This window comes from Prionailurus viverrinus, chromosome E1 (assembly GCF_022837055.1).
Source record: "Prionailurus viverrinus isolate Anna chromosome E1, UM_Priviv_1.0, whole genome shotgun sequence".
In the NCBI taxonomy this organism is placed as follows: domain Eukaryota; kingdom Metazoa; phylum Chordata; class Mammalia; order Carnivora; family Felidae; genus Prionailurus; species Prionailurus viverrinus.
In genome coordinates this window covers 48052095-48165740 of record NC_062574.1, presented here as the reverse complement: position 1 = coordinate 48165740, position 113646 = coordinate 48052095, and the positions used below count along the sequence as shown (strand labels likewise).

At 52.5% G+C, this 113646-nt stretch overlaps 3 protein-coding genes across 9 annotated transcripts; 2 read left to right on the top strand and 1 right to left on the bottom strand.

Annotated features, from left to right (window-relative positions):
* The first annotated feature begins 1518 nt into the window (after positions 1-1518).
* Positions 1519-57476, top strand: UBE2O (ubiquitin conjugating enzyme E2 O). Of its 3 annotated transcripts, none has more exons than XM_047832475.1 (18): positions 1519-1984; positions 43136-43195; positions 43299-43409; positions 45487-45584; positions 45898-45961; positions 46638-46781; positions 47208-47317; positions 47448-47598; positions 47842-48314; positions 48705-48859; positions 49140-49252; positions 49345-49473; positions 50090-50179; positions 51263-51959; positions 52231-52367; positions 54608-54811; positions 54912-54969; positions 55140-57476. In XM_047832475.1, exons 1-18 carry the CDS (start codon positions 1562-1564, stop codon positions 55808-55810), a joined length of 3888 nt encoding a protein of 1295 aa, XP_047688431.1. In that variant the 5' UTR covers positions 1519-1561; the 3' UTR covers positions 55811-57476. The 3 variants fall into 3 exon arrangements, with proteins under 3 accessions (XP_047688431.1, XP_047688432.1, XP_047688433.1); XM_047832476.1 differs by lacking the exon at positions 1519-1984 and adding an exon at positions 42650-42889; XM_047832477.1 differs by lacking the exons at positions 1519-1984; positions 43136-43195; positions 43299-43409 and adding an exon at positions 43842-43860.
* A 930-nt stretch (positions 57477-58406) lies between these two features.
* On the bottom strand, positions 58407-62871 carry SPHK1 (sphingosine kinase 1). Of its 5 annotated transcripts, none has more exons than XM_047833558.1 (6): positions 62790-62871; positions 60723-60926; positions 60195-60347; positions 60014-60108; positions 59820-59935; positions 58407-59512 (listed from the first exon to the last, which is right to left on the bottom strand). In XM_047833558.1, exons 2-6 carry the CDS (start codon positions 60730-60732, stop codon positions 58723-58725), a joined length of 1164 nt encoding a protein of 387 aa, XP_047689514.1. In that variant the 5' UTR covers positions 60733-60926; positions 62790-62871; the 3' UTR covers positions 58407-58722. The 5 variants fall into 5 exon arrangements, with proteins under 5 accessions (XP_047689514.1, XP_047689515.1, XP_047689512.1 ...); XM_047833559.1 differs by having other exon boundaries at positions 62812-62849; XM_047833556.1 differs by lacking the exon at positions 62790-62871 and adding an exon at positions 61574-61712.
* Positions 62872-84214: 21343 nt separating this feature from the next.
* Positions 84215-112680, top strand: PRPSAP1 (phosphoribosyl pyrophosphate synthetase associated protein 1). Its single transcript, XM_047831804.1, has 10 exons — positions 84215-84615; positions 89000-89052; positions 92090-92156; positions 98862-99034; positions 100615-100730; positions 101185-101240; positions 102020-102165; positions 110425-110495; positions 111233-111379; positions 111926-112680. The coding sequence occupies exons 1-10, from the start codon at positions 84446-84448 to the stop codon at positions 112082-112084; spliced, it is 1158 nt and encodes a 385-aa protein (XP_047687760.1). The 5' UTR covers positions 84215-84445; the 3' UTR covers positions 112085-112680.
* The last annotated feature ends 966 nt before the right edge of the window (positions 112681-113646 follow it).

The window sequence follows — 113646 nt, the reverse complement described above, 5'->3', positions numbered from 1 at the left end:
TAACTAAATAGAGAGAGAGAAAGAGAACCAGTGGGGGAGGGGCAGAGAGAGAGGGGTACAGAGGATCCGAAGTGGGCTCGGTGCTGACATCACAGAGCCCAATGCAGGGCTCGAACCCACAACCCATGAGATCATGACCTGAGCTGAAGTCAGATGCTCAACCGACTGAGCCACTCAGGCGCCCCCGGATGTATCTAAATCTTCTGGAACTTACAGGACACGTTAGTATAACTACTTTTTATACTTGATTTCTTTATTTTTAAAGTTTATTTTGAGAGAGAGAGAGAACTAGAACAGGGGAGTGGAAGAGAGAGGGAGGAGAATCCCAAGCAGGCTTTGCACTGTCAGCAAAGAGCCCCACGTGGGGCTCTAATTCACACACTGAGAGATCATGACCTGAGCTGAAACCAAGCGTCGGACGCTCAGCTGACTGAGCCACCCAGGCGTCCCGCTACTTTTTACATTTTAAAATGGCAACATGGAGCAAACCATAAGTATAACAGTTCTACCTGGCTAGAATTTTAGTCTAGGAAGGGAGAGGTGAAATATTGTAGTAATGGTTGAGCTTTACTGACGGAAGTGTACGTCAGGCACTATTCTATTTCCTTCAATCCTCCCAACTGCCCGATGAGACACGTACTGCCGCCATCACCCCATTTTACTGATGAGAAAATTAAGGCGAAAAACAGTTTCTCAGTTTACCTACCTGTACAAGATTAGTAAGCGGCCGTGCCAAATACTGGAATCCATGGCTCCATCCCACTCCTAACTGCCTCACTGTCCTACCTCCTGCCTTGCTCCTCATGGAGCTTTGAGCCCCTCTTGATGGGTGTAAAGCCAAACCATAGGGGCTACTAACGCCTGATTATCTTTCTGATCTTTCTCTGGACCTCCTTCACCAACCCCTTGACCGATCCCTGAGGAGTCATGACCTTCCAAGCTTTGTGTGGAATTTCACCCTAGATACACTCTATACATATCTTTTATAGCCTTGCTTACAAGCTACCTTGGAGTTGCTTTTGTAGCTATTTAATATGTGTATGTTTTGTCTCTCCAACCAGATTGTAAACGCCTAGAGGACAGGGACGGTATCTAGCTCTTTCCCACCCCTCCCAGTGCGTAGGACTAGGGCTGGGGACGCCAAGGAGGCTCCTCAAATGTTGCTGACAGTCTCGGGACCATCCTCTCCGCCCCACCTCGGCCACTCCCCTTTTCCTCGTTGACCACTCCACTTCCTCCTCCGGGGTCCCCACCCAGTCCCGCTCCCATTACTTTCCCCCCTCTGGCCCCGCCCCTCCCTCCGGGCAATCCACCCCCTCCCCCCGCCCCGGGCAGCATCTCCAGCGTCCCCTAGCGACGAGGCAGGAGCTCCTAGCAACCGCATCTCGATTCCCAGACGACGGCGGCACGTAGGGCCACGTCAGCGCGCCGTGGCCCCGCCCCCGCGCCGGCTGGCCCCGCCTCCCCGTGCCGCGTTCGCCGCCGCCGCCGCCGCCGCCGCCGCCGCCGCCGCCGCCGCCGCCGCCGCCGCCGCCGCCGCCGAGACTCGCGCAGAGCAGTTATGGCGGATCCCGCAGCGCCCGCGCCCGCAGCTCCGGCTCCCGCCCAGGCCCCGGCCGCGGCCCCGGACGCGGCGCCGACCCCGGACGCGGCCCCCGCCCCGGCCCCGGCGCCGGCGCCCGCCCCGGACTCGGCCTCAGGGCCGTCCTCGGACTCCGGCCCCGAAGCCGGCTCGCAGCGGCTGCTCTTCTCTCACGACCTGGTGTCGGGCCGTTACCGCGGCTCGGTGCACTTCGGGCTGGTGCGCCTCATCCACGGAGAGGACTCGGACTCGGAGGGCGAGGAGGAGGGCCGCGGGAGCTCGGGCTGCTCCGAGGCGGGGGGCGCGGGCCACGAGGAGGGCCGGGCCAGCCCGCTGCGCCGCGGCTACGTGCGCGTCCAGTGGTACCCGGAGGGCGTCAAGCAGCACGTGAAGGAGACCAAGGTGCGGCGGGCGGGCCGGGGGGCCGGGGGCCGGGGCCGACGCGGGGACGGGAGTTGCTGCAGGAGCCCTAGGCCGGGGAGGGGAGGCGCGCGAGGCGCTGGCCGGCGTGGTGCAACCGCAGTGGGCCGAGGTGGGAGGACAAGCCTCCGCGGAGGGGACGCTCCGGTGCAAAGTCATTGCACCAGCCCCGGGCCACCGGGCGCCGCGCTTCCCCCCCACCCCCGCCCCCCTCCGCCCGCGAAGGGGCTTCCACGCCTGGCCGTGCTGTGGTGTCGGCCTCAAGATTATGTGGACCCACTACCGTGGGGGAACTTCTCAGACTCTGAGGCACGCTCGGCATGACACCAGTGCGGCGGTTTGCTGACCCCCAAGGAGCTACATACTGCATTGTGCATCCCGAAAGGAAGGCCGTGCCGGGTCCGTGCAGGGAAGGGTTGTGGGCGGTCCAAAACAAAGGTAGAGGTGAAAATCTCGGGCGACGGATAAGCCCGAGAAGTTCCCCAAATGACAGAATGCGTTATTATGGGTAAAGAAACCCCAACCCCTCTTTAAAAAAAAACAAAAAACAAAAAACAAAAAAACCAAAAAAAACCCCCCAACCTTGTTGCCTCATTGTAATTGCTGCGGGGAACTTTGTGAGTAAAATCATTAACAATCAGAGCCGTGATATTAATAGTACGGGAAGGGGGGGATGTGACAGCTGCGACTGGAATTGATGACTCCCAAGTGCAGTTGGACTTCTTGAAAAAAATACTAGAGAACCATGGATGGAAAAGAGCCACCCGTTCGGAAGCCCGAAGGGTTTTTCCTGACCTGAGGCTGGAGGCACACCTCAGACTCCCATACGGTACTGGGGTGAGGCTGGTGAATATTGCAGTCTTTACCAGCGAAGGGGCGCATCGTCTTAAACCCGAAACCTTGAACCCAGGTTGGCCTGGTGGCTTCCCGTGTCTTGTTTTCCTGAGTGTGAACTCCTATCGGCGGTTCCCACCCAGGCACACACCCCTGTATCTTTCACCCCTTCTTCATCTCGTCCTCTTCCTCCCCTGCCAGAAAACATTTCTAAGCAGGAATCAGGCCTGTGCTGTTGACAGGTGTGATTTCAAGGGAGGGCGCTTGAGAAGTTCATCTGGGTTTCTCACACGCTGGGAGACAAAGGCCACCCTACCAAGGGGGTCTGTGATAACAGCTCTGGCAGGGGAAAAGGCCGCTCTCCCAGGAGGAGCCTGCGAACCACTTCCCCCGGGGCAGACGTGACCCTTGGTAGCAGCAGAGGCTTTCTGCTGGCCAGTGCGCATGCCTCCCCAAGACCCCGAAGTCCGCACGCACGCGGGTCCCCTGGCTTCCCCTCAGAGAAATGACAGTCAGGCAGTGGCTGCCCCGACTGAAAGAAAATGACAAGTTCGTGTGCGAAAACAAACAAACAAACAAACAAACACAAAAGTATGCGGGAAATACTACTTTCTGTAGCGGAATGCTCGTTACCAATTCCCATTGGTGTTGTTACGTCGGAAAGACGATTTTTTTTTTTTTTTGGTCTTTATGCCGTGTTTCTGCATTGTCTTAACTAGCACATGGTTGCTAATGTCTTTCTGCGGGTTTTTGTTTTTTGTTTTTTTTTTTCCTTTAAACAAAAAATGTTTTGCCCTGACCATCTGCTCCAGAGGTTTGTGACTTTCGGAAGGCAACTTGTTTCACCGTGTCACGGCCGCCTGCGCCGGGACTCAGGCTGCCCGGCCAAGTTCACTACCGGGAGCTGCCATGTTTATCAGTTGTCGGTTCCCGTTCATCTTGACTTTGGTGGTTAACTTTGTTTACGGTTATGTTCTGCCCGCCTCCTTCCACCATGTGTAATTATCTACAGAGTTGGGCTTAAAATACCTATTTAGGAATTAAGCAGAAAATAACTGTAAGGTAAGGCACCGGCTTGGATATATCTTGAAGGTGGCCTCTGGTGATTTGCTTTGAATTTGTTGAAGTCCATCGTAGCTCCGGCGGTGGTGTTTTCTTTGCCACCGGAGCGTCTGTGGCTTCTGAGCTTAGGGGCCTGGGAACCTTAGGAAATGGGGGCACGTAGCATCCATTTGTGGATGGCAAGACCCAGTTCTTTGAGAGTAGGTTTGTTGGGGAGGGGAGTTGTACACCCGATAAGTAGCTCTAGGGTCCCAGGAACCCTAGGCACAGATGACCCCGACTGGGGCGGTAGGGTGGGTCCTGGGACCTGGCACTTTCGGAAGTGGTTTAGGAAGAGTTTTGTTTTTTTCTCTTCTTCTCACTTCTCCTTGGAAATCCGTAGAGGCTGTAAAGGAAAGACTCTCAGACCAAGGCTGAACATTTAGGTTCTGATGCCTACTCCATGCGATTTGGTTATGAGACCTGAGAACCCACTTACTGATAGAATAACGTGGTTGACGGTGTGGAGAAACGTATTTCTTTTTAAAGCTGCCACCTCTCGGCATCTTTTAAAATAGTACCCTTTTAATGTGGAGCGTTCAGTAGGCTGTGGAGTATTTCTGTCGTTTTCGGGTTAATTTGTTGGGCAATGAGTAAAGGGGTAATATTAGTCTCTTGATGCAAGCTTGAAAGGAACAGATTCATGACGAGACATGAAGAGGCTGGCCGACCAGTTCTGCCCCCTCCTGGCCCCTTCAGTGAAAATTATCAACAGAAATCAAATAAGTAGCTCTTCCTTGGAGACTGCAGAATTTATGGTCCAGTTCCTGAGGCTTCCAGCAGCCAACGTTGAGCTTCTTTAGGACTTAAACACGAAGTTTGTGCTCCTTTCTTCCCTCAATCTTCTGACCCCTTCAGCACGGTACTCCTTGAGACTTCCCCGTTTGGCCATGGGTCTCCTTTGTGACTGACCCCTTCCCCATCAGCGACCATCCTCGAGTAAACTTTTGGAATAAAGCCCAATGCCGGTAGTCTCTCTGCCTTCTCGAGCACTGGCTAGACCCGGCGGGTCTTTCTGGTCTCCAGCGGCTGTGGTTGGACACAATGGCCCCTGTAAGGAAGAGAACAGACTGCCGTCTGTCCGTCCAAGTTTGGGGGCTTCCTGTTTAGGCTTTGGCTTTCCCATCTCTTGTGCGCTGTCCCTTGCTTTGAGTTACCACAACGTTCAGAGTCTCTCCTGGTTTGAGATTTGATGCCTCCAAATTAAGCTGCCTCTGCGATCGCGCTGCTTTTCGAAGGCCGTGTGTGTGTGTAGCATCCCTCATGACACATCCCTCAGGAATTGGCTTTTCGGTTTATTTTTGGCTTCTACTCGGGCCAGCATTTCCACTGGGAAAACTGTTTAGGTGTAGCATCATGGCATGTGAAGCTGGCTTGGCTTCACTCGTCCGGGTGCTGGACCCATTAAAAGTCATTGTTCTTAGTGATGTAATAGGAAGAAGTTATGGAAGGTTAACCAAGATGCAGGACTGAGTGCATCTCGTTGCACTTGACTCAGAGGGGATCACAGCACTTGTAGACTCGCACAGCTCCCCTGTGCTTTTGTTCTTTGTCCTTTGGTTTCCCCCCTCCTGACTCCTGGGACCCGGTGCCGAGATGGTGCCTCTGTCTGACTTGCCGCCTTGCTCAAGGGCACTTTCACCAGAAGAAGGGTGTGTGTTTGTGTCCTGTGATTGGAAGTCAAAACCCTTGGGTGCTCTTCCCAGCTGTCACCTACTCTGAATGACCTTGGCCTAGTCACTGCCTCATTTTCTCTCCGCAGTCAAATACAAGATCTGTCTTCCTAGCCCCTGAAATGAGCCCGAACCAGAAGCGTAGCTGAGTGCTGTGGCCACTCGGCTGTTAGCAGACACCACCCTGATGTCCATCGGACAGAGCCAGCCACCCCTGCCCCGTCCCTTCAGGAGACCACTTCCATGCGTCACAGAGTGGCGCTACACCCAGGAGGCACCTTGGGAGGCAAAACGTGCGCCACGGGGGTTTGTTTCGGTGGTGTAGGAGTTCCTCATTGATCATGTTGTTGCTCTTGACCTGGTGGGTCATAGATTGGACTTCTTTTTAAGACTCTTCATAGATACTCATGAACTTTATGTGCCTTTAAAGTAACACCTGCCTGAGGCACCTGGGTGGCTCGGTGCATTGAGCATCTGACTCTTGATTTCTGCCCGGGTCACGATCCCAGGCTCATGGGATCAAGCCCTACATCATGCTCTGTGCTGAGCGTGGAGCCTGCTTAAGATATTCTCTCTCTCTCTCTCTCTCTCTCTCTCTCTCTCTCTCCCTCCCTCCCTCCCTCCCCCCCCCCTCTCCCTCACCGCCCCTTCCTCTCCCACTCCTCCCCCTCTCTCCCCCTCTCCCCTTTCCCTCCTCTGTCTCCCCCTCTCCCTCTCTCTCTCTGCGTCCCTCCCTCTGTCCCTCCCTACTGTCTCCAAAATAAAGAATAAAAAAAATTAAAGTAACACCTGCCAAAAAGTCTACCAACCTCCAGGAGAGGGATGGAATGAACATATACGTGTGCATATTTTCCAGAATCTGGAGGATATCTTTTGAAATTTCCAAAAGAACGAATTACAAAGATGGTAGGTTATTGCTTTTGTATTTTAACATAATATGGATAAGCATTATGTCGTGTTACTGTGTGCCAGGCACTCTCAGTGCTTTCTGCATATCGCTCAGTGCTCCCAACAACCCTGGGAATTAGGTCCTGCTATTATCTGCACGTTTCAGAGGAGGAAACTGAGGGGCAGAGAGGGTAAGTAACTTGTCCGATGTCACACTGCTAATAAGTGGAGGAACCTGAATACAAATTGAAGTAAATGTAGTTCTCACCTGAGAATGTTTAAGTTCAGCATTCATAGATCATTACTGCATCAAGTGCCCTGGTTAAACATGAGTCACAGACCCTGTGGTTGGTATTAATCATCCAGTCATTAAACACTTGAAAGTCTTAGTGGAGAGGAGGTAACCCCAGGTAAGGAGAGAGGAAGGAGCAGGGTGTTGGGATGGGTGGAAGGCGTACCGGTGGCCAGGGGAGAGCGAGATCACTCCGGGGACAGGATGGGAGGAGGCACCAGGTTGGCCCTTGTGCTGTGCTTCTGTTCTGCATTTTTCGTTCCCTGGCCCCGCCGTCATTCTCAAAATCATTGTCAAAACATACATTTTATTTCTGGAGAACCTGTGAGCGCCCCTAGATGTTGAATGAAAGCAAGCTCTGTGTGGTTCATTCCAGTGCTGGTTTAGTCCCCTCCGCACCTCCTGGACCAGAAGTCCGGGGAACGGGCGTTTCCGTGTTGCCTTAGGAAATCCAGCTTGACCTCCTGCCCCCAAAGACCTGTCCGCCCTCTTGCTGCTGTTGTCACCCTCCCGCTGGGAATGCTGAGTCATGAGACGGGTTCAGAAGGGCTCCTTGGAGAGAGGCTGAGTTCCTTCTCCTTCAGTCGCCCTGAACCTGACTGTGCTCTCGGCCTTCTTCTTGTTTTAGGACATTAAAGGTCCTGTTGCACCCTTCCCGTTCCCACTTCACTGTTATCCCTGCTCTTCTTTTTTTTTCTTTTCGTCTTCCTGTTCCATCAAGAGAAATCTTGCTCTCTTTTTTACTGTTTTACCCAGGGGCCTCATGGAATCCAGTGGAACCTCTGTGGGGCCAGTACTTTACAAAAGGGATGCGGTTATCGGTTACCGTGCGTAACATGAATCAGCATCACAACAGCGCTGGGCCCATGATCAGTGTCAGCTGCCCCCGGTGGTCCCCTCACAGTTGGATTTAGGGTGATGTCTTTTTAAAGAGCCGTTCTGCAGCTTTAACTGGGAGGAGGACGTGATCTGTGCTCCTATTCCAACTGATGGAAGCTTTCAGAGTTTCCCTGCCCAGAGCTTAGCCTGCTTCTGGATGGGAGGGTGCTGATTCACATGGATAATCGAAAGAGGGAAACGTGCTTTTTCATTTACAAGATGCTCTCGCTTACACTTACTAGGATTTTGGTGTTTTTAACTGTAGCTCCTTCTGAGACTCCACCTGCCCGGTGGCTGGGTGCCACTGAGAAGGTGGTGCTTTCAAGGCTGTCGCGTGCCCCACGCTCACGGCTCTAGTGAGCGGGGTGCACATTCCGAATTGCTTCCGTTGCTGACATTTCTGCTGGCCTCAGGGGGCTCTGGTAGGAACCACCTGACACGTGTGTGGTCACAGACAGGGAAGAGCAAAACGCTTACTGGAAATTTTTGTACTTTGGAATCAAATGGAGTCATGTTCACGGATGGCCCTCTGAAGTCTGTCCACCCCGGGGTTGTTCGCCCTCGTTTTGCTCTTGAGTTGCACTCTGAGGTTGAGCCTTCGACCCAGGGCCGACCTTGTTGAATGGATCTTTTGGTCAGTTTTGCCTGCAGATATACTGTGTTCTTCTGAAGCAAGATTGTGAAAAACAAGTTTTTGACTTAAACATTGAGGCAGATGATACACTGTCCAGAAGTATTCAGCTAGGCAGCATGTACTGGAACAAATGGCCTTTTGGGGTTCAATCCGGTTGACTGGTTGGCCGAGGGATTTGCCTATTTTGAGACTGAAACACTTAATTTTTTGTAGCTGGGTCGAAGGAATACGACACTTATCAGATCACTTTGGGTTTAAATCAGTAGCATAGGGGTGCCCAGCTAGCTCATGCAACTCTTTTTTTTTAAATTTTTTTTATTAAAAAAAATTTTTTTTAATGTTTATATTTATTTGAAAGAGAGAGACAGAGCATGTACTGGGGAAGGAGAGAGGGAAGCAGACTCCAGGCTCCTAGCTGTCAGCACGGAGCCTGACGCAGGGCTTGAACCCACGAACTGTAAGCTCATGACCTGAGCTGAAGTCGGACGCTTAACCGACTGAGAAACCCAGGCCTCCCGAGCATACAGTCTTGATCTTGAAGCTTTAAGTTCGAGCCCCAGTTGGATGTAGCCATTAGTTTAAAAAAAAAAAAAAAAAAAAAAAAGAAGAAGAAGATCAAACTAACCTAGCTATGTCCGGTGAGGATTCATTCTAGCTATGATAATTTAAAATTTTTTTGAATTTAAGATACTGTATATTGCTTAAAAAAAAAAATAGAAAGGAAAACATATTTGATTCTATCCAACAATAAAATGAAAACCCCCAGCAAGCAGGAGAGATTTTCTGCAGTCTTAAAAAGAGTGTTCTGGGGTGCCTGGGTGATGACACTCAGTGGTTAAGCTGCTGACTTCGGCTCAGGTTGCAGTTGGTGAGTTCAAGTCCCGCGCTGGGCCCTGGGCTGATATGACAGCTCAGAACCCGGAGCCTGCTTCAGATTCTGTGTCCCCCCCCCTCTCTCTGCCCCTCCCCAGCTCGCACTGTGTCTCTGTCTCTCTCAAAAATAAACATTAAAATAAAATTAAAAAAGAACATGTTCTTCATTTACATCCTGCAAGTGAGAGCTGGTCTTTGACACTCAGCAGCTCCGATGAGGTGCTTCGTCTTGTTTTCATTTTGATCTTTTTTTTTGTGGGAGATGCTGCTGTGATGACGGTCGGTGAAGCTGTTGTGACAGGCATGTCCACGGCACTTCTTGCTAGCCCCTTAAGTGCAGGTAGGAAGGGACACACACACGCATCTGTGTCTTGTGTGGCTTCCAGGAGGATCAGGAACAGAGTCTGTGCTGAAAGCATCCCCTTATTTGTCTGCTCTGACTGTTCAATTACTTAAGGGAGTTTGAGGGCCCTGAAGGTTGATGATATCATCTTCAAGCCAAAGAAGAAAGCTGCTCTCCCTACCTCCAGTGTGCTGCAAGAGGTATCTGCCTCCATTTCCTCACGACCTCTTAGCCTTCCTCTGGCCTCTCACCACTGGATGTGAAGGACTAACGGATTCCTGGTCACTGTATTTGCTGACTTCTCCCTAGTCCTTGTCCTTTTGGTCCATCAGCCTTGTTGATTGTGGTCGGTCCTGCCCTGTTACTGGAAACTTACTTTCGTTGGGTTCCATATACCCAACCATACTGAATTTTTCCCTTTAGCCTTTGTGGTTTTTGTTTTGTTTTAAGGGTTATTTATTTATTTATTTTGAGAAAGAGAGAGGGAGAGAGAGAAACCCAAGCAGGCTCCACACTGCCAGTGGGGCCCGACACGGGCCTCGATCTCCCGAACTGTGAGATCATGACCTGAGCCAAGATCAAGACTTGGATGCTTAACCGACTGAGCCTCCCAGGTGCCCCTTCTCTTTAGCTTTTTCCTCTTATCTCTGTGAGACTTCTCCACATGCCACGTTCTCACTCCCCTCACCACCTTCCTATCTTCGGTACTTTTGTTCACTCCTGTGGCTGCAGCTGGCTCTCGCACTCAGCTTCCACACCCGCTCCGCAGTCCCCGCCGTGGACCTGACGGCTCCCTCCTGTCATCTAGAACTTCAGACTTTGTGGGCGTAAAGTTTTATAAGTGTAACTGCCCTTCGCACCCCCAGTTCCAACTTTTGATCATGAAAAATCTTCAGATATACAGAGAAGCCGAAAGACTAGGCCAAAGAGTATTAATTACCCATGATGATGAGTTAGCAGTTAACATTCTGTTCTCTGTGCTTTACCTGTGTATGTAAATATATGTTCTCCTGAGTCATGTGATAAGTCAGAAGCAGACGTGACGGCGGACGGCTCTGAATACTTAAGCTTGCGTCTTCTAAGATTCAGACGTTTGGGATCATTTGAAATTTACCTTCTTGGGCGCCCATTCTAATTTAAGTGTGCAATTCAGTGGTATTAAATGCATTCGTAACGTGCAGCCACCCCCGTCATCCATCTCCAGACCTCTTTTCATTCTGTAAGACTGAAACTTGGTGCCCGCCGAACAATAACCCCCTGTTTCTCCCCACGCCAGCCCCTGGCTACCATCGTCCTACTTTCTGATGTGAACTGTCACTTCGCTCAGAATAATATCCCTAAGGTTCATCCATGCTGTAGCAGACGGCAGAATTTCCTTCGTTCGAAAGGCTGAATGAGATTCCACTGTATGTATCACAGCTTTCAGCCTGGCTCTTCATCTGTCGGTGGACACTTGGGTTGCTTTCCTGCTTTAGCCGTCCCGAGTAACGCAGCTCACGAACATAGGCGTGCAGATACCTCTTCGAGATCCCACTTCCGGTTCTTTTGGGTGTATCCCCAGAGGTGGGATTGCTGGGCTATGCGGTAGTTCTATGTGTACTTTTTTGAAGAGCTGGCCTACTGTGCTCCACAGCGGCTGCATCATCTCATGTTCCCCCCGGCTGTGCGCAAGGATCCCGGTTTCTCTATGGCCAGTGTTTGTCATTTGTGCGCGCTCTCTCCTCTCTCTCTCTCTCACTCTCTCTCTCTCTCTCTCTCTCTCTCTTTTATTTCGGCCATCGTAATGGGTGTAAGGTAGTGTCTCACTGTAGTTTTGATTTGCGTTTCCCTAAGGATGGGTGATGGGCATCCTTTCACACGCTTCTTGGTCACTTAAATATCTTTGAGGAAGCGTTTATTCAGATCGTTTGCCCATTTTTGAATGGGGTTGTTTGGCGGTTTTTTGTTGTTGGGTTGTAGGAGTTCTGTATATATTCTGGATATTAATCCCTTATCAGATATATGACTTGCGAATATTTTTTCCCATTCTGTGGGTTGCCTTTTTTATTCAGTTGATACTGTCTTTTAATGCGTTATAATATGTTTTTTTAAATTTTCATGAATCCAGTTCGTCTGTTCTTTCATTGCCCGTGCCTCTGGTGTCAGCCTCCCATTCTAATTTGTCATCAGATCTTTGTTCGAAATGCCTCTTGCCTCCTCTGCATTTCCTTTCTGCAACACGAGCTCACTCTGACCGTGTTGCGCCTGGACTGATCTCGCCTGGTCTCCCTGCCTCTAGCCCTCTGCAGCCCAGTGCGCAGTGCCACAGGCTGACCTTCTGAATAACTGTTGGATTGTGTCGGGACCCAGCCTTCTGACACGCCTTAGCTTGTCACTCAAGGCTCCTCGCCTGCATGTCGTGCTTAATCTTCTGCCCCTTCAGTAGACTGCATCTAATCTGTTTCCCCGGTTCACTTGTGCCGTTCTCTTCCACTGATGCCCCATGGCACTTAATGTGACACACTTGAAGTCTCTCTCCCTGGATTGGAAGCTTCTTGAGAGACAAAGACAGTGACTCCTGATACGCTGTGAAAGCTTATATTTTGAATGGCTCACGTCTAGTTTCGTGGGAGGCGTTTGTTTTGAGTTAATGACCAGATCCTTCCCATTCACCTACAAAGAGTATTCTTAGCCTTTTTCCAGACGCTTCATGATCTGTGCTGGAGCTATGCAGGCACCTCGCCAGCTGACACGTCCCCTTAGGGTACTAGGTAGGTTGCCCATGTAATTTATCGTCCAAGCTGGAGAGCACTATGAATAATTGCTCCAGACTGAGACATGTGGGTATCCTAACACCAGGAAGAGCAGATTAATCAAAAATACACCGTGTTGTAGTTGACTGTTTCAGCAACTTCCATCAGAAGCTCCCCAGGCAGAGCATGGGTCCAGTGGGCTAGGATAAAGCTAGCCAGAGCTGGTGTCAGCTACGGCCAAAATGCAGCTGTGTCTGGGATTAAAACCTAGCAGGAATTGAGACACTCTCCTGGCCACAGGCTCCCTAGGAGCATGGCCTGGGATGAGAACTAAGAGGCTGTGCCTCACGAAGCCAGTAGAGACTCTCCCTGGTTGGTGCCATTCTGGGTTTCCTTTAGGTCCTCGTGCAAGCTCTGAACGATCTGGAAAAAGCACCAGTTCAACATTTAGAAGCCGCCCAAGTTCTAGCGCCCACAGTAACTTCAAGACTTTGGTGGAAGCCTTCACCGTCTCTGAGCCTCAGTTTCTCAGCTTACGAAATGGGGACGATGCCCATCTCAAGGCTGTCGTGAGGGGCAGCTGTAACAACCCAGCTGAAGAAGACACTTGCGAGACCTACGTTCACACGTGTGAGGTCATGAATGGAGAGCAGCCCAACAGCCCTCACCTTAGGAGATGGTTTTGGGTCTTTAGTGTGAGCCTGCTTTGCTGGAAACAGGACAGGGCCCCAGCGGTGCATTGCCTGGGAGCGCAGCTTGGGCTCTGTGCTCTGCCCGCCTCGGTGCTCTGGGGCATCCTAGAGAGCGCAGCCTGGAGTTGGCGTGCCTGTGCCCGGCCTGTTACTCTGAAGGAATCAGGCACCATCTATTAACACGGCTCACCAGGGGTGCCGGGAGTATGGGGAGAGCGTGGATCCATGGAATCCAGAGCAGCACTTCTGGAAGGCTAATGTGTGTGGCCTTGCCTGGGGCTGTTGTTAATGCAGTCTTCTGAAATGGCCAGGGGTGCACCTGAGAGTGTGCACGTCTAACCTGCCCCCTGGGACGCTGATTCTGCTGGTTGGGACTGTCCTCGGAATTGAACTGACAGTGTAGGTCCTTCAGAAACCGTGTTGATGTCTGTAGGTTCAGGTGTGACCCCCGTCACCCCGCCCTCAAACTGTATGCGTGTAACTGGTTTGAGGTTTTTGTCTCCCCTCTGCCTTAGTCTTCTGGTAGCAGTGGTAATGCCAGAAATTATCAAAAGGGGGGCGGCAGGAGGGAAGAAACATTGAGTACCTCTAATAACCAGGCAGTGCTTTCAGAGCCTAGTGTTCCTGTTGGAAACACCTGCTTCTCCCTCCCCCTCCCCCCATTGCCTACTGACCGGCATTAATGCACAGTTGCCGCTAAGGGTTTTGCTGGATTTCATTTCTTCTTAGGATGCACATATGATTGTTGTTACGAGAAGAATGCAACCAGTCCAAGAGGAAAATGATTGAAACTTGCTTTTTTTTAATATATATATATCCATCCAGTAGCAGTGGATTCCTGCCGTGTGCCAGGCGGTGTAACAAATGCTTTGCACGTATCATCATCTTACTCCTTCCCTAAAGTGGCCAGTGTCCCCATGTTAGAGAGGGAGAGCCTAAAACCCAGAGAATGCCTGTAACTCGCCCAAAGCCACACAGCTAACGAGGGGCAGAGCCTGGGTGTCTATGCTGCCAGAGCACGGGCCCTTTTCGCCGGCTGGGTGCTGTGGGAGTACAGAGAACACCCCTACACAGGCCCTGCACTCTAGATCAGGGACCAGCGTTCTTTCTGTAAAGGGCCAGATAGTAAATATTTTAGGCTTAGCGGGCTATACTGTCTCCTTCACGACTGGTCAACTTTGCCACTGCAGCGTGAAAACATTCAGAGACAATAAGGGAGCGGGGGGGCATGGCTGTGTTCCAGTAAAATCTTATTTCAAACAGGCAGCAGGCTGGAATTGGCCTAGAGGCCATAGTTTGCCGATCTCTGCTCTAGAAGAGACCTGACTGATGGAAATACAGTGTGAGCCACGTCTGTAATTTTAAACTCGACAGGAGCCACGTTTGAGAGAGTAAATAGAGGGGCGCCTGGGTGGCTCAGTTGGTTAAGCATGCAGCTCTTGATTTCGGCTCAGCTCTTGATCTCAGGGTTGTGAGTTTAAGCCCTACATTGGGCTCCGTGCTGGGCGTGAAGCCTACTTTAAAAAAAAGAAAAGAAAAAGTAAGCAGAAACAGGTGACATTACATTTAATAAATTTTATGTGACCTGTTCTACCAAGGCACCATATCGATACGCAATCAGTATAAAAATTCTTAGGAAACATTTTACATTCTTCTGTCTGTAGTGGCTCACGCGTTGGCTGGCGCTCTGGTGGGAGAGAAAACCCTCCAGTCCTTTGCTCAGCTTTGTTTTCTTCAGAGCATCTAGCATTATTTGAGATTTCATTGCCTCGTTTCTTTGTTTACTGTCTCCCCAGCCAGAAGGGCAGAGGGCAGAAGCGAACCGTTCCCTGCTCTCCGTGCCTGAACAGAGACCGGCCCAGAGCCGGTGCCCGGTGGTCCTTGTTTAATGGGTGAATGGGGTGTGTGGAAGGTAGAGGCTGCTGAGTCCCGTCTGGAGGCACAGACAACATTGCGGGGGCGGGGGGGGGAGTGGGGGAAGCGGAGACTGGTGGGAGAACGTTAGGAGAAGCTTTCATGCAGGCAGCTTTTGAGCTAGGCCTTGGAAGGTGAGAAGAATTTGGAACAACAGTGGTGGGAGGGAAGCGCATCCTGAGCGGGAAGATCAACGTGAAGAAAGACAGGCGCAGGACGAGTTCGCACGTTTGGGAGAAATAGTTCACTCAGGCCCTTGGAACTCCTTTACACTTAAAAATTATTGACGATCCCAAGGAGCTTTTATTTATATGGGTTGTATCAGTATTTACACGTGCAAAGTGAAAGCAAAACTTAAGCCCTAAGAATACCCAGGCACTCGTTCTGGCCATCAGAGCAGGGACATCATTACACCGCGTGGCCTCTGGCAAGTTCCACCGTGGACTTGGGAGAGGACGAGAGTGCCAAAGGCAGATTCCATCTTAATGGGACCACGGAAAGGTTTTGACTTGGGACCTCCCGAAGGGGGTCTCAGGACCCCCGGAGCACGCACCCAGGACTGCTGAGCTGGCGGTGGGGTGGAAGGAGGAGGCGGGCGAGAGGGAGCACCGGTTAGCCGGGCTGGCCCCGGTCGCCGGTGGAGGTGACAGCATTTCTCATGTCCTGTTGTGCTCTCGGTGTGTTGCGATCACTTCACATGGGGGGCTGTTTAGGCCCCTCCGGGAGAACCCTGTGGCGTAGGTGTTCCTATTTTATGTGTAGCGAAGGAGAGTTTGGGTGAAGCCCAGGCAGGTGCCCCCACAGCCACAAGGTCTGCTGCCCCTCCGGGACTGCGCAGCACACGGCTTCTGTGGGGTAAGGGTCTTTGGATGACAGCCTCTGGAGTTTGGCTTTGTGTTGTCGCTGTTTTTCCACGTGATGAAGAGCCACTTCAGTTTGCGGTGAATTGTGTGGTAGCATTTCCTAAGATGGAATTGGGGGAGGGGGGTGGGATCTGGGAAGCCTGGGGACCCGTTAGGAGCTTTTGCAGTGCTGGCGAATTCTATCTTTTGTGCATTTAATTTGCGTGGCATTTCTCTCTCTCTCTCTCTCTCTCTCTCTCTCTCTCTCTCACACACACACACACACACACACACACACACACACACACACACGGCAGAGTTTTGAAAGTGCCGGTTTTCATACAAAATGGCCCCTACGTGTGAACCAATAACTTCCTCCAGTATTCAGTGAACAAAGCAGCAACCTATTCCAGTGCCAGAGGGAAAGTTGGTGTGTTGGAGGACTTACTGATAGCTTTAAGGAGCTTTTTAAGGATAATTTTGATGATGCTCAGTTTGACCTTGGGACCTGACTCCCAAGTACAATGAGGACTATTGAATCGGAGAGCAGTCAGGGCACTTTGAGTTAGAGCAGTAGGGATCGAGAGGTAGAGGGAGGTTGGGGAAGGTTGCTCTTTCTTTCTTTCTTTCTTTCTTTCTTTCTTTCTTTTTTTAAAGTTTATTTATTTTGAGAGAGAGTGTGAGCACGAGTGAGCAGGGAGGGGCTGAGAGAGAGAGAGAGAGAGAGAAGATCCCGAGCAGGATCTGTGGAGCTCAGGGCTTGAACCTATGAACCATGAGATTGTGACCTGAGCTGAAATCAAGAGTCGGATGCTTATCTGACTGAGCCACCCAGGCGCCCCAGGGACAGATTTCTCAGATGGTGGCAGGCAAGAGCCATTAAGGGCATTTAGGAGTGGCAGGGAAAGCAGGTGTAACACAACTGGGCTGGAGCAGTGGCTGTCCACATGCCCAGGGTCTCAGATGATCAGAAGGGAGTTGGGGAGCCATTATGTACGTCTTTCTTTCTTTCTTTCTTTCTTTCTTTCTTTCTTTCTTTCTTTCTTCTTTCTTTCCTTTCCTTTTCTTTTCTTTTCTTTTCTTTTTTTTAAGGGCTATCCTCTTTTTTTTTTTTATAAGTTTATTCATTTATTTTGAGAGAGACCAAGACAGTGGGGGATGGGCAGAGAGGGAGAGAGAGAGAGAATCCTGAGCAGGCTCCATGGTGCCAGCACAGAGCCCATCATGGGGCTTGAACCCATGAAGGTGCAAGATCATGACCTGAGCTGAAACCAAGAGTCTGACACTCAACCGTCTGAGCCAGCCAGGCACCCCTGTTTGCTTTTTGCTGTGGTAGAATATACCTAATAAAATGTACCATTTTCTTTTCTTTTTTTTTTTTTTTATGCTCAGAATTCTCAGATTGCATTTTATTTTTATTTTTATTTTTTTTTATTTTTATTTTTTTAAATTTTTGGGACAGAGAGAGACAGAGCATGAACAGGGGAGGGGCAGAGAGAGAGGGAGACACAGCATCGGAAGCAGGCTCCAGGCTCTGAGCCATCAGCCCAGAGCCTGACGCGGGGCTCGAACTCACGGACCGCGAGATCGTGACCTGGCTGAAGTCGGACGCTTAACCGACTGCGCCACCCAGGCGCCCCTCAGATTGTAAAATGTACCATTTTCTTAAAGTTTTTTTTTCATGTTTATTTTTGAGAGAGAAGAGAGTGAGAGAGAGAGAGAGCACACACGAGTCGGGGGGACAGAGAGAGAGAGACGTAGAACCTGAAGCAGGCTCCAGGCTCATCAGCACAGAGCCCGACGCGGGGCTCGAACTCACAAGCTGGGAGATCATGACCTGAGCCGAAGTCGGACGCTTAACCCACTGAGCCACCCAGGCACCCCTCGAATGTACCTTTTTTTTTTTTTTTTAATTTTTTTTCAACGTTTTTTATTTATTTTTGGGACAGAGAGAGACAGAGCATGAACGGGGGAGGGGCAGAGAGAGAGGGAGACACAGAATTGGAAACAGGCTCCAGGCTCCGAGCCATCAGCCCAGAGCCTGACGCGGGGCTCGAACTCACGGACCACGAGATCGTGACCTGGCTGAAGTCGGACGCTTAACCGACTGCGCCACCCAGGCGCCCCTCGAATGTACCATTTTTAAGTGTGCAGTTCGGTGTCATGAAGTACATTGCTGTTGTGCACCCATCACCGCCACCCGTCTCCAGGACTGTTTCCTCTTCCCAGACTGAGACTCTGCCCCCATTAAACAGTGACCCGTTCACTGTAGACATGTGGTCTCCTGACATACAAGGAGTGAGACGGGGGAAGAAGCGTGGCAGAGACTCAGGCCTCCGGGGTGCGCGCCCAGGTGATAGTCCCGCCAGTAACAGCGTGGACACAGAAGCACGAGGGAGGTTGAGTGTCGGAAGCTGAGTGTCGTAGATGCTTGGAATCATCCGTGCGAAGAGACCCCTACCTTGCAAATGCGTATTGAGTCCCGTCTTGCTTTGATTCTTATCGTTGTCCTCTTCCACGCCCTCATAATTGCATTTTTTTTAATGTTTATTTATTTTTAGAGAGCAGGCACGTGAGCGGGGGAGGGACAGAGAGTGGGAGAGAGAATCCCGAACAGGCTCTGCGCCGTCCGACTCAGGGCTGGGTCCCACCAACCTTGAGATCATGCATGACCTGAACCGAAACCGAGAGTCAGACGCTCAACCAGCCACCCAGGCGCCTCCATAATTGCATTTTTTAAATAAACACTTTTTAGATTTATAGACAATTTATAAGGATCCTAGTATATCCTTCAGCGGCTCCCTCTAATGTTAACGTCCTACGTAACATGGTATATTTGTCAAAAGTAAGAAATTAACATTGGTTTTACATTATAAACTAGACTGTACACTTTTATTTGGAGTAGTTTTCCACCAGAGTCCTTTTTCTGTTTCAGGATCCAGTTCACAATACTACGTTGCATTTTACATAATTGCTTCTTTTTTTTTTTGAGAGAGAGCATGAATGAGCATGAGTGGGGGAGGAGACAGAGCGGGGGGGGGGGGGGGTGGGTGGCGGGGAAGAGAGGGAATCTCAAGAAGCAAGCTCCATGTTCACGGAGCCCAACTCAGGGCTCTGTCCCCCGACCCTGAGATCATGACCTGAGCCAAAACCAAGAGTCAGATGCTCAACTGACTGAGCCACCCAGGCGCCCCTGCCTAATTGCCTTCTGAATGCTGGGAAAAAAACCTAATTGGTCTTTCTCTTGATCTAATCTTCAGTTCATCCTCTGCCTTAAGAGTTATTTTTCCGAAGAATTTTGTTAACAGCTTTTGACACCAGAGAAGAGGGGTCAAGCAAGATGCCCTTGAAAATGAGGCAGTCTGGAGGTGACCCGTAACTATGGGCAGTGCCCAGAGAGGAGGGTGGTGGCTGGACAGGTGAGTGCAGAGTGAGGAAGCCAGGGAAGTAGGGGAAGTAGGCTTAGGGGCCCTTTCAGTCTCTGATGCTCCAACTCTGAAGAAAAACTGGTAGGAGTATTCTCTTTGACCGAAGTTTATAGTTGTTGGTTTTTCCTGGGGGCACGTTATCAGCTCTGTTGCTGTGCAGGCGACCCTTTCTTGACAACCTGTGCAGGTGTTCCCGGAAACTCCTCAGGAGCTACTTGACATTTTCTCTCACTTTGATGTAACGCTGATTCTCATGGGCTCAAACCTAAAGAATCATTCTTGGATTGCATTTTATTTTATTTTGTTTTTTAAGTTTATCTTTATTTGAGAGAGAGAGAGAGAGAGAGAGAGAGAGAGCGAGAGGGAGCAAGCAGGGGAGGGGCAGAGAGAGAGGAAGACAGAATCCTAAGCAGGTTCCAAGCTATCAGCACAGAGCCCAACGTGGGGCTTGAACTCACAAGTGGTGAGATCGTGACCTGAGCTGAAATCAAGAGTCAGATGCTCAACTGACTGAGCCACCCAGGCACCCCTTGGATTGCATTTTTTTTCTTAATTTATTTTTTTAAAAATTACATCGAAGTTAGCATATAGCGCAGTAATGATTTCAGGAGTAGAATCCAGTGATCCATGCCCTACATATGACACCCAGTGCTCATCCCAGCAAGTGTCCTCCTTAATGCCCCCTTGCCCATGTAGCCCATTCCCCACCCTCAACCCCTCCAGCAGCCCTCAGTTTGTTCTCTGTGTTTAAGAGTCTCTTATGTTTCGTTCCCCTAGACTGCATTTTAAGAACAGAGAACACCAGTAACAAGAACTTGTTTGCCGCTTGACCTTGCTTTGGCTTCAGGGTCTTAACTCTGAGCCTTCTGCGAACCAGCAATAGATGTCAGGCAGCGCTCAGGCCTTTGCGGCCTGGCCATCTCTCTGCCTGGCAAAGACGCAGCCCTGCTGGCATCTCACAGAGACCTGCTCAGCCCTTAGGGTCATTTCTGCTGTAAATCAGCGCATCCCGGGTACTCCTGAATTGTTCATCCTGTTCTCTCCTTCATCTCTTCATCGTATTTGTCATCTGTGCCCTGGGGACCTCCGCAGCCAAACGGCTTCCCTGCACAGCACTTGCGGTGCCACTGCCTCCGCTCCCTGCAGGTGTAACGTTCGTGAAACACACACGGGCTAAGTGTGTTAGAAAGGCCAACTACGACCGCTCTTTTTCGGGAACGTGGCTCTGGTCCCGCCTACGGTATTTAGAAGTTAGATGTTCACAGGTGGAGGTGTTTCTGTGTCATAGCGTTTTCTTCCCGTTTCAAAACAGACTTTTGGTAGCACGCTTTTTAATGACCACCCATAATTCCATCAGGTGGACGAACACAAGTTTCTTGAACTCATGTCCGCTTTTGACCAGCTAAAATGTTTCCAGGTTTTCACAGTTTTCAGTAATGGAACTAATGTCTTACACTTCATACTTTTTTTTTTTTTTTTTTTTTTAACAAATCTTCTAGTTTCTCAGGATAAATTCCTGAAACAGAATTACTAGTCAAGGGATAGGAGTACACTGCTAAGACTTTGGATTCATTTTACCAAACAGTCGTCCCCCAAAGTGGTATGCGGGTATACACTTCCATCTTGCAGTGCCTGTCTCCCCAGCTGGTGGGGAGAGGTTTTGGTGACTTAGGTGGGGGTCCCCAGCTAGCTGGCAGCATCTGGGGACTAGAACTCAGGTCAGTTGACTAGGCATTTTTCTGACTGTACTCTTCTGTCGCCAAGAAACAAGCCCTTCTTGTGGCCGGGGGTGTCCCCGAGCTCTGCAGCACTGGTAGGCCAGTCTGTTGTGCCTTCGGCTCAGGGCACGCATTCCCCGAACAGAGGGCTGGACTAGGGGATGGTGAGAAAGCCAGGGGAGCCAGGGTGGCTCAGACATGGGCTGGCGTTTGCAGAGGCTGAACTCTCAGAGGGCCCTCCACGACCCAAATGCAGATCATGGTCGCATAAAGTGGGCCTTTTTCCTTTCCCCAGGGTGAGGCATTAACCCCATCTCTTGCACATGGCCCCACCGAGGCACTTGTCAGATGACCCAGCTCATAGTGGGACGATGACTGTGTCCTGTACAGTGATGCCGTCTCCGTCCTCTCTGTCTCTCCTGTAGACCCCTGTGCCTCAAGCTTGCCTCTCCTTTGCTGGTGACATCAGAGGACAAGGGAGTTTTCAGTTATCAGGTGCCCAGTGCCAGCGGGTCTTTCCCTGAGCTGAGCCCCTGAGATGAATGACGTTGGCCGTATACTGGGTTTTAGGGTGTGTCTGGGCCCACAGCAGTGGTACCGGAAGGAGGGATTTGATTTGACCCCTTTATCTCATAGTCAGGGAACTGAGGCCCCAGGAGGCTCACTGGTTCAGGTTAAGGATGACGGAAGCCACCAAAGGACAAAGACCCTGAGACTTCAGAAAAGAAAAGGTCACAGAAGGACACCCATCTAATTTCTAGGAGTAGAAGTAGAGGGTGTTAGTGCCGGTTTTAGTTTTCTGGTGATTTAGTTCTAGTTGATGGGTTCTGTGTTTGGCTTAAATAAAATGTAGAATACAGAGGATTTAACTGTGACTCAGGAGGCATGTTCAAGAAACTTCCTACTCGAGATCATAGATGCAGGCAAAGTCACTACTTGCAGCTTAACCTTAGGCTTGCCTTTAAAAAAGAAAAGAAAGAAAAGGAAAACCCAGCTTTTTCGAGATATAGTTTACATGCCATAAAATTCACCCTTTTAAGTTATACAATTCAAATGGCTCTCCGTATATTCAGAGCTTTGTGCACCCACCCTCACTATAAAGAAGTAGAATATTTTCATTTCCATCACCCTTGAAAGCAAGCCATCCCACTGAACTACCCATACTTCTCAGCCCCCGGTAACCCCTTTCTTTGTTTGTCTCTTTGGGTTTTTGTCTTTATGGGATTGTCTCTTCTGGACATGTCCTATAAGAACACATACCGTGCAGCCTTTTGTGTCTGGCTTCTTTCACTGAGCGTGTTTCCAAGTTTCCTTTATGTCGTAGTACACATCAGGACCTCGTTCCCCTTCTGTGACCAGGTCCGGTGTATGGGGATGTCACTTTTGTTTATCCGTTCATCAGTTGACGGACACTCCATTTGGGGGGCAATTTTGAACGATGCTGCCGTGAGCGTTGACGTACACGTTCTTGTGGGGCACGTATTTTCAGTTCTCTGGGGTGTCATGCCCAGGAGTGGGTTGCTGGGTCATGCGGTGACTCGGCGTGTGTCCTTCTGAGCAACTGTAGTATGTGAGGGTTCCAGTTTCTCGGCATTGTCAGCAGTGCTTGTTATTGGCCATCTGATTACAGCCGCCCCCGTGGGTGTGGAGTGGTTATTGCATCACGATCGGCGTGCATCTCTAGCGACTGATGGCTTTGAGGGCGTCTTTTCACGCGCTTCGTAGCCATTTGTAACTCTTCTTTGGAGAAATGTCTCTTCCAGCGAATCGTTTGCGCGCTTTTTAAGTGGGTCATTTGTCGGCTTGCCTAGTAGACCCTGCTTTTGGGTCTTCTCTGTCCATTAGAGGCTGGCAGGGGGACCACTTCCTGCGGTAGGTGCTGTGTGTGTGTGTCACGGGGGTCTCTGCCAGGCGTCTTGCACTGCATTCGGATTTAACTTCCTTTCCTGTTTAAATGTACTTTAGAGGAGTTGAGATCCTTATAAACTGAAAGGGCTCTAAATTCTAAATCTTGTTGAACTGAGTTTTAATTGTTTGACATCTGGGGCTCCACAGTCCCCCGAGAATAAGAAAGGGGTTGCTAAATAGGGCTTCCTTGACACAGGGGCAAGCTTGCAGATGTTTACCGGTCGCACGAATTAGGCACGGCATGCAGTCGCAATTGAAGTGTTTCAGAGGCAGAGACGGTACCACCTCCTTCCCCCTCCGGCTCCCCTGTAGTACGGGTTATGATACGTCTTACGCAGTAGGTGATGAAGTGCTTGTTGCTAGACACGCACGTGTGTTGGTAACCGAGGCGTTTCTGTGGCCGTTTGGCAGGTTTGAGGCTTTGGCTGTGCCGAGGCGCGTGGGGGGTGCCGGGCGTGTGACAAACGGTGCCTGGTAACGGAGGCCCCGGGCTGGCCGAGTGCGTCTTGCCTCCCGCTGCTTCCCAGATCCCCCATCCTTACGCAGAGTGGCTGTCTGCTGAGGGGCACATGGGCTGCTATTTATGTTTTGTGACTTTCTCGGTGATTGTTTTTAGTTTAGCATTTAAGAATCTAATTTAACTTCGTGAGCGTGTGAAGTGTCGGTTCCCCATGCCTGTCGCAAGGCACAGAGAGTGAGTCTCTTCCACCCAGAGCCCAGCTTTGTCTGGGATCAGGTCTGACTGTCGTGATTGAATCCCTGCAATCCGTAGAATTCAACATTTCTTCAACATTTGAAAGAAAGCCACGGGCACTGGGGTGGCTCAGTTGGTTAGCGTCCAACTCTTGATTTCGGCTCAGGTCATGATCTCTATCTTGGTTCTTGGGAGATCGAGCCGCCGCATCAGGCTCTGTGCTGACAGTACGGAGCCTGCTTGGGATTCTCTCTCTTCCCCTCTCTCTGCCCCTCCCCTGCTTGCGTGCTCGCTCTCTCTTTCTCTCTCAAAATAAATAAACATTTAAAAAAACAAAAAAGCAAGCCATTTGTCCGCACAGATAGGTGCCCCCTCAGGTTACTGGGGGAGTTTCTGACACAGTCGTGCCTCCCCTCCCCCCTGCCCCCCCCCCCCCCCCCACCATTTCGCATATTAGAACAGCAGTTCTGGGCGAGCCCCTCAATGATGAACTGGTCTCTAAATTAAGTGGGTGGATGTTGAAACTAAAGCATTCTGATTTTTGAATTTGTGATTTCTTGTTTTCACTAACTTCTTCCCATCTCTCCATCTTCAAATCTGTCCCGTGGTTGTAGGTAAGTACTTTGCTGAATTAAGGTTAGAGATCTGTGGTTGGCATCCTTTAGGTAAACACGGTAGATTGAACTTTTATTTCCACTTCCTCCAGAATCCCTTCTGAAATGGCAGTAAATGAATTTTTTTTAAGTTTATTTTTCTAAGTCATCTCTACCCCCACCATGGGACTCGAACTCATGACCCGAAATCAGGAGTCCTGTGCTCCCTGACGGAGCCCGCCGGATGCCCCAGTAAATGAAGTTTTTGAATGTGTAAACCTGCAAGAACAGAGAACAAAAGATTTTGAGTTCTGGAAGATGAGCCCAGACCGTGTGGGTGCTTATGGAGACCGAGAAGCACTGCAGAAAGTCTCAGGGATCAGATGCCCCTGATGTTGCCCAAGGCGTAAGTGAGGCTTGGGCCCAAAGCCAGAGGGATTAGATGAGAGGTTTGCCTCTCCGCCCGTGCAGACCCCGCATGCGAGAGCAGAGGTTCGTGCTCTGGAGAAATCGAACCAGGGAGACTGTGGATTGACACAGCTCCCATGTAACGAAGGGCAGCACAACACGGAGATGAAATAGGGATTCCAGGAAGTCTGTACACCAAAAGGGGAAGTCTCCGCTGTGTTCCCTGCCTGCTCCCCGAGTGCCGAAACCAGGCATGAGGCGTGGGGTCGGAGGATTCCTCTCCGGAAAAAAAAAGAATGGCGTCAGAGACAGACCTGCAGTTTGTGGGGCTTGACAGTCCCTCAGCAGAAGCTAGATTCTATCCCAGCTAATATGATCCGTACCAGCCCAAAGCCCTGCTTGTGTTCGCAAAGCTTCCATCGTCTTTTTATCTCTCAACTTTTTTTTTTTTTTACTTTTTATCTTGAAATAATTAGAGATTCACAGGAAGTTGCAACATAGTACAGAGAGGTCCCCTGTACCCTTCATCCCATTTCCCCCAGTGGTTACATCTTACATGACTACAGACGGTATCAGAACCGGGAAATCAACACTGGTACACAATGTATGTGCAGTTCGGTGCCGTTTTATCAGGTGTAGTTTCATGTAATTGTCGCAGCAATCAAGATACAGAACTGTTCCATCACCATCACGATTTCCTGTTGCCGCATCTCAAATAGGAATGGACATCCAAGGGTCACTGAACATATTCAGAAAGCTTCCAACATGAAGGGTAAAGCTAGAATAAGCCAAGAGATGAATCAGAAGAAACCGTAAGGGCACCTGGGTGGCTCAGCAGTTAAGCATCTGACTCTTGATTTTGGCTCAGGTCATGATCTCAAGGTTTGTGGGATCAAGCCCTTCTTCAGCTTGGGATTCTCTCTCTCCCTCTGTGTGTGTGTGTGTGTGTGTGTGTGTGTGTGTGTGTGTGTGTGTCTCCCACTCAAAATAAACAAACGTGAAAAAAAAAAAGAAACCCTCAAAACACATAGTGAATGTCTTCTCAGAAATAAGAGCCAATGTTTTGTTGATGAAAGAAAACAGAATGGTATAAAACTCAGAACAATAAAGAGTTCTTGGTGTTAAAAACGTATCAGGGGATAGAAAAGAGTTGACAAAGACTCCCAGGAAATAGAGTGAAAACACCTAGGAGATCTATAAAGAAAAGAAAAATTAAGGACACAAACGTATCAGAGAAATCAGAACTGTTTCCAGAATTGATGATCACAAAGTTCGAGGATGGTGAATGGAAAGGTTCTGAGCGGCACATTGTGTAATTCCGGAACACTGGTGATGAAGCTTCCAAAGAGAGGAAAGAGGTTACATGCAAAAGATTGGGAATGAAGATACCTCCAGTTTTGCAACCTTCAATCTTGTGGGGAGCCAGCAGGCAGTGGAGTGAATTTCCAGTCTAACACGGTAGATTGAGCTAATGTAGAACCACTCCTACTCAATCACTTAGAAAATGCCGTATAGAATATAATGAAGATTTTAAATATGTAACTAAGTTTATAAGAAAGAAAGGGGATCACAAGAAACCAAAATCAAGAAGGAATTTAAAACTAGAGCCGAGAAGGCCTACTGATATTGTGGCATCTTCAGGGGGTGTTGATTGGACCTTAAAACAGGCCCTCACAATAATAGAAGTTTGGATTTCGATGATCATGTGCAGAGTTGAAATAGAGATCCCTTCAAAGGGCTCTTCCCTGCTAAAAGGAATAAAAGGAATTCGAGAAGATCTCCATTGTGGGGCTAGAGAAATGGCTGGGAAGTTTTATCACTGCACCACACTCCGAGATGCTGGGGGAGGTCTCTTATAAGCAGTTGAAACATCCACGTTTGATTTCTGTATTGATAATAGCCTCCTATTTTAGGAATCCCCACGCCAGCACCAGGCTGGTGATGCCCTCAGAGCCCCTTGAGGAAGAAAAGCAGAACTTGGATTGAACGACCCTTCCACAAGGCTGGCCTCCTAGAACCCTGACATCTCCACAAAAATGATGAGCTCACGCCAGGGGTTTACTGATAAACACGCAGAAACGATAAGAATCAGCTGTCAGAACAAACAGGATTTCCAGCCTTTTAAGATTCCAGGTAATAGGAGAGATTATAATATAAATGTCTGAAGGGATTGAAGGGCTAAAGAACTAAAGGAAAGAGAAGAAATCAAAGGAAAGCCTAGGACAGTACCTTTAAACGGGCTTTGTTTTAAAAGAACCCCAAAAACCTCCAGAATGAAAACTCTAATTGAATGTAAAACCCAGTGGAAGTGCTAAATAGCCAAGTGGATACACCCCCAGGGAGAATTACGTGAACTGGGAAACAGATCTCGAAGAAGTTGAGTAGGGATTCGGTGCCGAGAGCGAGACGGGACGGAAGGGAGAGAAGTAACACCAGGGGCATGGACGGGAGTGCCCAGGCCTGTGTCTGATGGGAGCTCCCAAAGGGAAAAAGCTTGAGGGGGAAAAAAATCCCGATTACTCCCAGGGTTCACCGTGTGAGTCAGCAGGGGTCCAGGTAGTCACGTGGAGGCCAGACCACAATGGAAGAGACTCTTCAGGGTGCTAGGGAAAATAGGTTGCTACCTTCGTTTTCAGTAACCACCCCATTACTACTCAGTAGTGAGAACAAAATAAAGGCATTTTCACAGCACGAAAACACCGAATTTATTCACCGACAGACCTTCTCCATACTCCGGGGAGAAGGAAACTAAGCCCAGGAGAAAGGAGACAGACAACAAGGAACGGCGTGCCAGGACATGGGCAACACAAGACAGTGAGCATTACTAATTTGAGGAGAGCTTAGAGGGAAAATCCCGACAAACAGCGGAAAGGAGAGCGAGGGGACGATTGTAATGAACGCGTTCTAAGGCCTTTGACCCGTTTGGGAAGGGTAGGAGGGCCTTGCTGTGATTCAGCCTGAGTCCAGCAGACAAACCAGCGTGTTAAGTAAGGGTAACCGTCGAATAGAAATAGGCCTGAAAGCTTTCCAACCAGTAGAGGGAAAATACTCAGTTATTAAAAACTAGGTCATTCTCCTAGAAAAAAGGAGAGCAAAGAAAAAGCCTGGAAGACAGAAGGCCCTAAAGGTGATAGAAAGAAATCCGCACGATCACAGTGAATATAAACAGAGCGAACGTGCCGGTTATGACAGGTGGGAGACAGTAGAGCAAAGCCCTCGACGTTCTGTGGGAATCCCACACCCCCCATCCCACATCCAGGTGACCCAGCGGGGTGATTCTGTTCAGGCGTGCAAGGACTGGAAAAATAACATGCTTCCCTTGAACCCTTTCTCCGGAAGCTGACGGAAGGTGTGCTTCACCAAAACGAGGGAGTTTTCTGGGATCCGGGAAACAAGAGCTCCCTTGTTGCCCTGCGGCAAAGGGAAGTCCACGCAGGAGAGGCAGGGTGGAACGGCAGTCTCCAACAGACACAAGACCTAGAAAACACCTGATGAATTATTCGAGCAGGTTGGGAAAAGTTATGGATAGGTTTTTGACGCACAGGTTGTACGTGTTCGCGGAGTGCCCCTTGGTTCGGCTCTAAGCTCTGTTTGCTCCGTTGCAACACGATCGAGTTGTTTCAGTCAAAGCGGTAGAGCTGTTGGAAAGATGGGCTCGAGGGACGGGTTGTCAGGGGGAGGGGAGAAACAGTAGGTAACGTCTGCCGTTAACAGATTAGGAATTAGTGATGCAGGCATATGGTTTCTACATGTGGCTGAATATTCTAACCTCTAAGAAAGTAGAAAGTGGTTGCCTCTGGGGAGCACTATTGAGACAGTACAACTGGGCGCTGTTTTATGTTTTACGCCTCTGGTACTCTGTTGTTGGTGTTGTTAAGGATTTACTGGTTTAAACCAACACTGTTCAGTGGAAAGGCCATCTAAGTCACATAGGTAATTTCAGGTTGTTTTTAGTGGCCACATAAAAAAAAAAGCAAAAGGGAGCAGGTGAATTTAATGTTGTATTCAAGCCAGTGTAGATCCAGGACATCATTTCAGCATATGCCACAGAGGTGACAAGAGCAATGATTTGCATTCTTCACGCTGCGTCGTCGCCACCCTGTCTGTGCTGCGGCACATTTCCTCTCTGACTTGGTCGTGTTTCAGATGCTCAGTGGCCGAATGTGGCCAGTGGCTTCCCTGTTGGACAGTTTAGGTCTGACCCAGGAACATTGGGGAAGCCCATTCTGGAGGGGAGTTACCTGACCCTGGTTTCTTCCTTTTGCCCAACCATCCCTACTTTGTTTGTTTGTTTGTTTGTTTGTTTTAAGTTTATCTTGAGAGAGAGAGTGTGTGTGTGAGCCAGAGCACACGAGTGGAGGAGGGCCAGAGAGAGAGAGAGAGAGAGAGAGAGGGAGGGAGGGAGGGAGGGAGGGAGGGAGAATCCTAAGCGAGCTTGGCACTGTCAGTGCAAAGCCCAATGCGGGGCTCGAACTCACACTGTGAGATCATGACGCTTAACTGACCGAGCCGCCCAGCCATCCCAGCCATCCCAGCCATCCCAGCCATCCCAGCCATCCCAGCCATCCCAGCCATCCCAGCCATCCCTACTCCAAGTTCTCCACAGACATTTGCAGTTGCCGAGTGTTTTCATGGAAGTTCCAGACTCGAAGACAGAAGCGATCCCGGGCTTCTCGTTTCTGTCCTAGAGTGTGTTTCCCTCTTTCCTCGCAGATCCTGTTTCTAGCGCCGCTCTGAATCTTCTCCAAATTCTCTACACCCTGTGGGTGTAATAATCAAAACTGGGTTTAAAATACTGTTGAAAGGCTGGCCGACTGAGAACCGAGTGGTAAGGCGGCCTCACCCTTCCAGGTGGTGCTTCTTTTCATGTGGCTCTTGGCCTGTTCGGCACGAGTGCTGCTTGTTCAGATCGCGGTTACCTGTGAAGTGGTTTCTTTTGTGCGGACACCCATCAGAACTGTCACCCTGGACCCGTGGGCTGCTGGTGTTGGCGGTTGGGAGCTGAGCCACTAGGCCAGGCTTATGACCACAGGTAGCGTGCCCTTCGGCACCACCCTCCACCAAGAGGAGGCAGGGCAGACGTCACAGGAAATGGACTCTGGGCTTGAGGTTTGGAAAATCCAGCCTCCTCAAGGTAGTGGCGTTTCCGAACAGTAGGCAGTACCTCCAGTATGCAGATGGCTTCGTAGACTCCATGCTGCAGACTGCCCCAGTGGGTTCCCTCTCAGGCCCGAATGTTCACATCTTCCTCCACCCTGTGGATTCCTGGCACTGTGGTGGGGATGCGGTGGTGAGCGGTGCCTGCCCTCGTGGGGGGCAGTCACGTCGAATGGGGCAAACGGTAACGGGTGCAGGGGATGGCAGGTGCTGTGGAGAAAAAGTGGGAGTATGTAGAGAATGAGGAGGGATGAGTCCAGATGGGGCGGTCAAAGGCCTTTCTGAGGAGGTGACATCTGAGCAAAGACCTGCGTGCGGCCATCTGGACAAACCAAAGCCGTGATTGTTCTTGTGGCCGCTCATGCTTTCCCCCAGCCCCGCACGCGTCAGCACGTAATTGCTTATGGAACTACCTGTCTTCCGCACCCTTCTTGGCTCTGCCCCGGCTGAGTCTGTCTCGTTTCCCCATGTTTCATTAGCATCAGACACAGCATCTGGCATCCTGTAGGTGTTTAGTTGGTTGCATCAGTGGATGGATGGTTTGTCGGTCTGTAGTCGATCAGGGGAGAGGCATATCATAAATGTCAAAGGAAGCAACCGGTCAGGAGCCCAGACTTCTCTACAGGGCAGGCTCTGTCCCTGTCCAGCCCTTGATAGAGGAGAGACAGGACTAGAGCTGCAGCCTGACAAAAGTGGGTTAATGTGAGACACCTCCATCATACCTCTCCCCGTGTACTTCATTCCACAGTTTCTGTACGTCGTCTACTGTGTCGGGACGGTTCAGATTGCAGATGAGTGAAGTAAACTTGGAAAAGGTTGGGAGAGCATGGGCAGGGGGCACGGGAAGGAAATCGTTCTTGATTACTTACTGTTTGCCACACGTGTCCTGGTGCTTCCCAGGGCTTATTACACACAGAGAGCTCAAAACCATCGCCGCAGGCCTGCCTTTGCCCTCACGTGGCTTGGTTGGCCCTCGCAGGACCATAGCAGAGCCCCTGAGACGTCTTTATCTGTCCCCGCCTTCCTCCACTTAGAATCGGTGGTCCTTGAGAAGGTCTGGGTGCAGCCTACTAGAGGTCGAAGGACTCTTCAGATGCCAGTCTGGTGTCGCCTTCTGGTTCTTCTTCAGACTCCCACTCCAGCAACCTTGGCCGGCTCCCAGGACCCGGGGATTAAGGGAAGACGGCCAGCCCAGAAAGGCTGAGAGGTTTATTCCATAGAAGCTGTAACCCGTACCCCAGCAAGTCTCTGGCCCTTCTCGACACTTGGGTTCGGCCCTGGGGCACTTGTCGTAGCTGTGATTATTCCCATTCCCTGTTAGGGGGCCAGAGGGCATGTTAGAGATCAGTCTGCAGGACCATTAGGTGTTTCCTCCTTACCTCTTTTTCCGGTGGGTGCTGGGGAGTCCTTCCCACTTTCCCAGCCATGCCAATTACGATGAACTCTGCCCAGAAACGGGCTGCTAAATATTTGTGTTTCATTTAGTTAGAAATCTTTGCTCAGAGGCAGGGTACCTGCTCCTGTCCTGACCTAATTCTAGTGACGTGGGGAGCTGGGGAAAGGAAGCCACCATGGCCATCGTGTTGGCGCCGCAGTGGCGAGGCCATGTCTGCTGACTCGCAGCGGCGGGATCCGCCTGTCTGTTGGGCTCTCTGCGGCCATAGCATCGGCAGTGTGGACCAGCCAATTTGGAAGGCAGTCCGCAGTTTGGGACCATCTGGCCGTCAGGGCCATCACTGAATGATGCAGGACCCCGGCTTGCTTCCCATCCCAGGGTCTTGTGTGTCTCCTCCTTGGCTCGCTGTGCCTTTACCAAGCCCCCGCCTCCCTGGGGGGCGGGGGAATGTTTGCAACACCCACCTCAGTTTGTCTTGGAAGGATGTCATTTTAGAATTGAGGGAAGCAGAGAAACGTCCGTGTTTGGCATAGTCATTCCGGGAAGGACCGTGAAGCCTGCCCGCCCCTCTGGGATGGGTTCAGCTTACCTGCTGTGGGGTGGCTCACCAGGGAGAGGTTGGAGGCGGGGCAGTCTGTACGGTCTTCGCAGCTCTGTGCGCACAGGTGTGATAAAAACCAAAACTCCGTAGGAAGATCAGCCACCCTGAGCCCCACACACTCCACCCCTACTTCAATGAAATCCTGGCCCCTCGGCAAAGAATCTGCCTTGGATCGGGGCCCTGGTGTGTTATTTTTACTGCCTTTTCCTACCATATTTGCATTTTTAAAAATAGCAGTGCTGAGTGGATCCCTTTCAGTCTGAGTCTGCCACGGAAGGTAGGATGCATTTTGCAGAGAGTGGCTATTGATCAGCAGCTGATTCTCAGTGTTTGGGAGCGTGGCCCGAAGGAGACGCAGGTGTTGTGGGTGGAGGTGAGGCTGGATGTCACAAGCCACTGTGGAAATGAGGTGTCAGCTCTTTGCTGAGTGAAGATTATGTCATCTTGGAGATGATGTCATGTTTCTGCGGGCTCACAGGAGGGAAGGTGAAGAAAGGGAGCGGGAGCGTCTATAAAGATGAAGTCCTGGTGGCCATCTTGGATGATTTGGGCCAGACAGTGACACACCCTTCAGACCAGGGTAGTTCTGTCTCAGATTTGGAGCACTTACCCGTGGGCAGAGCCACATTTCATTTACTGGCTCACACCCGTCCTGAAACCCAGCTCTGAAAATCGGGCTCTCGTGGTCACAGCGCGGGCCCAGGAGCTGCCTTTCTGCCTGGAAGTCTTTAAGGTGGCGAAACCGTGTCCCCCAGGTGTCTGAGGACGGCAGAATCTGCTCTTTGCCACCTCGGTAGCAGCTGGCCTGAGTCAGGTCCCTTGACTCTGGTCAGTAGAGGTTTCGCACTAAAAGCGGTCGCAGGGCCTCAGGCTTTGTTGTTGGCGTCAGTCTGGTAACTGGCCTAGATCAGGGTCCGGACCACCCGAAAAGAGGTCACAGTTGGGGCCACATCACTTGGACGACCTGGTGCGCGTGTATCTCGTCAGAGGCTGAACCACGAGTGTATCAGGGAAAACTGAGGCAAAGCGGCGGTAATCAGTTGAGTCTCACCGTGTTCGTTATTTTAGTCACCTTGTTTTTGTACCTTGATCTCCAGGTTTATGTCTTTAAAATATTTTTAAAAGTTATAAATAAACGTTGAAAAAAAAATTAAAAAAAAAAAAGAAAGCTCCAGCAACTGGGGTTTAAAAAAAAAAAAAAAGTTATTTTTTATTTCTTAAAGTTTATCTCGTTGGAGAGAGAGAGCACGCTTGCAAGAGAGGGGCAGAGAGAGAATCCCGAGCAGGTTCCGCGCTCGGTGCAGAGCTGGACGCGGGACGCCGTCTCACGACCGTGAGATCGCAACCAGAGCCAACTTCAAGAGTCGGATGCTTAACCGACTGAGCCGCCAAGGCGCCCTGAAATATTTTTATTTCTTTTTTTCTTTTTTTTTTTTTTAATTTTATTTTCTTTTTAACGTTTATTTATCTTTGAGACAGAGAGAGACAGAGCATGAACTGGGAGGGTCAGAGAGAGAGGGAGTCACAGAATCCGAAGCAGGCTCCAGGCTCCGAGCTGTCAGCACAGAGCCCGACGCGGGGCTTGAACTCACAGACGGTGAGATCATGACCTGAGCCGAAGTCGGACGCTCAACCTACTGAGCCCACCCAGGCGCCCCTGAAATATTTTTAAATTAAAAACAAATGTCCCTAAGTAGTTGGGGTTCTATTTTGTTTTAGAAGAAAGGGAAACTTACTGACTGGGTCAGAACTGTTTTCACCAGGCTGTTTGTCAAGACTTGCCTGGGGGATGTTAAGAAGCACATTTCTGGCTTCACCCAGAGACTTCACCCAGAGCACCCGGGTGCTCCTGGCGTGGGGCTTTCTTAGACCGGGCAGACCAGGGACATCTTTCTGCTTAGCCTGCCTACTTGAGAGGTCTGTAGGGATGCACGCTCCAAACAGACTGCCCCTCCGCGGTGACAGCGGCGGGCAGGTGCTAGAAACCTGCCCCTGCCCCCCCCGCCCCCCCCCCCCCCCCCCCCGATGTTACAGGGAATGAGCTCAAGCTGGAAGAGCCCGGAGCTTGCCCGGCCCAGGGCTGTTGTTCCAGATGAGGCGGCTAACACCCGGGGAGGTGAGAGGACGTCCCCAGTGCAGCACCAGCCTCTGCCGGGCCTGGTGGTTGTGCCGTAGGGAGACGGGCCACCTCGATGCGACAGCGCAGTTGCAGGGATTCTTACCCCAGTCTCAGCGACTCTGCCGTTTCGTCTGCAAGTATCTTAAGTCCCAGCCCAATGAGCCATGTCATCCTACCGCAAGTTGTCGTGGGCGAGCGCTGGGCACTCAGGGTTTTTGAGACTTAACGATCAGACCCAGAGGTAACCTCAGCCCCTAGTGTGCCAGCCGCAGGGCCATCTGGTGCCCAAGTGGCACGCAGTACCCCAGGATATAGGGTACTCATCTGCCGGGAGGTAGTAACCGCAGGTGTTTGGGAAACAAGCAGAGGTCGGTTGTGGGTCCAGGGAGGGTATGTTTCTTCCACGTGGGGTCCCTTACGGTTGGAGAGTGGGCCTGGCCCACCCCACTGGACCCGGAGACAGTCCCTTTGAGCTATTTCTCCTCCTCCCTTGCCGCCTTTAAAGTGCTAGTTAGAATAGCCGGGTTTGGGGGTAGTTTTTTCAGAATGCCTATTCTCAGAATACCCTCCTGGGGCTTTGGACTGAGCAGTGCACCTGGGACAGGGCTGTCCCTCCCTCTATCCTGATACCCTCTCTGTCGAGACCCTCTGTTACGCGAAGACGGCGTACCGTGCGCACGGGTCACCCGGAGAGCAGAGACGTTGTTAACATGTGGACTCCCAGGCGGCAGAGCTGGGGTGGGACCTGGGAGTCTGCATTTCAGTAAGCTCTGGGAAGATGGCGGGGCTGCCGTCAGGGGCCACACCGTGTCAGCACGGTCCTCGTTGGCCAGCGCCATGCCCGAGGGCTGCGCCGTAGGTCACGCTTGCCAGATGAGGAAGGGCAAGTTTGCAGAACCGGCTCTGGAGTGCTCTTGCCAGGGCGGTCTTGGGCAGCTCACCTGCCTCTCCAAGCCCCCCGGACTCCGGTAATGGTGGTGCCCCTTGTAGAGGCTGTGAGGTCTGCAAGGGGCAGAGCGTGTGGCACTCCTCCCTACACTGTGCAAGCTCAGTAAAGGTCTGTCCTTCCCTGAGCCGACCTGACATCAGGTGGTGGAGGTCTGGAAGGCAGTGATGAGGCCGTGAGCCCTCTCTGCGCCTGGACAGTTGGCCTGCTGCGTGCTTACTCCCAGGGATGCCCAGCAGCCCTAGGACAGCAGCCTGGCCCCAAGAACAGAAGAAGAAGTCATGTTTACTGTTTACTTTTCTGCCTTTTAGTCGTGCTCCTTGAGGAGGGAGGTTTCCTCCTAAAGCTTCCTGTTTGTACCCTCCCTTCAATTCAAATCCAGGAGTCACGGGCGGTTTTGTTCTATGTCCATGCGGCCTCTTGCCACCGAATGCACGCACCGCACCCCAAACATCACGGCATCTGTAGAGACCCAGCCCTGCTGCCCAGGCTCCAGCTGGCCTGCCGCGGGCGCAGCTCCCCAGTCCTGCCCCCTCGCTTCGCAGGCAGTTGGACTCGGTCCCCTTGCTCTGCCCCCTGGGGCAGGCTGTGCCTCCCAGGCCATTCCAGCAAGCTGGCAAGCTGCAGCTGCACTTTCCAGGCAGTGATGCAGCCATGCCGCATTGCCCAGCCCAGATTGCGGTGTCTGGGGTGTGGGAGCAAAGAGGGAGCTCCCTGGGGACAGTGCTGCCCCCGGGGGCTGAGAGCACAGAGGCCTGGCCAGTTTTCATCTGACGCAGAGGAGGTGGTGGACATCCCTTGCCTGTATCTCCGATGGTTAGTTCCTGTGCAGCCTGGCCCTTCCCACCTTCCCCCACCAACCATCCAGAAACAGGAGCTGTTCTTCTCCCTACCCAGCTAAGCAGTGTATGTGTATTGTGTATGAATGTTTGCACGTATTTTCATGTTTTCTCCCCATCTAAATGTATGTGCATATTCCTACAGATTTTTATTCTTGTCTCATTCTGAATCTATAGAAAACACTAAAAAATTATGGAACTAATTGACCTCAGTCTTTGGCTTTAGCAGAACTTCCGATGAATGATTTCCACGATTAATAGGATTTTCTGGTTAGGGGCACTGACCTTTGTCTTTTCTTCCATACTGCCCAGACATTTCCAGCTGTTCTCTCCTCCCCATGCATGGGAGGCCCTCTGGCCATTTGTGTTTTGCCGATAAAACCTTCTGTCCTCAGGTGGGCAGCTTGCTGATTGCTGGGTTGTCCGGGGCTGGCCACATGATGGTCACCTGCTCCGAGAAAGGCCTTACCCCGGCATATGCTAGAATCCCTGACCAGTCACATCCCCAGACCCAGTGTGAACGGGGAATTCGGGCTCACGTGCCATTTCCTCTCACTTCCGGTTTTCCGGTTCTGAAAGCCACCATACTGACGTTTGTAAGTAATGTCACAGAGTTCGAGGTTTCCCACCCCCACAGTGTCTACGTGTGAACATACAGATCTGGGGTTTTTTGTTTGTTTGCTTGTTTTTGGCTCCAGACCAGCTTCTGATGAGCTGTTTCTCTCTCCTGGATGCAACTGGCCAAAACCATAGCCAGAGAGAGCCAGTAGAGCCGGGCACAGGCACCGGGCAGATAGGTAGGCAGGGTGGCGGCTCTCAAGCTTCTTGAAAACGACCCACTGTAGAATATTAAATTTTACATCATGATTTCAAAGTTTATTTATTTTGAGAGAGAGCTTGAGCAGGGGGAGAGGCAGAGAGAGGAAATCCTAAGCAGGCTCTGCTCTGTCAGCTCAGAGCCCACCTTGGGGCTCGAACTCACGAACTGTGAGATCATGACCTGAGCCAAACCAACAGTTGGACGCTCAACCAGCTGAGCTGCCCAGGTGCCCCTAAATTGATTTCCTGACTAATGGGTCACAGCCCACAGTTTGGAAAACACTGCTCTAGAGAGCATTCCATTCATTCTGGGATTTCCAAAACTTTTCTAGAAGTCCTCACTGCAGGACAAACTTCCCAGTCTGGCATAATTAGCTTCTCTGGCCACCCAGTTGCAGTTACCTCGGGGAGGGGAAAGGGTTACGGCCACTGGACCATCCCCCTCCCCACCCATCTCTGTGCCAGGTGCTCGTAAATTCTTTAAAGGTAGTGTTCACTCCTTGTACATTTGGATGTTCTCTCTAGCCCCGAATCTACAGGAAGCTCTAAAGAAATTAAATGACCTCCACCCTAGGTGTCAGCAAAGTTCCTGGTGAATGATTTCCTCTGTTCTCACCTCCCCAGACGGAAGCCGGCGGAGCACGTGTGTGTGCACTCACCAGCATGCCCCCTCTACTGCTGGGTTCCCCCCCCCACCCCCCCACCCAGCGCGGTGTGGGACTTGCAGTGGACCCGGCCCACAGGCAGTGTGGCTAGGCCCTTCAGGCTCGGGGACAGCACATCAAAAGTGTCTGTGACACTGAAGGGGTGGGGGTCTGCTTAGGAGGCCCTGGGGTCCTCGTCACAAGTGGAAGCCCCTGTTGACCTGTTTCATCCTTCTCCGGTACGGCTTGGACTCAGCCTCGGCTCAGGCTGTATGGGGTTGTTACCCCCTTGGGAAGTAATAAGCCTTTAGAAATTTCCAGTACTCGTCTGACCTCATATTCCTTTCAGGACTCTGTTCTTTGAGTCCTGGCCTAGGTAAACAGCCTAATTCCTACGTGCATCTGCTGGGCCACGCTGCCCTCCACCTCCCCTCACCGGGCAAAGCAGCAGCGTAGCTCAGAAGATTCTGGTTTCCTTGCTGAGCACCGTGAGGCCCCTGAGCGGTCTCCCCGGGGTCTCGGGCCTGGCTCAGTCGAGGGGAGTGTAGTAAAACCTCACTCTGAATACAAACCCAAGCTGGGCCGGCTGCCGGCTGTCCCCAGCTTTCCACTTGCTCACCAGGGCACCGTGAGGGGCTGGCAGCCAGCTTGTCCTTGTGATCTGAGACTTTATTAGGCGCCCGTGGGTGCTTGGCACGATGCCGTACCTTTTGGGTTTGAAGCTCTTTCTGGTTGTAAGTTGAGAGTCTGGTGGTGAGAATGTCACTGCCCCCCCCCCTCCCCCCCAAGCAAAGACCAGGTTGGTTTTTCTCGGGTGGTACTTAAGGAGATCTACCCACTTCGCTTGTGTTGTGGCCCTCGCCAGAGTCTGACAGGAGATGGCGGTGGCTGGTGGGCGGGTTCCAGCCCTGACACAGATGCTCAGGTACCTTCAAGGCCCCTCCTTTGCCTTTTGTTGGGGACTTTCTGCCGCTTCCCCTCTCACACTGGGGGCCCCTGTGCTCGGGCTCCTGACCAGGAACAAAGCTACCTTTTTTCCCCAGAGCAAGTGCTTGGCCTCCACTGAGCAGGCCAGCCCTTATGGCCACCCAGTCCTACAGATGTGACGTTCGGTCCGCTTGAAAGCAGCTTCTTGCATTTTCAACCTGTTGATCAGCCTCAGTTTGCCCTTTTCTACTCTTGAAACAGTTTGATACCGTGAATTTGGGTTCCTCCAGGTCAATAAAGAGCAATGTTATGAGTGAGGGTCTAGACCAAGGATTGCAGGACCAGCTCGTGTTTCTGTCGTGTTGTCAGTGGTGGGCCCCGAGACCCCAGCTCAGAAGTAGTGTGCACCTCGGGTGCGGGGCAGGGAGAGGAGAGTAGTCCTCCTGGTCAGAGCAGAGCTCCGTGGAGCTCAAATGGAGGTGATGGAAGTGCCTAGCCTCCCTGCCGTGTTGCCTTTTCCCTGTGATCTGTGTTGCTTCCCAACTATGAGCTCTGCCTTCTTTCTTTAAAAAAAAAAAAAAAAAAAAAAAAAATTTAATGTTTTTACTTATTTTTGAGACAGCATGAGCAGGGGAGGGGCAGAGAGAGAGGGAGACACAGAATCCGAAGCAGGCTCCAGGCTGTCAGCACAGAGCCCGACACGGGGCTCGAACTCACAGACCGTGAGATCATGACCTGAGCCGAAGTCGGACGCTTAACCGGCTGAGTCACCCAGGCGCCCCAGTGAGCTCTGCCTTCTGATGAGACTGTATGGAGGGCGATCCTTTCCCCCAGTGCTCTTGTCTCCCTCCTGCCACCATTCTGGGGACAGCCTCAGGGCTTCTCAGCCTCAATGCAGCTGATGCTTTGGGCTAGCGCATTCTTTGTCATGGCATCAGGGATAATAGGGTGGGGGGCTGTCCTGTGCTTCCTTGGACGTTTAGCAGCATCCCTCCCCACTGTGTACCAGAAACCCCTTTTCCCAGTGGTGACAGTGAAATGAAAAATGCCTGCAGACGCTCCAAATGTTCTCTGGGGAGCAAAGTCGCCCCCAGTTGAGAACCACTTGGCTAACTGGTCTCCCTACCCCTCTTTACAGCTGGCAGCCAGAGGATCCTTTTAACGTTATTGTCATGCACGCGCTCTGCTCCGAGCCCCGCGAGCCCCGCGAGCCCCCGCACTGGATGGAATCTCACGCCCTTCCTGCGGGTCTTTCTCCAAGGCCTGAATGAGCCAGCCTCATCTGCTTACTGCCCTCCTTGCCGGTCATAGAACACGCAGGCCCACAGGGTCTTTGTGGCAGCCTCTCTCTCTGCTTGGAAAGCTCACCGCCTTCTTGTACTCAGATCTCCGGTCAGATGGCACCTTGGCGTGGCCTTTCCTGACCAGCCTTGAAAAGAACTCACTCATTGGGGTGCCTGGGTGGCTCAGTTGGTTAAGCATCTAACTGTTGATCTCAGCTCAGGTCTTGATCTCAGGGTCGTGACTTCGAGCCCCACGTTGGGCTCTGCGTTGGGCATGAAGCCTACTTTAAAAAGTAAATAAAATAACTCACTCTTGCTTCCTCCCCTTCCTGGTCTCTCACCCCTGCCCCTGAGTTGCCTTTTTTTTCTGTATGGAACTTAGCACCGCCTGGCCTGTGTGTGCGCTCACACGCGTGTGTCTCCTCCTTGCGCTAGAACTTAAGCTTTGTGAGAGCCGGCACTTGTGTCCCCAGCGCCTGGCCCATGGCAGGTGCTCAGTCATCATTGTTCAGATGAGTCACCTCCTCCGTGAGGCCTGGCTCTCCTCCCGCAGAGCAGCAGAGCAGCGCCAGCGTCGCTGTTTCCAGAGCAGGGAGGGGGAGCAAACGATGTCCCACGGTCGTGTCCCAAAATCGTCTGAAGTAATGCACGCTCCCTTTAAAAGCCATCCATAGTCCCTTCTCATTCGGAGACAGGTCAGCATGTTGGTGTGGTATCTTTTTTTTCCCCCCTGTTCAGAAGCCTCCGGCAGCTACGCTCTCAAAAAATGTTGATAGTCCCCTCCTCAGAGGTTGTTCAGCAATTTAGAGCCGGTAATGGCAGTTGGGACCTGTCCATCCCCCACCTCAGATCCCACTCCGGTAACGAGTTTTGGGTAACTGCAGTCAGGGTGTACCTACCAGAAAATCACTGGTAGGTTTTGCTTCGCGGCTCGTTCAGCTCCAGAGCCCGGCATTTTCCTAGAGCGGGCACAGCGCCCTCTAGTGCTGGCCTCCAGTGCCCGCCGTCTGGGTGCCCGATCTCTGCATCCCCGGCCCAGGAACGAATACAGCGCTGATCTTTCACTGTGATGGGCCTTCCAGGAACGTGTTTTACTCGCTTCTCATTTTTGCGGCTCCAGGGAGGGTTGGGCTTTTTGTGCGGTTAAGAGAATGGCCCCTGGAGCCAGATTGAGTTCAAGTCAAGGTCCACCTCCGTGGAGCTGTGCTTTCTTTCCGTCTCCATGTACTTGTCTGTAAAATGGGAGTAGCGTGCTTCGGAGCTCGCGGAGGACCTCACAGGTTACAACACACAAAGCACCGAGGAAGCTGCTTGTCGCCCTTGGGCGGTGCCGTGGGCAGAGGGCTCCAGAGCTCCCGAGCCCCCGGGAGCACTGAGGTGCCTCCCAGAGTGGGGCTATGGAGAGCCTTCGCGATGCAGGTCGCACGTGATGGGAGTGGGGCGAGGAAAGGAGAGCGTTTGGAAGGACCTGTGCAGTGGAGAGGCGCCTAGGAGGGGGAGGACTGGCTTGTGTGGACACAGGCGGTGCCCCGTGTGGGTGGGACGCAGGGAGCTGGGGAGGAAGGTTGTGAAAGATCAGCAAGAGCCTTGCAGGTTGATCTCAGCCCTTCCGGATGCCCTTCTCTCACCGTCTGGAATTCCCAAGGGAAGGCTATGTAGCCAGACGCGTGGCCGCCACACCCCTTTCTTCTCCCTGCCGTTCCCACTCCGCTCCCCTCCCCGCATTGTCAGGGCTTTGGAGAAATGTCACTCCTTGTCACAGAGAGTTAGAAGGGCCTGAGGACCAGGCCTCCGGGTGGGGAGGTCAGCAGAGCCGTACCCAGAGGACGGTGTTTGCTCCCCAGCTCCCCTCTCCCAAGAACACTGTGAACTGCTGCCCTGCCGCCTTCCGCGCGGGCTCACAAAGGCAGGATGGAGGAAACCCGCCTCTGGCCTTGCAGTGACACCAGCCTTCACCCACGTGCTGTTCCCGCTCTGGCCTCGGAACGGTCGCCTCGGTCCCACCTACCCACCCACCCTCAGGAGCAGCGTCCCTCGGGCCAGGGTGCCGTGAAGCCGGGCGGTGTGCCATCACAGACTACACTGATTCAGGGGCTGGGCCTGTGCCCGTCCCTTCCCTGCAGCTCTGTCGGGCCCGACACAGACCCCTCGGTGGGGACGTGATCTGCAGACTCAACTTGGGGCTCTCCTCAGGGATCCCCGGGCAGATAAGGCGGCCTGTGCCCACGGCCGTGGCTCACACCAAGGGTAGCACCCCTGTGTCCCACACAGCGCAGCCCCTCTCCCATTGGATTTCCTGGCACCGTAACTTTGGTTTCTATGGCAACTTGGGAAGACCTGCAATTGTGGCTTTTGAAGTCTAAAATGGGAGCAGAGGTTTGAGATAGGGTGGGACAGCACTGAAAATACCATGACCCAGACCAGAGCTCTGGGCACAGAGGGTTACAGGATAAGAAGTTCTTTGAGTTAGAAAAGTGGCACCATCATCACGGCAGACCCTGAGCAGAGCTCCTTGTGGCCCCTCACGGCCTCCTGGGGTCTTTGAGCAGAGGGAAGAAGAGCCTGACCTCAGAGGGCCTTCAGCCTGTGCCCTGGGAGACAGCAGATCTGGCATTAGCTGAGCACTTACTGTGTGCCCGGTGCCCTGTGATCGTCTGTGCTTCCATTGCCTTTGTAATCCCCTCCACCACTCCCAGACGGCTGCTCTCACGTGTGGACATAAGTGACTTTCCTGAGGTTTCAGAACTGGCACGTGTAAGTGTCTGGCTCAGGGACCCCTGATTTTAACCCCCGGGCTTACTCTTAGCTGGATCATGGGCTTGCATTCCCAGGTAGGAGAATCTCCATCGCTTGTCAATAATGGGGCCCGTCGCTTCCTCCTTTACTTTTTTGTAAATCACATCATCCTATTGATAGCAGGGTTTGTGTCAGCCATCATTGCCAAAATATCGGTGACCTTGAGCCGGTGTCTCAGTTCTCCTTCCGTGGAGTTCACCTTTCCCTGCCCTGGGCCTTGCACTGGGGGAGTGAGCCTGAGGAGTCGTAGGTTGGGTGTTGTTTGAGAGAATAGCTCTCGCACCCCTGTGGTTTGGGGTCTCGGAGGTGCCCGTCCAGAGGAGGTGGGCGGTCAGAGACTCACCCGGTACCGTGACTCAGTGAAGCATTCCCGAGGGGGGTCCCCAGGTTGGGCGAGCCAGCAAAGAAGACACGTGGGCCCGGTGGACCACTGTCTTGCGGCCGGGCCATTGGAGGGGGGTCCCGTGCCTGGCAGAGGCGGGGGACAGCCCTCGAGGGGCCCTGGCTGTCCAGTCAGAGGAGGCTGTGCCTGGCTGGCTGTGAAGGGATGGGTTCGGTGCTCGCCGAGCAGTTGGCGGGGCTCCAGAGCCGGCCGTCCCGAGGGCTCCCCCGCGGTGCTGTGCTCGGCTCTGCGGAGCAGTAGATAAGGAGCAGGCTGCGGCTGGTCGGAAAGGATAGCCCAGATTACAAGGTCGTGTCAGGCGATAGCGGGCGTCAGGGTGACCCACGTGGCCCGGTGTCACGCCGCTCCTCCACCCCCTGTAACTCAGCGCTCAGTAGGGGCGCAGGCAGGCACTCGCAGAAAGTGGGAAAAGGACGTCAGTCCTAGCAAAGCGGTCTTGCTGTGTGACGGGCTGTTGAACCTGTAATTTGAAGGAGGCCTTATGTGATCTGTCATTTAGGCACGCTTCTCGGTATGATCGAAACGACCTTCGGTCACCATACTGTTTGCCTTTGGAGCTCCGGGAGGTAGCGCCTGGAGTTCTGTGTGTCAGTCTGGCTGCCGTTAGAGGGTGTGTGGCGCTGGCCCAAGCCGTGCTCGGCACTTAGGGTTTGTGTGCTTGGCTGGCTGTGTGTCACAGCGTAGTCAGAAGTTGGGGGGGAACGCACCCCGTAATGACATCAGAGGCCATTCTGTCACACCGTGTTCTCTTTCTCAGCTGAAGCTAGAGGACCGCTCTGTGGTGCCCCGGGACGTGGTCCGGCACATGCGATCCACCGTGAGTGTTGGCGCGGGGGTTGCCTGGGGAGTGTCTGGGCCGGGTCTGCCCTGGCGGCCGGTGCCGTGCGCCTGCTCGGGCCTGGATGCCTTCTCCTCCCCAGGACAGCCAGTGCGGCACCGTGATCGACGTCAGCATCGACTGTGCCGTCAAGCTCATCGGCACCAACTGCATCATCTACCCTGTCAACAGCAAGGACCTGCAGCACATCTGGGTGAGCGGCCCCGCCCGCCTGCCCGCCCTCGGCGGTCCGGTTGTCCCCACGCGCACCGCACCTTCCGGGCACCTTCCCGGGGCGGGCTTGCCTGAGTGGCGCTCCTTGTGAGGAAGCCGTGCGGACGTGAGGTCGGGACACCTCCCTGTGCCTCCGGCATGCATTGCTGATGGGGTTTTCCTTCCCTCGCTCCCTTTCTTCTTTAACACTCTGTTTTGAAACAACAAATTTCTTCCTTAGTTTCTTTTTTAAGTGATTTCAAACTTAGGGAAAGCTGTACGTTCCCGTGCTCCCTGCGTCACTGGGCTCCTTGGCGGTGAACCTTTCCCTCCGTTGGCCCCATCACCTTCCTCCTCCCTTCCCCGCATTTCCTTCTGTCTCCCTAGTCTTTTCTGTGACACGCTGGAGAGCGAGCTACAGACACAGCGCCCCACGGGCCTGAAGCACTACGGTGCGTACTTCCCCAAACCCAGAACCCGTCTTTCAGCCCCCCCCCTCCCCCCCCCCGTTCAGGAAGGTGGCACTAGCACGCATCTGTCCGACCCAGAGACCCCATCCGGCTGTTCCAGCGGCCTTTCCCCTCCGATCCGGGACTCCGTTCAGAAGCACACTTTGCATTCGGTTGTCAGCTCTTTGATTCCTCATCTGGAACTGCTCCCAGTCTCGCTTTGTTGTCCACGCCCCGGTACCTTCCAGTGGCTGACCTGAGCGCGGAGCCGTGTCATCGGCCTCCTGACCAGACTCAGGCCCCGCATCCTTGTCAGGGCCGCCCCAGCAACACCCAGAGCTCTTCCTGGCCCGTGACATCCAGCGGCCACAGTAGGGGTGTTCGTCGTGATCCCGGCCGTATTGGTGTCTGCCCAGCCTCTCCACAAGGTCGCCATTTACACCACCTTTGCAAGGGATTCTGCTCTGGGGAGAGATGCCTCAGGGTTGCGTCAATAACCTGTTACTTTTGAAACCCTGGTCCACCAGCCCCAGCCTCGGTTAGCACTTCCCACCCGAGCCGGCCAGCTTTGCGGGGAGGTGCTCCGGGGTTGTGTCCATAATTGCTGAGACCCCGATCCACCGGCCTTAGCCTCCGTTAGCAATTCCCACCTGAGCCGGCTAGCCCTCTAATGCTTGCTGAGTGGTGATTTGATGGCACGGTGGCTTCTCGTCCTTTTTATTAGTTGGCATTCTGTACGGAAGAGCTTCACTTTCAGCCTCGTTCAATTCTTTTTACGTCGGTACGGACTCCGAGGTCCCCTTCTGTTTGGTTGGTTGCAATCCATTACTGCCAGTATTTTGTTGCTTAAATTATTGCAGATTTGGCCAGTAAGCGCCCCTTCAAGCTGGTATCTGTGTCCTTTCGACACTTTCCCATCCTGGGTCTTGTTTTTGGTTTTTGTTTTGTTTTAAGCACCTTCTTATTTTCTACCTCTTCTGATCCGGCCCTGGAATCAGCCATTTCTCCCAAGAGCCTTGGTTCCTTTCAGAGGGGAATGGCATTTTAAACAGAAATCTGGCCGTGTGCAGGGTATACGGATCGCCAGCAGGGCCTCTCAGGACCACACCAGGAGATGCCTGTGTGTGTACCCGGAGGCACGTCTGAATTTGTCAGCGCCTCTTCTATGCACACATGAAAATATGTGATTTTGTCTCAATACTTCTAGTTCCGTTTGAGCAGCTCAGGTTCGTTCTTTCCTTTCCCCTTTTCTGTGTGAGTGAGAACCTTTCCCAGCAGGGAGACACTTGCTTTTGTATCGCTTACTTGTCCACGTAACCACCCTCCACCTGCCACCTCCACAGCCCACTCCTGCCCCGGAGCCCTGTGTCCTCGGAGGCTCCGTGGCCTCTGCGCAACTCTCTCGTTGCCGCCAGGCAGACCCCCCCCCCCCCCGCCCCCCGCCACCCCCTCCTCCGACCTGGGAGGGGGAGCCGGGGTGCAGCGTAGAACTCGTTGGGGTGGGGGGGGCGGGCCGGCTCAGGCAGCGAGCTCCTCGGATCCCTCCTCCTCCGTCTCCGGGCAAAGAGGAGCTGGTGGGCTGCACGCCAGTGCCTCCCGCTGCCTCTCACACCCCGGCTCGGTCCACAGCCCTTCATGTACGGGGACTACATTGCCTATGACTGCTGGCTGGGGAAGGTCTACGACTTAAAGAATCAGATCATCCTGAAGCTGTCCAACGGTGCCAGGTACACAGCTCCCCCGTGATACGGGGCCACGCTCTGCAGGGGCCACCCGCGGGCCGGGGAGGGCCGAGGGCGTCTTCTCGTGGGGCCTGCGGTGACACGCGCTGCTGGCTCTGGGGGCCCGCCCCTGGGCTGGTCTCCTGTCGCCCTGGCCTAATTTAGAGCATCTGTTAGGGGTTGGTGCTTTATTTTCGATAATTTTTAATGGTAGTCAGTACTCAGGGGTCGGGGCCTTGTTTGTCTCGGGGGAACCACTTGGACCGGTGTGTCCGTCATTGTGCCCTGATGGAGACCAAACCTGTGTTCGCTGTTTCAGGTGCTCCATGAACACAGAAGATGGCGCCAAGCTCTATGACGTCTGTCCTCACGTCAGCGACTCTGTACGTTTGCTCCACCCAGGCAGGCTTCTGCGGGGGGCGGGCTTGGAGGGGACAGAGTCTCATGTTCCTCTGCCCTCTGGGCCGCACAGGAAGAAGGACTTCTTAGCAGAGAGCTGCGAGCTGGCCCGGGCTAAGCAGACGCTGCTTCTAGGCAGAGCGGTTTTCCTAGAAGAGGGGTGGGTGCGTACCAAAAGGTCTAGAAGTCTAGACCTGGACAGAAAGTACTAGAACTTCTCTTTGCATTTTGTTAACTATGTTTTCTTTAACAAATAGCCACTTTTCAGTAGTAGAGTAGCACACTGTGTTGTTACAGTCGGATATTTTAGAACGATAGTATATGATTGTCTATAAGTAAGTGTGGGAAGGGCACATGATCAGACCAGTGTGGGGACTCCTGCCCTCTAGAGCCCTTGAAGTGTCACCCTTGACCAACAACACTGACCTGGCCTGAGACAGCTTGTTGGGATGAGTCAGGTGTACATTCTAATGAGCTCTCTGGGTGATTTATGTGCATTTTAGATGTGATGCATGCTGCTCCGGAGCCCTAGGGTCTGTCTTAGCTTAGAGGGCTGGGGAGCATGCAGGTGTGAGGTGAGGCAGGCGTAGATGCAGAGAGCACTGTCCCCTGGGCAGGTGCCACTCATAAGGACTTTCTCTCTGGCCCCACATCCTGCAGGGTCTCTTCTTTGATGACTCCTATGGCTTCTACCCGGGCCAGGTGCTCATCGGCCCCGCCAAGATCTTCTCTAGCGCCCAGTGGCTGTCTGGGGTCAAGCCTGTGCTCAGCACCAAGAGCAAGTTCCGTGTGGTGGTGGAAGAGGTGAGGCTGGGGTGGGGCCGGGGCCTCAGCCTCTGCGCCCTGGCGCTGAGCTCTTACCACTCCCTTGCTGTCTGCTCGGAGGACCAAGAGCCCCCTTAGCCCTCTTGATCTGAAAGGACTTTAAGGATAGAGGGGAGCCAGGGCGTGGTCTTGGGGTAACTGCTAGGCAGGTGTCCCCCAGCCTGACCCAGCAAGGTGGCACAGCGGTGAGTGGTGGACCCGCCGGGCCCTGACAGGGTGGGGATCCGTGGGGTGAGGCTGTAGTTGTTACAGGTGCGGCCTGCTCTGGGGGTGTCCTACTTGGTGGTAGGCCGTGAAGATCCATCTGGCTTCCTGCTCCGGAGGTCAGGTGGGCTCCGGGCAGCTGCTTAACCGAGAAATCGGTCAAGCTGCCGACTAAGACCCTGTCCCACCCGCCATCCCCAGGTGCAGGTCGTAGAGCTAAAAGTCACATGGATTACCAAGAGTTTCTGTCCAGGGGGCACGGACAGCGTCAGCCCCCCGCCCTCTGTCATTACCCAGGAAAACCTAGGCAGGTGAGTGGCTCCAGCATGCCCACTCCAACTACCCCGGTAGCGTGCCCTGCTCGTGTCGCTGGACCAAAGTGAGAGCCGTGGGGGGGGCCGAGATCACCGTTGGTCCACCCCTCGCTTCTCTCCCTCCCAGGGTGAAGCGTCTCGGATGCTTTGACCATGCTCAGCGGCAGCTTGGGGAGCGCTGTCTGTATGTCTTCCCAGCCAAGGTAGAGCCGGCCAAGATTGCCTGTGAATGTCCAGAAAAACACTGCGCCCAGGGGGAGGGCTCTATGGCCAAGAAGGTACGTCCTTGGGGTTGGGATAGGTGGGCGTTTGAGGAACTGGCCGTGAGCTGTTTCCACAGCCGGGAAGGACGGTCTGTGCTTTAGGCCTTGGGGGGCAGCCCCAGTCACCTTGCAGGCCACCTCGATGTGTATCGCTGCCCCCCTCCCCCCCAAGCTGCCTGGGTGTCCCACATGCCCAGGGTGGGGCCAGGGGCGCCCTGCTGCTCCACAGCCCCCGTGCCTCCTGCTCCGCCCTCACAGGTGAAGCGCCTGTTGAAGAAGCAGGTTGTGAGGATCATGTCCTGCTCCCCGGACACGCAGTGCTCCCGAGACCATTCCATGGAGGACCCGGGAAAGAAAGGAGGGGCCAAAGCCAAGAGCGAAATGGGGTCGGTCAGCCCCGAGGAGACGCCCGATGGGGCCGCCAGCCCGGTGGAGATGCAGGATGAGGGCCCAGAGGAGGCCCAGGACGCGGGTGAGCAGCTGCCCCCCTTCCTGCTGAAGGAAGGTGGCGACGACAGGCTGCACTCGGCAGAGCAGGACGCGGACGACGAGGCCGCCGATGACACGGATGACACCAGCTCGGTGACCTCCTCTGCTAGCTCCACCACCTCCTCCCAGAGTGGCAGCGGCACAAGTAGAAAAAAGAGCATCCCCTTGTCTATCAAGAACTTGAAGCGGAAACACAAGCGGAAGAAGAATAAAATCACTCGTGACTTTAAGCCGGGGGACAGGTAAACCCAGAGGCGCCCTCTCCCTCCAGGCTGAGTGTCCGGCCTGAGGCTGTCCGTTTGGCTCCCGCACACGCAAGCATAGTCTGCGAGCCCCACGCAGGCTCGGGGTGGGGCGGGGGGGGGGGGGGTCCAGCTGAGGCCGCGTAGGTGCCTGGCCTTGGCCAGCGTGGAGAGGAGAGCTCTGGGAGTGGGGCCGGCAGGTGGCGTGGAGGCACCGTGTGGCCCCGAGTCTGGCCTCCGGGACCGCGTTCACCGGGCTCTCCCGAACGAGGCCTCAGAGGAGGTCCCGGGGCACGGGACATGCGGGGGAGCATTCACGGACCTGTCTTTCCTCCTTCTTTCCTTGCCTGTTGCGTGTGGCCCGGCCGACTGGATGCACCGCGCCTGCAGGGTGGCGGTGGAGGTGGTGACCACCATGACCTCGGCAGACGTGATGTGGCAAGACGGCTCCGTGGAGTGCAACATCCGCTCCAACGACCTCTTTCCCGTGCACCACCTGGACAACAACGAATTCTGCCCCGGAGACTTTGTGGTGGACAAGCGAGGTAGTGCCGGCCCCAGAAGGCCGCCCAGCCGAGGGCCTGGGCAGGGCTTGGGAGGGAGGGGCCGGAGGCCTCGGGCTCAGGGAGGAGACGCCCCCTTTGAAGAACTTCTTCAAGGACTGGGGCAGCCTTCTCTGGCCTCTGCCAGCCTGGCCAGAGGACACGGGTCCTGTGCCCTGTGCCCTGCGATGTAGTGGCGGCGGGCGGTGGGGGGGGGGGGGGGGGGGGGGCGGGGGGCAGGGCTCCTTAGCCCTAAGTCACGTTCCCTCCTCCGGTGTCCCAGTCCAGACCTGTCCAGACCCCGCCGTCTACGGCGTGGTGCAGTCTGGGGACCACGTGGGCCGCACCTGCATGGTGAAGTGGTTCAAGCTGCGGCCCAGTGGCGATGACGTGGAGGTATGCGCAGCCCCCGCTCCTTCCTTCAGGGTGGGCTCTGGTGGGCTGGCTGTAAGGCCCGTGGGCTCATGACAACCCATCCCGTGCTCCAGCTGATTGGAGAAGAGGAGGACGTGAGCGTCTACGACATCGCTGACCACCCTGACTTCCGGTTCCGCACCACGGACATCGTCATCCGCATCGGCAATACTGAGGATGGAGCTCCTCACAAGGAGGATGAGGTCTGCTCCCCCCCCCCCCCCAGTTCACGGCCTCCATGCCAGCTCCCCGCCCCAGGCAGCATCTGCGATCCCTGGAGGTGCCACCGGGTGGCTCCAGGAGACCAGACCTGCAGGTGTCCTCTGGGCTCCGCGTGCCCTCGCGTGCGCCTCCACAAGGATTTGCCTGCCCGTCAGGATCAGACTGCACGTAGCTGCTCCCTGAGCCCCAGTGGTTCTGTTTAGTGGGGAAGTCCGACTCCTGGTCCTGAGTGCCGTGGGGGCACCGGAGAGGCTGGGGGAGGGGGCGTCCAAGCCATGCCTTGGCGAGCAGGTGGGAACATCAGGTGGGGTCAAGCCGAGGAAGAGCAGGAACCCCGTCCCGAGAAGGTCGGGAAGCCCAGGGAGGGCAGAATGCTGAGCGGGAAGGGAGTTAACAGGGGCTTGGTGTCTGGCTGCCGGTGCCGGAGCCAGAGGGCCCCACGCTTGAGCTGCTCACCGTGTGCGGCCTCGGGCTGGCACCCGTGTCCCTTCTCACGGCCTCGCCCTTGTCACCCATTGCTGGAGCTCCCTTTTGGAGGTGATCTGGCCCTCACCCTTCAGAGAGATGCTCCCTTGACCCTGTCCCGTTGCCCTGCAGCCATCAGTTGGCCAGGTGGCCCGTGTGGACGTCAGCAGCAAGGTGGAGGTGGTGTGGGCTGACAACTCAAAGACCATCATTCTGCCCCAGGTAAGCCCCTGCTGAGGCCCAGACCGTAACCGTGGCAGCCGGGCTGGGAGCCGTGGCTCATCTCCTGTCCCTGCTCACGGAACAGGGAGACAGGCTCTCGGGTCTTCCCGGTGAGGGTCTCTTCTTTGGGGCGTTTGGGTCTCAGCGCCTGAGAGGAAGGAGCTGGCCCATGCAGAACTGTGGTGTGGGCAGTCCGGAGAACGGAGGGGCAGCCCACAGCTGGCCCGTAGTCTTGTCCCACCTGGAAGGTTCCCCAGGTTGCCAGGTGTGTGCAGATTTTCACAAGCTTTCCAGATTTGCCCGTGTCCCCATCTCACTGTGCTGAGAAACACAGGTTACTTCCTATAGGAGATAGAGCCTTTCCCACCAACAGTCCTAGAAAAACTTTTCACACGTCAGCAAGAGAAAGGAGAAGAGCTGGCCCCCGGTCCCAGCCCCGGCTGGTGGGCTCTGAGCAGCAAGGCTACTCTCAGTACCGTTTCCCTCCCCCCTTGTGTGAGCTGCTCTGCACGCCCCAGCTCCCCTCTCCTGGCACCTTCACGGGGTAGAGGAGGGAGTGACTCACTCACCCCCTCGTCCGGGCGGCCATTCCAGGGTACGGGAACAGGATGTGACGCAGGCCAGCTCTGCTGAACCTCCCCCCCCCCCCCCCCCCCCCACCGCCATTGCACGTTCTCAGCTACCGGTGCAGCCCCACGGAGGTGGCTGACCTGAATCCTCTAGGGGAGGGGCCGGATTTGCCATCAAGGTCAAATGGTGGCCAAGGGGTGCACACAGGGGCAGGGGAGGCTGGAACAGCCTTTGGCTGTTGGTTGGGGTTTTGAGCTCCGCGCCCCCCCCCCCCCCCCCCGCAGTGGGTGTGGGGCAGGCAGAGGTGCCTTCTAGAGCCCCGGGGACCAGCTAGTGCAGAGAGACTCAACTGCGGAGTCGAGAACAGGAGAGGGGGAACGGGTGGAAGGGGCCTGCTGAGGCCTCAACGCACCCAGTCACCATCAGCTCTGAGGGTCGGGACGGGCCCCAGAGTGAGGGCCCCAGAGCGCCCAGCAGAGCCTCTCTGAATTGCCTGTCTTCCCCCACCCCCAGCACTTGTACAACATCGAGTCTGAGATTGAGGAGTCGGACTATGACTCGGTGGAAGGCAGCACCAGTGGGGCGTCCTCGGATGAGTGGGAGGACGACAGCGACAGCTGGGAGACGGACAACGGGCTGGTGGAGGATGAGCACCCCAAGATAGAGGAGCCCCCCATCCCGCCCACTGAGCAGCCGGCGGCCCCTGAGGAGGACAAGGGGGTAGTGATCAGCGAAGAGGCTGCCACGGCCGCCATTCAGGGGGCCGTGGCCATGGCTGCCCCCGTGGCTGGGCTGATGGAGAAGGCTGGCAAAGACGGGCCCCCGAAGAGCTTCCGGGAGCTGAAAGAGGCCATCAAGATCCTGGAGAGCCTCAAGAACATGACTGTGGAGCAGCTTCTGACAGGCTCGCCCACCTCCCCCACAGTGGAGCCGGAGAAACCGACTCGGGAGAAGAAGTTTCTAGATGACATCAAGAAACTGCAGGAAAATCTCAAGAAGACCCTGGACAATGTGGCCATCGCAGAGGAGGAGAAGATGGAGGCGATGCCAGACACGGAGCGCAAGGAGGAGAAGCCAGAAGGGCAGTCACCCGTGAAGGCCGAGTGGCCCAGCGAGACCCCGGTGCTCTGTCAGCAGTGCGGCGGCAAGCCCGGAGTCACCTTCACCAGCGCCAAGGGCGAGGTCTTCTCAGTGCTGGAGTTCGCGCCCTGTGAGTTCACCTTGTTTTTGTTGCCAGATCTGGAGGCCGGGTGGCCAGCTGCCGCCTGAGGGGAGGAGGCCACGTCCCCGGTGTGGTCACTGGTGCCGATGCCAGGTTGGCGGGTGCGAAGCGCGTGGGGTTATCCCCCCCCGTCGGGGGCACACACCCAGCAGCCGGCCGCTCCCTCGGGGCCAGGCTTCCCAAGGGCGGCAGCTGTGTTTCCAGATAGAGCTCTCAGGGGCTTGCCGTTAGCGATTGACCGCTCTTTCTTGCCTTGTAGCAAATCACTCTTTTAAGAAAATTGAGTTCCAGCCTCCGGAAGCCAAGAAGTTCTTCAGCACAGTACGGAAGGAGATGGCGTTGCTGGCTACCTCGCTGCCTGACGGCATCATGGTCAAGACCTTCGAGGACAGAATGGCAAGTAGCCTGGCGTGGGCCTGGTGCGGGCGGCTGCAGACGTGCCCGTGTGGGTGCTTGGTCCCCGGGGGGCCGCGGGACCCGGCAGCATCTGGGAGGCCGTCCGCACCCCTCACGGGGCAGGAGCCCCGCACGTGTGTCCGGATCGCATGGTTCCTCCCTTTCTCCCTCCTGTTAAAAGTCAGTTTTGAAGCACAGAGCTTTACCTGAGTCGTGTTCTCTTGAAATATTACAACGTTGTGGAAAAGGCGAAAGTTGCCTTTGAGCAATCCTCACCCCGCCCCTGGGAGTCACGACTGAGTTTTGCGGGTCTCCTTATAGGAGACCCTCTTTTCATGCCTTTACCTTCTCGTGTGTCCCCGTAAACACTTCGTGTGATTTGTTTTACGTGAACAGCCCGTCCTCGTACCTGTCACCTGAGGGTTGCTTGTTTCACTCAATTGGGTAATTTTTTAGACCCACCCCCCATGTTGGTGGATGTCGATCCAGTCCGTTCTTTTTTAGCTACAGAATAGCGTCCCGTCACGCGGCCATCCCGTCACGCGGCCATGCCGCCTTGCGTTTTCCACTCCTGTCTTCATGGCTCAGGCCCAGGGTTGAGTCCTGCCACCAGAGGCCGTGTGAGCACCTCCTCGTTCCAGGCGCAGGCCAGCCCTGTCCGCCTGGCCCCTCATTTATCCAGCACACTTACCAGGCGCCTGCTGTGTGCTGGGCCTCGTGCGAGACTCCGAACCCTACTCTGACCTGGGCCCCAGCCCAGCCCTGGTGAAAGGGGCCCCAGGACAGAAGAGAGGCGCTGTTCAGACCTTCTTGCCGCAGGCCGGAAACCGCAGAGCAGGGCTGGGGTCTCCACGGGGTCGGTGCTGCTCCGGGTTCTTAACGACACTTTGGCTTGTGCTTGGATTTTAGTAAAACTTGTGAAATTCCCAGCTGGTCTCAGCTGTGCTGACGGAAGGGACTCGCGTGTTTTCCAAGTCTCACTCGGAGGGACGGGGAAGTAGTGCCTTCTCTTGAGGCCCACAGGGCGGCCGCGTGAGAAAGCGCGGGAGAGGGTGCTGTCGGTCCAGTCGGCACTCCGCCCTCGCCATTCCGTCACCCCGTGTTCCGAGCACGGGTCTGGCTGCCGATGCCGCCCCTCCGCCGGCATGCACCCAGATCTTGAGCGTCTGTGGGGCGTCTGCCCGGTGACTTAGTGACCTGAGTCTCTGGCGCTCCGCCACCGTTTCTGCTGGAATTCCAGATCCCCTATCCCTCCGGTTCCCAAAAGCAGGTAGAGCCTTGCCGCCCTAGGATGTCCTTTCATTTTCTAACTGGTTGTGATTATTGTTGGTCTTCATGGCGGTGGAGGTCAGGGCAGGTGTTTTAAAGAGTGAAAATAAAAGTAATGAAGGGCTCCTGGGTGACTCAGTCGGTCAAGTGTCTGACTCTTGGTTTTGACTCGGGTCGTGATCTCACAGTGGTGAGATCGAGCCAGCCCCGTCGGGCTCTTCGCTGACAACACAGAGCCTGCTTGGGATTCTCTCTCTCTCTCTCTCTCTCTCTCTCTCTCTCTCTCTCTCTCCCCCTCTCTCCCCCTCTCTCCCTCTCTCTTCTCTCTCTCTCTCTCTCCCCCCCCTGCCGCTCTCCCTCTCTCCCTCTCTCTCTCCCTCTCCCTCTCCCCTTCCCTCCATCCCTCCCCCTCTGCCCCTCCTTCGTTCATGCTCTCTCTCAAAATAGATAAATAAAAAAAACTTTTTAAAAGGCAGAAAGAGGGACTGAGCCTGGGTGGCTCAGTTGGTTAAGCGGCCGACTTCAGCTCAGGTCACGATCTCGCGGTCTGTGAGTTCGAGCCCCGCATCAGGTTCTGTGCTGACCGCTCAGAGCCTGGAGCCTGCTTCGGATTCTGTGTCTCCCCCTCTCTCTCTGCCCCCGCCCCTGCTCAGGCACCATCTCTCTCTCTCTCTGTCTCTCTCCCTCTCCCTCTCTCTCCCTCTCTCTCTCTCTCCCTCCCTCTCTCTCTCTCTCTCTCTCTCTCTCAAAAATAAACATTAAAAAAAATTTTTTTAATAAAAAAACTTTTTAAAATAAAAGTAATGACTTAACGGAAAAAAAAGCCTGGTAAAATAAACACAACTTTGGATAATTCTATTTACGCCCGGAGTTAAAAGATGCCGCGTGGCTCTGCACAGAGGTGTTTACGTTTAGCTTCTCCGTAGCTGGTGGTGTCTGGAGCCCCTCCCTCCCTCCCTCCCTCCCTCTAGGACCTCTTCTCAGCCCTGATCAAGGGCCCCACTCGCACCCCCTACGAGGACGGCCTCTACTTGTTTGACATCCAGCTCCCCAACATCTACCCAGCCGTGCCCCCCCACTTCTGCTACCTCTCCCAGTGCAGTGGCCGCCTGAACCCCAACCTGTATGACAACGGGAAGGTGTGCGTCAGCCTCCTGGGCACCTGGATCGGAAAGGTGACTGCGGTGCCAGGAGCCGGGTGGGAACGGGGGAGGGCGTGGGGAGGGCGGGGTGTCGGGGCCGGAGCTGATGAGGCTGTGCGCGTGTGCGTTCCAGGGCACAGAGAGGTGGACGAGCAAATCCAGCCTCCTCCAGGTGCTCATCTCCATCCAAGGTACGGCGGGCAGGGTGCGGGGCGCCGGTGGGGAGAGCCGCTGGAGGGCGCGGTGCCGCTGGCCTCCGTGTCCTCCCCGTCCCGCCTGTGGCTCTGGCCAGCCCTGGAGTTGTCGGGCCGGCCCTGATGGGCTTCTCACCCCCCACCCCCACCCCCACCCCCACCCCCAGGTCTAATCCTGGTGAATGAACCGTACTACAACGAGGCGGGCTTCGACAGCGACCGGGGCCTGCAGGAGGGGTATGAGAACAGTCGCTGCTACAACGAGATGGCGCTCATCCGCGTGGTGCAGTCCATGACCCAGTTGGTGCGGCGGCCGCCCGAGGTCTTCGAGCAGGAGATCCGGCAACACTTCAGCACCGGTGGCTGGCGGCTGGTGAACCGCATCGAGTCCTGGCTGGAAACCCACGCCCTGCTGGAGAGGGCCCAGGCGCTGCCCAACGGGATCCCCAAGGACAGCGGCTCCCCGGAGCCACCCGCCGTGGCCGAGCTCTCAGACTACGGCCGAGAGGAAGCTGAGGACGGAGGGCTGTTCCCCGGAGAGGCCTCCCAGGGCTCAGACTCGGAGGGCGGCGCCCAGGGCCTGGCCTCGGCCAGCAGGGACCGCACAGACCAGACTTCGGAGGCAGCGCCCGACGCCCCGGTGCCCCCCAGTGTCAGACCAAAGAAGCGAAGAAAGAGCTACCGGAGCTTCTTGCCCGAGAAGAGCGGCTATCCTGACATCGGCTTCCCTCTCTTCCCACTCTCTAAGGGTTTCATCAAGAGCATCCGGGGTGTCCTGACGCAGTTCCGGGCCGCTCTGCTAGAGGCGGGCATGCCTGAGAGCGCGGAGGACCAGTAGCCACCAGCCCTCGAGGAAGAAGCGTCACGTGGGGAGAGGCCAGCCGCTGCCCGCCCGCTCCCTCCCCCGGAACCTTCCATCTTCCCGTTTTCTCCTCTGTCCCCAACGCGAAAGCCCCTCGCTGCCCTCTCCCCGAGGTGAGTTTGATGCTGAAGTGCGAGAAGTTTCATGAGATGCTGCCGTTTCTTTTCCGAAGCAATCTTCCAACGGGCCGGTGCCCTGTGGCAAAGAGAATGTGAAACCTGTTGCTGATTTTCCACTTGTCACCCAGGCAGAGCGTCCCGGCACTTGCTCCCTCGCCGTCCCCATCTCAAGGCGGAGGTGGGGTCTTCCTAGGGCCTGGCTCGGGGGCTCCCTCTGCCCCACGAGCCGTGCAGCTCAGCCGCAGGACGAGTGGGTGTGCCTTGCATGAAGTGTGGGTTGCTCCAGCGTTTCCCCCCTCGTCCCTTTCAACCTCCTCGGTGCCCCATAGCGTCCCCGTTCCTGGGTCCTCCCGCTGCCACCGCCACCAGATCCTCCCTTGTCTCCCCCCACCCCCCCCACCCCCTTCCACCCCCAGCTGGGGAGTTGTGGCTGCCGTCACCGACTCCTGGCTCTGCTCTGGACCTTTCACAGGATAACCCTCAGGCTGTTGAACTTGCTCTCTCAGAGAGGTTGGGACCAGGCTGGGTTCAGGGTGACACCCGGGAGAGGTGGTGGTGGCCCTTGCGCATAACATGGAATGAGGACCAGGTTGCTGCTGGAAAAGAAGACAGCTGTAGGTGCCTTGCTCTTGCGTCCCAGGTGGCTGGGGGCTCCGCAGTGCTGGCATGCCGGCCTCACCGCTTGGGCCGAAGCCGGTCTGCTCCCTGCCCCGTCCCGCCCCGGGGCCCTAGGAGGCAGGGCCGCGGCACAGACAAGGCCGGGGCAGGTGCTGGGGCCCCTCCCGCAGACTCTGCCCCTCCCACCATCACATGCTAACCCTGGGAGGTGACATAGAAGGAACCGGCCTGCTCGCTCTCTCACTCTCTCTCTCTCTCTCTCTCTCTCTCTCTCTTTCTCTCTTTCTCGGTTGAGGATGAGGCCTCCTGTTGCTTACAAACTCTGCAGGCTCAATCTGGGGAGAGAGAGGTGGCCGACAGGGGTTCTCCTCCCTCGCAGAGACAGGCCCAGAGGTTTACAAGTTTTCTAAGCTTTTGATAATGTGAAGCTCCAGGTTAAGAGGATGCTGTTGAGCACATTGCAGCTATGTAATTTTTGGTGTATGTATGTAATATTTAAGGTTGAAAGAAAATAAATCTCAAAAGCAAAGATATTAACTCTTATTAGAAAAAAAAAGACAAAAAAAAAAAAGAAGCCAAAGCATGATGCGTCTTGTCCGCCTTCCGCTGGCTCCACGCCTGTGCTGTGCCGTAACCACCCGGCGGGCAGCGGCCGCAGGGAAGGACGGAGCCGGGCCGCGGCATTTGGAGCCCTGAGTCGGTATCTCGTTTGAGAAACATCTAGAGTGGTGGGGCTGTGCTTCCCGGTGCGTTGTTCATGTGGAGATGTGAATGCCTACTGCTTACGATATCTGTATAAAGTGCTGTGTGATTAAACTTTTTTTTTACTTGCATTTTTTTCGTTTGGCTCATTACAATGTACAAAAAAGACAAGGTGGCACCATTAAACCTGCCTCTGCCATTCATCTGGGCTCTGTCGCCTTTCTTCCCCTCTGGGGCACCTCACGCACACCTCCCCAGGGGAAGGCGAGACCGGTTGCCAGGAAGGTTCACGGCAGCGGCACCTTGCTCCCACCCGGTCTGCTTCCGCGCCTTCTGCGCGTCCAGTCCTAGGACTCACTGGCGTCCAGGGGCCGGGAGCCCGGGATCTAGTTCAGCGGGTCAGTGCTGTTGTTCGTGGGCAGGGCTCGCGTCCCATTCTTCAAGGGCCAGTGTTGGGCAATGTCTGCCAGCAGCGGCTGGGGTCCCGGGGGCCTGTAATTGACCGGCCCGGCCAGGTCAGCTCCTTCCAGATGCTGGGGGAGCAGACATCCGAGCACCTGGCCTGGGCTTTACGCCAAAACGGTGACCAGCTTGCGGGCCTGGTATGTGCCCCTCCTGCTGTTTCCTTTTAACTCCTGCCCATGGGGGGATAGGGGCAGGGTAGGGTAGAGGAGGTGGAGGAGGCTGGGGGAGCCCTAGAGCCCTCACTGGAGGGATAAGACTCCTTTCCAAAGGGAGTAACTACCTCCCATTTTGACTTTGTTGCCAATTTCCCTAATGCCCCTGAAATCGGAGACATTTTCCCTTTTTGCGGAGACTAACTGGCTGTGTGGCCCCGGGTAAGACACTAGATCTGAGTGTCTGTCTTCCATATGGGGTTAGGCAGTTGGCTGAGCTCCCTGGCTTCTCCCAGGCCAAAGGCGGGATGATCACTGGGGCAGGGCCCTAACCTCTGCAAAAAAAAAAAAAAAAAATGGAAAACCCGGACTAGCCCCGGTCCGGTGCCCACCACCAAAATGACTATTAGCAGGGGTCAGCATCCTGCTGTGTCCAATCCAGGAGGCACCACTGGGCATCGCTGACGTTAAGTTCTAGACCCCACTCCCTCCCCAACACCTGGAATAACACCAGTAGGCTGGGAGGGTCACTTTATTTGTATTTTGATTCATGGGGTGGGGCTCCCAGGACAAAACGGGACTGGCTCCCATAGGCAGGGGCGGGGGGCAACCGGCTGGGCTCCTGGCCCAGAGCCTCATTCTGGCCTTTGGGAGGCAGAGCCCGGCCTTCCAAAGCACGTCCTCCGCCTTCCCACCTTCTCCAGGGGTCCGCTTGCTCCTCCTCCCCACCACCACACGAGCTGGGGACAGGCCCTCCGGTCCTGGGGGAAGGGGCGAGGATCCTGAGCTCGGAGTAGACCAAGCAGGCTAAGGCACGGCAAGGCCCGTGGAGTCATAAGGGCTTTTCTGGAGGAGATCCCCGCCGAGGCCTCTGGCCAGGTGGGGGCTCCACGCAGCCACTGACCATCCAGATGTAGTCCGCGTGCACCTGGCCCTGCACAGCCTCGCTGACCAACAGCTCCCCGTCGGCGGCAAACACACCCTTTCCATCCTTGGGCTCCAGGCGGAAGGCGACCACGGGCGCGTACACCAAGTAGGGACAGGCCTGCTCCAAGTGCCTCCCCTTCTCCATGGCCAGGAAGAGGCGCAGCAGCGTGGCCCGAGACACGCCCGCCCGCACGTAGAACAGGTGCATGGTGCCGGCGGCACAGCGGCCCATCGGGGCAGCGAACATCTCGCTGCCCAGGTGTGAGTGCAGCAACGCCAGCACCAGCACGAAGTCCTGCTCCGGCACCACCGTCCAGTGCGCGGGCACCGGCTCCTCCAGGGGTACGAGGTGCGCGTCCGTAGGGCCCTGCTGGTCCTGCCGGTCCACTGCAGGGGAGGCGGGCACCCCGGGGACCCCCCTTCCTGCGGGCAGGTAGGCCAGTCGGCCCCGGTACACGCGCAGCGCCGCCAGGCGCAGGAAGGTGCCCAGAGTGAAGCGGAGCTCCCCGAGGCGCCGAAACTTCTCGCTCTCCAGATCCACATCGGCGATGAAGCCCCAAGACAGGCTAAGCACGGAGAAGACGCGCAGCCCCGAGGCGGTCTGCAGTGACAGGAGGTTCATGGGCTCCAGCAGCCGGCGGCACAGCAGCAGGGTGCAGTTGGTCAAGAGGTCCTCGTTGGTCACCTGCTCATAGCTGCGGGGGAGAGAGGTCGGAGGGAGTGAGGCCGGAGCCCTCGTGCATCCTCCCCTTCCGCTGCCTGGGGACTCGAGGCAGGCAAAGCAACACCGGGTCCCTAGGGAGTTAGTCGCTAGGAATGACAGAGGGAGCAGGTGGAGGCAGCCAGCTGGAGTGACCGAAGAGAGGGCCCCAGAACACAGCGTGGAGGCTCCCGAGAAGAGGGAACAGAAGTTACCCCGGGATACGGGGACTTAGAAAAGAAAACCTGGCAGGAGGGCGGCATGAGGAGAAACTGAGGCCCCCTCGGACCCTGGGCTCTCACCCGGCATAATGGTTCAAAGAAGCTGCCAGTGCGTTGCCGGAGCCAGCTGGGAGGCTACACAGGGGCTTCCGGATGGCAGTCTCCCAGTCGGGCCGCTCCATGAGCCCGTTCACCACCTGTTGGAGCACGGGTGGCCTCAGCCTGGGGAGCACCCCGCCCCCCCCACACACCCAGTCTCTTGGGGCGGGCCTCACCTCATACATCAGCCCGTCTCCAGACATGACCACCAGCGCGTCCCAGCGCCCCAGCTCCAACCCCTGCACCAGCTCCCGAGCGTGGTTCCGACGCTCTGTGGAGAGACGGGGTGGCCCCGAGGGTATGTATGGGGGACAGTGGCTGGGATTGCTCCCTGCCACCCCTCGGGGAGGCACTCACCAGTGAGCATCAGCGTGAAGGAGATGCCGGCCTGGGCCAGCAGGGGCTGCACGTGGCTCCAGAAGAGCTGCAGCGCCTTGCCCTTGCCTCCGTGCGGGTTTAACAGGACCAGCACGCGGCACCGCTCGGGCAGCAGGCTCCCGCCGCCGCCCGCTGTAAAAACAAACCCCAAAAGACCGCGTCCCCAACCGGCCACTAGGGGGCCACGGATCACAAAAGGGGTACTTGGGGTGGAAACGTGGGGCCTGATGAACTCCCCCGGTTAACTGATCCAACAGATCCCCGCCAGAGGCAGCGGCCTTCCAGGGGGGAGCTCCAGGAGCGGGAGGGAGCACGGTGCCCTTGCCACCCCGGCTCTTGGCTCAGACCCGGCCAGCTTCTGGCCTCGTCGGGAAAAGTGTTTCGACTGTCCCCCAGCCAGCCCCTTCTTTTTTTTGCCCAGCTGACTCTGGCCATTCTTCCTGGCAAGGGCGGAAGGGCCACCCACCCTCAGCCCCTTCCCCCCCCCCCCCCCGGGACCCCACAAACCTGGATCCATAACCTCGTCTCGCGGCTCCCGCTGCCAGGGCGTCCCCAGCGCTGTTGGGGGGCTGCCCGCGGCGGCGGCTCCTGCCTTCAGCTCCTTATCGGTGCCGCCCAGGCGGGCGACGCGGTGCGGGCTGAGGGGCTCGCCCTTCCCGCCCGGAGTCGGGGCCGCGGAGGTACCGGCGTCATCCCCTGCGGCTGCGGGATCTGAGGGAGAGGAGACAGCGCTGGCGGAGTCCCCGGCGGCCCCCAGAGATGGGCAGCGCCCAGCTAGATCCTCGGGCCGCGCGCGGGGAGCCGCGCTCTCTGGCATCGCCTAGTCCTCCGAGAGGTCCAGAGAGCCGAGGTCTGGCGCCACCAAGGGCGCTCCCGTCCTAGAACTGAGCCCCCCGCCCCTCCACTCTCAGAGGCGAAGGGTCTCTCTTCCTGGGGACTCTCCTCCCTGGGGGCCTCGGGTTCCGGCCCGACGATGAGGCACAGCCCCGTGGCTCTCTCGGTCGCACCAGCTCCTCACCCCCCGAGGACTCCCAGAGGGAGGGGAGTCCAGTTGCGTAAAAATCCCAGAACGTGAGCGGGCATCGCGGGGCGCGAAGTTGGGCGCGAGCGATCGCCGCCCCGAGCCACCCCGGTGGGCCGGGGCCACAACCGCGAGCTGCAGAGCGGCGGGGGTCGCCGCGCGCGCCTCCCGAGGCCCCGCGACGCTGCCCGGACGCGCGCCTTGCTCGTGGGAGCCGCGCCGGGGCCGCTCGAGGGCCGAGCCCGAGCCCCGCGGCCGGCCGTCGCCTCCCTCAGCCGAGCGCCAAGTGGGCGCCCAGGAGCCACGAGCCGCGAGAAGGCAGGGCGGGCGGCCCTACCCAGTCGGTCCGGTTTGCTGGGGAGGCGCCACCTCCGTTCCCTACAGTGGCCTAGGGCGGAACTCGGCTCGTCCCGGGCTCAGCCTCACGTCTGAGCGACGACCGGAGCGCCGGACTAACGCTGACTCCACGGCCTCGCGGCCTCTGGCCTCAAACTTTTAGCTCAACTTCGCCGCCAGGCGCCGCCGCGCTGGGAGGGCGCTGTGCCTCTGCGCCCGGCCTGGCCACACCCCGCGCTCCCCCGCGCTCCCGGGGGTGGAACCGGCGCCTGGCGCGGCCAGGGCCTGCCCGCCCCCGGCCTCCCGCACTGTCGGCCCCCGCGGCTCGGCCCCGCGCTGACGCTTGGCCGGATCTCGGGGCCCGGCCACGCGCGCGCGCGCGCGCGCGTCCGCTGCTCAGACTGGGCGACCGGCGAGAAGGCGGCGCCGCGGCCCGGCTGGAGTCGGCGAGGCGCAGAGCCCGGGGTCCGGCCACGAGCGGCGGCCGCGAGCTCAGAGTCCCGGACGCGCAAGGGTGAGCGCGCAAGCGCGGGCCCCGCGCGAACTCGCCGCGCCGCCCGAAGTCCGAGCCGCCCCTGTGGGGCTCCAGGCGCGCGCGGCTCAGCGCTCCGGGCAGACCCTCGGCTGCCCCTGGACGCTGCGACCTCCCGCCCCGGGATCTTCCCCCTTCGTGCGCCCCACCGCAGTCCCCCGGAATTCGAGGCCCAGACCCCACCGGGTACCCCTCCTCTGTGCCGGGGCGTCTCTGCTGCCGCGCCCGTTCTCCCCCGGAGGATTATTTTTGGCTTCCCGGCGCGGCAGCCCGGTCGCGCAGCCACCGAGCCCACGGCAGTCAGGCGCGCCGTCGGGGGGCGGGGGGAGGGGACAGGGGACCCGCCGGGGTGGGGGGTGGGGTGCGGTGGCTGCTGTCCGGAGGAGGGGGCCTTGTCAAGAACCTTAAAATTTGGATCTTTTTCCCCAGAGGAAACCATCGAGGCTCACCGGGGCGAGAGAAGCTGTCCCGCAGCAGGCGATCCAGGCCCACGCCCCTCACCCGCCGTGAGGTGTGAACAAGGTCTAGGGGTCCCCGTCGGGATTGGAGAGCCAAACCGCGGCGGAGTGTCCCCCGCCGCCTCCCCTGGCTCAGTGGGAAAATGCAAGCGCGCCGGGGGAACCTTCACTTCGACGGAGGCAGAGCGGGGAGCGCGTGTCAGTGCGTGCGTGAGAGATATACATACATGTCAGGAGAAAGTGTCTGACCTGAACGTGTCCGCGACCAACTCGAGCTGAGTCCCCGGGGGGGTTATCTGCGGAGACCCGGAGGAGGAAGGGGTCAAAGCCGACTAGGCGCCCTGACCAGGTGAGGCCAAAGTTAGGAAGGGCCTAACGCCTGTAGCGGGCGGAGGTGGTCCGGGCCCAGGCTGCTGCGGGCTCGCGCGCCCGCACCCGCAGCCACGCGGCCCACGCACACCTGGCACTTGTCAACGCCCCCGAAAGTCGCAACTCGGGCACGCCTCCGCGGGGTCTCTTCCGGGGAACGCAGGCAGCGGGTCCCGGTTTCCCGGCACCTGGGGGGGGGGGGGGGCGGAGCCCGCGGTCGCCGGCTAGGAGGGAGGCGCGGGCCCGGGGACCCGCGGCTCGGCGCGCGTCGCAGCGGTGCGCGCTTCCGCCTTGCGCGGCCCGCGGGCGGCCCTGGCTGGGTCCCGAGCGTCCCGAGCGCGTTCCGAGAAAGTGACTCAGCGATGCGCTCGAGGGTCGAGAAACTCCGTAAAACTAAGAACGTGGGGAGGGAGCTGGAGCGCCATCACCCTCTCGCAGCGCCGCGGCCGCGGTCTGGTCTTGAACCTCCGGGCCCGCCACCCCCACTCCGCAGGAAACCGGCACGGGAAGGGCAGCGCGGCAGCCGCAGTGCCGCGGTCACGCGACGCGGGGACGCGAGCGGCGGCGGCGGAGGAGGCTCAGTGCGGGAGCCTGAGGACCTGATCCAGCCCATCCGCCCCTCCCCCCTGCTCCCCTCCTCCCCTTCCCGCCCTTCCGTCCCCTCTCTTCCCCTCCGGCGCAGGCTAGGGTCTAAGTCTGGATTAGGCGCTTTCGAAAAAGCGGGACGCGCTTTTTTCCCCCTGAGATCTCGGCCTTGGAGGGAGGTGGCTACGGAGAAGGCCAGGCCAGCCTCCCCCTTCCCCCATCAGGCCTGAAGAGCTGCTGCTTTAAACCTTGGAGTCTGGTGGGAAACTGAGGCACAGGGAAGGGAAGATGTGGCTGTGCATGAGTCCACGGTGAGAGAGCTCGCCTGCTACAGGGTCCCCCGCTTCCTCCAGGCGCCCCAGGCTGGAGCCCCGCCGGAGTCGCAGGGAGTCGGGTGGAGGCGGGGTTGACCAGAAACCTTGCGGGCGAGGGGAGGCGGGGCAGCCTATTGGGCTCTTTATCCGGCCTCCGGGGGCCCAGTGGGAGGGAGGTGAAGGGCAAAGCCCTCTGGCCCGGGTTCCAGTCTGCACAATGGCTCCTCTGTCCTCCCTGGCGCCTCTTCTCCTGCCCCCCTCACCTCCACGGCCTCCGCTGTAACCCCCCTCCTTCTTGTCATTCACCTCCCCGCTCCCAGGCCGCCTCTCCCCAGCCTCTCTCTAAAGAACCTTATCTGATGCAGAAACTCACCCATCAGCAGCCCTGGCCCAAGAGACAGGATTGGGCAAGAACAAGATGCTTGTGGCCCTTTGACAATTGGGGGCACCCAAACCCCGAGGGGTGAAGGGTCTTGCCCAAGCTGTCAAACCAATTCCCAACAGAGCGGAGAAGTAAATCCAGGAGTCCTGCCTCCCAGCCGGGAAGACAGGCCTCTTGCTGATAAAGTTTGAGTATCCTATCGATTGACCCGGTAGGTGGCCTGCCCCAATGAGAAAGAAAACCAGAGAAAGAAAAGGTCTTGAAGCCCTCTCCAGGCTTCCTCCCCCAAGCCTAGTCCTAGCAACCAGCCCCTGTGCCCAGCAAGGCCCACCAGGCTTGATCTGACCAGATTGCCACTGGGTAGCTCGGCCTGAAGGCAATACCTGTCTCACAGGTCAAAGAGACTGCCTTTCCATCTCTCCCAGCCACCTCTTCCTCCCCCAGGCAGCCTCCCCAGGGAGACACTCCTGAGAGCCTCTCTTCTGCTTCAGAGAAAGAAAGCAGGCATTCACTGGGCCCAGCTCCAGCTCTCAGGAAACGTGGGGCCAAGGCCGCCAGATGGCACATGACTTGCTTTTATTAGGATAGGATCCCCACCATCCCTCCGTTCCCGGAAGCAATCCTACCTGGGAGATTGCAGCTCCCAAGTTGAATTGCAGAGCCTCGAGGCCTCCCTTGACCTTGAGTCCTTTCCGCCTGAGAGGCTGCAAGGGCAGGGAAGGGGAGGTGTCCAACTCTACAAACTCCCCTTAAGACTTGTGTTCAGGACAGTCCCAGATGTGGCTTTCCGTTCTGAGAGTTTCCTAGATGCTCGTGACCGTGCCGGGTGTTGTGGGTTGTGGGGTGTGCCGCCTGTGGAGATCTGGGAGGGCGGACTGGTCACACGGGATTCTTGGCTGCTCGCAGGGAGTGTTCAGAGTTTCTGTTTCTGCCGTGGTTGGGATCAGCTTAGCTCTATCCTTCGGGCAGCCTCCTTGTCCTCATGGGTTTCCTTGCTAAGGCTGGGGACACCTGTCTCCTCTGGGGTCTGCCTTCTACCCTCACCTGCTGGCCTGCTGATTCTAGCTCCCTGACAGGGTGATTAGCTTCTGGAACGCCCTCAGTGTGGAGGCCTGCAGGCCACGCCCACTCCATTCCTTTCGAATGTATGCCCAACATCTGAAGACAATTCTAGTTTCCTGGGTCGTTGTCACAAAGTACCACAAACTGGGTGGCTTCCCAGAAATCTACTGTTTCACCGACCCAGAGGTCCCGAGTCTGAGACCAGTATGTTGAGGGGGGAGGGTGCAGAGAGGTGGGGGGGGGACAGAGGATCCAAAGTGGGCTGTGCTCTGACAGCATTGAGCCGGACGTGGGGCTCAAACTCACAAACTGTGAGATCATGATCTGAGTCAAAGTCTGACGCATAACCCACCGAGCCACCCAGGCGCCCCTGGATTTGTTCTTTGGGGTCTGTATTCTGTTCTGTGGGCTTGTTCTTTTTCAAATGCAAATTACTGTGGGAGGGAAAAACCAATGAGTTATTAGGACTCTAGTGTGAATTAACGTATCACTTTTTTAGCGTATCACGTTTTCAATCAAAACAATGTACAAATACTATGGGCGCCTGGGTGGCTCCGTAGGTTGTGTGTCCGACTTCAGCTCAGGTCACGATCTCAGGGTTTGTGAGTTTCAAGCTCCACCTCGGGCTCTCTGCCGTCAGTACAGAGCGGGTTTCGGATCCTCTCTCTCTCTGCCCCTCTCTCGCTCACACTCTCTCTCTCAAAGATAAATAAACACTTTTTAAAAAATGTACAGATAGGGGCGCCTGGGTGGCTCAGTCAGTTAAGCGTCTGACCGGCTTAGGTCATGATCTCACGGTTTGTGGGTTCAAGCCCTGCGTCGGGCTCTGTGCTGGCAGCTCAGAGCCTGAAGCCTGCTTTGGATTCTGTGTCTTCTCTCTCTGCCCCTCCCCGACTCGTGCTCTGTCTCTCTCTGTCTCAAAAATAAATAAATGTAAAAAAAATAATAAATAACATAAATAAAAATAAAAATGTACGGATACTAGGAGTGCCTGGGTGGCTCAGTCGGTTAACCATCTGACTCTTGGTTTCGGCTCAGGTCATGATCTCACAGTTTCATGAGTTCAAGCCCCACATTGGGCTCTGCGCTGATAGCCTGGAGACTGGGATTCTCTCCCTCCCTCTCTCTCTGCCCCTCCCCACCACCCCCCCCCCCCCCACCCCGCGCTGTCTCTGTCTCTCTCAAGATAAATAAACTTAAAAAACATTATTTTCCTCCATGGACAAATACTAGGTGTCCTGAAAAAGGGAGATAATGTGCGTCCACGTGCGTGTTGGAGGAAAGTGGGCGTCTGGAAACGGGAACCACCCTTCTCCCGGCGTTGTCCGGGTGCGATCCGTTGGGAGGGATTGTTGATGTCTGCCACACTTCCTTGCACGCCCAGGCTTGCACACTGCTCCCTCGACTTTCAGATCTTACTTTACACCTTGAGTTATGGCGTCTCTGGCTTCCTAAGAAGATGGGTTTGTTTCCCCGGCCCTTGGAAGAACAAAGCTGAGTTTTGTGTCAGCGTATCAGGTTCCTGTTGCTGCCCAGATTTACTGTCTTCCAGCTCCAGAGGTCAGAAGTTTCAAATGGGTCAGCAAGGCTGCCCTGCCTCGCCTGTTCCAGCTTCTGGAGGCCATGTGCATTGCTCTGCTCAGACCCTCTCTTCCTTCCGAAGCCAGTCGCACAGGACTTCAGATCTTCGTCTGACCTTCTTCCAAAGCCCTTTTGCCATATAAGGTAACATGTTCGCCCGCACCCGGGATTATGACCTGGACATTTGGGGGGCAGTTATCCTGCCAACCACGGAGGAGTTAGGGAAAGTCTGGGAACTGCATCTTGGCTGAAGAACTTTCCGACACCCGCCCCCAGCACCCCCAAGTGAACACACACCAGGAGGTTGTTTTCCCCCAAATAAGTGTCTATCGTGTGGGGGTGAAAACGCTTTCGCTGGTCTCCACACGTGATTCTGTCGACTTCCCTGCAAAGAATACCGGTTTCCAATTTTGAAAATTACCCCAGAGAAAAATTGGCATCTTGGCGACACATAGTAATTCCGGGATTCCAAAACCCCAACTTTTCACCTGAGGAAGGGACGGGAAGCAGAACAGCCCATCCCTTTTCGGCCTGGCAGAGTTCTCCACTCGGCTTTGCCGGAAGGGTTCGCCATGGGCCCCCTGGGTGCCAAAAGGAAGCGTGTGGTCCTCTCGGCCCCTATCATGTGATCTAACAGCCCTGCTGCCTCTGCCCCTCTGTGTGCCTCTGCCACACAGAAAATCGTGGCTAGGAACATTCCAGAGGCTCTGGCTGACATCAGCTCCGGTTTGGGCCCAAAGCAGCCTCTGGCCTGCTCGCCAGTGGCCAACCCCACATCCTGGATGCTTGCCATGATTGTCCCTTCCTGAGGCTGCAGCCAGCCCTCCACCCCACCCAACTGTGCCTACTTGTTCATTTATACTGGTTCGGAGACCCGGGGCGACTGGTAGGAGCCTTGATCCAAGGGAAGGAGAGCCACGTCAGGCCGCCCGCGGCAGTTCCCCAAAGGGAAACTTCTGGGAGTCAGGAAGAGAGGCCTGGCGCTCTGAAGTTGGGGAGCAGGGCAGCAGGACAGGCAGGATCCAAGCCAAGGGGATGGGTGTGTACACAATTTTCCGGGGGCTTGATGTTGTGCAATGTTTTCCACTCTCACCTCTTTCAAAAGCTGAGATGCATCCTTGGGACGTTCCCAAAGCAAACAGAGTGGGCCGGACCCGGCCGAGGTGGGCGGTGCATTGGCACCAGCGGTCCGGTGCCTTCCCCCCAACCTGACGTGAACCCTGCCTGCCTGCTGCGGGGAGGTGAAGTCCCTTGTCACCGGGACCCAGAGAAGCTTGCCCTGCCTCTGGGAACGCCCGCTCCCGGCACCCCACTGACCCCTGGTGGCCACCTGGGACACGCGTCCTTCTCCTTCATCCGAACCCTGCGGCTGCTCAGGCTTCCTCCATAGATGCCATCTGTGGGGGGTGGTAGCTTGGGGGCAAAAGAGGGGCATGGGCGCCTTACTCTGCCCGGCTGCACGAAGACACGGATCCTGGAGCGGGGCTTGCCTACCCCTGATGCTCATTATCCACATCCTGAAAATAGAAATTCCTCTTCCCTGGAGGCTTGCCACTTGAAGGTCAAACCCTTCGATTCTTTCCAGACACAGCCCCGGTAATTTAAGCCGTGATTATACAGCATGGGCTGGACAGCTGGGGCCGGGGAGGGGGGCTGGGGGCAAGGGACACTGTAACCTAATTGCACACGTGTTCCCCGAAGCCTTTGGGCATCGAGGGGAGTGATGTGCTGATCCGACAGGGAGAGCCATTTCCAAAAGCAGTTCCTTGTTCTCTGAAGTCCTGGCCGCGGCCACGTGACTAGCATCTTGAGAATGAGTTAAGATGTCATTTCTCCTTCAAGGCACCGTCAGATGATCCTAGCAGCCTTCTCTGAAACTCACTTTCAAAAAGGAAATGGGGAAACAAGTGATTACCTGGCAAAGCTTACAGACTAGTGAAATTGTGTGTGTGTGTGTGTGTGTGTGTGTGTGTGTGTGTTATTTAAAAAAAATTTTTTTTAACGTTTATTTATTTTTGGGACAGAGAGAGACAGAGCATGAACGGGGGAGGGGCAGAGAGAGAGGGAGACACAGAATCTGAAGCAGGCTCCAGGCTCTGAGCCATCAGCCCAGAGCCCGACGCGGGGCTCGAACTCACGGACCGCGAGATCGTGACCTGGCTGAAGTCGGACGCCTAACCGACTGCGCCACCCAGGCGCCCCAGTGTGTGTGTGTTTTAAAGAGAGAACGCGCACATGTGCACACTCAGGGGAATGTGGGGAGAGGGACAGAGAGAGAGAAAAAATCTTTTTTTTTTTTTAATTTTTAATGTTTATTTTCAAGAGAGAGAGACAGAATGTGAGCAGGGGAGGGGCAGAGAGAGAGGGAGACAGACAGAATCAGAAGCTGGCTCCAGGCTCTGAGCTGTCAGCACAGAGCCCGACGCGGGGCTCGAACTCACGGACTTCGAGATCATGACCTGAGCTGAAGTCGGAAGCCCAACCTACTGAGCCACCCAGGCGCCCCGAGACAGAAAATCTTAAACAGGCTTCACGCTCAGCTCTGAGCCCGACGCAGGGTTCAATCCCACGACCCTGGGATCACGGCCCGAGCTGAAATCAAAGAGTCGGACGTTCAACTGACTGAGCCACCCAGACTCAGCCATTCCTGAATTTGTTTTTTAAAAGCAAAAATTGGCGGGGGGGGGGGGGGGGGGCACCTGGGTGGCTCAGTCAGTTAAGCGTGGGACTTCGGCTCAGGTCATGATCTTACAGTTCATGGGTTCAAGCCCCAAGGAGAACTCTGTGCTGACGGCTCGGAGCCTGGAGCCTGCTTCAGATTCTGCGGCGCTCTCTCTCTCTCTGCCCCTCCCCTGCTCACGCTCTGTTTCTCTCTCTCCCTCTCTCTCTCTCTCTCTCTCTCTCTCTCTCAAAAATAAACGTTAAAAAAAATTTTTTTAAGCCAAAAACGGAACGGGCCTGGAGAGTGCTCCTGTGTAGTAGGTGGCTGGAGAACGCGTCTTTTTCCTTCTCGTCTCCTTCCTAGAACTGCAGTCGTTGTGGTCCTCCCCACGGAAGTCCTCAAGAAATGCTTGCAGACTGACCTCTCCCCACCGCATCCCCCTCGGCAATTGCAGCAGAGAGGCCAGGAGAGAGAGCCACATCTCGGTGCCAGGGGGTGCCAGGGGGCCCAAAAGGGCGCGGTCCCACACCCCACCTCCTCCGGGCGGGGCACAGCAGGCCGACGGGTCCCGGGAGAGCCGGCCAGATGGCTCCGAGGCAGAGTTAAAACGATATCTGAGTCTTCCTGACTCGGATGGCCTAGGAAAATCCATAGCATCAGAACTGGGCATTTGCAAGCAAGCACATAGATCCTACCGTTTTAGGCGGAGTTCCAGGCACCATGTGACAAGTGTCTGTGACTATTCGGTTCTCAGATGGACACCTTTGAGCCCTTGAGGAGGGAAAACACCCAATGTCTGCAAAATATGATTAGCGTGGGACGGGGTCTGCCTCCTTCAGCTCCGGCAGGCACGAGTGATATTCCCAACGGGAGAAGCCCGTTGAATCCTCAGGGGCTGGATCTCTTACCCTGATTTGCAGCCCTTAGCGTTGTGGGAGCCACACTGGCCGGGACAAGGCTGAGCGGGAGCTGGGAGCCACAGCAAACCTCAGGACACCGAGGGCCACTTCCCTGCAGTCTCAGGCTCTTCTTTTCTTTTTTCTAAGTTTACTTATTTATTTTGAGACAGACAGAGGGAGTGCAAGCAGGGAAGGGGCGGAGAGAGAGGGCGAGAGAGAATCCCAAGCAGGATCCCCACTGCCAGCACAGAGCCTAACTCAGGGCTCGAACTCCCGAACTGTGAGCTCATGACCTGAGCCAACACCCGGAGTCAGACACTCAACAGACCGAGCCACCCAGGTGCCCCCAGTCGTGGGCGTTTCTGCAATGCTGAAGACCCTGAGAGAAACATCTGGAAACTGCCATCCTAGACCAAGACCCCCATGTCGAGAGCACTCAGCAAAGCCTAGCAGGTCAACCGTGGAAACGTGGCCCTAACCAAAGTGGGAAAGGAAGCTAGGATTACCCATCAGCCTTTGAGAGAAATAGCTTTTAAAATGAGGTTCCTCAAAACGTTGAACATGTGACCTAACAGTTGCGCTCCTGGGTCTACGTGCACCCGCGAGAAACGGAAACGTGTCCGCACAAAACTTCGGCAGCAATGCTCACGGCAGCTCTATTCACAACAACCGAAGGTGGAAACAGCCCAAATGTCCGTCAGTGGACGCATGAATAGACAGAAGCAGCAAATCCGTATCGTGGAGTGGTTATTTGGCCACGAAAAGGAAGCAAGTGCTGACATGTGCCTGAACGTGGCCGAGTCTCCAGGATGTTCCATGGAAAAAAGCTAGGTGTGAAAGGCCACCTGTTGTGTAGTCGGTTGGGTGTCCGACTTCAGTTCGGGTCATGATCTCACGGTCTGTGGGTTCGAGCCCCGCGTCGGGCTCTGTGCTTGACAGCTCGGGGTGTGGAGCCTGCCTCGGATTCTGTGTCTCCTTCTCTCTCTGTTCCTCCCCCGCTGGCGCTCTGTCTCTCTCTCTCTCAAAAATAAATAAACAGTAAAAGAAATAATAAATAAGAGGCCACCTGTTGTGTGATTCCATTTGTTTGGAGTGTACAGAATGAGCAAGTCAATCAAGATAAGAAGATTAGTGGCTGGGGTAAGAGGGGCGTGGGAGTCGTTGCTTACTGGACGTGGGTTTTATTTTGGGGGTGACGAAGATGTTTTGGAACGAGACAGAGGCGGTGTTTGCACAATACTGTGAATGCACGAGATGCCACTGAGCTGTCCATTTTGTGTCCTGTGCATTTCACCTCAATTTCTTTTTCCAAATAAGGAACTTGAAGGAAAGGGCAGTGCCTCTCTCAGGATCATTCTTTTGTGATGCACAAAATGTCCATTTCTTTAAAAAAAAATTTTTTTTGAATGTTTACTTATCTTTGAGAGAGAGAGAGAGACAGACAGAGCGTGAGCGGAGGAGAGGCAGGGAGAGAGGGGGACAGAGGATCCGAAACGGGCTCTGAGCTGTCAGCGTAGAGCCCGACATAGGGTTCGATCCCATGAACCCAACAGTGAGATCCTGACCTGAGCCATTACCAAAAGGCGGGGTCCCAACCGACTGAGCCACCCAGGCACCCCGGCCTGAGGATATCCCTAGTAGAAAGCAGAGAGGAGGCCACAGAGAATAACCACGGGATCTGCTGATGGCCCCTTCTAATTCCAGGGTCACTTAGCACCGTAGCTCCCAAAGGAGGCAGCACGTTGGCCCCCTGGAGATCTAGCGCGCAGACAAATTTGGAAGCTGCCGACTTAGCGAATCTTGGGGAGCCTGGATGGCTCGGTTGATTGAGTGTCCGACTCTTTGAGTTCAGCTCAGGTCATGATTTCATGAATCCGTGGGTTCGAGCCCTGCGTCCGCCTCCACGCTGATAGTGTGGAGCCTGCTTGGGATTCTCTCTCTCCCTCTCTCTCCTCTCTGCGCCCCTCCCCTGCTCAAGTTTCCTTGTGCTCACACACATGTGCTCTCTCTCAAAATAAAGAAACTTAAAAAGAAAGTGGGTGTGGGGGGGGGATCTATAGCGTGTTTTCCAAGCAGGTGGCCAAGCTCAAAGAACGCACAGATTTCTGTAAATGCCACAGAAAACTTCTTGAAGGGCATCGTGAACTGTCATGGTCCCAGTGACTATTTCATGTTTGGGAATGGACCAGGCGTAGTGGAGAAATGACGCATCTAATCACAATCTCCCTACATCCCCTCAGACACCAGCGTGGGAATGTGGGAAGGGTGACAAAGCTGGCCGCCAGCCAGGCTCCAAGTAAAGGGGACAGGGGGCGCTGCAGCTATTACAGTCAATCCGGCTAGGTGGGATCAAAAAGGAGCATTGGGGAATTTAAAAAGCTAGGTTAAGTCGTGGCGCCTGGGGGGCTCATTCAGTTAATGTCCGACTTCGGCTCGGGTCACGATCTCACAGGTTGTGAGTTCGAACACCGTGTCGGGCTCCGTGCTGACAGCTCGGAGCCTGGAACCTGCTTCGGATTCTGTGTCTACTCTGCCCCTCCCCTGCTCGTGCTCTGTCTGTCTGTCTCTCTCTCTCTCCCCCAAGAATAAGTAAACATTAAAAAAAAAAAACTTAAAAAAAAGCTCGGTTAAGTCTTATTTCCCTGTTGAATCGTAATACAACTTTTTTAATGTCTAATTAGTATTTAATTACCAGGGGATTCTATTTTCCCTTGTGTGTAAATGAAAGATTACCTTCCCTTTATATGAGGACTTTAAACACTTCACCCTGGTGGCTAAGCCTCAGATGTGAGCCTTGAAGTGTCCAGCCCCCTCCACCGTGCCACGCTGTTCTTTCCAGAATCAGATTTCCAAGCACCTATGTTTCTATCATGACTGGGGACAGCGGTTTGAAATTTATGGAGGAATGGAAAGGAAGAAGAAATCGTCGGGTGGGGAAGGGAAGGGAGTCGATGAGATGCTCTTACATCAGACGTTACCTGGCTTCTGAGCGGGGACTATATATAAGCTGGAACTTGGGCTTGTGTTGGTGTTTGACTTATATCTTTCCATCAGCCCCGATATCCCACTTGTGCGAACCGTTCCTGGGCAATTACTAGAAAGACAATTAATTTTTCATCCAAGAAAGGAACATATGTGTCTGAAAGTACTGACTCCCTAGGGAAGTGTTCCGCTTATCTGTGTCTGAGTAATAAATCACCCAAAAACTTAGTGGCTCGAAGCAATCATTTATTGGGTTCACCCTGGGTTGACTAGGCTCAGATGGGTGGTTCTCACTTGGGGACTCATGTGGTTACCGGGTCATTGGGCTAAACGTCTGAGATGGCTCTCTCATGTGGTGACAGTTGTGGCTGGCTGTCATCGAAGAGTTCAGCTGGGGCTGTCAGCCAGAGCAACTCCCTGTGGTCTCTCCATGTGACATGGCAGCTGGGTTCCAAGAGGGAATGTCCCAAGAGCAATCATTCCAAGAGACCGAGGCAGAACTTACGAGGCTTCTCATGCCCCAGCCTCAGAAGTCCCAGAACATGGAGCTTAGTCGGTTAAGCATCCGACTTCAGCTCAGGTCATGAGCTCACAGTCTGGGAGTTCGAGCCCCGCGTGGGGCTCTGTGCCGACAGCTTGGAGCCTGGAGCCTGCTTCAGATTCTGTGTCTCCCTCTCTCTCTGCCCCTCCCCTGCTCAAGCAAATTACTAAATCCTGCCCAGATCCCAGGGGAAGGGAATTAGGACCCCTCCCCCTCGGTGTGAGGAGTAGGGTTGGCTTACAGAGAGAGAAGGAACTGATGGCCGCCATCTTTGGAGAGCTGGTAACTTACCTCAGGAAGGAAGAAATGGGGCAACTTTAGAGAATTGCTTTGCCCTTCAAGAAACTGGTTTGCAGCTTACGAATACACCCCTTCAGGGCCGCCTGACTGGCTCAGTCAGTGGAGCATGGGACTCTTGATCTCGGGGTTGTAAGTTCAAGCCCCACATTGGATATAGAGATGGCTTAAAAATGAAAAATCTGAAGAAGAAGAAGAAGAAGGGGAGACTCCTTCAAATATGTTTTCAGGAACCCTGGTGCCTTGTTGGTCAAGGTCCCGGCTTCCTTGATCTTCGGGCTTTAACTGAAACCAGCTGTCTCTGTGACAACAGTCATCTTTAAACCCCTCTCCCTGCCGGACGCTGCTGATTTCCCACTTCCCTGTTACTCCAAGTGGTTAACCTTTATCAAGCTTTTATTTTGTGTCAGGCAGTGTGCTAACTCGCACCGAGGAGCCGCGTTCACGGGCAGCCACTTTCACTAAAGAAATGGGTCTTGTTGAAGGTGCACATCAGCAAAAGCTCTTACTCGAATGGCTCCCACCAGCTGCACCCTGTCAACATCCCCTTTCCCCCCGGGGAAGAAGGCTCCCCATTTAAGGCACCTCAGTCTGCTTTCTGGTCATTTCTGGTTGCTAACACAGCCTGACTCTGCTGTTTAAGATCTGTTCCTTTAAACTTGTCTCGGGGCACCTGGGCGGCTCAGTCGGTCTGAGCGTCCGACTCTTGGTTTCGGCTCAGGTCATGATCTCACGGTTTTGTGGGTTCGAGCCCTGCATCGGGCTCTGTGCTAACAGCACCTAGTCTGCTCGGGATACTCTGTTTCCCTCTCTCTCTGTCCTTTCCCCTGCTCACACTGTCTCTGTCTCAAAAAAGAAGTGGAAAAAAACCCCAAAACTTATCTCGGATTACCCCCCACCTTTCCCTACGCGGGTCAGGCCTGAGGCCCCGGCATGAGGAAGCAGGGACTTGTATGTCTCTGATGCCACTGTGTCCCCTCCTCTGTGCTCTCTTCTATGAGGCTGAGGCCGAGAGAAGTGGAAAACCACCCGTGTTCCCTGCGGTGACTGGCCGGCGGCCGTGCTGTGGTCGTCCTCGGGCTCTGGGCCATCACTGCCGATCTAGCTCATGTTCTAGGACAGGATTCCCCATCCTCCGCGCTATTGACATTTGGGGGGCTGGATCGTTCTTGGTCGTGGGGGCCTGGCCTGTGCACAGTGTAGCAATACCTCTGACCTCTGCCCACTGGACGCCTGTAGCTCCTCCCAAGCTTTGCGACCAAAAATGTCTGCAGGCATTGCCAGATGTCCCTCGGGGCAACCAACCTGGTTGAGACCCAGTGCTCTGTAGACTTGCTGTGGACAAGAGGGGGCCCCGCCGGCCGGCCCACGAGAGACTCTCTCCCAAAGGGCTCCCCTGAGTCACACGTTCTTGTATGTCATCATGTGACCATCTACAGAGAAACGCCAACCAGGAAGGCCCTTCCAGCTTTGGGACCTAAGAGTTTTTATTGGGGTTTCATCGCGTAGGCACTTAGATTCCTTTCCTGACCTTCGTCCGAATGCCACCTCCAGCCCCCTCTCCTTCTGGCAGGTTGAGCTCATATCACGCGGTTTATCATAAACTCTCTGGCGGGATTGGGGAGCCCAGCATGAATAGCGGACATTCCTATCTCTCGGGAAATTCCAAGGATTTAGAGGTGACCTCTCAGGACCTGGGGACGAAGGCCAGCCAAGTGTTTTTTTTTTTATCTCTTTTTTTAATGTTTATTTATTTTTTTGAGACAGAGAGAGACAGAGTACGCGCAGGGGAGGGGCAGAGAGAGAGAGAGAGGAGACACAGAATCTGAAGCAGGCTCCAGGCGCTCAGCACAGAGCCTGACGTGGGGTTCGAACTCATGAACCACGAGTTCATGACCCAAGCTGAAGTCGGACGCTTAACCGACCGAGCCACCCAGGCGCCCCCCCACCCCCCAGCCAAGTTCTTTATTACACACAGGGTTTATAGGGTCAGCTAGCCCACCAGCTGGAGTCTTCTGAACTTAAAATCTGGGGTGCATTTTCTCCTTGGTAGTGGAGTCTGGTAATACTTGGAGAACAGGAGAGATCCCACTGGGCCCCTCCCTCCACCTTGTCACACACACAGCATCTCGTAACTCTAAGGCAGGTAGTGTTGTGACCACTGGTTTACAGAGGAAGAAACACAGGTGCGCGGGTTGGAGACCGGCCCAGGTGAACCAGTAGAAACCACACCTGAGGGCAGGTGCCTCGGGCCCTAAAGCTGCCCCCTCATGGGTCAGAGGGTGCCCTGTCTCCTGCCCTGACAGGCAGGGATGAGCTGGCCTCACCCCACCGGCTCCCCACACAGCCTCCAAACCACCCGTCTCCCTCCTGCGAAACCGTCCCTGCTCTGACGCTCTGCTGTGGGGGTGAGGGCCTCCCCCTCTTCTCATCTGGGACATCTCGGGTCCTCGCTCACCATCTTCTCGGCTCCCACTGCTTCTGAGAATGCGTAGGACCTTGGGATCCGGGATCTGGGAACGGGACCCCTGCCACAATCTGTCTCTGACCTAGAACATTCTTCACGCTCAGCCCCGACTCTCACAGCTGCTGCTGGACCACACCATTTCTCCAATGCCGAAGTCCGGTGTGCCTAACTGTCCTGTTTCCTCCCACCTACAGCCACACTTTCATTCGGGCCTACCTTTATTTTTAAAGATTATTTTTTATCAGAGTATTTTTTTTAGTGTTTATTTATTTTGCGACACAGAGAGAGTGCACATGCGTGGGGGAGGGGCAGAGAGAGAGGGAGAGAGAGGATCCCAAGCAGGCTCCGTGCTCATCAGCGCAGAGCCCCACGCGGGGCTCGAACCCATGAACCGTGAGATCGTGCGTTGAGCTGAAACCAAGAGTCGGAAGCTTAATCGACTGAGCCGCCCAGGTGTGTCTATTTCTAAAGATTTTTATTTCTTTTGAGTAATCTCTACACCCAAGGTGGGGCTCAAACTCACAACCCTGAGATCAAGGGTTGCATGCTCTATCGACGGAGCCAGCCGAGCGCCCCCAGACCTACCTTCAAATCAACTGCTAAGGGTCCCACTCCTCCTCCAATCCACTGTCGCCAGGCGCTGAGGTGGGGCCACTGATCCCTGCCGTTACTCTCTCTCCCTTCCCCCAGGGTCTCCTTTCTGCCATTTTTGTCCCGCAATATCCATTTCACCAATTCTCTGTGTTAAGTCTTTGTTAAAATAATGAATGTGGTTCCTTTTCCTAATTGCCTCCTGACTAATAAGTATGTGTAAACACTTTCCAACTCTCTTCACTCAATGACTCATATATGCCAGACCCCGTTTTAACTGCTTGACATGTATTAACAAGCTTAACCATCGCAAAGCCCTTCTAGGTAGTAATTGTTATTATCCCCACTGTAGAGAAGAAAAACAGAGGCAAAGACATAATGATTTTCTCCAGGTCACACAGCTGATAAGAGTTGCCTCCCAGAGTCTGGTTCCCAAAGACAATGCCCATTCTGTGCACCGGCGGCCTCGCGGAGAGTCCTTGGGGCATTACACACACACACACACACACACACACTCTCTCTCTCTCTCTCTCTCTCTCTCTCTCTCTCCCTCTCTCTCTCTTTCTCTCTCCCACCCCAATAATGTCCCAGTTTGTGAATGGACCGTAGCTACTCTTGGACATTTGTACTGTTTGCAGATTTTAGCTGTTGTAGAGCCCAAATCCTCTTGAACCTGAAATTTGGCATTCTTCAAGCCAGGAACCTTGTGACTTTCTCAGTTATTTGGCCTGTGAGTTGTTATAGCCTGTCTCCTTAATGTTCATCTCCTACCCTCTCAGCCTCTTCTGTCCCTGGCTTCTCTCCCCCCTCCATGTCTCTCTTTGATCCCATCTTGCCAGTGCCGCTAGAAATCTGGTGATGTGGGCAAGGAATCTTCTCTTGTTTGGCAGGAGCTCCTGCAGAAGCTCTAGAAGGCACTAGAAAGCACCAGATGGTTTCTACTTGAACCAAAGTCTTCGATGATGTATGGGTATTTGTGAGACCCTGTACGTGCCTCCAAAGGCCTCCACCAAGAGCTACTGAAAACCCCATCATAGATAGGTGGCTTCTGTCCTACTGAACACCCTGCACTGAGATTCCATTTCGGGTTTTCCAGCGGCCATCCCAGCAGCCTCGCGCTACCACTGTCCTTGCAGAAGTTGGGAAGGGTCACTCCCTGCGTGCTTGGCTCTGTCTGCTCAATATTCTGCTCTTGCCCCAGCATGGTTTCTGGTGCCCCGTTGCGAGATTCGGCTCAGAGATCCAAGTTGGTATTATTTTTAGAAATAAAGATCATTCCTTCTCAGCTTGCTGAGGCCTGCTCGTGGAACGAAAACAGAGAAAGCCCTCGTATTTTTCCCGAGTTCAAGTTGGAGCGGTGCAAGGTGGAGGCAAAAGTCCCGCATCGTTGCCCGAAATGTTCTCTTTGGTTGCAGAGATGACCTTGCCCGTCCCTCGGGGGAGAAGGCTGAGCAATCCCAGACATACCTCTCTTTGTCTTGTCCAGACCATTCTTGGCCAAGTCTTCCCGTCCAATCTGAACCTGTGCCCCCTTGGTCTACACATTTGTAAGAACAGAGGAGATCACGTTTCTACCGCTCCTGCTGAACCTGCGGCCCATTCAACAGCGGCAGCATTGTTTTTAGACTTGAAAATTGAAATTGGTCTGAATATGGGAAACGTCATTTTGTGCTGACCAGAGCTGTTTTGTTCCTGCAGGAAACGTTCAGCAGATCTGGGACCTAAGGATGAGCCAGGTCTGCCAGAGAAACAAACAAACAAACCAACAAAAATTGAAACTGGTCAAGAGAAGTCTCCCTTCCAACTTCAAAGAGGACATTCTTTTTTTTTTTTTTATCACTATGCTTTTATTTTTTTTTAATTTTTTTTAAACTTTTATTTATTTTTGAGACAGAGAGAGACAGAGCATGAACGGGGGAGGGTCAGAGAGAGGGAGACACAGAATCTGAAACAGGCTCCAGGCTCTGAGCTGTCAGCACAGAGCCCGATGCTGGGCTCGAACTCACAGACCGCGAGATCATGACCTGAGCTGAAGTCGGCCGCTCAACCGACTGAGCCACCCAGGCGCCCCCAAAGAGGACATTCTTTACAAAATGAGCAGAGGCCCCTTTCTCCTAACTTCAGACCCTGTATTAGTCACAGTTCTCCAGAGAAACAGAGCCAACGTTATATACGGTACAAGCATTGTGTATATATCATTGTATATATATGTACATCCACGACTGATGGGGGGAGGCTGGCCAACTGGAGACTCAAGAAAGAGGTGCAGTTTGAGTCCAAAGACCAGCTGCCGGCAGAATTCCCTTTTGCTCCAGGTCAATCTGTGTTCTCTTCAGACCTTCAGCTGATTAGATGTGGCCCACCCACATGACAGAAGGTAATCTACTCAGAATCCACCAAATTCAAATGTTCATCCTGGGCACCATGGCCCAGCCAAATTGATACATCAAATGAACCGTTGCAGACCCTTAGGAATTTGCCCAAGGGAGAAAGAAATGAGCAGAAGCTTTGTAGGTACAACCTTGTCTTAGCTTGAGGCCGCCCAGAAGCAGGCACTGAGACAAGATTACGTGTGAGTGGTTTACGTGGGAAGCAAAGCCAGGAAGCAGCAATGGGGGGGGGGGGGGGACACAGGAAGAGAAAGAAGATGGCAAAAGGGGGGCTGTGTGACTGCACAGGTTATGGCCGAGGACAGCCGGGGAGCCCTGGGAGACAGTGTTGTCCCCAGGGAGCGGTGAGGGGCTGGGTTTTCACTCCCCGGCTTTTCCGGGTTGTGACCTGCAGGGGTTGCAGTCTGAAACCCCAGTCGCGTGAGCAGTGAGGATGCCTGAGTGCTGAGACCTGGCAGCTCGCACTCTGCACAGAAATACACACAGATCGGTTTTTGTAAATTTTGTAAATTTTAATTTTTTAGAGAGAGCAAGAGAGTGAACCGGGGAGGGGCAGAAGGAGAGAGAGAGAGAATTTTAATCCACGCTCAACATGGAGTCCGACCTGGGGCTCGATCCCACAACCCTGGGATCGAGACCTGAGCTGAAGTCGAGATTCTGACACTCAACTGACTGAGCCACCCAGGCGCCCCACACAGGTCATTTCTTCTTCTTCTTCTTTTTTTTTTTTTTTTTAGTTTATTTATCTATTTATTTATTTAGTTATTTATCTATTTATTATTTTTTTAGAGAGAGAGCACAAGTGAGCGAGCAGGGGAGGGGCAGAGGGAGAGAGAGAATCTTAAACAGGCTTCACCACGCTCAGTACGGAATCCAACACAGCGCTCGATCTCGCGGCCTGCGCCGAAATCAAGAGTCAGACGCTCCGCCAACTGAGCCACCCAGGCGCGCCCCCCCCCCCGTGATCTCACAGTTCATGGGTTCGAGCCCCGCGTCAGTCTCCGTGCTGACAGCTCAGAGCCTGGAGCCTGCTTCAGATTCTGTGTCTGTGCCTGCCCTTTCCCCACTCAGACACACACACTCTCTCTCTCTCTTTGAAAAATGAATAAACATTTTAAAAAATTAAAAAAAAAAAAAAAAGGAGTTTTCGAGTTGCATGATCTTGGGAATGGGCCTTCTGAGTCCAGATGTCACGTCCAAAGACACTCAGGACTTCTGGTTCCACCCATGACAGAGAAGCAGGTATCAAACTAATCTCTCCACCTAATAAAAGCTGGACAAACATACGAAACTCCTGTTCAATAGACAGCACTACAGAGCACCCAGGGAAGAGAAGGCTTGAGAGCTGGGATCCTTAATGGGGGCAAAGTCACTGAAGAAAGTTTCCAGTCACTTGGCCTTTGCCCTGAGGGCGTCTCCACGTCCACACTGCGGGGGTGAACCAGGGTCAGCAAAGTCCAAGCAGAAAGCAGCAGTTTTAGCTGAAGAGGCAGATGTCAGAATCTGAGCCACCAGAGTGGCTGGGACTCCAGGGGGCAAATTCTCGGAGAGGCCCGAACCGCACAGTTCCGCGAACGAATTATTTTGCAGTTGCAGACCGACTCCTAAACCGTCCATATCCCTGGCAAGGCTCCAAGTAACCCAGAAGAAAGTAGCATGAGACACATAGGACAGAGTCATCATCTCAGAGTTTCGTGACTTTTATGAGCCCCCTTGGGATTTTCTCTGGGCCCCTCCCCACTCACAGTGTCTCTGCCTCTCTCAAAATAAATAAACTTAAAAAGAAGAAGAAGAAGAAGAAATCACCGCAGCAACTGCAAAGTTTCTCAGCCACGAGAAACTACATTATTTTCAACAAGTGGCAAACTGTTCCAGAATCCACACACCCAGAGTGTGGCCTACAGTGGGAAACAGGAGCTGGGCTCGGAGACCTGGGCCAGATCTGGCTGAGAAGTTCCATCTTGCAGGCAGTGGAAAGCCCCAGAGACCTTTAACCAGGGGATCCGGGGCGCAGATGTGGAGGGTGGGTTAAAAATGCTGGAGGAGGGGCGCCTGGGTGGCTCAGTCAGTTAAGCCTCTGACTTCGGCTCAGGTCATAATCTCGGGGTCTGTGGGTCCGTGGGTTCAAGCCCCATATCGGGTTCTGTGCTGACAGCTCAGAGCCTGGAGCCTGTTTTGGGTTCTGTGTCTCCTTCTCTCTCTGCCCCTCCCCCACTCACATTCTGTTTCTGTCTCTGTCTCTCTCTCAACAATAATAAACATTTTAAAAAGTAAAAAAAAAAAAAAAAAAAGAAAGAAAAGAAACGGGAGTGGGGGGGGAGGGTACCCGGCTGTCTCAGTCAGTAGGGTATGAGCTCTTGATCTCAGGGTTGTGAGTTCGAGTCCCACATGGGTGTAGAGATTACTTAAAAGAAAACCTACAAAAAGAAAAGAAAAAGAAAAGAAACTGGGGAAACCTTTCTTAAAAAATGTTTATTTATTTTGAGAGAGAGAAGGCATGTGCAAGTGAGGGGGAGGGAGGGACAGAGAGAGAGAGAGAGAGAGAGAGAGAGAATCCCAAGCAGGCTCCCCACTGTCAGTGTGGAGACCAGTGTGGGGTTTGATCTCACGAACCAAGAGATCATGACCTGAGCCAAAATCAAGAGTCAGATGTTCAACCAGCTGAGCTACCTAGGTGCCCCCAAAACTTTCAACAGTATAACCCAAATGTTCATTTTTCTTTTTTAAATTTGAAGATCTAATTGCTTTTATTTTTTGAGGCTTATTTTATGTATGTATTCAATCATTCATTCATTTATTTTGAGAGAGAGAGAGAGAAAGAGGGAGGGAAGGAGGGAGAGAGCAGAGGAGGGGCAGAGAGAATCCCAAGCGGGCTTCACATTGTCAGTGTAGATCCCGATGTGGGGCTCCAACTCACAAACCTGGAGATCGTACCTGAGCCGAAATCAAGAGTCAGGCACTTAACAGACTGAGCCACCCAGGCGCCCAGCCCCTGTTCATTTTTTCTCTCTCTTCCCCTGCTAGATCGTACCCCCAGGATAGGAGCTTTTTTGTTTTTTCTTAAGTATCCCAAACACCTAAAAAGGGCGTGGCAAATAGGTGCTCAGTAACCATTAACGTATGGATAAGTGGATAGATGTAGAAATGGGAGGTGGGGGGGGGGGGGGAATGAAAGGGGTAAAAGTTAACTCCAGGATTTATTGGCTGGGAAATCAACTCAAGGTTATGATCAGTCACAGCGGGAATAGAGGAAGCAGCACAGTTCCAAGGAGACCTGAAAGAAATGAAGATGTACAAGGGTTCTGGGGGATATAGATAGGAAAATGTGAAAGGAAGTGATTTCCTTCTGTTCTAGAAGATAACAAGGCTTATGGTTAACCATAATTTGGCCCAGGCTATTTAGCTCACATACTTTTTTTTTTTTTTTAATTTAACCTACCCCAAGGAGAGAGGGGGTGGGTGGGGCAGTAATTCTGGAGAGCCAGCCAAATGTGGATCAGACGGCTGCAGATTTCCAAACCCTGAATCTTCAGGATTGTGAGGCTTCTTGAGGTGATAAGTCACAATCCACTGTTCCCCTCTGGCCCAATGTTACAACAGGCGGAGTCCCTAAGAGACATTTTCAGAAGCTGGTACTGTGCGTGTGAGAAGCACTCCACCTGCCTCCCTCCCTAGTCTTGGGGCAGCTGGTAACCAGCGACTCAAAGCCTTCGATTTTCACTTTTCTTCTCGGATGTTACTCAACATGTACTGATGGCCTGCATCTGGAACCCACAGCACTGCCCTAGACCCTGGGCAATCCCAAGCGCTAAGTGACTCACGATCTTGCCCAAAGAGCGTTTACATCCTAGCTGGGAATTCACAACGGTAAATCAAAACACAAGCAACTATGCATGGTTCCGTCCACGGTACAGTCCGGGGGGCGGAGGGTGGCTGAGTGTGATTGAGGTGATCTGGCGAGACTCCGCGGAGCCGATGCTACACGGGGTAGGTCTTTGAGGGACCGGAGCACGTGGGAGAGGAGGAAGAAGGGCTTTGGCGCTTGAGGGCAAAGCAATAATTGGCAGGAGTAGCTTTGACCCGCTCAGGGAACTTTGCCTTAAGTGCAGATACGAGGCTAGGGTCCGTTTGGGGAATAAAGATCAGGCTCCGGGACACACACCACCTCGGGGGCGTTTCAGCACTGCCCGCGACCGGCGGAAAGCAACCCCGCCCTCCGCTTTTCAAATCAATCCCAGCTGGGCGCTCTGGCTGTGTTAGCATAGAGGCGCGCAGCTAGATGGTCACCCTCCTCGGACGCAGACATTTTGGATCCTGGCAGAAGAGCTGGAAACGGCGGGGACCACTACCAAGTCAGGCCGCACCGCCCCGGAATGTGAGCGCAAAAGAGCTCCCGTGGGAGCGACAAAGGCAAGCGGCGGGGGCGATCCGCGAGCCTCCTCTCGGCTGAACAAGCTTTCAAAGAGTTGCCCACCGCCCTGCCCTCATCTGAGATGGCGGCTCCGCGGGCGCTCTAGCCGGCGCCTCTCCAATTCCCAGAGGGGGCGGCGGCCTCGCCACTGGCTCTGAGGCGGCTGCAACGCCGGTCGCCACGAGCGTGGGTTCTGCCCCAGCCCTTGGTGGCCTCGCGTACGTGGACGTGGGGGGTCTCGGGCCTCTCCCCTTCCCCAGCCGGATCCCCGGCCTCGCGGCCGCCTCAGCCGCAGCCGCTCCGGGCGCCGCCCCGCGCCGGCCGGCTGTAACCGCGCCTCGGGCCGGACGATGCCCAAGAAGCTGCTGCTGCTGCCCCCGCTCTCGGCGTCCTCGACTCTCCGCGCCCCGCGAGCCAGCCCCGCCGCCCGCCCGGCCATGAACGCCGCCCGCACCGGCTACCGGGTCTTCTCGGCCAACTCCACGGCCGCCTGCACCGAGCTGGCCAAGCGCATAACCGAGTAAGGGGGCGGGGCGGGGCCCCGGGCCGTGGCGGGGGCGTCCCGCCGCCCCTTCCCCTCGGCGCCGCCCTGCACCCGGGCCGCGGAGCCGCGGGCCCGCCTGTTCCGGGCCGGACCGACCCTTGCGGGTGGCCATTCCGCACCCGAGACGCGATCGGCGGACTCTGACTTCTGCCCGCGCCGGCTGCGCGGCACCGCTCGCCCCACTCCCACTTCCCGGGCAGGGGCGAGGCTGCCGTCGCCCCGCAGGCAGGGCCCGGAGGGGGACCCTGGGTGCGGCCCCCTGCCCCACAGTGGGAGCTGACCTCGGAGCCGGGTCATCGGCACTCCCCGGTCTCCTCGGTGGGCCCGAGGCCCGCAGGTCCCCGGGCTATAACACGCTGACCCGGCGATGGGGGGCGCTGCGCCCGGAAGGGGGGCTGCGCGGGGGCGGGGGGCGGGGGGCGGCGGGAGGGCCTTGCAGGTGGCAGGCGCCGGGTGCACCAACCCTAGCCGGGGTGGCGGAGAGAGCAGCGAGGACAGGACAACTCCAGGGGAGCAGATTTGTCAGAGTTGCTGATAGAAATAAGTCTAACCGTATTTTCTTAAGTCAGCTTTGGATTCGAGCAGTCATTTGAAGGGAGCTCTTTGCCCTTCCGTGTGTTTTTAACCCAAGGAAGCCTGTGATCTCAAGTGGCTTCTGGGGTCTGACAGCTCTGAGATGTCTTTCCCCAGTCTTGCCACTTACTAACCCTGGGGCACTGGGCAAGAGACTTGATTTTCCTGAATTCCATTGGTAAGATAGGGACGGCGCTGTTATCTACCGGGCAGGAACATCGGGAGCAGGAACAAAATAACGTAGATAAAGCTTGTAGCTGAGCAGAGGCTCACAGTGGCCCTCGGAATAATAACTCTTTCCTAGTTGGCTCTTGGAGAGTCCCAGAGCTCTAATGCAAAGGAAGAGCCTTAGGAACCCTTTCCAGATAAACTTGTTACAAACCTAAGGCATAAAAATGAATAGCTTGCTTTTTAACGTTTCAAGTCATTTTTATATCTTGAAACAGTTTTGCATTAGAGTTTCTGTGGATTTTTCAGAGTTGATGAATAATCGCAAGGATATGGTTTTGGATTCTAGATGGAAATGTCAAAGGGAAACTTCAGTCCTGTTTTCTCAGCAATGCCTATTTTTTTGTTTTCGGTTGGGGGTTTTAAGTGAGATTAGAAGAGTAAATCCTTTTGCAATCTACTACCTAGTTTCTGTTTCTAACCCCTGATAAATGTTGGCTTTTTGAGGCCAACCAAAATGCTAACTTTAAATATAAAGCTCATGTTTGTTTTGGGTCAGATTCACCACAGTGACCTTGCTGAGAGAAAGCAGATGGAGGAGGGCACATTTAAAAGGTCAATGGTTTTGCTTTTTTCTTTTAATGATAGGTTCTTCTCTGCCTTGTTCCAGAAATATTTAAAGATTTCAATTTTAATGTAATCACTACCCCCAACGTGGGTCTCAACCTCACGACCCCAGTTGGGATCAAGAGTCCCACGCTCTTTGGACTGAGCCAGCCAGGCGCCCCCAGAAATGTTTTATTTTTATTTTTTTATTAAAAAAATGTTTTTTTAGTGGTTATATTTATTTTTGAGACAGAGAGAGACAGAACATGAGTGGGGGAGGGGCAGAGAGAGAGGAAGACAGAATCCAAAGCAGGCTCCAGGCTCTGAGCTGTCAGCACAGAGCCCCACGCGGGGCTCGAACTCGTCAACTACGAGATCATGACCTGAGCCGAAGTCGGACGCTCAACCGACTGAGACACCCAGGCACCCCCAGAAATGTTTTAAATTACTGTAAATAATATTTGTAAATACTTCCTTTATCTGTTTCGTATGTTGAGTTTCTGAGTAAGACTTTATTTGAAAAAAGGCTTTTACCACTGAGCAGAGTGTGAAGGTCCCTGACGTTAGGATATTTTATTTCCATGCCTGCTTTTGGATCTGAACTTCCAAGCAGGGATTTTCAAACACTTTTGGTTATACACTTGAATCAGTAGAAAAGTTAGGTGTGCTGGATTCCCAGGATGTGTGTATGTTACATACGTGTTATAATTAACCCCCTTCATCTAGCTTCAATTTAACAACTTTTTGTTAGTCTTATTTCATTTACTTTACCTATCTCTCACTTTTTGGGGGGCTAGATTCTTCTTCTTCTTCTTTTTTTTTTTTAAACTAAGCTCTAGGGATGCCTAGGTGGCTCAGTCGGTTAAGCATCTGGCTCTCTATTTTGGCTCAGATAATAATCTCAGGGTTCATGAGTTCAAGTCCCACATCAGGCTCCATGCTGATGGTAGGGATCCTGCTTGGGATTCTCTCCCTCTATGCCCCTCCCCTGCTCCTGCACACATGCTCTCTCTGTCTCTCAAAATAAAGAAACTTAAAAAAAAAAAAAAAAAAAAAAAATATATATATATATATATATATATATATATATATATATATATATATGTGAACTAAGCTCTATACCCAATGTGGGACTTGAACTCATGACCCAGAGGTCAAGAGTTGCTTGCTCTACTGACTGAGCCAGCCAGGTACCCCCCAAGGATTTTTTTTTTTTAATTACAGTGAAATGTACATAACTTAAAATGTACCATTTATTTAACCTTTTTTTGAAAATATTTTTAATGTTTATTCAGTTTTTGAGAGAGAGATGGAGACAGAGTGCGAACAGGGGAGGGGCAGAGAGCAAGGGAGACACAGAGTCCAAAGAAGGCTCCAGGCTCTGAGCTGTCAGCCCCAACGCCGGGCTTGAACCCACAAACCACGAGATCATGATGTGAACTGAGGTCAGACGCTTAACCAGCTGAGCCACCCCAGCACCACACCATTTAACCATTTTAAGCGTACAACTCAGTACAACTCCGTAAATACATCTACAGTGTTGTGTGGCTGTCACCAGTATCCATTTCCAGAACTTTTTCATCATCCAGAACAGAAACTCCATACCCTTAAAATACTAACTCCCCGATCCCTTCCCTCCCAATCCCTGGTCATTTCTGTTCTCCTTTCTGTGTCTGAATTTGCCTCTCCTAAGTACCTCTTATAAATGCAATCATGCAATATTTGTCTTTTTGTGTCTGACTTCTTTTACTTAGAATCATTTTTTCAGGGTTCATCTATATTATAGCATGTATCAGAATTTCATTCCTTTTTAAGGCTGAATAATATCCTATTGTAGACTTGACTGGAATAATTCTGTTTATTTACACTGTGCACAGTATTTGTTCGTTGTTTGCTTATCAAGAGAAACGATTTCATACCCCAATATCCGTGTTTCATAGTTAGGAAACCCAGGTCAGTGACAAACTTCCATGGAACCCAACCCGAAGAAGTTCTTTACATTCCAAAAGCACTTTGCACCCCGAGAGGCACCAGCCTTCTTCACCTCAGAATCTCAGGGAATCATAATTTCTGTAGAAATTTGCCTATGCCTTCTTTCTTGGTTCCGCCGCAGCAACCTGGAGGGAAGGCTGCAGCCCGCTAGGATATAAGAATCCTCCACAGTCTAAACTCTCAGACACTTGGCCAGAAGGCCTCGCATCTGACGTGTCCTCAAAGCACCAGAAAGCCACAACCTCCTCTACCCAGCGGCCTTCCTCGCTGTCCTGCGTGCGCGGCTGGAGTATTTCTAAACAGATTCCCCCCTCACATCGTAGCATTTCACTCACTAAAGTGGTAATGCTACCTGATAACCAGGAAAACCTATGACGGGGCACCTGACTGGCTCAGTCAGTGGAGCGTGTAATTCTTGATCTTGGGGCTGTGAGTTCGAACCCCACAGAGGGTATAGAGATTACATAAAAATCTTTTTTAAAAAAAAAGCAAAACCTATGACATCATTAATTCCTTAATATCATTTAGTATCAAGCCCTTGTTCATAGTTCCCTCCCCTGTGTCAAAAATGGCTTTTTGTGCCTAGTTTATTCTAATCAGGATCCCAAGCAACATTCACACTGCATTTGGTTAGTGGCACTGAAGTCTCTTCGCTTTTGGCCATTGCATTTACCTGTGACTTGTGGTTTTGGAATCGGTGTCGGTAGCCACACATCTGTTTTGGAATGGTTTTCCAAGACGGTTATTCAGAAAACAATGAACTAGACATTAAACTTTGGCTGTGGATCCCCCCCCCCCCCCCAGTAGAGCAGCGTGTTACAAAATGGTGGGCCCTCGAAGCTGCTTGTGGAACAGTGGAGGGTGTGTGGTTCTTAAAGCATTAAACTTTCTGAACTTTTCTGGGTTTGGGGGAAAGAATGCTAGTCTAGTTATTTTAGCCTTTTTGTTAAATATACACATAGGAACTGAAGTTTTTTTTTTTAAAGAGCTTATTGCCTTTACCTCCCCTCCCCCCCCATAGGCGTCTTGGTGCGGAATTGGGGAAATCTGTGGTCTATCAAGAGACCAATGGAGGTAAGTGAAAATGATTTCTTAAACATCCTTTGTTCTCTAAACTGCTTAGTCAACTGATGTGGGTTTTTTTTTTTTTAATGTTAATTTATTTTTGAGAGAGAGCAATGGGGGGAAGAACAGGGGGAGAGAGAGAATTCCAAGCGGGATTCATGCTTCAGTGCAGAGTCTGACATGGGGCTTGAACTCAGGAAACAGGAGATCATGACTTGAGCCAAAATGAATCGTTGGTCTTTTTTTGTTTGTTTCCTTTTTTAGGAAGAAAGAGCACATGTAAGTGGGGGAGGAGCAGAGAGAGGAAAACAGATTGCTAAGCAGGCCCCACACTGTCAGCACAGAGCCTGATGTGGGGCTTGAACTCACGAACCGTGAGATCATGACCTATGTTGGACACTTAACTGAGCCACCCAGGAGCCCTTCAACTGACATGTTTTTAAAAGGCTGATACTATTCCCGTGTAACATGAAAACATTTTTCTTTAAGATCATTCACTACTTGCCTCTAAATCTTTCTTTCTTTGTTCTCTTTCTTAAAGTCTCCGTCCCCTGTTTCCAGGATAATGTGACTGTCTTGTCATTTCACAGTGAAAAAAGGAGAGATGTAAAGAATATGTTTTCTCTTCTATATTGGGCTCCGTTTGCTAAATGCCCTTTACATCTGTGTCTCCTTATGTCATCAAATGGCACCTAGAGCAATCTGGTCCCAGGTAGTAATGACTTTTTAAAAAAACCAGCTTTGACGTCCGACTTCGGCTCAGGTCATGATCTCACGCGGTTTGTGAGTTTGAGCCCCACGTCCGTCTGCACAGAGCCTGGAGCCTGCTTTGGATTCTGCCTCCTTCTTCTCTCTCTGCCCCTCCCCACTTGTGTTGTGTCTCTCTGCCTCTCAAAAATGAATAAATGTAAAAAAACAAAATTAAAAAACAAACCAGGGGCGCCTGGGTGGCTCAGTCGGTTGAGCGTCTAACTTCAGCTCAGGTCATGATTTCACTGTTCGAGAGTTCGAGCCCCGTATCAGGCTCTGTGCTGATGGCTCAGAGCCTGGAGCCTGCTTCGGATTCTGTGTCTCCCTCTCTCTCTGCCCCTCCCCTACTTGTGCTCTGTCTCTCTCTCTGTCTCTCAGAAATAAATAAATGTAAAAAAAATTTTTTTTAAATAAATAAATAAATAAATAAAAATAAAAAACAAACCAAACAAACCCAGCTTTGAGTTCTTTCAGCCTAAATTTTTTTCTCAGCTCTCTTGTAGACTCTCATCCTGGGTTGGTAACCCACTTTTGCTGCCCTCTGAGTTTCCGTGGAAAATTGTGACATTAAATGATAATGCTTCAAAGCACTTTGTCGTCCGTGTCCTAGGAGTGCTGCATCGTAAATCTAGTGGGGCTGTGTACTTCAGGCTGTACAATGCCCTGTGAAGACAAGTTAACGTAAAATAATTTGGAACTGGGGCGCCTGGGGGGCTCAGTTGGTTAAACGTCTGACTTCGGCTCAGGTCGTGATCTCACAGTTCAAGCCCAGCATCGGGCTCTGTGCTGACAGCTGGGAGCCTGGAGCCTGCTTCGGATTCCGTGTCTCCCTCTCTCTCTGCTCTCCTCCACTCGTTCTCTGTCTCTCAAATATGAATAAATTAAAAAAAATAGTTTGGAACTATTTTTGCAAAGTTGAAAGCTTAGGTTTATGATTCTTGCTTCCTTTTTTCTTTCTAAGGTAGAACTATCTGTGGTGTAAGTAGCTTGAGGAGGTAAATTACTAAGACCTAGTGATGTTCAGGCATCTAAAAAAGGAAGGTATTTGAAAAAGGAAAGGTGATTTAGTGGCCGGTTTAGTGGGAAACACATGTGCCCAAAATGTTGTAAGTTCCATGTGCGGTATAATTAACCCCCAGATATCCTTCATCCCGCTTCCACACTTAGAAACTTGTTTTTTTTTTGAGTTTATTAATTTATTTTGAGAGAGAGAGAACAAGTGGGGAAGGGGCAGAGAGAGAGGGAGAGACAGAATCCTAAGCAGGCTTCGCACTATCAGCGCAGAACCTGACGTGGGGCTCGAACTCATGAACTGTGATATCATGACCTGAGCTGAGATCAAGAGTCACTGCGCCCCTTAGTCACTTTTTTTAAAAGTTTTATTTATTTAAGTCATCTCAACGCCCCACGTGGGGCTCAAACTCACGACCCTGAAGTCAAGCGTCGCGCGCTCGACTGCGCCAGCCAGGCGCCCCCGCACTTAGTAACTTTCTACTTGGTGGCTTTAAAAACTTCATCTACCGTCAAGACAAGTCAGGAGATACTGGTATTCAAAAACCTAAAGCTGAAAGCAGATAGACGAGCTAGTCTGTTTAGCAGTGACAATTTTAATTTATGGTGATGGCATCTGGGGAGCTCCTGAGGTGAAGCACCTGAGGACGAGAAGGTGGTTTAACCAACCCCACTCTTCGCTCTCCGGGCCTTTTTATTTTGCTGTTGTTGTTGTTTTTAAGTAGGCTCCATGTTCAACATGGGGCTCGAACTCTCGACCCTGAGATCAAGAGCCGCGTGTTCTACCTACTGAGCCAGCTGGGCGCCCCATCTCTTGGTCTCTTTCTGTCACATTAGCCTGAAAAGTCTCCCAGCCTTTGGCGTTGCCTTGTCTCTCCTGGATCAGGCCTCGTCTACTTGGCCCAGGTCTTCCACTTTGGGGACCTCAGGACAGGGCCTGAGGCCTCCGCATTTGTGGGAAGAAGGCAGTTAACCTTTGACCTCTTTACTTTTCCCCAGGCTTCCTGTCTTTATTTCGGTGATGGGTTTGCTTTTTTGAACCCCGAGATTTTATGTGGATCTGTTTGTGTTACTTTTTTGCCTTTTAGCGTATTTTTGGTTTTTTTCCCTTCAGCTTCACTATTTTTATATGGATGCTTGTCATTCCGAGATCTCTTGCAGAATTATTTTGGTGCGCTAGGTGAAGTGTTGATTTAGATTTCATCCTGACTCCGTCCATGTGCTGCCCAATTAGTGCATCACGAAGTGCTTTCCCTAAACTATTGGACTTTTTTTTATTTTTCAGAAACAAGAGTTGAAATAAAAGAATCTGTTCGTGGCCAAGATATTTTCATTATACAAACAATACCCAGGTAAGATTAGCATTAGAGGTAAGATTTCCTCTAAAAATCTTAGCGATAGAGTTCTGTTATCATAGAAGCAACAATTCCGTTTTCTTTTTTTTTTCTTTAATGTTTATTTATTTTTGACAGACAGAGAGAGACAGAGCATGAGCAGGGGAGGGGCAGAGAGGGGGGGGGGAGAGCGGGCTGAGCCACCCAGGCGCTCCGAAAAGCTTTTTGTTGTTAAATCCGATGCATGGCCCCTGCCGATGTGTACCTCGATGTGTACCTCGCAAGACAGTTTTTGCACTTTTTTTTTTTTTTTTTTTGCATAGTGGCCCATTTCAAGCTGCTCTGGTGTAGATGGTATCTGTGTATGTCTCTGGAAAATGCAGACCTTCCTGTCTTGGTTTATTGAGATTCCTGAGACTGTGGTCGTCGTAAGAATGGCACTTGGGGCGCCTGGGTGGCTCCGTCGGTTAAGCACCCAACTTCGGCTCAGGTCATGATCTCACAGCTTGATTCTGTGTCTTCCTCTCTCTCTCTCTCTCTCTCTCTCTCTCTCTCTCTCTCTCTGCTCCTCTCCCACTCATGCTCTGTCTCTCTTTCAAAAATAAATAAACATTAAAAAAAAAGATGAGAACGGCACTGGAGGCCATCGGGGTGAGGCTCTTACATGTATCTTCTTTAAGCCTTCACCCAAATCCCACATGGAAGCTACTTTTAGCCTCAGTGAAAATGTGACTTGTAATAAGAAATATATATTTGGGGGCGCCTCGCTGGCTCAGTTGGTAGAGCATGCAACTCTTGATCTCGGTTAGGGTTGTAAGTTCGAGCCCCAGGGTGTAGAGATCACTTAAAAATAAAATCTTAAAAAAAAAAAAGATATATATGTGTGTGTGTGTGTGTGTGTGTGTGTGTGTGTGTGTGTGTGTGTGTATATATATATATATATATATTTGGTCTTCCTTTCCCAGTGCTGAGCTCCTAAAACCTAAAACCTGTGGAATTTCCTAAGCGATAAGAGCAATAAAGGTGTCTTTTGTTATTCATAGCAAGCCCCTTACAGCCACTCCTGAGCTGACGTTATTGAGATGGTTTTGGGGAAGCTTCTAGATAACCACTAGAGGGGGGCTCCTGGGGAAGTCAGCAGAGGATAGAGGGTGGGAACTTTCAGCCCTTCCCTCCCCCACGGGGTGAATCCGTCCTCAGAAGCCTGTGCCCGAGTGCCTGCAGCACATACCCTGCCTGGACATCTTGTGTTTCTGGTATTTCCATAGGAAGATTCCAAGAAATGGAATTGCTGGGTGTAAACATCCATGCCTCTAGTATTGGTAGATAAGGCGGCTCTGATAGGTACTTTGATAGTAACTTTGCCCACTAGTCCTCCAGCAATTTTGGTTTTGTACTGGTTTCCTCCCGGTCCTGGCACTCTTTTTGCCTCGTGCTTTTGTTCGATGCTGCACCTTAGAAATGAGGGGGAGGGGGCACCTGGGTGGTTCAGGCGGTTGACCTGACTTTGGCTCAGGTCATGGTCTCACCATTTGTGGGTTCGAGCCCCGCATCGGGATTTGCAATGACAGCTCGGAGCCTGGAGCCTGTTTCAGATTCTTTCTCTCTCTGCCCCTCCCCCGCTCATTCTCTCTCTCTCTCTCTCTCTCTCTCTCTTCCCCTCTCCCTCTTTCAAAAATAAATATTTAAAAAAAAATTTTTTTTAAATGAGGGGAAGACCTGAGGGTCTTGTCTGGGGGCAAAATGCAGAGAGCGAGGGAGCTCTATCACCTGCAAGGCTGCCCTCTGGTGTTGTGCTCGCCAGGGGAGACTAATGTCATCACCCCTGTTGGTGGTGCTGTTGACCAGTAGCCCCTTCTGTTGACCAGAAGGTGGGGCTCACCTTCCAAACCCCCCTCCAGAGCCCGCAGCATATTCCCTTTGCTCCAGTAATCGCACGTTTTTTATTGTTGAGGGTGGATTCAATTTTTTGGAAATGGCAAAAAGCCTTTCTGAATGAAGTGATTATGTTGCATGATTTAAAAAAAAAATTTTTTTTAATGTTTATTTTTGAGAGGGAGAGAGAGAGCGGGGAAGGGACAGAGAGAGACGGAGACACAGAATCCGAAGCAGGCTCCAGGCTCTGGGCTGTCAGCACAGAGCCCGATGCGGGGCTCGAACCCACAAACCATGAGATCATGGCCTGAGCTGAAGTCAGACGCTTAACCGACTGAGCCACCTGGGCACCGCTGTGTTGCATGATTTAAATGTCTTGATACTTGATGTGGAGAACAAAGGCGAAAGAAAAAAAAATTGAACTTCCTCACAACTTACAGCTCAGTGACAGGTATTTAGAGACACGCAGAGTGACCTTCCTCAGGGAGCTTAGCTGCCTCCACGTTAATACTTTGCTAGAGGCAAGAGGCAGTCTTAGCTTGACGTTCGTCCAACTTCCAGGATCCTATAAAAAATCCGTTTGGAAACTTCCTTTATCTCTAACTGCCCCCTCCCAGACCCAAGATACAGACTAGCAGTCATTCTCCAAGCATTTGGCCTACTGATAGACATCTGCAGGGTCTCATGACTACGGTTTTACTGGAGGAAATGACCTCTTCCTCATAAGAGCTAGCCCCTCAAGGTCCTGGACACCTTGCTGCCATATTCCTTCGAGACTCAACGCTGTCCCTGGCCCCGCTCCCAACTTGAAAGTATATGATCAGCCACTCCTCACAACCCCGGTGCAGTGCTTTCTGCCCACAGGTCCTGTCCCCGTGCTTTCATAAAACAGCCTTTTTTGCACTGAAGACGTCTCAAGAATTCTTTCTTGACCGTTCGCTCCCGAACCCCAACATGTCACATCAGTACTCCAGGAGCTTCCAAACATACTGAGCGAGGGAAGGAAGTAAAATGGATGTGAAGCTTACAGAGTGTTTTTTGAAGCACAATTTCCGTGTTTATGTTACAAGGCCTAGTGTGTTGATGTAATGTAAGAAGAGTCATTAAAAGAACATTTACGGGGCGCCTGGGTGGCTCAGTTGGTTGGGTGTCTCACTGTCGGTTTCAGCTCAGGTCACGGTCTCACGGTTTTGTGAGTTCGAGCCCCGCATTGGGCTCTGTGCTGACGGTGCAGAGCCTGCTTGGGATTCTCCCTCTGTCTCTCTCTCTCTCTCTCTCTCTCTCTTTGCCCCTCCCCTGCTCACCCTGCCTTTGTCTCTCTCTAAAAAGAAATAAACTTTAAAAACTAAAAAAGAGAAGAACATTTATACCTTATTTGCTTCAGATGATTAAGTCGCGGGGTCGGAGGTGGGGTAAATCCCACCCCGTTGCCATGTTGTCACTCCTTTCATCTATGGCGTCGGCCTGTCATTGCGGTCCTGCGCAGTTCGACCGGCGTATACAGACCATGTCTGCTTCCTCGTGTCTCATTTATCTTTGTTTATCGAAACCGGCAGAGCAACAAGGGTCGAATTTAATATAGGATGTGATTATCTTAGGGGAAAGAAAAACGAGTCAGTTGGTAAACAATTAAGATTGTCCTACTTAGATACAAAGACCACGAAAACTAGCCAGGATGTACTTGGAACAGTCTTAGGGAACAGATAAACAAAGCAGAGGCTGCCAGCCAGCTTCTCTTCACCCTGCTAGCCCACAGATTAACTGCCTGCTGTCCGGTTTGTCTAGTGTCCCGCAGGGAACGGGGAGAGCCAGTGTGACAGAGGCTCCTTTGTTGCTTTCCTGACCGAACGGGCGGGGCATGGGAGGCTTTCCTCAGCTTCGGGCTGGCGGATGTTGAATCCCTTGGCATAGGTCAATAGGAAGAGGAAAAAGTAGAAAATGAAATCCCACGGCAGAAATTAGTAATTCGTGAAAGGGAAGTTTTGCTGAAATCCAGGCTCTTTGAAAATTGTTCATTTTGTTATGTTAACATCTTACTATCTGGGCGGGCCTTGAGGTGTGCTGCCCAAACCTCACTGCATCCTACGGTTGGTTGTGTTGTTATAAATGCTATTACAAAGCCAGCTAAAAGCCCAGCCACCTGGGCAGATACTCTTTCGGAATCTGTTAACTTCAACTCTAACCATATTGCTGACATTGAGGTCTGATGGAAGAAACCACAGCCGGCGGAACTTTTGCAACACCGCACAGTATCACGCCCCTGGAAGGTTAAGAAAGCTCTAATTGTATTTCCAACATTGTCAAGCAGTCTATATGCGGAAGAGGACTTTGGCTGTAGTAGATGTGATGCCTGGTGTTTAGTCTAGATGTGGACGCCTGAGTTATTTACACGCTGTCCTCCAGGTACTGTGTAACCTTCCAGCTTAACATTCAGAGCCCACGAGGCACAGTTCAGGTGATCCAGTGGGGGAAGAGCAGCTCTCCCCTCTGTGGAATGAAGTCTAAAAGTCTGGGAGGGGAGGGGCACCTGGGTGGCTCAGTCGGTTAAGCGTCCGACTTCGGCTCAGGTCATGATCTCACGGTTCGTGAGTTCAGGCCCCGAGTCGGGCTCTGTGCTGACAGCTCGGAGCTTGGAGCCTGCTTCACATTCTGTGTCCCTCTCTCTCTGCCCCTTCCCTGCTCATGCTTTGTCTCTCTCTGTCTCAAAAATAAATAAACATTAAAAAAAATAATAAGAAGAAAAATAAAAAAATAAATAAAAGTCTGGGAGGGGGAACGTGGAGTTAGACGTGCCCCCTCTTGGGAAACGTGATTACCACGAGGGTGATCCAGTGTGGGCCTCTGGCATTTTCTTCCCTGTGGTCGGCCCCATTTGCCATTTTAACTCCCCCACCTAACAGTGCCTGATTTCTGTTGCCCAATAAATATTTGTTGAATATGTGAATGAACTAACATTGACCAGGTCTAACGAATTCCGAAGTACCTTGAAAGTGTTTGGTAAATGTTTTGTCCTGATTATTGCCAAAAGATTGTGTGTCCTCTAACCTTGTGATGCCCGACTTGGGACAGTATTAGTTTGGGAGCATGAGAAGTAAGAATGTTCCAGTTTATTTCAGAGGAAGGAAATAACCGGAAAATACCGTAACCTGTCAGCAGTCCGGAAGGAAGGTCAGAGTTGTCTCAAAATTGAGCCCTGAGTCAATTATACCCACGCTCTGGGAGAAATGCTTGTGTGACCGAACCCTGAAATATTTACGAAAAATCCAAATTACAAAGGTGAGGTCGGAAGTTCTAGAAGTTGAATGTGGAAGTAAACGCGGTCGGAGCACAAGGATGTCTTTGCAGCGTGTCACTCCCAGATGCACCGAGGACCGATGCCCTCAGAGAGAGGGACACACACGAATTCAGAGACTGAGAGGAACTGGCCCGACCGCCCTTCAGGCTAGAAAGCAATCTCCATGATGAGTATCTTATTCAACGAAGTCGGTACCGTGTTGATGGCAGGCTTTCCGTTTTGCTGTAAATGAGGGCGTCGCTGCTGTGTATCAGACAGTTCAAGAACTGACCCCCAGAGGGCCGGCTGCGCACATGGATAGAAACTAAGATGTGGGAAATGATCCTCTTTCCCAGGAAGGCAAGGGAGATACACTCCTGACTCCAGAGAGAGGGTGTTTGACGATTCTTGAATAATCCAAGGACCATTGGAAGAACATCCTGAAGGATTTCAAGGCTCTCACCTCTTTTTTTTTTCTTTTATGTGAACAGGGGAGAGTAGTCTTACTGGGTTATGAGGGCAGAGTACCTCCCCCCAGCCATTGAACTCACTCTGCTAGCCCAGTGTGTTCCAAGCTACAGCTAAGGAGGCATCCGCCAGGCCCCTCCCCAAGGGCAGAGTCTTCGGCCCAGTCTCCTGCCCAGTGGGCCCTGTCTCAGATTCTCTGGGAACTCGCCTCCACGAAACTCAGGGAGGACCCTGTCGGGGCCGCTTTTGGCTTCCAGTCTCAGACCTTCCCACGTGACCTGGAGTGGAATGACACAAGGGACTCAGCTCGGAGCTTCCCTCTGCCCTAAGATTTTCACCTCTTTTGTGCGTGTGTGTGTGTGTGTGTGTGTGTGTGTGTGTGTGTGTGTGTGTTTGGTTGGTTGGTTTTGGGTTTTTTGGTTCTCACCTATTTTAAGGGCAGAGCCCTTCTTGGGCGCCATCAGCCTTGGCGAAGAGTAGCAATCCACATTCATTAAAATTGAAAGTAGCCTTTCCTTTGAATATCTTTCAGATTCATACTTCTTTCTTTGTCTCTCTCTGAGTAACCTCTGTTGGGAATCTGTGTACTTGAGAAAAAAGGGATGAGATTTTTGAGAACTTAGTTCCAAGACCTCCCCATCCTCTGCCCTACCCGCTACCCCTGGAAGAACAAACAGACCAAATCCTTCCTGGCGATGGCAGCTACATAGCAGGACAGTGGGCCTCCCCCCTTGGCGTTCGCAGGACGCAGGGGCTGAGTCCCCCGTGCCTGGGATGGTGCCCGCGGGTGTTGCTTAACTCTGGCCACCAGCAGTTGACGTCTGCCTCACATGCCACCCCAGTGATGGCATCACTGACAGAAGAGCCAGGCGTAGGTGAGTGTGGGTAGCTGTGCTATGGATTTACCTAACCACAGATGACAACCACAGCTGCAAAGAGCTAACAGCCTTTCCCCTGTAGTCACAAGGTGCCATCATAAGCTGGGTGACGATAAAAATGCCTGTGACGCCCATCTTGGCGGCCCGTGTGCCAGCGCTGACGTTCAGACCTCTTTTAGGGGTTAGTAAATGAAACTCCCCCCCAAATACAAACTTCACCTGTTTCAGAGATGTGAATACCGCCGTGATGGAGTTACTGATCATGGCTTATGCGCTGAAGACGGCCTGTGCCAGGAACATCATCGGCGTCATCCCCTACTTCCCCTACAGCAAGCAGAGCAAGATGAGGAAGAGGGGCTCCATCGTGTGCAAGCTCCTGGCGTCCATGCTGGCGAAAGCAGGTGAGTGTGGCCGCGGACCTTGGGGTGCTCATTTAGGACTCTTCCTGCTTGAGAGTAGTCCCTCCCTCAGAGCTAATTCGGGACCGGTTTTAAGTGTTGCTCACTAATTACTTTCTTCTGTTCCCTTTTGATAGTTCTGGTTAGGGATATGTGAGCTTAGGTGTAAATTCTCATCTCTTTCTTCTCTCTTTGCCTTACTCGAGTGCGACGTCGTCTCTTCTCTAATCTTGGGCTTTTCCGTCGTCTGTCACTTCTTTTCATTTCATCTGACCACGAAAACTTTAGCTGTGATCTTGGCATCCGTAGGGGATCTTTTGAGCTCCAGGTCTAGGTTTTATGTATGTGCCTCGGTTAGCTAAATGCTGTTCATGTGCATAATATGAAAACCAGGTTTTTCTTTTGCTACTTGTCCAGTTTATATAATGCTCTTTTTTTCCCCCCTCCCTGATTGTCTCTCTGTCTAGCAGCTCGTTCTTAATTGCTTTCATTCTGTGTTTTTGTAGTGGTAATATGCTTTCTGGCCTACGAATCAAATGTAAAAACACTTTCTAGTTACCGGGATTTTTGCCTGGCGTGTTTACTTAAAAACTCTAATATATATTTGAGTCCTGAGAAAAAACATTTGAATTCCATTCTCTAAAAATGTGTAATGTTTTGGGGAGGAACAAGAAATACTGCCCTAGAAGTTTTGCAGTGACCTTTGGCCATTTGTAATGTTTTTACACGTGTACCTTTTTTCGATCAGCACTGTTGACTGTAAGAGTGTATCTTGTTTTTGGGGCGCCTGGGTGGCGCAGTCGGTTAAGCGTCCGACTTCAGCCAGGTCACGATCTCGCGGCCCGTGAGTTCGAGCCCCGCGTCGGGCTCTGGGCTGATGGCTCGGAGCCTGGAGCCTGTTTCCGATTCTGTGTCTCCCTCTCTCTCTGCCCCTCCCCCGTTCATGCTCTGTCTCTCTCTGTCCAAAAATAAAATAAAACATTGAAAAAAAAAAAAAAAAAAAAGAGTGTATCTTGTTTTTCTAGAATACTTCTTGACCCATTCTTATGTGACATTTAGAACTTGTTCCAAACTCCAATGTCTTATCTTTGTGTTACATGAGTTTTTCTTCTAATAGGTATGTTACTTTGGATTTGTTTTCTTATTCCTTCTGCTTCAGCCACAGGCCTATTAACATTTCTTCCTAGACTCTTTAGTCAAGGCCTTACTATCTTTTTTTTTACACCCATTACTTCTCTAGTATTTATTAATCCCATATTCATATCTTTGCTTCTGTCTGGTTTTTCTTCATTTTCGGGACCAAGCTAGTTATGATAGTAAAGGAGAGCACTTTTTCTCTGCTTTAGCGCTCTTTGTCTATGTAGAAGGCATAGGCTCTTTCACATGAGGCTTGACCCATTGTTTAGTCCATTCAATTTTGTTAAGGTCGCAAATAAAGTCTCTGTAGCTTACGGTGTTTGTTCGCAATCCGTTCCCTGCTTTCAGCCTTCGGTTAGGGAACAGGAGTGGGCGTCTAGGTTGTGGCCACTGTAGCCAGTAACTTGTAGGGGTGAACTTTGTAATTGTTTGTTTTAAAATTTCAGGTTTAACTCACATTATCACTATGGATCTTCATCAAAAGGAAATTCAAGGCTTTTTCAGCTTTCCTGTGGACAACCTTAGAGCCTCACCTTTCCTGCTTCAGTATATCCAGGAAGAAGTGAGGAGCACAAGAAAACACCCCATTTTCCTCAAAAGAGACCCTATGTAGTTTTTCTCTGGTATCAGATTTCAATATGGAAGGGCACATCGAATGATCTTTCCCTTAAGTCTTCATGCCTCAGGCAGCCGGATAGGGTCAGCATAGAGGCGAGGAGGATCATATTTTGTAAAGCCATTAAAAATAGATTTCCTTCTAAGTATATTTAGCAATTTACCTATGTTTTCTTAAATGAAGGTGTTAAGAATTAATTATTTAGCTTCTTGATGTAGCAGTACTTTGGCAATGATGTTCATTGATAAGTGTTAAAAGAATTTTAAATGTGTAAATGAAATCCTAGCATATCCGATTGCTAGTATGGGTCACTGTTAGGAGAGGAAAAAGTGTCATGCCAGCTTCCAGGTGTTATTTTTGATAACTTTCCAGTATTTTCTTATTTTTCCCCCAAATCTAGATCCCAAATTACAGGAATGCAGTCATTGTAGCGAAGTCTCCTGATGCGGCCAAAAGGTAAAGAAGCTAGACGTTTGTAAAAATTCCTTTTGGGTGCTTCTGAGTCAGAATGAGCTGTTTTGGAATCTAGGGTCTGTCATAATGTGTCCCGGAAAGGCTCGTTGGCTTGAGTGCACGTCCCCCACCCCCCTTCCCATTATTGTCTTGTCCCCACCACAGCTTTGTCTCTAGTCTCCCAACAATACAGATCAGTCTCTGAATTACTCCGTTTTCCTGGGGGAGAAAAGGAAGTTCTTCCTTTCAGGTTCTCAGGAAAAGGAAAACAAAGGGATATGAGCATTTTTCAGGCAGGGGGTTTTTTTTGTTTTTGTTTTTTTTAATGTTTATTTTTGAGAGAGAGAGACAGAGTGCGAGGAGGGGAGGGGCAGAGAGAGAGAGGGAGAGAGAGAATCTGAAGCGGGCTCTAGGCTCTGAGCTGTCAGCACAGAGCCTGATGCAGGGCTCGAGCCCATGAACCATGAGATCATGACCTGAGCCGAAGTCATACGCTTATCTGACTGAGCCACCCAAGCGCCCCTAGGAGTGTTACAATATTGGACAAAGGGTAGAACCAAAATTATCCAGAATCAGATGCTGGCCCACATGTCAATTCCTGGGCCTCTTGAGGCACTTAACGTTCTGGTCTAGGCCTCAGTAAGGCCTCTGATTTGTATAAATAATTCCTGTGTGTCCCTAAAAGCCTGAGTGATGTTTTCGTTTTATGATAAATAGAGTAATGAGATAGTGACACTTGGGTTTTCTTCCCGTGAATTTTGCTGCTTCCTTCTTTCTCTTAGGGCGCAGTCATATGCGGAGAGACTCCGTCTGGGGTTGGCTGTAATCCACGGAGAAGCCCAGTGTACAGAGTTGGACATGGATGACGGTCGTCATTCTCCCCCGATGGTCAAAAATGCCACCGTCCACCCGGGCCTGGAGTTGCCGTGTAAGATTAGCTCTGTGTTTTTATTTCGCTTGTAAATGGAAGAAAGTTGGGAGTAGTGTGACTGGCTAGGAGTTAATACGTGTGTGGATGTATGCTATCTTGGTATTTCCAGTAATTGAATGGTATTGCATTGATTTCCCGTTTGGTAAAAGGAGATTGTGTTACATTCACAGACCATGTGAGGACAATGGAACTAATCTGGGTGGCACTTAGCATTCAGAGAGTGTGGAATAATTTTAGCTCTAATGAAAATGCTGTATGTGTAATGGTGCGAAATCTTACGCTTCTATACTTTGGTCAGGTCGACAGTAGCAGCCACTGATCATGCACTAGTCTTTGGCGATCCAGGTAACTTTTAGCACTTGTTTTAGTAATATAGCCCTTCGACCTGATACTTGACTAACTTGCTATTAATTAGTCCAACAGTGTGGAGGCTATTTCTTTCCATGGATTTTGAGTGGTAATGACCGGCATCCTATACTATAATATATAATATACTTTTTAGAGGGAGAAGATTCTTTCTTTTTTTTTAAGTTTGCTTATTTATCTTGAGACAGAGAGAGAGAAAGAGCGCAGAGGAGGAGCAGAGAAAGAGAGAGGGAGAGAGCGAATCCCGAGCAGACTCCGTGCTGACAGCGCGGAGCCTGACGCGGGGCTCCAACCCGCAAATGGTGAGATCATGATCTGGGCTGAAATCAAGAGTCGGATGCTCAACTATCTGATCCACCCAGGCACCCCAAAGATTATTTCTTTTTCAAATCTGCATCTATTTGCCATGCCTCAGAAACATACAGAGGTTAATAGAGTGGGAAAATATCAGAATGGTTGTACCCCAGGTTACTTAGACTCCTGTCAAAGGTGTAAACTGATTTTTTTCCCCTATCGAATTTCCATTGCTTTGTTTTCAACTTTGGAGGTTTCTGTATAAGACAAACAAGCAATATACTCTGTCAATTTAAATTCTTGGTACCGTAGCATTTTACTTTATTTGAAGGTTTCATAATTAAAGTCCTTGACTAGGCAATACATTGATAATACTTCAAAATTCAAAAAGTATAAAATTCTTTCCAGTAAAAAAAACTTTCCTACCCCACTCCCCTGTCTTCCTCCTAGATTTTTCTCTTTCCTCCCCAGCTGCTCTGACCTGCAGATAGTTGGCTTCTTATATCCGTTTAGAGACTATATGTATCTCACGTTCTTTCATCTTCACATAGTGGTAATATATCACATTGCTCCGTCCCTTCCCTATCAGTCTATACAGATCTCTCGGTCTTTGACAGTTTCGTGGTGCCCCGTTTCCTGGGTATACCATAATTTATTGAATCGGTCCCCTGTTGTCGAACATGTAGAGTTTTCCCAGGCTTTGGTTATGAAAAACAAAGCACCAGTGATAATAAACATCTTTTGCGCTCTTATTATGTGTCAAGAGGTATTCGAAGCCCTTTAGTAGATCTCCAGATGTGGTCTTCACACGACCTTGTGAAAGTGCTTGTGTTGTCCCTTAGTCTGCCAGTGAGGAAATGGAGACCCGGCCCGGAGCTGGCGGAGCCAGGGTTTGGAGTGAAGCAGCGGGATCCAGGATCCATATTTCAGCTTTTTATTTTGAACAAACTGCAGTCTTAGAGAAAATTGAAGGAATAATACAGAATTCCTCTCTACTCTTGACTCAGAGCCCCAGATTTAACATTTATGTACATACTCTTTTTTTCTGAAGCATATGAGAGGGATTTACAGACACAGCGCCCCTGTATTCCTAAATGCGTCAGTACCTATTTCATAAAAACAGATACTCTCTTAGGTAACCACTGTGCAGTTATCAGACTCAGGAAACTGACATTGTTACAATACTATTACCTAATCTGCAGACCTTACTCATATTTTACCAGTTGTCCCACCAGGATCCTTTAGAGTGAAGGGAAATCATTTCTTTCTGGCCCAGAACCCAGTATAAGATCATACATCGGACTCAGTTGACGTTTCTCTTTAGTCTTCTTTAATCTGCAATGGCTCCTCTGTTCTTGGTCCCTTATGACCTTGACGCTTTTGAAGAGTACAGGCCAGTTCTATAGAATATCCCTTCACTGGGGCTTGTGTATTTCTTCACATTAGGTTGAATCAGTTACTATGACTGTTGTCACATGGTGATGTTTCCAACTCCCCTTCTGCCCTGTTCGTTCCTTCACTTATATCGGGATGGATTCGTGGAATCTTACTTTGTTCAGCATGTTCTCTAATCCATCGCTACTATTTATTGTAATGCTCAAATTGTCTTAGACTTGGCCAAAGAGGACGCCTTCGAGCCACCTCCCGCGTTCTTTTGACGCATCCGTATCATTTTTTGATACTTCCGTACTGTCTGGTACAACTAGACGTTCCATGTTTATCGTGTCCTCTCTTAGCCCTGGAATCAACCGTCCTAACAAGGAGCCCCGATTCCTTTAGTGGAAAGTGGTATTTACTAGCCAAGATTTGGGTCACATTACTGACTAACCTTGACTTCTGTTCTTTCTTGAGTGACCGAATGTACTTACAGGATGAAGACTGGCAAACAAAATGCTGGGTCAGAGGTTATTTTGATAGATGTTGCCAAATTATCGTAGTATTTTCTATGTTGGTGTGAAGCAGTGTGTTCCTTCATCCACATGCAGGTGTGTTCACATGACCACTTTTTATAGTTGCCGTGGGATCATTTTTGATTTCTTCTTACAGATTTAGCCAAGGGGATGCTTAAAAAAAAAAAAAAATGCTAGTTTTGTATGTGTAATTGTACCTTCCAAATTAAATATGCTTTATATGTCCGTTATGCTTCTGGTACGTCTTAAGGGCTTACTTAATGGTATTGAGGATGACGATGCTGGACTGCTAGGACCAGAGTCTTCGCAGTTTTTAGGCAGACGAACTATTCTATCTTTCCGGAACCCGTTCTTTCAGACCAGCGGTAGTTCTCACCCAGAGCGGTTCCGCCGCTCCCATGATGTTTCACAGGGTCCGGAGGCCTTTCCGGTTGTCTCGACCGCGAAGGAGGGCGGGTACCACCGGCGTCTTGTTGAGCAGATGCCAGAGAAGCTGCTAAACATCCTTGCGGTACAACATGAGAGCTACCTAGCCCAGAATGCCAGGAGCGCCGAGCCTGAGGAACCGTGTTATAGAGTCATTTATTAAAAGTGAAGTCTTAGAGGGGCGCCTGGGCGGCTCAGTCGGTTAAGCGGCCGACTTCGGCTCAGGTCACGATCTCACGGTTCGTGGGTTTGAGCCCCGGGTCGGGCTCTGTGCTGACGGCTCGGAGCCTGGAGCCTGCTTTGGATTCTGTGTCTCCCTCTCGCGCTCCGCCCCTCCCCTGCTCACTCTGTTTCTCTCTCTCTCTCTCTCTCTCTCTCTCTCTCAAAAATAAACTTTAAAAAACAAGTGAAGTCGTATAAATTTTTCTGTTTTATAAGGTAGAGTTGAATCCGTCCTGATGGCAAGGGCATCTAATGAACTTGAAAGGATTGTAGGCCAGTGGTTCTGCGAAAGACGGCTCTGTGTTTGCCACACTGGTGAAAATTAAAGAGTTTGGATCACAAAAAGGAGAGAACGTCTCCTTTTCTGGCTTGGTTTTCCTGGGTTGTTAATTTTACAAGTGAAGATGTGGTTTTCACCACTAAAGTGAAAACAGACATGCGCCTCAATTAAATGTAAGTTTTGACTTGTTTGCGTGTGGACGGAGTCGTGAGCTTGAAAATAACCTCAGTTCTGGTTCTACTGGAGACCTTTATTTCTTAGATCTCTTTTTACTGTCAGTCTGTTGATAAAGTTTGACCTTCCATTGAACTAAAAATAGAACAAGATCAAACTGCATAAGGAATGAGTAATTCCTCTTGGTTCTTTCTTGCTCTATATTTCAAGAGAGGAAGTTTTGGTTAATTGACTCTGGGGAAAGAGTAAAAGAGTATGTGAAATTTAAGGATGGTTATAAACGTGGCTTGCAAAATGCTAATTTTAAAAGCAAAAGATAATTTCCTACTTTCTTCGTATTGAGGTCATTTGATAAATTGACATTTTCACTGCAGTGAGTTGATACAGTTTTAATAGTGATTTCTGGCCACAAGTGATGGTGCACAATTCATTTTATTCTTTAAAAAAAATTTTAAGGGGCGCCTGGGTGGCGCAGTCGGTTAAGCGTCCGACTTCAGCTCAGGTCACGATCTCGCGGCCTGTGAGTTCGAGCCCCGCGTCAGGCTCTGGGCTGACGGCTCGGAGCCTGGGGCCTGTTTCCGATTCTGTGTCTCCCTCTCTCTCTGCCCCTCCCCCGTTCATGCTCTGTCTCTCTCTGTCCCAAAAATAAATAAAAAACGTTGAAAAAAAAATTAAAAAAATAAAATAAAATAAATTTTAATACTTTAAAAAAAATGTTTATTTACTTTGAGAGAGAGACACAGAGAGAGAGAGAGAGACAGCATGAGCCAGGGAGGGACAGAGAGAGAAAGAGAATCCCAAGTAGGCTCCATGCTGTCAGCGCAGAGCCCGACGCGGGGTCCGATCCCACGAACCGTGAGATCCTGACCTGGGCCTAAATCAAGAGTTGGACTTAACTGAACTACCCAGGTACCCCGCAGTTCATCTTATCCTTAAACAGATTGGGTTTTGTTGGAGAAAATGAGGCAAGAGAACAGAATCTTAAACGGTAGTTTTAGCATCTTTTACCCTTAAACTTCAGTACATACAGAAAATGTCTGAAAATTTTTACTGAAAATTTTGAATTTTCAGTGTTTTATTTTTGGGGCAAGCTGTTAGGAAATTTGGGTTTGTGAGGTGCTGTTCATTTCCCTTGACTCTATACTAAAGTCTCTGTTTTTTGGTAGCGACCATATCGTATGTTCAGTTTTATCCGGATCTCAAACCCAGTTAGGAGCAGGGAATGAGCCTACCAGGAGGGATGTTTGCTTTTCAAAAGAAAAAAAAGCCTTTTAAGCCTCCATCCTATAGCCATGCCTGGTTTTCAAACGGATAGAAGTTTTTTGGGAGAAGCAGAATTACAGAAAAGTAAACAGGAGTACTGTGACATGTTTTCTGCATCAAACTTGAGCTGAGTTTTTATTGGCCTTGGGTGAGGGACACTGGCTTGCAATTCTTTTTTCACAGAGGAAGATGGTCAAGAACAGGGACCACATCTCTCTAAGAAGTGGGTAGGCCAACACAACCACCTACTCACGTGGTCTAATTTAAAGACAGAGCTTAGGGAAGCCTTTCCTAATGTCGGTGGCTTATTTTCTCCCTCTTTTAGGTGCTATGTATATGCAGAGCCTTTTTAACTGCCCGGATTCAAAAAAATTGCCCTCGTTTCTGGGATGGGAAATCAGGAAATGTTGGTTGAAATTGGCCAGTAAAATAGTGCTGGATTTCGGCTTGGCCGATTGCTGGTAGGTAGAGAGGCACGCCTGTTCTTTGAGGGTCGCCGTACCTGTAGAGAGGACTCCATTAAAATGGACTGTTTGCTGATAATTACTAACCTATAGGACTACCTTGAGTTTTATTCTTGTGTCCCTCTCCCCCTCCTGGTTTAATATTTCAGAATAACGAAAGGCTTTAAAAAGTAGACTACTTAGCCTGTTCTTCTGAAATTTTTTTCTTTCTTCTGTTTGCTCACTTTCTTTTGAGGGTGAATTCTTGTTTCCCTTTTCTACCCCATAGTTAGGTTTGTATACTGATGGGCCTTCCCACGTGTAAATTGTCCAGTGAGATAAGAAGCCTCTCCTTTAAGGACCAGTCAAATCAGGAAGAGATGATGGAGTCATGGGTATTGTCCTCAAGTTCCTAATTTTCAGGAAACTGATGATGTCAATAGGCCAGTTATCTGATAATAATCTGATAATAAGGTTACATTGTCCAAATAAAGTCACTTTGGAAGACAGTGAGGCAAAGCTGGCTCTCTTATCTGGCACCTTTACCAGTTTCGTTTTCTACAGAGTGGGATTGAGTTTACATTTCTGTATCAGTCTCAGCTAGAGTCAGATATTTCTGGCTTGCGTGGCATCACAGCGTGGCTTCTCCTGTCGATAAGATCTTCCTCGCTCTTTCGCTCTGTCCTTAGACCTGTGCTGTCTGAAGACTTCTTAGTGGCTGTTGGTGACGTGTAGCTCTTAAGCTCTTGAAACATGGCCAGTGCTATTTATGGACACTGCACACCAAATATCAAAGACTTAGTATAAAAAAAAAAGCAAAACATCCCTTATTTATTTATTTATTTATTTATTTATTTATTGCATATCTGTTACATATTGAAATGATAATATCTTGGATATACTGGGTAAAATAAAATCTATTAATTTTATTAAAAAAAAATTTTTTTTTTCAACATTTATTTATTTTTGGGACAGAGAGAGACAGAGCATGAACGGGGGAGGGTCAGAGAGAGAGAGGGAGACACAGAATCGGAAACAGGCTCCAGGCTTCGAGCCGTCAGCCCAGAGCCTGACGTGGGGCTCGAACTCACGGGCCGCGAGATCGTGACCTGGCTGAAGTCTGACGCTTAACCGACTGCGCCACCCAGGCGCCCCTAAAATCTATTAATTTTACTTTTCTTTTCTTTTTTTAAGATTTTATTTTAGGGGCACCTGGGTGGCTCAGCGGGTTGAACGTCTGACTCTTGATTTCAGCTCAGGTCACGATCTCACAGCTCAGTAGTTTGAGCCCCACCTCGGGCTCTGTGCTGTCAGTGTAGAACTTGCTTCAGATCCTGTCTCCCTCTGTCTCTGCTCCTCCCCTGCTTGTGCTCTCTCTCAAAAATAAATGAACATTTTGGGGTGTCTGGGTGGCTCAGTCGGTTAAGCAGCTGACCTTGGCTCAGGTCATGATCTGATGGTTTGTGGGTTCAAGCGCTACATCGGGCTCTCTGCTGTCAGCACGGAGCCTGCCTCAGATCCTCTGTCCCCTCTTCTCTCTGTCCCTCCCCTGCTTGTGCTCGCTCTCTGTCTCTCTCAATAATAAATAAACTTTAAAAGAATAAATTTTAAAAAATAAACATTTAAGGGCGCCTGGGTGGCTCAGTCGGTTAAGCGTCCGACTTCAGCTCAGGTCACCATCTCACGGTCCGTGAGTTCGAGCCCCGCGTCGGGCTCTGGGCTGATGGCTCAGAGCCTGGAGCCTGCTTCCGATTCTGTGTCTCCCTCTCTCTCTGCCCCTCCCCCATTCGTGCTCTGTCTCTCTCAGTCTCAAAAATAAATAAACGTTAAAAAAATTAAAAAATAATAATAAACATTTAGGGGCGCCTGGGTGGCTCAGTCGGTTAAGCGGCCGACTTCGGCTCAGGTCATGATCTCACGGTTCGTGGGTTCAAGCCCCACATCGGGCTCTGTGCTGACAGCTCAGAGCCTGGAGCCTGTTTCAGATTCTGTGTCTCCCTCTCTCTCTGCCCCTCCCCTGTTCACACTCTGTCTCTCTCTGTCTCAAAAATTAATAAACGTTAAAAAAAAATTTAAAAATAATAATAAACATTTAAAAAAACGTAGTCAACGGTAATCTTAAAAAAAAAGATTTTATTATTTTTTAAAGATTTTATTTAAAGTTTATTTATTTTGAGAGCAAGAGAAAGCACAAGTCAGGGAGAAGCAAAGAGAGAGAATCCCAAGCAGGCTCTGCATTGTCAGCACGAAGTTGGACACTTGGATGTGGGGCTTGGATCCATGAACTGTGAGATCATGACCTCCGGAGTCAGACACTTAACCTGGCTGAGCCACTCAGGCGCCCCTGAAGATTTTAAGTAATCTCTGAGCCACCCAGTCGGTTAGGCGTCCACCTTCGGCTCAGGTCATGATCTCACAGTCTGTGGGTTCAAGTCCCGTGTCAGGCTCTTTGCTGACAGCTCAGAGCCTGGAACCTGCTTTGGATTCAGTGTCTCCCTCTCTCTCTGCCCCTCCCCACCCCCTTTCACACACACACACAAACATTAAAAAAAAAAAAAAGGATTTTAAGTAATCTCTATACCCAACAAGGGGCTCGAACCCACAACCTTGAGTCTTGTGCTCCACCAACTGAGCCAGCCAGGCACCCCTCTTTTTACATAAAATTTTACATAAAATTACATATGGCTCACCTGTTTCTCCTGGACAGCACTGCTCTAGACAGTCTGTTTCAGAGACCCTAGGTTCATTTAGGAGAATTTCCTCTTTTCTTTTTTTTTTTTTTTAAATGGGTTTTTTTCCACCACTTCCAGGGAATGCGGTTGCGATTATACTTATTTAGTGACACGTGACTAACTTGTGATTTGTTTTGTCTTGCTAGTGATGATGGCCAAAGAGAAGCCACCGATAACTGTAGTCGGAGATGTTGGCGGGCGCATCGCAATCATCGTGGTATGGTCGTGGTCATGTGTCGTCCTTCGTGTGCAGGGAGGACACTGCTGCCTCTTAGTAGGTTGTCCACTCTGGGAGTATGTTTCTAGTGAGGATGACAGAGTTATTAAATGGATTCGTCTGTCCTTTCTCATCCACACTCCCTTAGGACAAGTAGAAATGTTTATCTAGTTGAACAGGGATCATTACAACCTACAGATGTGAAAAGAACACAGGAACTCCCGTAAGAGAATTCAACCCCATGAATAACCTTTGTCTTCAGGGGTCTGGGACTCAACTTTCAGCTTTAGGGCCACGAGATGAACTAAAGATGAGCTCTTCCATTTTTACGAATGAGAACAAGTGCCTTGTTCTTTGTACGTTAGCACGTCCGATTTGCTCCCAGCTCTAAATGCCGTTGCTGGGCCTGATTACAATGGCTCACTTTATTTCTGTGTTCTGGCATTTCACTTTTTCTTGAAAAAAAAAAAAAAAAAAGAAAACAAGTAAACGGGACACAGAAATGTGTCCCGACGTCTAGCTGTACGTGTCACATGTGACTCTGAGTACTGACAGCCACACGAAGCACCGTCCACACGCTTCTGTTGCCACTGCGGGATGTTCAGTCTGGGGCCCCGGCAGACAGCTCTGATCTCCAGTTGGAAATCCTCTGAAACCGAGCGCAGAGAAGAGCAGAGAGGCGTGTGTCCAGAGAGACGGAGGGTGGCTCCTTACTGCTAAGTCTGCTCTCTTCTCAGGATGACATAATCGATGACGTGGAAAGTTTCGTCGCTGCTGCGGAGATCCTGAAAGAGAGAGGCGCTTACAAGATCTATGTCATGGCCACTCACGGCATCCTGTCTGCGGAGGCCCCCCGCCTGATCGAGGAGTCCTCCATTGACGAGGTGCGTCTGCTCTTAAGGGGCTTCTTGGCACACTGAGCCTGCGTCCAAACTGGCTTCTCTCTTTTCTGTGAATAGTAAGGTGTCTCCATCAATACTGCCGAGCTGCTCCCTGGAGGGCCTGTGAGGTAGTGGCCTTGCCGGCCGGCCGTTTGTTGCACCAGACGTGTAGTTGGGAACATGTGTCTGTTGGCATAAAGCTTTGCTTTATGTACTTCATGTAGTTTGTATTGCGGTGTAATTTGGTACTCTGGTGGCATTTCTCCGAAGCCTCGAATTCTTCCCTGACCACAGGAAGGTTCAGCAAGGCGCCGGGCCCTGTCATTCCTGCGTAAGCAGACCGTGACATTCACAATCTTCTGTTCTGGACTCTGTCACCTTTTTCTTGTGTAATGTCGGTTGAGTTTGCTTTGTAAAAACTATACTCAGCGGAATGAGGTCTTGTAGTTTGGAGCTCGGGGAGGCGGCTGGCTCAACTTTTCTGCGTGACCACGTCGGGGCACGCACATCAGTAACAGTGTTTATCTCCCCCGTTGCCGCAATGACTAGGTGGTGGTGACGAATACCGTCCCTCACGAGGTGCAGAAGCTGCAGTGTCCCAAGATAAAGACCGTGGATATCAGTCTGATCCTTTCTGAAGCGATTCGGAGAATCCACAACGGAGAATCCATGGCCTACCTTTTCCGCAACATCACTGTGGATGACTAGCTACCATGGTCGCCTGGACTGCGGGGCCCCTGCGGAAAACGTGGGGAAAGCGGTGCCGTCGACTTCCATCCCCGTGTTTCCTTCCAGGGGAGGACTGCAGACAGCCTGGAGCCATGTAGTCTGTCTTGCCAAGTTCGGGAGGTAGGAGGCATTGAGCTGGTCAAGGGGAGGACAGAGCTCATGGATAAATGGCCTTAACGTCTGCCATCCTCATCCTGTTCCTTAAACACAAGTTACGCTTTCCTGAAAAGCAGCTCCGAATCTTACCGAAATGGAAAAGGAGTTAAAGGCAGGTAAGGTCTTAACTCCGTAACCGGCGGTCGGCACCGCGGGGAGCTGCGTGTGTCGGTGTGGAGCTTGGTTAGGGGAGCCGAGTGCCCGGCACTGTCTTCCATTCTAGTTGTCCTCTCCCCATCCGACCTCACAGAAGCCTTTCGTAGAAAACCCTCTTTTTGAGAGGCTGCTGGGCCTCCGGCCGCTGAACAACGAAGCGTGTGTGGCACGACCCCTAGCAAGGAGGTCCGATTAGAGAGTAGCATCCCGTCTCTGGATACCTGCGTTGCTCTTCAACTGCAAATAAAAGTATTTGTGCTCTTGCTGGTCTGTTCACTGCCTCGCAGAGCCGCCCACTCTCCTGCCTTCACAGTGACTGACTTCTGTCCGGGCTGTGCAGGAGACAGCGGGTACAAAATAAAAGGCGTTCCAGGTCCACGGCTGGTCTCGAGCCCTAGACGTGAGTCTCCGCCTGCAGGTTCCCTCCCCTTCCTAAGCAACGGAATCCAATCCTTGTCGGAATAGTAGATTTAAAAATCTAAGTTAAAAAAAAAAAAATAGAACTCGCCATGCTTTTTCATGGGTGATAGGTGACACATGTATTGCATTACCTAGGGCTGCATTGGACCTTTCTCCGCAGCATTTAAACTTACCTGGCCACAGGGCGCCTGGGTGGCTCAGGCGGTTAAGCGTCCGACTCGATTTTGGCTCAGGTCATGATCTCCTGGTTTGTGAGATCGAGCTCCACTTTGGGCTCTGCGCTGACAACACAGAGTCTGCTTGGGATTCTCTCTCTCTCTCTGTCCTTCCCCTGTGCGTGCATTCTCTCTCTCTCTCTCTCTCTCTCTCTCTCTCTCTCTCTCAAAATATTTAAAAAAATAATAAAATTACAATTCTAGTTATACCACACATGTCAGGTAGACCTTTTAAACCTTCCGTCTAATCCAGGGCAGGACTGAATGTAGCAGGAAGGGGCAGTGTCTTTTGGGCAGCGAGCTGGAATTGCTTGTTGGTTCTGTTCCTATGAGACAGTAAGATAATTTGCTTCGTTGTACGATTGTATTGCCCTGCAGGGACGTTTCCCTGACATTTTTATCCCTTTTCCTAATGACTTGAAAGATTCCCTAACCACAGTCAAGACTTTGAGCACATTAGCTCTTTCCAACACACATGTCGCCTTCTATTGAGAGTCCCACGTAGGGGAATTTTGAGCAAGAACTTAATTATCAGATAGTGAAATGGTAGAGGAGGAACCGTAGACGATTACTCAGGAAACCAGTTCTTATTCA

Coding starts and splice junctions, on each gene's coding strand:
- UBE2O (XM_047832475.1), top strand. CDS start 1,562: ATGGCGGATCCCGCAGCGCCCGCGCCCGCAGCTCCGGCTCCCGCCCAG. Junction 43,196..43,298: donor TCCGGCACATGCGATCCACC/GTGAGTGTTGGC, acceptor TCTCCTCCCCAG/GACAGCCAGTGCGGCACCGT. Junction 48,860..49,139: donor CTTTGTGGTGGACAAGCGAG/GTAGTGCCGGCC, acceptor CCGGTGTCCCAG/TCCAGACCTGTCCAGACCCC.
- SPHK1 (XM_047833560.1), bottom strand. CDS start 61,298: ATGCCCGCTCACGTTCTGGGATTTTTACGCAACTGGACTCCCCTCCCT. Junction 59,936..60,013: donor GAGACGGGCTGATGTATGAG/GTGAGGCCCGCC, acceptor GTGCTCCAACAG/GTGGTGAACGGGCTCATGGA. Junction 59,513..59,819: donor TCTTTGAACCATTATGCCGG/GTGAGAGCCCAG, acceptor TCTCCCCCGCAG/CTATGAGCAGGTGACCAACG.
- PRPSAP1 (XM_047831804.1), top strand. CDS start 84,446: ATGCCCAAGAAGCTGCTGCTGCTGCCCCCGCTCTCGGCGTCCTCGACT. Junction 89,053..92,089: donor CTATCAAGAGACCAATGGAG/GTAAGTGAAAAT, acceptor TTTATTTTTCAG/AAACAAGAGTTGAAATAAAA. Junction 100,731..101,184: donor TTCAGTATATCCAGGAAGAA/GTGAGGAGCACA, acceptor CCCCAAATCTAG/ATCCCAAATTACAGGAATGC.